The following is a 144,179-nucleotide window of genomic DNA, read 5'->3' as shown; positions in this document are numbered from 1 at the left end:
TGCTGCAGATCCATTTCAGCCGCGGCAGTGAGTGTAGTGCCGCCGCTGATGCCGGGCCGCTTGCGACAACAGCTGCAGCAGTGCTGCAGCAGAGTACTGGTTGACTGGCAGGCAAGCTTTGCTGCAGTGTGAACCATGAAGTCATCCCAGTGGTTCTGTTTTGCAGTCATGGAATGGATATTCTCCTGACCAGTTAATGCTACCACAAAGAAAATCAGCGGTAACACCGGTAAGTTTTATTTTGTTTTTGTCAGGTCTAAGTTTGATCCGGCCCGACCAGACGCCGTACGGCGATTGGGCTGTACAGAGTGGACGACAGTACGCTATGCTAGTAGGGTCCAGTACTTTCAATTATAGTTTTCACCAAGATTTAAGAAAACGATGAGTAAAAAAAAAAAAATAAACAAAAAAATAAACGAAAAACACAGCAAGCTACGAAAATAAAGAGCAAACATAGATCTGTGAGTATGACAGCCTTTCCTGTCGGTGGGCTTGGCAAAACGTGGCTCATTGGTGTGGTTGTGGTTCTACTATTAAAGGACTATGTAAATGTAGGATACTTGTACTACTACTAGTGGTCTACTAGATCAAGTAGTGACTCTCAAAAGAAATTTACCTATGCACAAAGGAAGTGGACCCCAATATACTGTTATGATCATCGACATCATTCGACTTGAGGTCTTCTACCTCTAATTCAGTTTTCGTCTAAAAGTCTAAAAAAGTAACAGCTTTATAGTAAACAGTAGACTTGACTTCAAGCAAATGACAATAAAGCTTGATACTGATGAATTCCATTTAGTCTTTAGTGGCTACATGAACTGATGGCAGACGATATGTTCTAATAATGACATTAACATTATTTTGGCAAGAAAAGTAGGGATAAAATATAATGTTTGGTCTACATCTTTGGTTAAACATAAGTGGTCTTAGATCTTGTTTGTTATTTCTTGAAAGGATGAAGAATGTGATTGTGGTGTTTTCATACATACAGGAATTTACTCACTTAAAATTAGCCTAAAAAAATGAGGTAATATTTAATGGTACTCTTTACCTGCTAACTATGGAGACCTGATTTATTTTCTTTTTAATTCTTTGTGCAATTTTAGTCAGCTGTACATATTCTTTAAAACATTATTTTTTTTTTTCATTTCGATACGATATAATGCATTGTTGCCATGGTAGATCCTATACATGCTAATACGTTCCATCCCTCCTCCATAAAAATGTTGAGGGCAAAAGCTCATGGAATTCAAATATTTATTCTTAAGTTAGGTGGTTTTAAATACTATGTAAAGTTCAAATATTCAGACTCAATCGTCTACTTAAGGTGATATTAACATTCGTGTTGATACATATTTGCTTGTCTCTCTTTTCAGTGTCCACACCAACCGCCAGCCTAGACCAGCACAGAAAAGGAATGCAGTGTATCAAGTACAATGAAAGGTACACGTTGAATAATCACCTATTAATTCATTAAAAAAGTATTAGGAGAAGGGGGCAGAAATGAATCCCACCTTTGTCATTATCACTAGCGACACAAGCCGGCATTTGGAAAAATAAAGAAATAAAAATAAAAGAAGGCAGAATCCATGATGATGACTCTCTGATAATTTGAGAATACAACATTTCACAGTTCATTCCTTAGCGATAACAAATAATAATGTTAAATGAAAACTGATGAAAAAGTAACCATATTCTCTCTCTCAAAACAAACACACAGCCTTGTGCATCCTCAAGGGGTATTTGTATGATGTTGAATAATAGATATTGTGAGTGTATTTCATTATTTGAAGAGTTTGTTTGCAAAATACGATAAGTCCATATTTGCCAAATGGAGATATTTGCGATTAAGGGTCAAGAAAAATAAAGAGTATAATAAGAAATTGTTTGCTTCTTTTGACCATAACTTCAAAAATGTTCCATCTTATGGACTGACCAGTATATAATTTAAAAGATATTATTTTGTACTTTATGAGAGAGACTGTACTTCAAAATCTTCAAAAACGGACTTAACGGTTTTGCGAACAAACTCTTCAAAAATACTCATTCTCATATTCTTTGCTTTTTTTAGGAGGGGGGGGGGGCCTGTGAGAGAGGATTTGTTACAAACAACCATGTCTAATGAAGAATATTTAATCACATAAGTAAAGCAGAATTGAAATTCACTAGCTTTCTTTTATGGAAAATACAGAGTGCCTCATTTTATTTTGTGTTAATTCTCTTGCGTTTCTTTTTCATTTTCCTGCAGTTGTCTACCGAGCAGTTCGAAAGCAGAGAAAAGAGCAACTATACAAATTTCAGAACAGCTCTGCACGCCCGTCAGAATCTCATGAAAGATGGAGTGGATTGTGCACTAGATCAGTCAACTCTAAAAGAAAGATAATAACACTCGGATTGTTTATATAGGATCAAGTAAATCTTTCACAGTTAAATTAAGAACTCGCAAAACTCAACTGTGAAATGTTCATGACTATTCTTACGTTATTAAGGCACAAGAAAGATTTCATTTTTTTATATTGATATGAAACTAAAGATTCTATTCAAAAAAAAAATATGAGGGATTATTGCCCTTTGAAATGATGATTATCAACTTTAGGTAAAACTATCACTTGTTCATATCAAATATTGTTGTAAATGCTTGCCCTCAAAATCAATATCATGTCGATTGAAACATGTCAACATATTTTCAGAAAAGCAGGGAAATAGGCAGCTTATTTCCTGCATAATTTTGATTTAATCTCTCCGGGAGCTCTCAGACAACGCAGATGTATTGCAGCACAGCAAATCGCTGTTGTGATAAGACGTTTATTGAAATGTGTTTAAAGTGAATACTGTTGCAAATTCTCCCTTCGTTTCAGCTGCCTGATAATTGTTCTTTACCCAAGTATTTACTTCTTACTCAACAACAGTAAGGATTAAAAATACATTGTGTGCTATTTATAATTTGTAATTTGTAGATGTTCTGATCTTCCAAGGTAAAAATTGATGCGAAGGTCTGATATGGTAATAGTATAACTAAGTATAACTAATCTCCAGAAATTGAAATTGAAAATGTTGTTCCCATGGTTCTGTTCAACTGTGGTACGTAATAATAAAGGCTATTTACTCGGGAAGTAAATTACATTTTTTTTTCTATTTCTTTTACCATCATGATAATGTTTACAGTTACTGCTGATTTGCTTTCAATGTGATAAAAGCATAATGGCATATCAAACTCTATCTTAGATTGTAAGAAGAAAGCGTAGATACCTATTTAATATTTTTAACACTTGCAAATTATCGAATGATTTCTGTAATGCTGTTGTCTTTGAGAAACAGATGTACACACATTTTTTCCCTATAAACCTTTAAGAAGATGTAAATCAGTCTCTGCATCTACGTTTCTGTCATGTCTATCTCAAAGTTATTCAACTGAGAGAATGTTTGCACCTCTGACAAGTCTGAGGTGTGTGTGTGTGTATGTGTGTGTGTTTTGTACTTGCTTGGTTGTGTGTGTGCGTGTGTTTTCTTTTTGTGTGTGTGGTCAAGTTACACCTAAAAACATTAAAACCTGGATTCATACTTACCTGATAAATCATTGTTATTATTGTTGTTGTTCAAAGAATTGAGGCATTTTAACCTTACGGATACAATTCATGCAATCAACCAAACATCAACAACTTGTGACGATAAACAAAGTACTTAATATTATTCTGTCTGTTCAAATCCTTTCATCTCAATGGAAATCGTTAAATAAATCAAAGAAAAGATAGAAATTAAAACAGGAGTCTCAATATTAACACATGCGTGTATGTGTCTTTGAAACGAAGTGTATGTACAGATGTCTATACAATTCTTTTTTATACCCATTTTATTTTAGTTTTTTTTTTTGCCAGTTCCCATACAGTCATAATAGTTGCCACTCATGCATTTTCATACTAAAAATTATACATATTTCAAGTTCATCTTAATTGTAGCACATGGCATAAGAAGTGTAATGAAATCCATTTTCAGACTTTACCCAAACTCGTACTTTAGTTGTCAATATTAATCCAAATCCATGCTTTTGTTAAAACAACATGAATGATAAACCACATATAATTATGCTCCCAATGAAAAAAATCTTACATCAAGAGATAAAAAACATACACTTAAAGATAATAAAAAAGAATGGACATCTCAATAAACTATAGACTGTGTATGCAAATGAAGTAAAACAAAAATATACGGTAATTGGTAGATAACAACTAATTACATTTTAGTACATACTCGGTAACTTTTCAGGAAAAAAAAATGAAAATGTTCAATTGCATCGATAATTTTGCAAGCTAACGTGTTTTACTATTCCTTATGTATATTTAAAAACACATAACGGGACTTTTATCATCCAGGTAACAAAATTGTCACAGTAAATACATCATAGAGATTGTTGCCATAGAGTTGGGATACGTCATTCTGCCTAATTACATTGATGAAAGGGTTGAGGCGCAGATATTTGTAAGTCAAGATACGTTCTTTTGGCATACTGAAGTGGCTTCGCGGGAGAATGCTTACGCACCGTAAGTCAGGATACGTTCTTTTGCCAAATTGATATGTTGCCGCGTGAGGATTCTCGCACAACGTAAGTAAGGATACGCTCTTTTGGCAAACTAGAATTACTCATCAGCACAGTGCTGTGATTCTGTAAAATGCTGTATCTATTCTGAACATGGCAATTACTCTAAAATGGGAAGTCCTATTTTACTGAAATTTTCCCGAGATATTCTTTATTAATGCCCAAGAAACTTCGCTGCTTCAAAAGTGTTTTGCTCCTATGACGGAAAAATGGGAACCAATTGAATTTTCAAAGTCGTTTTTCTCAGAACATGATATTCTGAGTTACGTTGTTTTGCCTTATTACGGCCGTAAGTGAGATATGCCAAAGTAAACTTGAAAATTGATGACGTCATTTTGAAAATTTGCTTTTTTTACTTTATTAAGAAATTTGATATCTTTTAATCACTTTTTCAGTATCGCCAACCCATAAACTGACATGTACAACTCATCAGCTTTCAGAATATGTAAAGAAAATTGGGGGTCACCGTCCATCCTGACGAGTAAAATCGGATTTAAAATTGGCGGTTTTGGGGCATTGTTGTACTGTATATCGCCATTGACGCGCGCGCGGAATTTCAACTTTGACGGGCCCGTATGACGTCATTTTGAGTCGGATTGACTTGAAACTTGGTAGAAATATTCCTTGACATTTCAGACATCCGATCAAAGTGAAAAAACGGGAAATTGTTATTGCATATGAGCTGTGCGTGCGTATATGCGCGCGCGCGTACGCGTCCGTCCGATTTTTTAAATTTTTCGAAAAATACTCCAAATGGTCTGAAACGTGTGCAAAAAAAATTTTGAGCTCGATTTGAGCATACAAATATTTCAACGCGCGCGTACGCGCCCGTTTTAAGGATATAGATAAATTTTGAGAACATGAGTAGAATCAAGTTGACTTGAACTATATCAGACGTAAATTTCATTGAAAAATTCCATTCCATTAATGAGATATTATTGAGAATGTGTTTTCATATAATGACGTCATAGTGACGTCACGGTCGACTGATCACTTTGATTTTATTAGATTCGTCGTCTTTGGGACACGATACATATATGGTATAATTTTGAAGTTGATAGGAGGAGCACTTTCTGAGCTAATCTCTACACAACTTTTGCGGAGAAATAAAGAAGAAGAAAAAGAAGAAGAACTAGACCCGGAATTTGTCAAGACTGACAAATTAGGTGATCCGATTTTTTTTTTTTTAACCCGTTTAGGACGGTTTGCTTTGGCGAGCGAACACCCCCACAGACGGACAGGTTTTCCAAAATCGAGCCCGAACCGAGGGTTACTAAGGGGGTGTGACTTACGGTCCCGCTTTACCCAATCATCAAATTGCCGTGTATGCGGTGTAGGAATCCGCTTTCTGATTGGATGAATAACGACCGCTCATGAATAATAATGTCGCTTCCCTTCGCTATCTGGGTTCGCGCGCCCGGTTTGAACTTCACGTACTGTACGATCGTCAATTTACGTTCCCTCGTCAACTCAAATGAATAGCGTCTTTTATTATTGGGCACCAGGCTATGTCGAGGGTGTCGCAAATTTCTACTACATAATTGTCTTGAATTTACTGATTCATGGAGGCAATCTTTTATGGAAACTGTAATCCGTTGATCACAAGCCTTCAAAGTCTTTCAATGAAAAGCGATCGATCGGAGGATTGTGTACAGGCTTGCGTATTTCCATTTACACGACTGTAAGACACGCCAAGTAAATCTCGTATTGTGGCGATACCAAAGGCACACGAACCCACTCTTGACTTCCCGTTGTTCACAAAATTCCTTACCATAGCTAGTCAATTAATTTTGGAAACAGAAGGAAGTTTATTCATTGTATACAACATTTGAAAATTTGTTACACCTTGTTTGTCCCCGCTACTTGTATCCAAATACAAAGCTCGCGTGTCTGTAACAGAAGCACGTGGCTTTATTTCAACACTAGGCAAACCATCAACGATGTAATATTACAAGTAGAATTGGTGATACTGATTTATCAAAGTCGAATTTCGTAATAGAATAACGTCCACTTGAGTTTATTTCTTGGTTCTGTTTCAGTAATTCCCATAAGATTGACAAGAGCCTGGAATATGTTCAATATTCAAATAAATCTTTGCATCTTTCTAACTTTCTTTGAGACGAATAAAAATGCATAATCCACGCTTGCGCGATACCTGCCATCCCCTGAAGAAGTCTGTATAAAGAAGTTTGCTTCCTGAAATTATCAATCGTGACTACCTACAAATTTCGATCATGCGACTTATAATAGGTTTTCATTGGATGCATACAAGATATCACCGAGTGGATTTGTGAGTTTATTATCGGGGTTTGATGCTGCTATTTTTCTGTGCGATCTTACAATTCCTTTACAACTTCGACGTAATGTCGGGAAGATAATGATTATTCACTATGTATCAAGTGAAATGAGATTTCACACAGTGATACAAGACATATATTTGATTATTATAAAAAGTAATCACCAACCTAAATGAGTATCGTTATTTCTGACATAGAAAAAAAAAACTAAGAATAAAACACCGGTCTTGTTTAAGCCAGTTGACAGAACATGTATGAGCTCTTCAGATGAAACAGGGGAGTCTATACGATGAGAAGAAAAAAAGGAAGAAATATAGGCTGGTTATCTAAATTTTGTTTGATTCACGGTAGATAATCTGAAAAGATTTTTCAAACGTAATGTAAAATTATACAAGATGAGGTTTGCCTACAACCTGTGTTTTGGTAATATCTTTCTACGTTTTATATAATACATATGTATATATATATATATATATATATATATACATATATAAATTTTATGGGCAGAGTATCTTGGAGAAGAGATCATCACCATCAATGATAATATTCAGTCTACACGTTTGTATATGGGAATGAAGAAGGGGATAGCTGGAAAGGAAAGTGATGAGATGTAATGAGATAAAATGAAGAAGCACTAATTGAGACGACAAAGGAAGAGCAAAACGGCAAAAAAGGGCAAAAGGGTACAACATTATGCAAAGATTTTGCAGTCATTTTTTGTGTACGTTTGCCTTCCAATTTCGTAGTTACGTAATTCAAAATAGCCAACAAAAAAAGAAAAAAAAGATAGCGCCATGAAGATGTTCATTCAACCTCGTTTGCCTTTCACTATGTCCTATCACTTCAAAAAATGTAGCATTAGCACAATTCAAATTAGAATTCCCATCGAGAATTCAGATTCGCATCAATGTGAGAGAGTGTCTTTTCAGACAGGGTCGCAGGTGAGCATTTCCGAGTTCGTCGGAGAAGTTCATTCATATTAGAAACAAAAAGGTTGACCACCCGGCAGCTGATAGAAGAAGACGACATGACCATGGGAGAACGGCGAGCACATGTCACACAAGCTTGAAGGTCTAAAATCATTACATCACTTCAAAAAATAACGAAAAGATGATATGTTTGTTGAAATAAACGACATTTCTCCCGACATTCTCCGATCTCTCATAACAGACGGTTAATTTTGCTGAAATGATCTTCTCTTATGTCATGAGTGTAAATCAGTATTATTTTGTTTTATTGTGTATACCAGTCATCGCCCGATAAAAGACAGAAAATGAAGTACTATTCTCATTCAATAAGCATAATGTATAAAGGAAACGAGCATTTGCTGCAATCGTTTATGAATATGAAAATGCTTCAATGCGATTTCACGAAGTCTAAAGGAATGAATGCAAGTAGGTCTACCTAAATACAGAGATGTATAATGCAATTATTATAAAAAATACGCAGCCACGATAAGTGCATAAACCACTTCAATAGCAGCATGAAAACATTTGATCACATCAATATATGAGATGGACAAGAACATTTCATGCTTTTATTGCTCGAAATTCCTTGCTCCTAAACAAAGTAGAGTGTTCAATTGAAGCGACGGGTTATCACATCTCCGTCTCTCGCAAAACTGAATCATCACTTCGCAAATTTGGAGTGCTTTCTACAAATTTACATAAAAAAGTTTATTTTTTTTTTGGGGGGGGCATGAGTTACCATATTCTACTGATTATAAATCGATTGAGCTACAAAACGGTAGTGTGTTGCTAAAACCATTATAACTCAATGATCGCGATATCATTTGACTTGTGAACTTCCGAAAGAGATGGACTGAAAAACCCAGACTTCTAAACGGATTGACAGAGCGACTATAGCCGATAATTAGCATATTATGAAGAATTCATACAAAACTAGAACCAAAAAAGACTAAACAGTCGACATCACCATTGTCGGTATCGTCGTAATATGGGATGTAATTTTATTTTGACTACCTCTTTGAAATGCTGCAAACATCAAATGCTGAACATCATGATTTTTATTTGTGAATTCTAAGGGTATGAGAGAGAGAGAGAGAGAGAGAGAAAAAAGACAACTTCTGCCGTATGTCTTGTTTCTCGCTTCATTGCAGCGTATGTCATTGTCGAAGTTTAAATTCTGTAATACATGTTCGTAACAAGTACATGAGAACTTGCGCACTGGATTCCCAACAACCATAAAATCATTGGGGTCCGTAAAAGCTGTTACGTAATACATACGAAGCACATCATTATAATGCATTCTATGGACCGGTGCAGAATAAAGAGACTGTCTGTAATCGGTCTTTGAACTTCTCTATTATGCTCATAATCCCCGACTTTTCAGATGGCGTCTACGAGTGCGTCTTAGGAATGTTTTTGCATCAACATCCTGTCTATTCAAGGAGGTACAATGTAACCTGATACTCTGGCCACCTGGTCTATTCAAAGTGTTCTTGCCTATAACACGCGCACATGTTACGCTGTGTTTCACCATGATGAATATAATTGTAAGACCCCATAGTGGCAATATCGGCTCTTGCATTGTATGAAAATGATTGACTATTATACAGTATCCTCTATTTGGTTCGTTGGCCGAGTAGATTTTTTGAACGATCTTATAACATAATCACGCTGTCATTCATACGTATGAGAGAGAGAGAGAAAAAAAAAAGCTTCAAGCAACATCGAAGTTGAGTTTCTCAAACCAATCTTCCATTTGAGTTTGTTTCTTGGTTTTGTTTCAACAATTTTCATAATGTTGACAAGAGCCTGATGGGATGTTCAAAATTCAGATAAATCGTTGCATCTTTCTTGCAACCTTTGACAGCTAATGGTGACTAAACCTGCGAACTCCATGCATTTTTGTATAAAGACGTTTGCTTTGTGAAATTATCCATCATGACTGCCTCCAGATTTCGACCATATGACTTAGGTTTCCATGAGATGAATAAATGAGATCAACGATCGCATTTATAAGGTTACTGTCGGGTTTTATGTTGCAAATTTTATGTGCAATCATGATTCCCTTACAACTCTACCGTAATGGCGGGAAGGTATTGTTCACTGCACATCACTTGAAATTAAATGTCACACAGTGATATGATAATCATCAGCAAACGGGATAGATTATTGTTATATATATGTATATATATAACACCTATTCAAGTCAGTTGATGGAGCATTTATGAGCTCTTCCGGTCTGCAAACGAAACATCGGAGTCTATGCGATAAGAAGAAAGATTGAGAGATAAAGAGATAAAAAATAGGCTGGTCTTCTAAATTTAGTTCCATGGACGGTAATCTGAACACACTTTTGCAAACGAAATGAAATATTACACACGGCTAGGTTTGCCTATAATCTGTGTTATGGTGATATCTTATGAGATTATATATAATAATACGGGCAAAGTATCTTGGAAAGGTGATCGCCACCATCAATGGGGATATTCAATCTAAACGATTAATTGTAGATGATGGGAATGAAGAAGTGGATAGCTGGAAAGGAAAGTAATGAGATGCAATAAGATAAATCGAAGCAGCACTAATCGAGGCAAATGTATTACAAAGGAAGAGCAAAACGGCATATTCGAGTGTTCAAAATGGTTCAACATTATGCAAGGATTTTGCAGCCATTTGTGTGTGTGTGTGTGTGTGTGTGTACGTTTGTCTTCTAATTTCACAGTTAGGTAATTCAAAATCGCCTAAAAAAAAGATCGCGCAATGAAGATGTTCATTCAATCTCAGTTTCCTTTCACTATATCCTATCACTTCAAATTACGTAGCCTTAACACAATTCAAATTAGAATGTCCATTGAGAATTCAAATTCGTCTCAATATGAGAGAGCGTCTTCTAAAACAGGGTCGCAGGTGAGCATTCCCGAGTTCGACGGAGAAATTCATTCAATTTAGCAACAAAAAAGGTTGGCCATCCGGCAGCTGTAGAAGAAGCCGACATGATCATGGAAGTATGGCAAGCACAAGCCACACAGGCTTGAAGGCCTAAAATTATTACATCACTTCAGAAAATAAGGAAAAGACGATATTTTTGTTGAAATAAACGACATTTCTCCCGGCATTCTTTGATATCTCATAACAGACGGCTAATTTTGCTGAAATGATCTTCTCTTATGTCATGAGTGTAAATCAATATTTTTTTTATTGTGTATACCAGTCATCCCCCGATAAAAGACAAAAACAAAAATGAAGTACTAACAATCTCATTCAATAAGCATAATGTATAAAGGAAACGAGCATTTGCTGCAATCGTTTATGAATATGAAAATGCTTCAATGCGATTTCACGAAGTCTAATGGAATGAATGAATGTAGGCATACCTAAATGCAGAGATATACGTAGACATAAAAAAATACACAGGCACGATAAGTGCATAAATTACTTCAATAGCAACATGGAAAAAATTTGATTACATCGATAAACATGAGATAAGACAAGAACATTAATTTCATGTTTTTATTGCCCGAAATATCTTGCTCCTAAACAAAGTGTTCAATTGAAGCGATGTGGTTATCACATCTCCGTCTCTCGCAAAATTGAATCACCACTTCGCAAATTTGGAGCGCTTTCTACAAAGAAAAAAAAAGAAAAATCGTGTTTTTTCGGTATAAGTTGTCATATTTGATTGACTATAAATGGATTGAACTCAATGATAGAAAAAAAAATTGACTCGTGAACTTACGAAAGAAGTGGACTGAAAACACCTCAGACTTCTAAATGTATAAGTAATTGACAGCGACTATAGCCGAATATTAGCATATTATGAGGAATTCATACAGAAGTAGAACAAAAAAGACTAAACAGTCGACATCACCATCGTCGGTATCATCGAAATATGGGATATTATTTTATTTTGACTGCTTCTTTGAAATGCTGCAAACATCAAATACCGAACATCATAATTATATCTACAATTTCTTTGGCGAATGCTAAGCGTATGAGAGAAAAAAAATGCCATATGTCTTGTTTACTCGCTTTATTGCAGCGTATTTCGTTGTCGAAGTTTAAATTCTATACATATATGTTGCTTCCCAACAACCACAGAATCATTGGGGTCCGTAAAAGTGGTTACGTAATACATACGAAGCACGTCACTATAATGCATTCTATGGACCGGTGCAGAAAAAAGAGACTGTCTGTAATCGGCCTTTGAACTTCTCTATTATGCTCATAATCCCCGACTTTTCAGATGGCGTCTACGAGTGCGTCTTAGGAATGTTTTTGTATCAACATCCTGTCTATTCAAGGAGGTACAATGTAACCTGATACTCTGGCCACCTGGTCTATTCAAAGTATTCTTGCCTAAAACACGCACATATTATATTAGGCTGTGTTTTACCATGATGAATATATAGGACCCCATATAGTGACAATATCGGCTCTTGCGTTGTATGAATATTATACAGTAAATCCTCTATTTGGTTCGTTGGCCAAGTAGATTTTTTGAACGATCTTATAGCATAATCAGGCTGTCATTCATAAGTATGACAGAAAAAAAAAAATTCAAGCATCATCAAAGTTGAGTTTTGCAGACCAATTTATCATTTGAGTTTGTTTCTTGGTTTTGTTTCAGCAATTATTTTTTTTTTCATAATATTGACAAGAGCCTGATGGGATCTTCAATATTCAAATAAATCACTGCATATTTCTGGCTGTTTTTGACAACTAATGATGACTAAATCTGAAAAATCCATGCTCTTGCGGTACCTGCCATCCACACTGAAGTTTGTGTGTATAAAGAAGTTTGCTTTCTGAAATTATCCATCATGACTGCCTACAGATATAACTTAGGTTTATCTGGGATAAATAAAAGATATCAACGAGCGCATTTGTGATTTTACTGTTGGGGTTTAAATGCTGCCAATTTCACTGGTGCAATCTTACGATTGACTTATAACTCTATCGTACTGCGGGGAAGATATTGCTCATTACGAATCACATGAAATAAGATTTCACAAAGTGATAAGACATAAGTTATTCATCATATGATAAAAAGTAATCACTAACAGGAAAGCTGATTGTTTTGATGAATATGTATATTTGATATAACATTTATGAGGTCTTCCGGTCTTCAGGCGAAACATTGGAGTCTATGCGTTAGAAAGATTGAGAGATAGAGAGAAAAAAAAATAGGCTGGTCTTCTAATCCGAACACTCTTTTGCAAACGAAATGTAATATTATACACAGCTTGGTTTGCCTATAAAATATGTGTTATGGTAATATCTTATTAGTGGAAAAGTGAGCAAAGAAAATGGGATTCCATCCCGATGGAATCCCATTTTCTTTGCTCACTTTTCCACTAATAATTTATATTCTTTCTGGTCAGTTTATTCTGTCTTTATTTATGGTAATATCTTGTTAGATTGTATATATATATATATATTCACAATACAGGCAGAATATCTTCGAGAAGTGATCGTCACCATCAATGATAATATTCAATCCACATATTTGTAGATGATAATGAAGAATTGGATTACGGGAAAGAGAGGGAGAGAGATGGAAAGGGGGGGGGGGAGAAGTATGGTGGTCTTCTAAATTTTGCTTGGTGGATAACGGGCAAAATATATTGGAGAAGTGACCGCCACCATCAATGATATAATACCCAATCTATATGTTTGTAAACGGGAATGTAGTGGATAGCTGGAAAGGAAAGTGATGAAATGTAATGAGATAGAATGAAGGATCACTAATCGAAGCAAATAATGTATCATAAAGGAAAAGCAAAATGGCAAACTTGAGTTTACAAAATGGTGCATTATGCGAAGATTTCGCAGTCGTTTTTTTGCGTATGTTTGTCTTTCAATTCATAGTTAGGTAATTCATAATCGGTAAGAAAAAATATAGTTCCATGAAGATGATCATTCAGCTTTGTTTTCCTTTCGCTATATCCTATCACTTCAAAAATGTAGCATGAACACACTTCAATTTAGAATGCCAATCGAGAACTCACATTCGTCTCTATGTGAGAGAGTTTTTTTTTTTTTTTTTTTTTTTTTTTTCAAACAGAGCCGCAGGTAGCATTTCCGAGTTCGTCGGAAAAGTTCATTCAATTTAGCAACCAAAGTTTGGCCACCTGGAAGCTGAAGAAGTCGTCATGACCATGGAAGAATGGCGAGCACATGCCACGCAGGCTTGAAGGCCTAACATCGTTACATCACTTCAAAAAATAAGGAAAAGACAACATGTTTGTTGAAATTACACCATTTCTCCCGACATTCTTCGATCTCTCAGAGCAGAGGGCTAATTCCCCTGAAATGATCTTCTCTTCTGTCAAGAGTGTAAATTAATATTTATTTCATTGTGTATACCAATCATCCCCCGATAAAAGACGGAAAATAAAGTACTTTTCTCATTCAATATGCATAATGCATAAAGCAAACGAGCATTTGCTGCAATCGTTTATGAATATGAAAATGCTGCAACGCAATCTCATAAAGTCTTTAATTCGATTGAAAGTATGTACCTAAATACAGAGGTAGATAGAGAGAAGACACATGCACAATAAGAGCTTAAACCACTTTGGTGATAGCATTAAAACATTAATTACATCAAATAAAGAGAAGAGCATTTCGTACTTTTATTGCTCGAAATACCTTACTCCCAAAAAGTCGAGTGCTACAATTGAAGCGCTCCATAATCACATCTCCGTCTTTCGCAGAATTGAATGACCGCTTCGCAAATTTGTAGCGTTTTCTACTACAGTGTAATTTGAATGAAAAAAAAAATATATATTTTTTTCGGCATGAGTTGTCATATCCGAATGACTGAAAATGGATTGTACAACCAGTGGCGTTTGGCTGAAATCCTTGCAACTCAATGATAGCAAAATCATTTTGACTTATGAACTTACGAAAGAAATGGAGTAAAACCCCAGATTTCTAAACGTTTAAATAAGTTATATAGCGACTGCATCCGAAAATAAGCATATTATAAAGAATTCATACAAAAAATAGAAATATAGACTAAACAGTCGAAATCACCATTGTCACTATGAACGTAATATGGTATATAATTTTATCTAATATACTTTTTGAACTGTTTCAAATTCCAAATACCGATCGGTTTTTTTTTCATAGACAATTTCTCGCAAATGCTATAAACGTATGAGAGAAAACTTTTGCCATGTGTCTTCTTTATTCGCTTTATTGCAGCGCATTTCGTTGTTGCACTTTAATTTCTATAATAAATTAATGTTTGGAACATGCACATGACAACTTGCACATTCAATTCCCAACAACCATAAAGTTATGGTTACATATACATACGAAGCACATCGCTAACATCCATTTTATATGGACCGGTACAGAAACGAAAAGACTATCAGTAATCGACCTTTGACCTTCTCTATTATGCTCATAATCCCCTGCCCTTTTAGGTTGCGTCTACGAGAGGGTCTATCTAGGAGTGTTTTTGTATCTGCATCCTGTCTATTCATAGATATACAATGTAACCTGATACTCTTGCCAGCTGGTTTATTTAAAATATTCTCGCCCATAACACGTGCACATGTGACGCTGTGTTACGCCATGATGTATTTACGACTTCGATGAAGTAGCACAATCGACTGCGTTGTTTGTATGCAGTACATCCCCTACTCGGTTTGTTCTTGGCCAAGTGGTTTCTTTTTTTTAAACGATTTTATAACATAATAAGAATATTATTCATGACGGTAAAACTCTTCAAACAACTACAAGTAACATCGCTGTCATGATAACAAACAGACACAAAAACATTCACACACATCACATGCATGCAGGGACACGCAAAAGATTTACTTTTGAATTTATTCAATTCGCCGAGTTTTGGTAAATCCCAGGACTCGGCAGCGGACGAAGAAGGCCAACATTCTCATGCCAATAATGGTAAGCAGGTTGCCATGCCGAGATGGCTTTCATAGAAAATCCATAAGTACGATATTGCATTACTGATATAACACGAAGTAGTATGCTACAATACTTTATCATGTAAATGTGTGCTAATAAGGTAGGCAGCGTTGCCAGGTCCCAACAAAGCAAAATCACCAAAAGGCATGTGAAAAATCACCAAAAGCCATAAAAAATCACCAAATTCAGAAACGCTGGGTCAGGCTTCAATTTAAAAGACAAAATGATGTCAATAAACCTTCATCAAACACTCTGCTCTACACAGCTCTGCGCTAGTCTCGGTGCAATTTACGGCGCGCGCGCCGTAGTCAAACACTAAATGCAAAATGTGCACGATGTGCATGGATGAATATCTGTGTGTGGTCAGTGGTGCTGAGTGACAAAAAAGGGGCACATGTTCTGTTTCTACGGGAAATAAGGGGAAAACTTTGGGCAAAATGCATTTTCGTTTTCTTTGGTGTGATTATTTTCCATTGGTCTAAAAAATCACCAAAAAATTACCAAAAATCACCAAATTTTGATTTGGTTACCAGGCTAAAAATTTGTCACCAAACAACTTCAGAAATCACCAAATTTTACCCTTTTTGGTTACCGAAATCACCATCTGGCAACACTGAAGGTAGGTGCGTGCACGCAACGGTCTTGACCGCCGCACGCACGCTTTGCACTTGATTGTGACAATTTGCATACCGATGCAAATGAGATCGCCAGAGCGTGCGGCTGGTCGCTCGTCATTGGCCAGTTTCCCGACCGTTGCGAAGGTCTGAATGTCGTGAAAATTGCACTCATGTTTGTCAATATTTTGCTTGTTTATAGACCTAAGATATGACCAATCATCACAAAATGTTCACAGATGGCAACTTTGATGTATGTAGTCCCACAAAATATAAATCATTTTCAACATACTCATCGTATTGTTGGTGAAATTCTAAGTTTAAAAATGCGTGTTCATTTCACTCTCTCAGCCCGAGTATACTCGGGACCAGTCCACAGCCTGGAAAACGTCAGCCCGAGTATACTCGGGACACGTCCTAAACGGGTTAATCAATGATTCGAGTCCTGATCGCAATAGGCATGACCATATAGGTTTCATCCGTGTTTAGAGACATTGGCCGTGTGATGTTTGGATTCTCATTTAGAAAAGAGAGTCAGGTCTGCCATCTTTGGTACCAAATTCGGTATACACTATAACGAAGATACAAAATGAAGTATATTTGACCATTGACCCAACTTTGCACAGCCAAGATGGCATCTGAGCAAAAAGTGGTTATTTTATGAAATGATTCTTGTAACATGGTCTTTGCGTGTGCAAAATATGGAAAAGATAGGACATGTATTCACCAAAATAAAGGTTGAAACATTTATGACCTTTGACCCTAATTTATATACCCAAGATGGTGTCTGATCACGTAGTTTTTATTTTATGAAATAATGTACGTGATATGAACTAAACATGTGCAAAATATGGGGATGATAGGAGCTGTTTTTCTTGAGTTATTGCAAAGAAAGTTGCAGAAAGAAAGAAATATCTCAATACACCGAAGATAAGTTTGATTTCAACCAAGTTTTTTGACGTGATCTCGGCGTCGTATGAAAAAATGGAGAAAAACACTGACGATAGCCCAAAGTCTCAGCTACAACATATTAAAATCTGGGAGAAATTCACCGAAGAGTAAGTGAGCTAGTCGTCGATAAAGACCGTCATGTCAATTTTCATTTCCAGAAAAATTCCCTCCCATAGAGATAACACGTCATAACGAAGATACAGGAAGAAGTACATATGAACTTTGACCCCAATTTGCACAGACAAGATGGCCTCTAAGCCAAAAATGGTTATTTTGAGAAATGATCCTTGTAACATGGTCATTACGTGTGCAAAATATGGGAAAGATAGGACATGTATTCACCAAGATACAGGATAAAATATTTATGACCTTTGACCCTAATTTATATACCCAAGATGCTGTCTGATCAAGTAGTTGTTATTTTGTGAAATAATGTACGTGACATGAACTAAACATGTGCGAAATATGGTGGTGATAGGATATGTTTTTCTTGAGTTATTGCAAAGAAAGTTGCAGAAAGGAAGACATATTTCAATACATCGAAGATAAGCTTTAATTTCAACCAAGTTTTTGGACGTGATGCCGACTCCGTATGAAAAAACGAAGGGCACACTTACGATAGCCCAAAGTCTCAGCTACAACATACTAAAATATGGGAGAAATTCACCGAAGCATAAGTGAGCTATTGCTCGATAAAGATAGTCATGTCAGTTTTCATTTCCAGAAAAACTGCACTCCCATAGAGATAACACGTAAACTGGTCAAATTTGACAATGTTACTTTTAATCCATTTTCACGAGGTGATGCCGTCATCCAATCAAAATGTTGTTATTATATGACTGAAAGACCATTCAATAAGCTACAACATATTGAAATTTGGACGAAAATCAACAACAGAATAAGTGAGATACGCTTGAGGAAACTTAAAATTCGATGACGTCATTTTGAAAATTTACTTTTTTTTATTTTATTAAGACATTTGATATCTTTTCATCATTTTTCCAGTACGCCAACCCATGAAATGACATGTAATACTCATCAGCTTTCAGAATATGTAAAGAAAATGGGGGGTCATCGTCCATCCTGACGAGTAAAATCGGATTTAAAATTGGCGGTTTTTTTGCAATGTTGCACTGTATATCGCCATTGACGCGCGCGCGGAATTTCAACTTTGACGGGCCCGTGTGACGTCATATTGAATCGGATTGACTTGAAACTTGGTAGAAATATTCCTTGACATTTCAGGCATCCGATAAGTGTGAAAAAACGGGAAATTTCTATTGCGTATGAGCTGTGCGTGCGTATATGTGCGCGCGCGTACGCGCCCGTCCAATTTTTTGAAATTTTCAAAAAATGTCCCAATTGGTCTGAAACGTGTCCAAACAAATTTGAGCTCGATTTGAGCATACAAATATTTCAACGCGCGCGTACGCGCACGTTTGAAGAGAAAATATGAATTTTTATTATATGAGTAGCATGCGCTTGACTTGAAATATATGTGACGTAAATTTCATTGAAAATTTTCATTCCATTAAAGAGATATGATTGAGAATGTGTTTTCATATAATGACGTCATAGTGACGCGACGGTCGACTAATCACTATGATTTTATTAGAAGGATCGTCTTTGGGACATGATACATGTATGGTATAATTTTGGCATTGATAGGAAGAGGACTTTCCGAGATTACCTCTACACAACTTTTGCGGAGAAAGAAGAAGAAAAAGAAGAACAAAGAACTAGAGATTGTAATTTGTCATCACTGACAAATTAAGGTGATCGATTTTTTTTTTTATCAATGATTCGAGTCCTGATCGCAATAGGCATGACCATACAAGTTTCATCTGTGTTTAGAGACATTGGCCGTGTGATGTTTGGATTCTCATTTAGAAAAGTGAGTCATGTCTGCCATCTTTGGCACTAATTCTGTATACACTAGATAACGATGATACAGCAACAAGTACATATGACCTTTGACCCACCTTTACACTCCCAAAATGGCATCTGAGGAAAAAGTGGTTATTTTGTGAAATGATTCTCGCGACATCGTCTATACGTGTGCAAAATATGGGAAAGATAGGACAGGTATTCACCAAGATACAAGATGAAACATTTATGACCTTTGACCCTAAATTACATAACCAAGATGGTGTCCGATCAAGTAGTTGTTATTTTATGAAATAATGTACGTGACATGAACTTAACATATGCAAAATATGGGGGTGATAGGGGCTGTTGTTCTTAAGTTATTGCAAAGAAAGTTGCAGAATGAAAGAAATATCTAAATACATAGAAGATAAGCTTTAATTTCAACCAAGTTTTTTAACGTGATCCCGACATCGTATGAAAAAAAAAACAAAGGCACACTGGCGATAGCGCAAAGTCTTAGCTACAACATATTACAATATGGGAGAAATTCACCGAAGGGTAAGTGAGCTAGTGCTCGATAAAAACGACCATGTCAATTTTCACATTAAAAAAAAATCCCTCCCATAGAGATAACACGTCATAACGAAGATACAGAAAGAAGTACATATGACCTTTGACCCCAATTTGCACAGACAAGATGACATCTGAGCAAAAAGTAGTTATTTTGTGAAATGGTCCTTGTAACTTGGTCTTTGCGTGTGCAAAATATGGGAAAGATGGGACATGTATTCACCAAGATACAGGATGAAACATTTATGACCTTTGACCCTAATTTACACACCCAAGATGGTGTCCGATCAAGTAGTTGTTATTTCATGAAATAATGAACGTTACATGAACTAAAAATATGCAAAATATGGGGGTGATAGAGGCTGTTTTTCTTGAGTTATTGCAAAGAAAGTTGCAGAAAGAAAGAAATATCTCAGTACATCGAAGATAAGCTTTAATTTCAACCAAAATTTTTGACGTGATCCTGACATCGTATGAAAAAACCAAGGGCACATTAACGGTAGCGTAAAGTCTAAGCTACAACATATTAAAATCTGGAAGAAATTTACCGAAGGGTAAGGGAGCTAGTGCTCGATAAAGATAGTCATGTCAATTTTCATTTCCAGAAAAACTGCATTCCTATAGAGATAACACGTAAACTGGTCAAATTTGACAAGATTACTTTCAATCCATTTTTACGAGGTGATGCCGTCATCCAATCAAAATTTTGTAATATTTTTGAAAGAACATTAAATAAGCTACAACATACTGAAATCTGGGTGAAAATTGGCAAAGGATTAGTGAGATACGCTCGAATGAACTTGAAATTTGATGACGTTATTTTGAAAATTTGCTTTTTTTACTTTATTAAGAAATTTGATATCTTTTAATCATTTTGCCAGCATTGCCACCGCATGAAATGACATGTACAACTCATCAGCTTTCAGAATAAGTAAAGAAAATGGGAAGTCACCGTCCATCCTGACGAGTAAAATCGGATTTAAAATTGGCGGTTTTTTGGCATAGTTGCACTGTATATCGCCATTGACGCGCGCGCGGAATTTCAACTTTGACGGGCCCGTATGACGTCATATTGAGTCGGATTGACTTGAAACTTGGTATAATTATTCCTTGACATTTCAAACATCCGATCCGTGTGAAAAACCGGGAAATTTATATTGCGTATGAGCTGATCGTGCTTATATGCGCGCGCGCGTACGCGTCCGTCCAATTTTTTCAATTTTTCAAAAACTGTTGCAAATGGTCTGAAACGGATGCAAAAAAAATTGAGCGCGATTGGAGCATACAAATATTTCAACGCGCGCGTACGCGCACGTCTTAAGATATATATGATTTTTGAGAATATGGATAGAATTCGCTTGACTTGAAATATATGTCACGTAAATTTCATTGAAAAATTCTATTCCATTAATGAGATATGAATGAGAATGTGTTTTCATATAATGACGTCATAGTGACGTCACGGTCGACTGATCACTATGGTTTTATTAGATCTGTCGTCTTTGTGACATGATACATATATGGTATAATTTTGAAATTGATAGGAGCAGCACTTTCTGAGCTAATCGCTGCACAACTTCTGTCCAGAAATAAATAAAGAATCCGTACAGATACAATAGGTGATCCGAAGGATACTCGGATCACCTAATCAGTACAGATACAGAAGGTGATCCGAAGGATACTCGGATCACCTAATTACAGATACAGAAGGTGATCCGAAGGATACTCGGATCACCTAACAAAGAATCCGTACAGATACAGAAGGTGATCCGAGAGGATACTCGGATCACCTAATGAAGCTAAGCTTGATTATTTTAGCCGAGTTTTTCGACGTGCTTTTGACGTCGTATGAAAAAACGGAGGACTTATTACGATAGCGCAAAGTCTCAGCTACAACATATTAAAATCTGGGAGAAATTCACCGAAGCATAAGTGAGCTAGTGCTCGATAGAAATAGTCATGTCAATTTTCATTTCCACAAAAACTGCACTCCCATAGAGATAACACGTAAACTGGTCAAATTCGACAAGGTTACTTTCAATCCATTTTTACGAGGTCATGCTGGCATTTAATCAAAATGTGTTAGTTATATAACTGATAGAGTATTAAATTAGCTACAACATACTGAAATCTGGGTGAAAATTGGCCAAGGATAAGTGAGATACGCTCGAGTAAACTTGAAATTTGATGACGCCATTTTGAAAATGTACTTTTTTTATTTTATTAAGAAATTTGATATCTTTTCATCATTTTTCCAGCATCGCCAACCCATGAAATGACATGTACACCTCATCAGCTTTGAAAATATGTAAAGAAAATGGGGGGTCATCGTCCATCCTGGCGAGTAAATTCGGATTTAAAATTAGCGGTTTTTTGGCATTGTTGCACTGTATATCGCCATTGACGCGCGCGCGGAATTTCAACTTTGACGGGCCCGTATGACGCCATTTAGAGTCGGATTGACTTGAAACTTGGTAGAAATATTCCTTGACATTTCAGGCATCCGATAAGTGTGAAAAAACGGGAAATTTCTATTGCATAAGAGCTGTGCGTGGGTATATGTGCGCGCGCGTACGCGTCCGTCCAATTTTTTCAATTTTTCAAAAAATGCTCCAAATGGTCTAAAACGTGTGCAAAAAAAATTTGAGCTCAATTGGAGCATACAAATATTTCAACGCTCGCGTACGCGCACGTTTTAAGGGTATACATAGATTTTGAGAACATGAGTAGAACCAGCTTGACTTGAAATATATGTGACGTAAATTTCATTGAAAAATTCCATTCCATTAATGAGATATAAATGAGAATGTGTTTTCATATAATGACGTCATAGTGACGTCACGGTCGACTAATCACTATGATTTTATTTCGATTGTCGTCTTTGAGACACGATACATATATGGTATAATTTTGAAATTGATAGGAGGAGCACTTTCTGAGCTAATCGATACACAACTTTTGAGGAGAAATAAAGAAGAAGAAAAACAAAGAATCCGTACAGATACAGAAGGTGATCCGAGAGGATACTCGGATCACCTAACTAGACTTGGAATTTGTCAACACTGACAAATTAGGTGATCCGATCTATTTGGAAATCAACGATTCAAATCCTGATCCCAATAGGCATGGCTATATTAATGTTTCATCTGCGTTTAGGGGATATTTGCCGTGTGATGTTTGGATTCTCATTTAGAAAAGGGAGTCAGACCTGCCATCTTTGGTACCGAATTCCGTATACACTAACGAAGATACAGAATGAAGTATATTTGACCTTTGACCCCACTTTCCACAGCCAAGATGGTATCTGAGCAAAAAGTGGTGATTTTGTGAAATGATCCTTGTAACATGGTCTTTGCGTGTGCAAAATGTGGGAAAGATAGGACATGTATTCACCAAGATACAGGATGAAACATTTATGACTTTTGACCCTAATTTACATACCCAAGATGGTGTCCTATCAAGTAGTTGTTATTTTATGAAATAATGTACGTGACATGAACTAAACATGTGCAAAATATGGGGGTGATAGGGGCTGTTTTTCTTGAGTTATTGCAAATAAAGTTGCAGAAAGAAAGAAAATCTCAATACATCGAAGATAAGCTTTAATTTCAACCAAGTTTTTTAACGTGATCCCGACATAGTATGAAAAAACAGTGTGTAAGTAATGATAGTGCAAAGTCTCAGCTACAACATATTAAAATCAGGGAGAAATTCAGTGAGCTAGTGCTCGAAAACGATAGTCATGTCAATTTTCATTTGCAGAAAAAACTGCACTCCCATAGAGATAACACGTCATAACAAAGATAGAGAAAGAAGTACATATGACATTTGACCCCACTTTGCACAGACAAGATGGCATCTGAGCACAAAGTAGTTATTTTGTGAAATGATTCTTGTAACATGGTCTTTACGTGTGCAAAATATGGGAGAGATAGAACATGTATTCACCAAGATACAGGATGAAACATTTATGACCTTTGACCCTAATTTACATACCGAAGATGGTGTCTGATCAAGAAGTTGTTATTTTATGAAATAATGTACATGACATGAACTAAACATGTGCAAAATTTGGGGGTGATAGGGGCTGTTTTTCTTGACTTATTGGAAAGAAAGTTGCAGAAAGAAAGAAACATCTCAATACATCGAAGATAAGCTTTAATTTCAACCAAGTTTTTAATGTGATCACGACATCGTATGAAAAAATGGAGGACACATTGGCGATAGCCCAAAGTCTCAGCTACAACATATTAAAATCTGGGAGAAATTCACCGTAGTGTAAGTGAGCTAGTGCTCGATAAAGGTAGTCATGTCAATTTTCATTCCAAGAAAAACTGCACTCCCATAGAGATAACACGTAAACTGGTGAAATTTGACAACATTACTTTCAATCCGTTTTTACGAGGTGATAACGTCATCCAGTCAAAATTTTGTAATGACACTTTTAAAAGAACATTAAATAAGCTACAACATACTGAAATCTGGGAGAAAATTAACAAAGGATAAGTGAGATACGCTCGAGTGAACTTGAAATTTGGTGACGTCATTTTGAAAATTTACTTTTTTTTATTTTATTAAGAAATCTGATATCTTTTAGTCATTTTTTCAGCATCGCCAACCCATGAATTGACATGTACAGTTCATCAGCTTTCAGAATATGTAAAGAAAATGGGGGGTCACCGTCCATCCTGACGAGTAAAATCGGATTTAAAATTGGCGGTTTTTTTTTTGCATAGTTGCACTGTATATCGCCATTGACGCGCACGCGGAATTTCAACTTTGACGGGCCTGTATGACGTCATATTGAGTCGGATCGACTTGAAACTTAGTAGAAATATTCCTTGACATTTGAGACATCCGATCAAAGTGAAAAAACGGGAAATTTCTATTGTATATGAGCTGTGCATGCGTATATGTGCGCGCGCGTACGCGTCCGTCCGATTTTTTCAATTTTTCAAAAAATGCTCCAAATGGTCTGAAACGTATGCAAAAAAAATTTGAGCGCGATTGGAGCATACAAATATTTCAACGCCCGCGTACGCGCACGTTTTAACGATGCTATGAATTTTGAAAACATGAGTAGAATTCCCTTGAATTGAAATTTACGTGACGTAAATTTCATTGAAAAATTCCATTCCATTAATGAGATATGATTGAAAATGTGTTTTCATATAATGACGTCATAGTGACGTCATGGTCGACTGATCACTACGATTTTACTTGACCCGTCGTCTTTGGGACATGATACATATATGGTTTAATTTTGACATTGATAGGAAGAGGACTTTTTGAGCTAATCTCTACACAAATTTTGTCCAGAAATAAAGAAGGAAAAAGAATCCGTACAGATACAGAAGGTGATCCGAAGGATACTCGGATCACCTAATCAGTACAGATACAGAAGGTGATCCGAGAGGATACTCGGATCACCTAACTAGACTCGGAATTTGTCAAGACTGACAAATTAGGTGATCCGATTTTTTTTTAATCAATGATTCGAGTTTTCACCTGAGATTAGCGACATTGGTCGTTTGATGTTTGGATTCTCATTTTGAAAAGGGAGTCAGACCTGCCATCTTGGGTACCGAATTCCGTATACACTATCAAAGATGCAGAATGAAGTATATTTGACCTTTGACCCCACTTTGCACCCCCAAGATGGCATCTGAGCAAAAAGTGGTTATTTTGTGAAATGATTCTTGTAACATGGTCTTTGCGTGTGCAAAATATGGCAAAGATAAGACATGTAGTCACCAAGATACAGGATGAAACATTTATGACCTTTGACCCTAATTTACATACCCAAGATGGTGTCTGATCAAGTAGTTGTTATTTCATGAAATAATGTACGTAACATTAACTAAACATGTGCATAATATGGTGGTGATAGAGTATGTTTTTCTTGAGTTATTGCAAAGAAAGTTGGAAAAAGAAAGATGAAAATACATCGAAGATAACCTTTAATTTCAACCACATTTTTGGACGTGATCCCGACACCATGTGAAAAACAAAGGGGACACGTACGATAGCGCAAAGTCTCAGCTACAACATATTGAAATCTGGGAGAAATTCACGTAAGGGTAAGTGAGCTAGTGCTCGATAAAGACAATCATGTCAATTTTCACATCTAGAAAAATTCCCTCCCATAGAGATAACACGTCATAACGAAGATAAAGAAAGAAGTACATATGACCTTTGACCCCGATCTGCACAGACAAGATGGCATCTGAGCAAAAAGTGGTTATTTTGTGAAATGATCCTTGTAATACTGTCTCTACTTGTGCAAAATATGGGGAAGATAGAACATGTATTCACCAAGATACAGGATGAAACATTTATGACCTTTGACCCTAATTTACATACCCAAGATGGCGTCTAATAAAGTAGTTGTTATTTTATGAAATAATGTACGTGACATGAACTAAACATGTGCATAATATGGTGGTGATAGAGTATGTTTTTCTTGAGTTATTGCAAAGAAAGTTGGAAAAAGAAAGAAATATGAAAATACATCGAAGATAGGCTTTGATTTCAACCAAGTTTTTGGACGTGATCCCGGTACCGTACGAAAAAATAAAGGGCACAATTACGATAACCCAAAGTCTCAGCTACAACATATTAAAATCTTAGAGGAATTCACCGAAGCATAGGTGAGCTAGTGCTCGAAAAAGATAGTCATGTCAATTTTCATTTCCAGAAAAACTGCACTCCCATTAATATAACACGTAAACTTGTCAAATTTGACAAGATTACTTTCAATCCAATATTTCGAGGTGATGCCGTCATCTAATCAAAATGTTGTTATTATATTAATGAAAGAGCATTTAGTAAGCTACAACATACTGAAATCTGGGTGAAAATGAGAAAGGGATAAGTGAGATACGCTCGAGTGAACTTGTAATTTGATGACGTCATTTTGAAAATTTACTCTTTTTATTTTATTAAGAAATTTGATATCTTTTAATCATTTTTCCAGCATCACCAACCCATGAAATGACATGTACAACTCATCAGCTTTCAGAATATGTAAAGAAAATTGGGGGTCACCGTCCATCCTGAGGAGTAAAATCGGATTTAAAATTGGCAGTTTTTTGGCATTGTTGCACTGTATATCGCCATTGACGCGCGCGCGGAATTTCAACTTTGACGGGCCCGTATGACGTCATATTGAGTCGGATTGACTTGAAACTTGGTAGAAATATTCCCTGACATTTCAGGCAGGCGATAAGTGTGAAAACACGGGAAATTTCCATTGCATATGAGCTGTGCGTGCGTATATGTGCGCGCGCGTACGCGTCCGTCCGATTTTTTCAATTTTTCAAAAAATGCTCTAAATGGTCTGAAATGTGTGCAAATAAAAAATGAGCTCGATTTGAACATACAAATATTTCAATGCGCGCGTACGCGCACGTTTTAAGGTATAGATGAATTTTGAGAATTTGAGTAGAATGCGCTTGACTTGAAATATATGTGACGTAAATTTCATTACAAAATTCTATTCCATGAATGAGATATGATTGAGAATGTGTTTTCATTTAATGACGTCATAGTGACGTCACGGTCGACTGATCACTTTCATTTTAGTTCGATTGCTGTCTTTGGGAGACGATACATATATGGTATAAGTTTGAAATTGATAGGAACAGGACTTTCTGAGCTAATTGATGCACAACTTTTGGGGAGAAATAAGAAGGAAAAGAAGAAAGAATCCGTACAGAAACAAGGTGATCCGAGAGGATACTCGGATCACCTAACTAGACTTGGAATTTGTCAACACTGACAAATTAGGTGATCCGATCTATTGGGAAATCAATGATTTGAGTCCTGATCCCAATAGGCATGACCATACAGGTTTCATCTGTGTTGAGGGGACATTGGCCATGTGATGTTTGGCGTCTCATTTAGAAAAGGGAGTCAGACCTGCCGTCTTTGGTACCGAATTCCGTATGCACTAACGAAGATAAAGAATGACGTATATTTGACCTTTGACCCCATTTTGCACACCAAAGATGGCATCTGAACAAAAAGTAGTTATTTTGTGAAATGATTCTTGTAACATGGTCTTTACGTGTGCAAAATATGGGAGAGATAGAACATGTATTCACCAAGATACAGGATGAAACATTTATGACCTTTGACCCTAATTTACATACCCAAGATGGCGTCTAATAAAGTAGTTGTTATATTATGAAATAATGTACGTGACATGAACTAAACATATGCAAAATATGGTGGTGATAGAGTATGTTTTTCTTGAGTTATTGCAAAGAAAGTTGGAAAAAGAAAGAAATATGAAAATACATCGAAGATAGGCTTTGATTTCAACCAAGTTTTTGGACGTGATCCCGGTACCGTACGAAAAAATAAAGGGCACAATGACGATAGCCCAAAGTCTCAGCTACAACGTATTAAAATCTTAGAGGAATTCACCGAAGCATAGGTGAGCTAGTGCTCGAAAAAGATAGTCATGTCAATTTTCATTTCCAGAAAAACTGCACTCCCATTAATATAACACGTAAACTTGTCAAATTTGACAAGATTACTTTCAATCCAATATTTCGAGGTGATGCCGTCATCTAATCAAAATGTTGTTATTATATTAATGAAAGAGCATTTAGTAAGCTACAACATACTGAAATCTGGGTGAAAATGAGGAAGGGATAAGTGAGATACGCTCGAGTGAACTTGTAATTTGATGACGTCATTTTGAAAATTTACTCTTTTTATTTTATTAAGAAATTTGATATCTTTTAATCATTTTTCCAGCATCACCAACCCATGAAATGACATGTACAACTCATCAGCTTTCAGAATATGTAAAGAAAATTGGGGGTCACCGTCCATCCTGAGGAGTAAAATCGGATTTAAAATTGGCAGTTTTTTGGTATTGTTGCACTGTATATCGCCATTGACGCGCGCGCGGAATTTCAACTTTGACGGGCCCGTATGACGTCATATTGAGTCGGATTGACTTGAAACTTGGTAGAAATATTCCCTGACATTTCAGGCAGGCGATAAGTGTGAAAACACGGGAAATTTCCATTGCATATGAGCTGTGCGTGCGTATATGCACGTGTATGCTCTAAATGGTCTGAAACGTGTGCAAAAAAAAAAAATGAGCTCGATTTGAACATACATATATTTCAATGCGCGCGTACGCGCACGTTTTAAAGTATAGATGAATTTTGAGAATTTGAGTAGAATGCGCTTGACTTGAAATATATGTGACGTAAATTTCATTACAAAATTCTATTCCATGAATGAGATATGATTGAGAATGTGTTTTCATATAATGACGTCATAGTGACGTCACGGTCGACTGATCACTTTCATTTTAGTTCGATTGCCGTCTTTGGGAGACGATACATATATGGTATAAGTTTGAAATTGATAGGAACAGGACTTTCTGAGCTAATTGATGCACAACTTTTGGGGAGAAATAAGAATGAAAAGAAGAAAGAATCCGTACAGAAACAAGGTGATCCGAGAGGATACTCGGATCACCTAACTAGACTTGGAATTTGTCAACACTGACAAATTAGGTGATCCGATCTATTGGGAAATCAATGATTTGAGTCCTGATCCCAATAGGCATGACCATACAGGTTTCATCTGTGTTGAGGGGACAATGGCCATGTGATGTTTGGCGTCTCATTTAGAAAAGGGAGTCAGACCTGCCGTCTTTGGTACCGAATTCCGTATGCACTAACGAAGATAAAGAATGACGTATATTTGACCTTTGACCCCATTTTGCACACCAAAGATGGCATCTGAACAAAAAGTAGTTATTTTGTGAAATGATTCTTGTAACATGGTCTTTACGTGTGCAAAATATGGGAGAGATAGAACATGTATTCACCAAGATACAGGATGAAACATTTATGACCTTTGACCCTAATTTACATACCGAAGATGGTGTCTGATCAAGAAGTTGTTATTTTATGAAATAATGTACATGACATGAACTAAACATGTGCAAAATTTGGGGGTGATAGGGGCTGTTTTTCTTGACTTATTGGAAAGAAAGTTGCAGAAAGAAAGAAACATCTCAATACATCGAAGATAAGCTTTAATTTCAACCAAGTTTTTTAATGTGATCACGACATCGTATGAAAAAATGGAGGGCACATTGGCGATAGCCCAAAGTCTCAGCTACAACATATTAAAATCTGGGAGAAATTCATCGTAGTGTAAGTGAGCTAGTGCTCGATAAAGGTAGTCATGTCAATTTTCATTCCAAGAAAAACTGCACTCCCATAGAGATAACACGTAAACTGGTGAAATTTGACAACATTACTTTCAATCCGTTTTTACGAGGTGATAACGTCATCCAGTCAAAATTTTGTAATGACACTTTTAAAAGAACATTAAATAAGCTACAACATACTGAAATCTGGGAGAAAATTAACAAAGGATAAGTGAGATACGCTCGAGTGAACTTGAAATTTGGTGACGTCATTTTGAAAATTTACTTTTTTTTTATTTTATTAAGAAATCTGATATCTTTTAGTCATTTTTTCAGCATCGCCAACCCATGAATTGACATGTACAGTTCATCAGCTTTCAGAATATGTAAAGAAAATGGGGGGTCACCGTCCATCCTGACGAGTAAAATCGGATTTAAAATTGGCGGTTTTTTTTTTTTTTTCATAGTTGCACTGTATATCGCCATTGACGCGCGCGCAGAATTTCAAATTTGACGGGCCTGTATGACGTCATATTGAGTCGGATCGACTTGAAACTTAGTAGAAATATTCCTTGACATTTGAGACATCCGATCAAAGTGAAAAAACGGGAAATTTCTATTGTATATGAGCTGTGCATGCGTATATGTGCGCGCGCGTACGCGTCCGTCCGATTTTTTCAATTTTTCAAAAAATGCTCCAAATGGTCTGAAACGTATGCAAAAAAAATTTGAGCGCGATTGGAGCATACAAATATTTCAACGCCCGCGTACGCGCACGTTTTAACGATGCTATGAATTTTGAAAACATGAGTAGAATTCCCTTGAATTGAAATTTACGTGACGTAAATCTCATTGAAAAATTCCATTCCATTAATGAGATATGATTGAAAATGTGTTTTCATATAATGACGTCATAGTGACGTCACGGTCGACTGATCACTACGATTTTACTTGACCCGTCGTCTTTGGGACATGATACATATATGGTTTAATTTTGACATTGATAGGAAGAGGACTTTTTGAGCTAATCTCTACACAAATTTTGTCCAGAAATAAAGAAGGAAAAAGAATCCGTACAGATACAGAAGGTGATCCGAGAGGATACTCGGATCACCTAACTAGACTCGGAATTTGTCAAGACTGACAAATTAGGTGATCCGATTTTTTTTAAATCAATGATTCGAGTTTTCACCTGAGATTAGCGACATTGGTCGTGTGATGTTTGGATTCTCATTTTGAAAAGGGAGTCAGACCTGCCATCTTGGGTACCGAATTCCGTATACACTATCAAAGATGCAGAATGAAGTATATTTGACCTTTGACCCCACTTTGCACCCCCAAGATGGCATCTGAGCAAAAAGTGGTTATTTTGTGAAATGATTCTTGTAACATGGTCTTTGCGTGTGCAAAATATGGCAAAGATAAGACATGTAGTCACCAAGATACAGGATGAAACATTTATGACCTTTGACCCTAATTTACATACCCAAGATGGTGTCTGATCAAGTAGTTGTTATTTCATGAAATAATGTACGTAACATTAACTAAACATGTGCAAAATATGGGGTTGATAGGGGCTATTTTTCTTGCGTTATTGCAAAGAAAATTGGAAAAAGAAAGATGAAAATACATCGAAGATAACCTTTAATTTCAACCACATTTTTGGACGTTATCCCGACACCATATGAAAAACAAAGGGGACACGTACAATAGCGCAAAGTCTCAGCTACAACATATTAAAATCTGGGAGAAATTCACGTAAGGGTAAGTGAGCTAGTGCTCGATAAAGACAATCATGTCAATTTTCACATCTAGAAAAATTCCCTCCCATAGAGATAACACGTCATAACGAAGATAAAGAAAGAAGTACATATGACCTTTGACCCCGATCTGCACAGACAAGATGGCATCTGAGCAAAAAGTGGTTATTTTGTGAAATGATCCTTGTAATACTGTCTCTACGTGTGCAAAATATGGGGAAGATAGAACATGTATTCACCAAGATACAGGATGAAACATTTATAACCTTTGACCCTAATTTACATACCCAAGATTGCGTCTAATAAAGTAGTTGTTATTTTATGAAATAATGTACGTGACATGAACTAAACATGTGCAAAATATGGTGGTGATAGAGTATGTTTTTCTTGAGTTATTGCAAAGAAAGTTGGAAAAAGAAAGAAATATGAAAATACATCGGAGATAGGCTTTGATTTCAACCAAGTTTTTGGACGTGATCCCGGTACCGTACGAAAAAATAAAGGGCACTATCACGATAGCCCAAAGTCTCAGCTACAACATATTAAAATCTTAGAGGAATTCACCGAAGCATAGGTGAGCTAGTGCTCGAAAAAGATAGTCATGTCAATTTTCATTTCCAGAAAAACTGCACTCCCATTAATATAACACGTAAACTTGTCAAATTTGACAAGATTACTTTCAATCCAATATTTCGAGGTGATGCCGTCATCTAATCAAAATGTTGTTATTACATTAATGAAAGAGCATTTAGTAAGCTACAACATACTGAAATCTGGGTGAAAATGAGAAAGGGATAAGTGAGATACGCTCGAGTGAACTTGTAATTTGATGACGTCATTTTGAAAATTTACTCTTTTTATTTTATTAAGAAATTTGATATCTTTTAATCATTTTTCCAGCATCACCAACCCATGAAATGACATGTACAACTCATCAGCTTTCAGAATATGTAAAGAAAATTTGGGGTCACCGTCCATCCTGAGGAGTAAAATCGGATTTAAAGGGAAGGTAAACCCAAAGAGCAATGTGGATTGAGTGAAAGCAGCAACATTAGTAGAACACATCAGTGAAAGTTTGAGAAAAATCGGACAATCGATGCAAAAGTTATGAAGTTTTAAAGTTTTGGTGTTGGAACCGCTGGATGAGGAGACTACTAGAGGATATGACGTATGAGTGGACAACAATACAAAGAAAATATAAAGGATATTCAACAAAAATTCACTTTTCTGGAATTATGAAAGAGCAGTGGACCAACCGCTTTCAGAAAGCAGGGGGAATAATTGCTACCCTTAACATATGTCAATATCAAGTTGATGGAATTTGTAATTTTCATGAAAAATGGATTTTTGTAGTATTTTCTTTATATTTTCTTGATATTGTAGTCCACTCATACGTCATAACCTCTAGTAGTCTCCTCATCCAGCGGTTCCAACACCAAAACTTTAAAAATTCATAACTTTTGCATCGATTGTCCGATATTCTTCAAACTTTCACTGATGTGTTCTACTAATGTTGCTGCTTTCACTCAATCCACATTGTTCTTGGGGTTTATCTTCCCTTTAAAATTGGCAGTTTTTTGGCATTGTTGCACTGTATATCGCCATTGACGCGCGCGCGGAATTTCAACTTTGACGGGCCCGTATGACGTCATATTGAGTCGGATTGACTTGAAACTTGGTAGAAATATTCCCTGACATTTCAGGCAGGCGATAAGTGTGAAAACACGGGAAATTTCCATTGCATATGAGCTGTGCGTGCGTATATGTGCGCGCGCGTACGCGTCCGTCCGATTTTTTTCAATTTTTCAAAAAATGCTCTAAATGGTCTGAAACGTGTGCAAAAAAAAAAATGAGCTCGATTTGAACATACAAATATTTCAATGCGCGCGTACGCGCACGTTTTAAGGTATAGATGAATTTTGAGAATTTGAGTAGAATGCGCTTGACTTGAAATACATGTGACGTAAATTTCATTACAAAATTCTATTCCATGAATGAGATATGATTGAGAATGTGTTTTCATATAATGACGTCATAGTGACGTCACGGTCGACTGATCACTTTCATTTTAGTTCGATTGCCGTCTTTGGGAGACGATACATATATGGTATAAGTTTGAAATTGATAGGAACAGGACTTTCTGAGCTAATTGATGCACAACTTTTGGGGAGAAATAAGAAGGAAAAGAAGAAAGAATCCGTACAGAAACAAGGTGATCCGAGAGGATACTCGGATCACCTAACTAGACTTGGAATTTGTCAACACTGACAAATTAGGTGATCCGATCTATTGGGAAATCAATGATTTGAGTCCTGATCCCAATAGGCATGACCATACAGGTTTCATCTGTGTTGAGGGGACATTGGCCATGTGATGTTTGGCGTCTCATTTAGAAAATGGAGTCAGACCTGCCGTCTTTGGTACCGAATTCCGTATGCACTAACGAAGATAAAGAATGACGTATATTTGACCTTTGACCCCATTTTGCACACCAAAGATGGCATCTGAACAAAAAGTAGTTATTTTGTGAAATGATTCTTGTAAAATGGTCTTTGCGTGTGCAAAATATGGGAAAGATAGGACAAGACTCCAATTCACCAAGATACACGATAAAACATTTATGACCTTTGACCGTAATTTACATACCCAAGATGGTGTCCGATCAAGTAGTTGTTATTTTATGAAATAATGTACGTGACATGAACTAAACATGTGCAAAATATGGGGGTGATAGAGGCTGTTTTTCTTGAGTTATTGCAAAGAAAGTCGCAGAAAGAAAGAAATATCTCAATACATCGAAGATAAGCTTTAATTTCAACCAAGTTTTCAGCATGATCCAGGCATCGTATGAAAAAACAAAAGGCACATTTCTGATAGCGCAAAGTCTCAGCTACAACAAATTAAAATCTGGGAGAAATTTACCGAAGGGTAAGTGAGCTAGTGCTCGATAAAGACAATCATGTCAACTTTCACATGTAGAAAAATTCCCTCCCATAGAGGTAACACGTCATAACGAAGATACAGAAAGAAGTACATATGACCTTTTACCCCACTTTGCCCAGACAAGATGGCATCTGAGCAAAAAGTGGTTATTTTGTGAAATGATTCTTGTAACATGGTCTTTACGTGTGCAAAATATGGGAAAGATATGACATGTATTTACTAAGATACAGGATGAAATATTTATGACCTTTGACTCTAATTTACATACCCAAGATGGTGTCTAATAAAGTAGTTGTTATTTTATGAAATAATGTACGTGACATGAACTAAACATGTGCAAAATATGGTGGTGATAGAGTATGTTTTTCTTGAGTTATTGCAAAGAAAGTTGGAAAAAAAAAGAAATATGAAAATACATCGAAGATAGGCTTTGATTTCAACCAAGTTTTTGGACGTGATCCCGATACCGTACGAAAAAATAAAGGGCACAATTACGATAGCCCAAAGTCTCAGCTACAACATATTAAAATCTTAGAGGAATTCACCGAAGCATAAGTGAGATAGTGCTCGAGAAAGATAGTCATGTCAATTTTCATTTCCAGAAAAACTGCACTCCCATAGAGATAACACGTAAACTGGTCAAATTTGATAAGATTACTTTGAATCCATTTTTACGAGGTGATGCCGTCATCCAATCAAAATGCCATTATTATATTAATGAAAGAGCATTTAATAAGCTACAACATACTGAAATGTGTGTGAAAATTGGCAAAGGATAAGTGAGATACGCTCGAGTGAACTTGAAATTTGATGACGTCATTTTGAAAATTTACTTTTTTCACTTTATTAATAAATTTTATATCTTTTAATCATTTTGCCAGCATTGCCAACCCATGAAATGACATGTACAACTCATCAGCTTTTAGAATATGTAAAGAAAATGGGGGATCACCGTCCATCCTGACGAGTAAAATCGGATTTAAAATTGGCGGTTTTTTGGCATAGTTCCACTGTATATCGCCATTGACGCGCGCGCGGAATTTCAACTTTGACGGGCTCGTATGACGTCATATTGAGTCGGATTGACTTGAAACTTGGTAGAAATATTCCTTGACATTTCAGGTATCCGATCCGTGTGAAAAAACGGGAAATTTCTATTGCATATGAGCTATGCGTGCGTATATGCGCGCGCGCGTACGCGTCCGTCCGATTTTTTCAATTTTTCAAAAAATGCTCCAAATAGTCTGAAACGTGTGCAACAAAAATTTCAGCTCGATTTGAGCATAAAAATATTTCAACGCGCGCGTACGCGCGCGTTTTAAGGATATAGATGAATTTTGAGAATATGAATAGAATCAGCTTAATTTGAACTATATGTGACGTAAATTTCATTGAAAAATTCCGTTCCATTAATGAGATACGAATGAGAATGTGTTTTTATATAATGACGTCATAGTGACGTCACGGCCGACTGATCACTTTGATTTTAGTTCGATTGTCGTCTTTCGGACACGATACATATATGGTATAAGTTTGAGATTCATAGGCAATGCACTTTCTGAGCTAACCTCTGCACAACTTTTGAGGAGAAATAAAGAAAGAATCAGTACAGATACAGAAGGTGATCCGAAGGATACTCGGATCACCTAACAAAGAATTCGTACAGATACAGAAGGTGATCCGAGAGGATACTCGGATCACCTAATGAAGCTAAGCTTTGATTACTTAGCCGGGTTTTTCGACGTGCTTTTGACGTCGTATGAAAAAAACGGAGGACATATTACGATAGCGCAAAGTCTCAGCTACAACATATTAAAATCTGGGAGAAATTCATCGAAGGGTGAGTGAGCTAGTGCTCGATAAAGACAATCATGTCAATTTTCACATCTAGAAAAATTCCCTCCCATAGAGATAACACGTCATAATGACGATAAAGAAAGAGGTACATATGACCTTTGACCCCACTTTGCACAGACAAGATGTCAACTGAGCAAAAAGTGGTTATTTTGTGATATGATCCTTGTCACATGGTCTTTACGTGTGCAAAATATGGGAAAGATAGGACATGTATTCACCAAGATACAGGATGAAACATTTATGACCTTTGACCCTAATTTACATAACCAAGATGGCATCTGATCAAGTAGTTGTTATTTTATGAAATAATGAACGTGACATGAACTAAGCATGTACAAAATATGTTGTTGATAGGGTATGTTTTTCTTGAGTTATTGCAAAGAAAGTTGCAGAAAGAAAGAAATATTTCAATACAACGAATATAAGCTTTAATTTTAACCAAGTTTATTGACGTGATCTTATGAAAATTTAAAGGCATGCATATGATAGAGCAAAGTCTCAGCTACAACATATTAAAATCTGGGAGAAATTCACCGAAGCATAAGAGAGCTACTGCTCGAAAAAGACAGTCGTGTCAATTTTCATTTCCAGAAAAACTGCACTCCCTTAGAGATAACACGTAAACTGGTCAAATTCGACAAGGTTACTTTCAATTCATTTTTATGAGGTCATGCTGCAATTCAATCAAAATTGTGTTATTACATAACTGATAGAGTATTAAATAAGCTACAGCATACTGAAATCTGGGTGAAAATTGACTAAGGATAAGTGAGATACGCTCGAGTAAACTTGAAATTTGATGACGTCATTTTGAAAATTTACTTTTTTTGATTTATTAAGAAATTTGATATCTTTTCATCATTTTTTCAGCATTGCCAACCCATGAAATGACATGTTCAACTCATCAGTTTTCAAAATATGTCAAGAAAATGGGGGGTCACCGTCCATCCTGGCGAGTAAACTCAGATTTAAAATTGGCGGTTTTTTGGCATTGTTGCACTGTATATCGCCATTGACGCGCGCGCGGAATTTCAACTTTGACGGGCCCGTATGATGTCATTTAGAGTCGGATTGACTTGAAACTTGGTAGAAATATTCCTTGACATTTCAGGCATCCGATCTGTGTAAAAAAAGTGGAAATTTCTATTGCATATGAGCTGTACGTGCGTATATGCGCGCGCGCTTACGCGTCCGTCCATTTTTTTTCAATTTTTCAAAAATTGCTCTAAATGGTCTGAAACGTGTGCAAAAAAAAAAATTGAACTCGATTTGAGCATACAAATATTTCAACGCGCGCGTACGCGCACGTTTCAAGAGAAAATATGCATTTCGAGAATATGAGTAAAATGCCCATAACTTGAAATTTATGTGACGTAAATTTCATTGAAAAACTCTATTCCATTAATGAGATATGATTGAGAATGTGTTTTCATATAATGACGTCGTAGTGACGTCACGATTGACCAATCACAATGATATTTTAGATTTGTCGTCTTTGGGACATGATACATATATGGTATGAGTTTGAAATTGATACTCTGAGAACTTTCTGAGTAAGTAGATGCACAAATTTTGTCCAGAAAGAAAGAAGAAGAAGAACAAAGAATCCGTACAGATACAGAAGGTGATCCGAGAGGATACTCGGATCACCTAAAAACAAAGAATCAGTACAGATACAGAAGGTGATCCGAGAGGATATTCGGATCACCTAATTAAATATATCAAAAAGAAGTTTAAAGTTTGAATCATTAAATTCAACCGTTTGTTGGTACTGCTCTGATATCATTAGCGTTTATGTGAGTGCAATGTGTAGGTGTACATAGAAAAATTGTTTTAAAAAAATAAATGTAGTCCAGAAAGCAATGTGATAGGGATTGAAATCAATAGAAATTGATATTGAGACATGCAACAGATTCAGTTTTCAAATAAAAATGTACGCACTATTTTGAACTATTGTCTAACTTCTGGAAATAATGTTTCCATATGGCCTTTTTTACGATCAGTGGTGTAACTTTCGTACTCAGAGGGTCAAAATTTCAAACAAAATATTTTCTCATTATTCTGTTTGATTCCTGTTGGAAAGTATTCACATTTTTGAAAAAATAACATTTCAGACCTTAAAGCCGAAGAGTTATTCGTGTAATTTAAGGAAAACCCTGATACCTGAAGTAAATTTAAGCAAAATTTTGTTTTCATGAATTGCACCATAATGACAAAACTCTGTAGTCAAACTTCTCCATGCAAAGTTTATATGGTTAACAACAATATATAATTTGTGAATCAAAACTATTTAGGGGTTGAATATAAAGTGAATTAAAAAAAATACATGAGATATATAAATTGTTGGTAAAAATACCAATTGACATGCAATTTTTAAGATTTTAACTATTTATTGGAGGGCAGGCCACGTCAAACACGACCCTTACTCTATACTATAACAAGGGTTACCTTCCTATGTAGGTTAAATGAAATTCCAATCATTTCTTTAAATCTTGGATTTTTCACACATGGATGTTTCGGAGGAGACAGTTAACATAATAGAATGTTTCGGAGGTGACATTAATATTAACACTGATTTTTTTTTTTTTTTTGGAGAATAAGTGACAATAACACAAAACTTCTTCATTTTATCAATGTTTTTAATAATTATAACTCGAGAACAAGAAATTAACTCCTGTTTCAAGCAGATAAACCACACAGAACAAGTGTTTTTTTTTTACACTTCATTAATTAGCATGGGCACCGGTAGTTTGCCTTCCATTTGGACGAAGGTTGTAAGCTAAATATTGTAATCTGAAGAAACATGGCATTCCATTTTCTACTTTAAACTGAGATGAGGGTGTGAGATCATTTTAGTAATGTTTCTTTGCTCTCAGAACATTTTATTCCACAACACCAGGGAAGAATCACTTCGTTTCGGAGGTGACATTCAATGTTAACATTGTGTTGAAATATTCATTTACAGTAAGAATATGACGGACATAAGCTAGATATTGTAACCTGAAGAAACATGGCATTCCATTTTCTACCTTAAATTGAAATGAGGGTGTAAGATCATTTTAGTAATGTTTCTTTGCTCTCAGAACATTTTATTCCACAACACTAGGGAAGAATAACTTTGTTTCGAAGGTGACATTCAATGTTAACATTGTGCTCAAGTATTCATATAGTATGTCCCCCCCCCCAAAAAAAAAAAAAAAATACAATTATACTTTTGCATTGATAGCACCCAATATGATTAAATCAGCTAAAATCTACTTTGGGGTCTTAAATTATAACATCTCAGCTCTATCTTGCAGAAAGCCCCAGTCAATTTGGTTAAGTGGTCTCAAAGAAATGTGGATTGTTATAAAGGATGTCATGAGTCTGATTCTTCCAAGTTTAGCACTTGGATGCTCTTGGAACTGCATATTAATGTGTAAACACATACAGAACTTGTAGGGAAGGGATTCCTGACATGCTCTACAAAAATCCTCATTTCTCTTTGACCTCTGAAGCAAATTGAATAGGGTTTTCTGTAAGGTGTGGGCAATGAGTTATAGGGGCAGTCTTTTAACTTTATAATGCATGATCATGTGAAAATACTGTGTCAATACTATTAGAAATCGCGTATGCTTTTCTTCAACGAGATCTGTGAACTTCAAAAAACTCAGTTGAAATCGCCTAAATCGCTCATTTTTCGGGTAGTCGGGAACGCCCCCAGAAAAAGCAAGGACCGGTCACGTGCCTTGTCATGTGACACTTTGACGTACGAGGGGGTATTCATAGTGCCGACTGTCTCGCCGTATACCGTACTTCACAGTGCAGTGAGTCTTGTGTATTTGTAGGAAAGTTAGAGAAAATATTTCAAGAAAATGCCGTGGAGGTGTGTCGTCACCGCAGCAAAGACACAAAAGATGGGTGTAAGTCTGCACAACTTCCCTAGGCTAAAGATGACGCCATTCGAAAGAATTGGGTTTTGAGACTCATTTCATTTGCTGAAGCGAGCCCAGCAGTGCAGTGCAGTGCAGTGGGATGCATGCAATGAATGGTTCTTCTATTCAACGTGTTTTAGTCGTCAGGTTGTACAGCCTCGTATGCAGTGATCGCTTGGAGGAGTGGAGCCAAGTACATGTAAACTAGTAGAGGAGGGGCTGTATACTCGGCTAGGATTTGTGCCCAAAAAGAGGATCCTGCAGCCCATAGCTATCCCTGTCATCAAGCTGGGAACTGGAAGCCAATCCCATCGTCAAAGAGCTGAAAAACAAAGCGGATCAGCAGTTCTGAAGCTGGAGAGAAAGCGGGTATGTTCTGTATAGCGTCTAGACGACTCTATAGAGTCGAGATAGAAACACGAGACCAATGTATACAGAGACTCTAAATCTCTAGATCTATAGAGTCGGGTATGTTCTGTATAGACGACTCTCTAGCTATCGTATGAGCATCGTAACTAGATCTATACACAGCCCAGTTGCTGTATAAATCGGGACGGGGTTCGCACGGCGTCTGGTTATGGCCTCGGCCTATTGCTAATCTAGAGTAATATTCTACTAGTATCATATTATTTACTAACAGTTTCACGGTTTAGATAGGTTGATAAGCTCTGTCTGGCGTTTCGAGTGGGACTGCCTTGCTTCCCCATTAAAGCTCTAAAGAGTTGTACGTAGTAACCGAATGGTTGGATGGTATGTTCCAAAACAAATTATTCGATTGAATTGATCTAGGACTGGGCATTATTGTTTGTCTTCACTTACCCATTTGTCATTAGGCAAGTGAAATCTTCAATATCCTTTTTTTTTTTCTTTCCCCAAAATGTTTCCCATATATTAGTTGACTAATGTAATGTGATTTCATAGTTTACATGTACAAAAAAAAAGTCACTTTCCAATCAGACATGGAACTTTCTGCAGTCGTTTATTTTCAGTTGTCGTCATTACAATTTCACTTGCCCTGGTTACAATGTTGAATGTAGGGAAGTACTAATGACAGTTATTACTTGTGATTAACAGTATTTGTTTCTCCCAGGAGTTCCTACATGCATCTAGTTAACCATGTTCTTACAGGCCTACATAGACATTTTTTTTTTATTCAATCCTCTCTATGCTATTACTAATTACAGGGTTCAGCTGGCAGCATTGCATTACAGTGTACAACACAAATCGAGACTGGAGGCAAGCTCGAGGTGCAACAGGTGATCTGCTCTACCAGATTGTGAAGCCGAAATACAAGGCTGGGTCGTCTAGTGCGAAGGTTCGTAAAGAATGGCGTAGATATTTTATGCAATATTGGAAGAAAATGAATTCACGTTACAAGACCAATTACAATGAAGAGAAAAATATTAGAATGGCACAATTTGTCAACTACACATTTTATTATTTGTTTGTCTTTGTAGAGGCATGGCTTTCTTGACCACTGAGTACACATAAAATGATCAATTTTAAAAGGTCCCAAAATGTTTCCCATATTAGTTGACTAATGTAATGTGATTTCATAGTTTACATGTACAAACAAAAGTCACTTTCCAATCAGACAAGGAACTTTCTGCAGTCGTTTATTTTCAGTTGTCGTCATTACAATTTCACTTGCCCTGGTTACAATGTTGAATGTAGGGAAGTACTAATGACAGTTATTACTTGTGATTAACAGTATTTGTTTCTCCCAGGAGTTCCTACATGCATCTAGTTAACCATGTTCTTACAGGCCTACATAGACATTTTTTTTTTTTTATTCAATCCTCTCTATGCTATTACTAATTACAGGGTTCAGCTGGCAGCATTGCATTACAGTGTACAACACAAATTGAGACCGGAGGCAAGCTCGAGGTGCAACAGGTGATCTGCTCTACCAGATTGTGAAGCCGAAATACAAGGCTGGGTCTTCTAGTGTGAAGGTTCGTAAAGAATGGTGTAGATATTTTATGCAATATTGGAAGAAAATGAATTCACGTTACAAGACCAATTACAATGAAGTGAAAAATATTAGAATGGCACAATTTGTCAACTACACATTTTATTATTTGTTTGTCTTTGTAGAAGCATGGCTTTCTTGACCACTGAGTACACATAAAATGATCAATTTTAAAAGGTCAAGATATACATTTTCTCTTTTTTTTTTTGGGGGGGGGGGGGGGGTGGAGGGGCAGGTCTTATGCCTGTTCCACTAATCAGAAGTCATAGAAGGGAGGCAGTCAGTTTTCCATTCCCGAAGACAACACTCCACATTCCATGACCAATGGCTACTTTGGCATTCTCAAATCAAGTCTTTGCAATGAGGAGGACAAACCCCAATTTTGATATGAATTTGCAAAGATTTTTTTTTTTTTATGTCATTATCAAAATGGTGGTTTCTGTTCATGACACCTCAAGGACTTTGTGCTAATAACCAATGCAAACATCTTAATTCCATCTATTTTGTGTGTCCCTTTGTTTCTTTCTGTTGAATTTTCTACAGCACATGTTGATGATGTCCTTTCTGCTGTTGTGGAGTACGATGACAAAACTCCTGCATCCTGCCAGCCTTCAACGCCTCCCCTTGTGAGTGCCATCGTGTGTCATCCAAGGGAGGAAGTTATTGAATATCACAGGAGACAATTTGCACCTGACAAATGATGTGATGGTTTCAGGAATCCTTGCAATTGAGATTGAAGTTCATATTATGTACAATATGATACAAATTTTTTGTGGAATGATTTTTTCATCTGTTCTTCTGTCAGATGTTGGATACAAACACTCAAAATGTTGTTATGCATACCCAGCATTCGTATGCGCTCTATTCATGAGTGATCATCTAAAGACAAGATAAGATCACCTTGGTTACTGTTGTGTCCCGTCTGTATAACATGTATGTAGCATTTCATCACAAACAATATGATGCCAACTTGAATAGTGTTTCAAAGACCATTTCTTTGCCAATTGAATATTGTCCTTTTAATAGCAAAATCATAATTCATTTGCAATACAGGAGTCATGTGGATACACAAGGAAAACTGTGTATTATTTTGTTGATGTTGAAAGCATAAATGACCATATTTATGGACAGATGAGCTTGCATTCTTAACACTATTCTGTAGAGATATTTAGTGTTGTATTAAAATGGTAAGTTTAGAAGATTTCTACATGAATGCTGTCCCTTACTATGGTTTTATCATAACATGTTTGCTGTTATAGATTAGAGCTCATCACTCTTATGATCAAATATTGATATTTTTGACAAGATAATTTAGAATCAGATGTGCATGCATTATAGAACACAACACACTCAAAAGGGATTGAAAAAAAAAATTGTATATACATGTAGTTTTGAGAAGAAATGCAATAATTTACTCTTGGTATATGATTCACAGATTTATGAAAAAGGAGAACAAGATGTGTTCTAAGCATTAGCATTTTACATAATCTGCATCTGTGTTTAAGCAGACTTGGGCCCAGTTACTCAAGTTCGGAGACCTGGAATGCATCCACAGGGAGAATCCGAATTCATAATGCGATGCTAAGTCTAGTTGGGGAATTATTCTGTTGATATCTATTATACATGTAGTTCTCCATACATAATCATTGAAGTCAAGCATTAAAAGTTAAGCATTGTTTTTTCTTATGAATATGGTGTCAGGGGTCTTATGAAAGAACAATTGCTAGGTCACTCAGACTCAGACATTCATAATTATTCATGCAGATAGGTACTTCTGAAAATGTGCACACAAGCAAACACCCACATGCACATATGCTCACATACATTCACACATTTGTACACATTTTTAAATGTGTGAAAGATTGAATAACATCACTCACCTGTATTGTTTTGTATATGTACACTTGCAATACATATATTATTTCTATCCTAAATTTGAGTTCTGTAGAGATTTCTGTATAGTAAAGAAGAAATCACAAAGCTTTTGATTCAATGTTACATGAGAATGTCTCATAATATTGATATGAAACATACAGTATGTATGTGGAAAAGATAACTCTTCCGGACTGATTTGATGTCAAATGTGGATGTCACTCATGCGTGCTTGACTGACCAGCTGCCATTGATCCAGTGGAATAAATCCCATTTTGTTCCAACATTAGGATATGGAGATAACACACTGGTAGGGTTTTACAATCTCACTCCTGTAAGTACAATACCCCTCCCCTACTTTTCCTCACTCCCTTTTACTAATTTTCTTTGGTCTCCTATCTATACACACATCAACACACACACACACACACACACACACACACACCCTTTGCCATACTACACACATACCCACAAACACCTTCAAACAGGCATCACTTGAACACTCCCACCAACATGCAAATCGCATACATACAGTATGTACAATACCAAACAAACCTTACCTGCACATATATCTACGAGGGGAATAATTCTATCCATTCCATGAGAGGGACCATCAGACAAACATAGGGCAAATATATCAATGATATATTCATCCTATGTGTGTCTAATGTTGGTGTGTGTTTGTGCGTGTTTGTATCTGATATGCATGAGTGTACTGAGGGTGTGTGTGTATATGTGTATGTTTGTGCATTTTCATGTGTCTGTATGAAGCTAATCTTTTTTTGTTAATAAGGATGAATTTATACTGCATGTACTGTATTACTACAACTGCTACAACTACATATAGAAAACACAACACACTTTTTTTTCCATTTGCTTACAAAATATAATTGGTGTAATCAGCTGGAAGGAATGTTTGACAAATGAATACTGGTTCATGACAGAATACTACTATATGAGCCAGCTACATTCCAGTTCAATGAGTTCGTAACTAGACTTGGTCCTGTTCTCTAAATAGAGGCTGTGAAGCTATTGCCGGAAAGGCTACAGCATCTTAATTGTAATAGATCGTTATTTGTTTTTTGTGACCATGATTGACAACATAGCTGTTCAACATGTCAATTCTACACAATCAAAATTACCTTCAGTTGTATGGTTGTGAAAGTGTCATTTTCCAATCGCTAAAACATGCAGTAGATCTACATTACAAAAGAGAGAGGGGGAGCATAGTAAGAGTAAAAATTGAGACAAGAGTGCATTTGACATACAGTCGAATCTTGTTATAATGAGGTACATTATGGGACCAGAGATATCACTCCTGTATATCAAGATCTTGTTATAACTACAGTTTGTCATATCACTGCTTATAATATTGAGGTTCCACTGAACATGCATCAATAAATTACAATAAAATACAATGTACTGTAGATAATTTGTACAGAGAGGCTGAAGTCCAACAGCATGTTTCTCAGCTGTGTGCCTTGATGAGTTGGTGTTGGACGCTGCATATCATCAGTATACCCAACATACCGGTAATGGACAAGGTGTCTGACAAAGTATACATGTGACATTTCGCAATGTACAAACTTATCTGATGCATTTCTACACTGTGACCACATTCCCGTTAAGCAGATCGCAATGTGACAAGTTGTCACATTCTCCACTCAATATCAGTGCTGCATATACAGTCTTATTACAACCTATGCAAAATGAAAGCCTGTCACTATTTCTGATGGATGAGTTTATCAGATTTTTCTAACAGCAGAAGATGGCAGTAGGACTCTCACATTTTGGCCCAGAAATGTCCAGCATCATCTCACCAGTTACCGGTATGCAACATGTCTTGATCGCCTGATATAGAAACAAAAGTGAGACAAAATGGAATGCAAAAGGAGTAAAATTTGATTATTCTATTATATGACATCATGTGTTCATCTAGGAATTTATCTTGAGAATAGGATTTAAATTAGACAATGTAAATGGGACCCATGGGGTATGGTAGTCATTATTTTGGGGACGACTGTATAATGGCAGGATAAAATGCATGTATAAAAACATGTATTGACTGCCTGAAATTGAAACAAAAATGAAATGAAATGGAATGCAATGGAATGCAAAGGGACTAAAATTTGATAATATATTACATAAGTGTTACTCTAGAAATCGTGAGAACAGGAATAAAATTACACAATGTGAATGGATCTTTCATATGTAGAATCGTATAATGACACCATAAAATTCATTAGGAAATTATCAGGGATATGAAAAAAGCCTAATCTTTATTGCAACATTTGGAAAATAAAATAGGGAATTAAATGTACCTAACAAACTCACTTGTTATCTGCAGCATTTGTTCAAGCACCTTCTCCATAGGCCTACTGTTGGGTGTCCTGGTAGCTTCCAGTTTCTTTCACCCATTCATCGAGGCCCACAGTTGAGAAACCTGGATGTGCTATAATACAGCGCATTGGACCATCGAAATGTCTTTCGTTGTACCGTAATTCTCAATCTTGTCCATTATGTGCTCAGTCTCTTTGCAGCAAACGGATTCCCTGGCAGTGGTCATGTGGGAACACGGCTGCGACAGAGGCACCTGAAAACAAAGAAAAAATGAAAGAAAAAAGAAGAAACATAACGAACAACACATTCCTATTTCCTTCTTTGTGTTTATTAGTTGGTGTTTTGAAGTAGTACTGCACTGTCACACAATGAGATTTAGACTATAGGCCTATTAGTCATTAGTGAAATCATTGTTTGAGTTCTAGGCAAGTGTGAACAAAATATCGTTCATGACTAGGCCTGTAGGAACCCCTACTGCCAGAGAGGCTACCACTGATACCAGACTCTTCAAACCACTGCTTAGCCCAGTCACATACGGTAATTGAAATTGCAGTTATGGTATGGCCGGCAAACACTTACAAGTACCTTATTGCAAACAGCAGTTTTTCACTAAATCCTTTCATAACTTGTCTCGTGCTCGGCAATTTACATGTGAAACTGTAGTAGGAGGGCCTAGTGGAAACAAACTTGGTTGGAATTTACCAGTCGATTACCTCATGATAGGAAGGTCCTTGGGGCCAGAGAAATGACCTCCTTATATACCGGGTACATGCGTATACAGGTACAGTACTATGAATTACATCAAATTTTATACCAGGACTCAAGTAAAATACTGTTAAATGCGGAAAAAAAATCGGGATATGAAAAATCAGTTTGTCCTTGTGACATTATGAATGAGATCGAGAGATATGAGAGCTTAAGTATGACATCTGCCTCGCCAGCTCAGTGCATAGCCTTTCAATTCATACCGTCGTTACCGATGTCCCTCTTCCACTCCAGTTTCACGTTCATGTTGTATTGTAAACAAAATTCTGTTTTGATTTTTCCGACCCCAATCGACCTGCATTCTGTAAAAATTAACGTTAGGCCTAACGTTAGAGTGAACTATCTAGACTCTCAGCGTACTTGATACTAATGATAGTTACCGGTACCAATTATTATCTTCCAAGTCCCAACCTCGTCGCGGGCTCGTTGCCATCACCCTGTTCCTCGAGCAGCATCCTCACGGGCCACTGCCCCGGGGGCGGGAGGTGAAGAGTCGGGTTCATAATACTCCAGAACGGTACGGCTACGGGCGGGATGAACTCAATACAGATAGGGCAATTAGATTTAGGGTTGCGTGGGGCTGGAGCTGGAGCTGACGAGGGGCTGCTTTACCTTCGCCTTCATTATCTCGGTGGGGGTAGCAGCCAGAAAGGCGAATCCAGGTCTGAATCCATATTGAGAACACTGTCTTGTTGACCACGTACTGCTACCAGCTTGTTTACCGTGTATAAAGCTAATGCAACGCGATCTCCGCGGAGCTAGCAAGGTATGCTGTTATCGTAAAAATTAGAGTGCCATCCAGTCTCCAACAGTTGAAATTTGTTGTTATCATCCATGCACACACACAGAGTCACAATGTACGGTCAGCAGTAAAGCGGCTGTCTGTACGTCTACTTGTCTTTTTCTCTCGCAGAAAATATCTAGTTTTTTCCAAACGTAAACCGGATCCAAAAAGGCAATTATCATGGGTAAAGTGTTAAAAAAAAAGTCAGTGGCGTCACTGGGCCTCTACTAAAATGTCTAAACAACATATTCAATTCACTTTTGGGACGCAAAGATTGTCAGAACTGGTTAAATCTTGATTTAAAAATAGATAAAGTTTCACTCATTTTACATTGCCAACGCATTAGACGAACTCGGTGGCTTCGCGGGGTCTACCCCCTCATACGTCAAATCGCATAAGCCAATCAGCTGCCAATTTTGTGGGGCGTTCCCAAATCAGTGAACATTTTTGAGCGATTTCTTGTTACTGAGCAATTTTTGGTGGATAAAAACGCCAGAATCGTGTTAGTGAGCTCAAATACCTTCTATATAGCCCCAATGTCCGAGTTAAAAGACTCCCCCTTTATAGTTTCAATCCCTCAAATTGTATTTTAGATTGATTCATTATCTTTAAAGTTACCATGTTACCATTTAAAGTTACCAGAGGGTACCATTGTAATTTTTTGGTGGGGACATAGGTTATGAATGCCAAAAGCAAAAATTCTTATTTGACTTGTATTATGTTTTTGTTTGCACATATTATTACAAATAGATTAATTCAAGGATGTTCATGAATTCTTCATCATTCTTGATAGCCACCATACAAATGTTATAATACTGGTGAAGGGTGTTTGGTTCATCTGGGATAAATTTTCTATATACCAGATTCATTTAAACTGTTGACATTACTAAGATATATTTTATGTATCTTTCTGAATTGCTTGAAAATTACCAGCAAATCATATATATTAGTCACTTTTGAGAGTAAAAATTATAAGATAAGAAAAAATCATTGCATTGTTTTGGAGGTGACACAACACAGAGACAACCCAACTTCTCAGGTGTTAACTAATATATTGTGAACATTCATGTCTTTCCTCATGGCTTTAATTTTTAAATAATAAGCTCTTTCTTTCAGTTCTTACTTGCTATTTTGTTTTGTTATTCTCTTTCATGATAGTGGATATCAGCTCATATTTTGTTTTAGATTGTAATTCGTACTAATCTTCAGCAAGTTTTTACAGTTTGGTTAAGACAACAGTTTGTGTTTCCCAGCTGAAGAGAGCAGCATAATGCTTTTGTGTGAACTTATGGGGATTTTTTTTTTTTTTTGTTCGATAATTTTACCCATCAACTTCACAGAAGGTCCCGGACACAAACTGGTCTCAAATTACCCTATAAGCAGGGCTCGACACTAACGGTGGCCCGGTGGCCCGGGGCCACCAAATTTCAAAAAAAGGGCAAGTTTGGTGGCCCGTCTCGGGCCACCAAAATTTTTTGAAAAGTATGTCAATAAATTCGTAACTTTTTGCGCCGGAAATTAGCAGTTAAATTTGTTAAAAGGATGGATGAAAAGGACTGAATGAATGCCTGAGAGTGAGTGTTGCAAGTTTGTTGAAGTTTATTTATGAGTAGATATGTCCAACTTCTAATTCTTACTATCATAAATCTTAAATATTTGACTCATTAAAAAAAATAACTTTTAATGTTTTTTATTGGGTTTTTTTTTTCGGGACACCAAATTTTTCTCTTGGGCCACCAAAAATTTGAAATTTAGGATTTTGGTGGCCCCATCGGGCCACCAGACAAAAAAGTTAGTGTCGAGCCATGCTCGGCCGTAATCTGGCAGAACTGCGTATCTCCTTTAACACATTTCGCCAGAAATCGGGTTTAAAGATTCAATGTTACACCTTTCTAAACTGAGATACGATGAGTTGCATTTTTCCTCTTTTCTCGGTCATAATTGGTCTAAAGAATTTATTTCCAGCAAAAAAATGACAATTTGACCTTTTTAAGTAGTAAAAATTACCAATTTAAAAAACTTACGCAGTTCTGCCAGATTAATCGTCGCCAAATTTTTGCGATCGTAATCTGGCAGAACTGCGTATCTCTGGTCACGTGCCCGGGTTGATCAGCCAGAACTGCGTAAGTTTTCGGCCATGCGGGGGGTTTTTCAGGCAGAACTGCGTATCTCTAGGAGTTACGCAGTTCTGCCTGATAAGCACGTGTTTCATCAGGCAGAACTACGTATCTCTTTTCGTGGTCAACCACGTGCTTATCAGCCAGAACTGCGTATCTCCTACAGATACGCAGTTCTGGCTGATAAACACGTGGTTTATCAGCCAGAACTACGTATCTCGGTCTATTTTCTGCGGGTTGTCTATCGTATTTTACCATCCATCCTCTCACTATTCAGCGGATGCAGTGTCAAAACAATGAATATTTTAGATCGAGTACAATTTTGTTGAAATATTTGTATTGTATAAAGTCATCATTATTGATTCACATTTAATTTCATTTTATCCATTCATTTGTATGTGGAAAATAACTTGCTTTCCCTAAATGTTGTCAGTCTGCGTTCATGTTTCAGTATTATTTAGCGGCACAAGAAGTACTGGTACATCAAAAGCCTGGCTGCTGCTTGGGTTATTGTCGATCTCATGAAGCATTGCATTTGGATTAAGAATAATATTAGACTAGGTTCTAGATGTTAAGCTATATTGTTCATCAAGACTACAGGTACTACACTGTAGACCGTCTAGACCGTAGTCTATTCAGGCCTAACGATACACTAGACATCTAGAGACTAGTAGAGCGGTACGTAGGAATCTGCATACGATAGGCCTACTGATCTCATTATCCTAGTATTCCTACTCTATGCCCAAAGTAAGAGTAAGCCTAGACCCTTTTGGCTGAAGGCCTAAACTCTATTTAAACTAAAGAATACTAGGAGCTAGGCCTGACTAAAAGTTTATTTACAGCTTTATTAGAAAATAAAAAAATAGACCCTAGTTCTCGTTTGTGTCGACTCCTACTGTAGGCCTTATTGTCACTACAGTACTAACGTTAGGGTAGTAGTGTTCTAACCGCTACTATCTACGCAGGCCTATTAAAAACGTAGGAGAACTCTCGAACTCTGTCTACTCGATTGTCTAGGTCTATGTAACATCCAGACGTCTATTTTGGGGCGTCATTATAACAGACTAGTAGATCAATAAAAATGAGTTTCAAGGTTTTCTAGTCTAGACTCTAGATCTAGACTCTATATCCAGGTAGGGGCTAAATCTACAGCTAGACTGTTTATTGGGGATCTAGGTCTAGAAGGTACTAATGTTATAGTAGATCTAAGAACAACGTAAAGCCTAACCTGCCTATCTATAATGACTAACGGTAAGACTATAAAGTCTATAGCCTATAATGTCTAGTAGTGCTAGTAGTAATGTATAGAACAAGGATCTAAATCTAAGTTTCAGATCTATTTCTAGGGCTAAATGTTTATAATTTAGCGTTTAACCTGTAGATTCTAGATTCTTCATATTACAGATTTCAAGAATGTCTGGCCGAATCAAATCTAGAAAAATAGAAAACTGAGTAAAGACAGAATAACCGGCGAGTCAGCCTAAGTTAAGTAACGGTAGGCCCCAGTAGTCTAGTAGGCCCCTACTGCACAACTCTACTGAGAGTACCGGTACGGTACCCGTATTAAAAAGTAAACTGTAAAAGTGTTAGTATTGGTCAATTTCTGACGTCTGTAGGATTGGATCGAAAATGCCATCGGTATGGACGGTATCCCAGATATTCATTAAACTTCTCGAGATCAATCCCATAGATCCAAGCCCACTAACCGCTTATTACAATGAAAAACAAACTAAGAAGCTATGGTCAATGGATTACAGATATTGTTGTTCGCGTGACCTACGCTACCGCACAGTACATTGATTTCACGTACACTAACAATGGACAAGTGCTGCAGCAGTACTAAGTAGGCCTAAAGTTGACTGGAGCGTGATGTCAGACAAGATGCAAACTATAACGTTTGTTAGATCTAGAAATGCTCTAGGCTTAAAAAGCATTAGATTGTAGCAAAACTTAATAGTTAGGCATACCGCATATTGACCTGTTTTGAAGCCTGCCAGTCTATGAAGGGAAAGAAAGTGGCAATTTCCCCCAAGAGTAACGAGGGTTATTGCTTTAGCGCGACTGTCGTCGTGTACAATACACGTAGCCGTACGACGTGTCTAGCTAGCTAGCTAAATATAGGCACTGCTAGCCGGGGGGGTGTTTCATAAAGCTGCTCGTAAGTGACCAACTTGATCGTAAATGCACCCAGTTGTTCGTAAGTGCACCCAGTTGCTCGTAAAGTTCTTCGTAGAGTTGTTCGTAAAGTTACGATCAACTAGGTCCGTTTCATAAAGATCCGAGTTGTTCGTAAGTCCCACAAGTTGCTCGTATCTTTACGACAGGTTTGGGCTGCTCTTAAAAATCAAAGGTTGTTCACAAGTCATTCGTAAGTGCTTCATAGCAACAAAATGGCGGCTAGGGGTAGGAGGGTCTTCCTCCCCAGAGAAGATCCTTTCCTGGGAATGGATGACACCAAGATCAAGAAAGCCTACAGATTTACACGACGGGGAATTAACTTTCTTGTGAACTTACTGAGAGGCGATATTCAACCAAGAACGAACAGAAACAGATCATTGCCAGTTCTTGTGCAAGTGTGCATAGCATTGATGTATTATGCTGGAGGCACTCTGCTCAGTCAAATAGCTAGATCACACAGAGTGAGCATTGCGACCGTGTCGCGATGCATCCGTAAAGTGACACTGGCCCTGGTTCGACGGAGAAGTCAGGTAGGCGGTGTCTCTTGCATCTTCTTTAATTCTAATACACGTAATGTTCTGTATAGAACTGTATCTCTCTCTAATATAATATAGATATATGTATGAAATTGTAGTTAACCTTTATGGGATACAGTAATTCACTGAATTTGACAAAATGCAGTAACGGTTACACACTAGTAGAACTACAATATCATTCAGTCTTTACTGAGTCACCGACTCTTTCTCTGAGTCTATTCTAACCACAGATGTGTATAATATTAGTAATAACCTACTAGATTTTCTAGTCTGTTGGCGTCCAAGGCAATAGGAGCAGACATTTGTGACTCTGCTGTGCCTATATTAGTAAAAATTTTTTTTTTTTTTTTTTGGGGGGGGGGGGGGGCTAGCAAATGTGGGCAGCCAATAAGAAAAAGGCAAATTTTGTACAACAAAAATCGATGCCAAGTGCAGGAGCTGTCATTGGTTTAACACGCAGATGCCTCATTTGCTTGCGATTTACACCTTTTTTCCCCCATCGCCTACAACGCAACGGTCACCAGCCGCCATCCCCCCCCCCCAGCCCCATGCAAGCACACATCAAGTGAAGCTCAAAAACCTTCTACTACTGTAGTACTATTTAGTATTTGTACTAGAGTAGTAAGACAATATAGTAATAATAGTATCATCATTACTAGACACTCTGTAACATTACCGGTAGGCGGTATTTAGTCTATTATTGCATAATGCTAAGCTGAGTAGTTCTAGTAGTACGGTAGAACCATGATGACTACGCTACGGTCTATTTGAATTTCTGTTCTTTGATTATTAAAAGCATAACAACAGTTCGATCTAGAGACTCTGAAGATCATAGAGTCTGTCTGTGATCTTTTTTGGTTTAATACTCTTTTTCAGTTTTTGCAAACTTATAGACGTTAGACATCTAACAACGTTAGAAATACTAGATAGCCCCACCCTGCTATGCCAGGCCATGTGTAAACTTCAGAGTCTATCTAATTTCAGTTAGGGTCCTACCGGTACTAAATTACAGAATTATTCTAGACTATATTACTAATATTTCAATGCCTTGTAGTTGCACACTGTTAAAATTATACAGCCGAATAAATGTGAACAAATGCAGCTATTTCCAATTCGATCGCGATCGCTCAGGGCTATCTTCCTCACCATGCTCACACAGATCATACTCGTCCCGCATCCCGGCTACCTACCCCTACCCTACGCCGCCGGCTATCACCGGCGCGCCGCTAGGCCTTGGGGGTTCTAGCTACAGTAGACCGGTACTACACTGTCCCACTCGTAAGAATTTAAGTTAGCAGTATGGCACATTGAGTTGAATGAAGATTGAAAAAGCCCAAACTTAAGATAAACTTAACTTCAAATTCTATTTCCAATGCAGTTCATCAAATTCCCAACTGGAGCTGAGGCAGACCGTGTGAAGAACGAGTTCTTCGCCATAGCAGGTTTCCCGAGTGTCTTGGGGGCTGTGGATTGTACACATGTGGGTTTGAACTCTGCTGTCCTCGGTGTGAATGAACACGTTTACGTCAACAGGAAGTTCCGTCATACCATAAACGTCCAAATGGTGTGTGACGCAAAATACGTCATCACCAACGTCGTGGCCAGGTACAACTCGTAGAACACGTACAAAACTTGTAGGCTCTTTTCCCCCTTCTTATTAATATTATTGTCTCCACAGAGGGGGGCATGGGGTGTAATTTGCGAGAGGGAGCACTGGCATGCTCATTTGGAGGGGCCGGGTGGTGAATGGACCAACAATTCCTCCCCCCCCCCCCAAAAAAAAAAGTATTATACATGTATATAATACAAGCATATATAATGACACAACCAACTAAATGAAAGAAATAAAGTAATAAAAATGTAATAAGAAATCAAATTAAAATAATTTTGGGGGAGGGACGGTGGAGGGGGTACATATCAAATAATGACATAATGAGGAATTGTGAAATTTCAATTAGAATTATTCTGATTCCTTATTTTTTTTTTAAAGAATTGTTTGAGTTGGGATGGTATGCCAATGCAGCCGGCCTGTAAACCCCTATAATTTCCAAAATTTTCCAACCTTATCTGTGCCTCTGTTGAGATCCTTCATATGCACACATTTTCATTTTTTTTTTTCCTGCCTGCCTTTTCATCATTTAATCATTCTCAACGAGAAGGGGTGTGATGCCGTGGGCCGATTTGGAATTTCACATTTCTATATAATAATGAAGTTGATTTGAATACTGACTTTAAAATGAATCTTTGTGTATTTGGAATTTTTGTTTTATAATTTAGATGTAATTATCTAACAAAGGCCAACTTATGCTTCAATTTTGTGGTTTAATTTGTTATGAAGCAATGTAATTATTCCCTCTCTTGAAACACACCATTCATTTGGAATAAATAGTTATATTGAATACAAAGACAGAAAGATACAGGAAAGAAAATGCATGTGAAAGTCTGACTGTCTGAAATTAACTAGGGCTTATCAAATGATTTAATTTTCAATGAAATACAGCATCTTTAAGTTACATCAAAACAATTTGGATATTTCCAGAAAAATAATTGTTTGAAGTGTACCATTTTTCTCTTCAAAAGAATGCATATTTTGAAGAGGTCCCATAAATGTAGAAGCAAAAAGGGAGTGGGGGAATAATTGAGAAAGAGATATTACAAAGAGAATGTGTAGGTAATCAAATGCAAGAATGCCTTTAGATTATCCTGAAATCCAAATTTCCTTTCTAATTCCTACACACTTTTGATTAGGTTTACCAAAATATTTATAACTTTAACATCATTAACTATTTTTGACAATGCTATGTTTAAGTATTTACATCTCAGTGAGAATATATAGATATATCCCACATAAAAAATATTATTCTATCACATTACAATTCTCAACAAAGCTGATATTTTGAAATCTAACCATCAAACCTTGTTTTCCTGAAACTTTGTACATTTCTGTATTTCTATTTTGAAACTTTTTAAAAACTGCATACTGTCAGAGTGACATTAAACAGACAATACAAGGTTAATATCACTGGTACATGTACAATGACCTTGCAGATGGCCCGGCTCTGTGCATGATGCACGAATCCTGCAAATGAGTCATCTGGGAAGATTCCTGCGAAACAGAGGGGATAGTGGTTTCCTGTTAGGAGACAGTGGCTATCCCCTCAGACGATGGGTCCAAACTCCCTTTGGTGAAAACAAAGACGACACACCACCGAAGAGAGCATACAACAGGTATGTGCAATGTATCAAAAACGCCAAGATATCCGCTACCCCTTATATACATAATCGAACAAATTTTTAAAGTCCTAAAAATGCATGAGCTGGAACAAAGAAAGGCATCTCCCTCCTTTCTTTTGTATTGGTAAATAATTGGCATCTCACTATTTCATTAAAAGTGTAAAATTATAAAATTGTCTCCCATCCAATTGACATTTAATCAGTGGCATTTCTGGGCATATCGCTTTCTGTGCTCTATTTCAACAATAGACACATTAAACTCCCCAATGAGTAACTACCTCATGGACACTTCCCATCTGACAACTACACTAGGATGTTCCCTTCCAAGACAGCTCCCTTGATGCCCCAGATAACTCCATTAGGGTCATTGACCATTTTCTTCCATGGTAGATTAAAATTATCCTCAGCGATGGAGGAGCTGTCCTGTATGAGAGAAGAAATATACAGTGTATTTAGCAATTTACATTTGAATTTCTTGTTTTCTAAGTTTTGGTGATTTTTCATTTACAGTGGTCTACATGTCTGATGAAAATGTGGAAGGGCAGTCAACGTCTTCTTTCCCTAAAAGCTTTACCTAAATCCACCATTAACATGCATTTCGTGACATCATTTTAAATTTTTTCCAACTTATTTTAAATTCCTTTAAATGCAGAGCCCATGCACGAACCCGGTGTTTGATCGAAATGACCTTCGGACAGCTGAAGAACAAATTTCGTTGCTTGAAGGGCCAAGGCATGCAGATGGCTCCAAGAAGGGTCTGCGATGTTGTTGTCGCATGTGCTGTGCTGCACAACATCTCCAAATTCCTCAACGAACCAGATGACGAAGTAGACGAGGAGGAGGTAGTTCCCGAAGATGATGAACACGAAGGGGGCAATGTCGATGAGGACGACGATGACCATGAGTACCAAGTTGGACAGATGGTGCAAATGGACATTGTCCATGACTTCTTTTCTTAATCACACCTTCTTTGTCAAGAATGTTGTGAGATCTATGTGCTATTGTAATCAACAGAAATCTATGTTGCATTCAGGGGAGAAGGGGGGGGGGGGTAGTGGGAAAGTACACGTCTTCCAAACACATGTAGAAATAAACAATTTCATTATGCTCTCTCTTATCTTTTAGCAATACTGTACGGATTTGATTGCCAACATCACTAATTTGTTTGATTTTTCTGATTTACAAACATGTGTGATATCTCAAATGATTGCTGAAGTACTTTCAAGAGTCGTATATGGTTAATGACACTAGAACCGCCACATTAAATATTCACATTTAAGGGAGAATTTACAAAGACATCGTAATGGAGATTTTTCTCCAGCTTTCACAATCCAATTTAGGAAATCAATGTACGAATCAGGCATACAGTATGTTGAAAATCTGTAATTTTTTCCTAGCAAAATGTCTATTTTTAGGGATTCTCCCCAAGAAGCTAGGAGACTTGGCAGTTATTTCTTAACCAATATGACATGCATATAACAATGTGAACAACTTTATATAATTACAAACTGATTTGATTCTAAATGAGAATCATCAAAACTGTATATTTAAGATAATGATTTCCCAAACAAATGTATTGAATATATTGGAAACAATGCCAGTTAAATGTATTGTTTCTCTATCATAATGAAAAGTCATTTAGCTGCAATTTAGGAAGAAATTTATGAGCAACATATTTTCAAATTTCTTTGTGAGCTTATCTTGTTGATAATTCCAATGTGGAAATCTTTAAATAAGATAGAATATACATTCTACCATTCTAGAGGTACAAAAGTGATATTCATGGAAGAAGTACGCCTACCTATTCATGCATAGTAAAAGTAAATGGCAACTCTTATGTTCTTGCTTCTCTTCAGAAACCTTGACTGGTTATTTAAGTTCACCTGCCAGAAATGAAATAGAACAGAATGTGTTAACGTTTCTGTTGAAGTGTCAAAGTTTTATTGCAATACTCCATAAAATATTATGATTATATAAAATATAATAACATTCTGTCAAGTAATTACATACAAGAATAAATATTTGCAATTCCAAAGATGATTATATAAAATATAATAACCTTCTGCCAAATAATTACATACAGGAATCAATATTTGCAATTCCAAAGTTAGTCCATGGATTAATGGCAATAAACATCAAATAAATGTAATTACTATTTACAAATAATGATACGAATTATTAATACTAAGAATAACTTACACATATTGCATATTGGAATAGGACTTTTTAAGCAGCATTTTATCTGGAAGATAGAAGTATCTTATATTGTCAAAATGGTAATCATATGTACATTTTGAAGAAATAGTTTGTATATATAAATACCATTAAATTAAATAAATATACAATGTATTTATGACACTACATTCAAAGGATTCCATTAGTTTCATTACAGATGTACTTAAGCAAGTAATATTTATGAAATTTACCTCTAGGGAAATGGTAAGGTATGATAGAGATTCTATTTCTACCAAATTTCAATGCAGGTGTTTGTTTCACAAAACTATATGAAAGAAAATAATATAATACAGTGGACTCACATTAAAACAAAGTCCTGGGGACCGGCAGTTTTCTATCATTGTATAGAAATTTCGTTATAACTGAACAAATAAAGAATGAAAGTATATTGAGCCGATAATGTTGTGGCCTGAAATTTTCATTCGTTTGAACAAGTATTTTGTAATAACTGTGTTCGTTATAAAGAGAGTGCACTGTACATACAATGTACTTCTCATTCTTTCATAAAGTACACTCTACATGACCCGGCATCTCGATGTCACCAAAAGTTCACACACATCAGAACTTATAAAACTAACATTAGAAGTTAATTTGCTTTTTTCCTTCACTATTTCTTTTCTAAAGAAATTGGTAGTTTTAAGATCATTAAATTATGTATGAAACTTTGGGATAAAATTTAGGCATATAATTATGATTTACACGAGGTCTAACCTTCTTTGCTCTAAAGTCAGAGATAACTCAGTGTAGGGTTTCAGACATGTATATATGACATTGAAAAGTCTGAATTTTCCCAGTCATTCAGGTAAAGTAGATCATAAACTATATCATTTAATGTAATGAACTGGACTTACTTGCATTTTTTTGTAATAGTGACTCTCATGTCCTCTCTGAGACGTTTCATCAGCCCGACTGATTTTTGGCGTTAACACGTTGAAGAAGGACTGATTTTGCCAAAACACGCATTTCCCACAGACACCCGCTCGTGTATACTCGGGACTCGTCCTCAACGAGTTAATTTGTTGTTGACCCGTAACAGGGTCATGGTGTTTCAGATGATGAAACATCACAGAGAGTGTGTGAAATGTCACTACTCCAAAAGAAAAAATTATACAAGTATTAAAGTCAAGTAGACTAGGTTTAATGATATTGTTCATGTTTATACGAAAATAAAAATATGTTCAAGGAGTTAAAATGAATCCTCAGTTTCTCTTCATACAACCTAAAAACCTTGAGAAATATCAAATTGCTTCTATTATGCCCTCTAATATTAAAACAAAAAATTCACGATGAGAATAAGCACTTTTTTTTTAAAAGAAAATGAAAAGTAGGTCTTAATCCAAATATCCGTCTAATTTCAGACACTGATAATCCCTTCATAGCACTTTGCCAAGAACTATTGGATACTCTCCTTCACTTCCTAACAAACAGAGCACAGTGCTCCTGCACACTATTTGCTGCTCAGAACTGCTAGAGAACATGCAGAAAATGTGACATGATATCCAAGTTAAAACACTGAAGGGGCTGTCATCATAAATTGCTGTGTGCTTCATGAAGAATGACCACCCATACACTTTGTACAGCTCCTTAGCAAGTTAGAAAAAGATATGTTTAGTAAATATGAAGTTTGATTAAAGAGATAGGTCAAGCATTTTTGCAAACTTTAACCTGAGAACAATTTTGACCCTATGAAAGGTGGAATAGTGGTTGCTACATTACCAGTATATATAGGTATCTAAATTTGTCCAAGATACGTTTACATACCAAATTTGAAAAAGAAAAATTTAGAAAGAAACATGGCAAGTTTAGCATACACAAGAAGACCCTGACAAATTATTATTATTTTTTTTTGTCACTATGTCTGTGAAAAGACAGAAGCAAGGGGGCCATCACCAAAATCTGAAGGTTTCTTTGTTTTTCCATCATACACCTTCATCAATAATTTAAAGATGATTCAAAAAGAACTGAAGCCTGTATAGAGTTCACAAGAAAATATCTGTGACGGACGCAGGGGTGTTTGCAGCTGCATTATGAGACCAAATCCATATTATCCGCCAACTCTTTTTGAGGGATGCAATGAGTTGTAAAAAACAAGAAAAAAGAAAAGGATGTTGGCGACTTATTGGTTGTTAATTGTTAGGAATGCACATATTAATTTCATGGATATGAAGTTTTATCAATATGAAATATTGTAAAGCCCAGCTATCTTATTTGTTTGAAAAGCTTCAGTCTTTCTTTGTAACACTAGTAAATATATAATTCAATTGATGACAACATCTGACTGAATGTCTTTGGATTTTCAACTATAATAAATGTGAACACGAAGAAAATTAACTCCTCAAATGCAAACATATATGGGTCAAACAATGTCAAATCATCAAATGCTTGTCACACCACTCCCTCTGATTTTCTTTGAAATTGCATCAAATGTTCCCCAAAGTGTTTGACGGAAATTCAAAAAATATTTTACCCCAAGGTCAATTGGTTGCTAAGATACAGCCTCATATAGCAACCGACGCGCGTTCCAAAATATTAGTTAAAAGAAAATTAGGCATGTTTGATTGAATGTTGTTACATGGATTCTTATGTACAAGTGTTCATTATCTAGAAACTGAGAGAACTTTATAATCTTTGCAAGAAAAATTGACTGTGACGCAAAACTGACTTTTCGGTAACGTCCACGATGTCACCGAAAATGGTTTGAAATGTCAATTTTCAAAAATTTTCATGCATATTTAGAGACTGACATCTTCCACATTTCATCACCTTAGGTTCTAAAATATTATGCCATTGAAGGATTTTACTTGCTCAGTAATTTTGAATGAAATCAGCGCATTCGTGCCAGCCATTTTTATGGAGAGCGCCTCAAACTTGACAGAAATAAACAAGATACCCAGGGGTCAAGCGCTCACCTGACTATCGCAATTTCACCTTCCATGTATTCTTGTTGCACACTCTTACCCCCCCCTCCCCCCCTCCCCCCCCCCTCCCCCCCCCCCCCCCCCTTTGGAACTGAAGTCATCAATGTCCAATTTCCAGATAATGAGCACTGTGGCATAAAAATCCATGCTACAACAGTCAATCAAAAATATTTTGTAATGCGCATTGGTTGCTATGTGAGGCTGTATCTTAGCAACAAATTGACTTTGGGGTGAAATATTTTGGGATTTTCCGGAAGACACTCTAGGGAACATTTCTTGTGATTTCAAAGAAAATCTGAGGGGGTCGGGTGACAACTTCTCTGAAAATTGGATGATTTGACGTGGATTTACCCATATTAAGAATTCAGACAAGGTGAAAACAGCTATTCTTATTGCTCCTTGTGTCCTTTCAGACTCATTTTCAGGAGCTCAATTATGGTGCTGAGCTGGCCACTAATTTGGATCAGGTCATTGTGGATTAGGTTTGGTGAGTAGGAGACAATCTCTGTAATTGCATTTAGATTCTCAACAGCCACTTCGTCTGGATTACCGGTATTCAAATCCATTTCTTCATCGTCAAGGTCCATCATCCCCGGAGCATCCTCCGAATTCTGGGAATTAGTGCACTCCTGATGAGATAAAAAATATTTGGAAAAAGAAATGAAAGACCATTTAGCCAACATAAGAAAGTAATTCATCTTGAGAAATGTGACATTATTTCTATACCAAGTCGATGAAACCTACACCACATGTGGTCAAAATTTATGCCTCTGCCAACAACCAATCGGTAACATTTACCATATTCATGCTCATTTATATTCTATGCCCTTTTATCAAAATACAGTCATTTTTTTTTTTTTTTTTTTTGGGGGGGGGGGGGGGCAACTGATAAGAAAAGCTTTACATAAGGATGACCTTTCATAATACAATGATTGTGGGATGCCCTTTCATGCAGGTCAGCAACAAAACATTCTACAAATGAGATAAGAAAGGCCATTCATGAAACAGTTCTGATCTTCACTTTTGGTAAAAACAAGATAAATGAAAAAAAAAGAACAGTGTATTTACAGAAAGAGGCATGGAATCGAAATTACTTCAACAAATTTAATGATATGGGTATCCTTTTCTTTTTTGGAAGATATAATTTACCTATTTAAGCATTCTGAGTTTGATCAAAATTTCAACATAATAAGAACCTGATATGTTGATGTCTCCAACATAACACCAAATATTCTTTTAATGTTGGATAAGGTTATTCATTGAAAATGCCAAGAAAAAAAAAAAACACAAAAAAAACTAATAACTAAGAACAGAATTTATGTAAGCATAACCAACCCCTAGTCCAGCTTCATTTTGTGAGCTGGAAAGCCCCTCCGTGACCTCTGGGGGCAACGTCTCGAGGATTTTCTCGCTAACAAAGTCGATGGGCGTGGGCGGTCCTCCTCCTAAATTTTGGAAGTAAGAAAACAGAATTAATACACATGGTTGTCAATACTGAAAGAAAGAAAAATAAATGTGAAGTAATACAGGCAATAGCACTGCAATTGATAGTATTACATGTTCTTATCAAAGTGCACTTGCAAACATGACTACCCAGTAATGTAAAACATGATGTTTTAGCTGCATGAAATTTTTGCGAATTGCCACTGGCATTGAATGCATTCAGTGTAGACAAGAACTTTCACATGCATTTTAATTCCGCGAATCTTGGCTTTCGCGAAATTTGTGCAATTATAATGAACACGAACATTCCTTGTTTTACAGTATTTGAATGAAGCAGGACAGTACTGTAATCAACATGTATGGCAACATCATTGTGCTTCATATAAAAAGCTAATACAGGCAAGCACATGCCATGTTTGAAGTTCACATCATCAAAAAAGTTGAAGACATGTTGATAATCACAGCATATTACATCACTGACATTTGACCCTACACCTATTATCTGAGAACACTGCAAACTTAGAGGAGGGGAGGGTGGGTGGACAGCTTTGAGGGCTTCAATGTGGACATGGTGTCCATATATGCATATTCCATCACACTGGGTGAAATTCCTGGAAAGTACACTGTAGTTGAAATTTAAAAAGCAACAACTTACATGTAAATGTAATACAGTACTCTCCACATAATCGGGTAGGCTCGAGCAGAGCGTTTCTTACCCCATTAAGCGGAGTACCCGATTAACAGAAGAACACGTCTCATTCACAATTGAAACACATAATGTGAATGTACATGCATTGTACACTGCACCAAACACCTACACTGTATGCTTAACACGCGTGCTTGCACGGCACATTATACATACCTTACACTTGTTCAGTCACGAGCACACTCTCTTTATGGACAAATATGTCTTCAAAAAACTTTGTCCTTTAACTATAGATTCCTCGCTAACACACAGGCGTTTTCCAAAATGAACATGTCTCTTTGCGTGCACTCGTCACGTAGAACGTCGGGTTACTTTTCGAGAAGTGACTAGGGAAAGGCAAATTTATGGAGCTGGTGAATAGCCTGATTTTTGGTGCAAACTTCTCGTATTGTGAATGTCGTTGCAGAGCAAGGGAGAAGCGTAAGTGTGTTCAACTCCTGTCTGTCTATGCAGTTGTGAGTGCCAGGGACATGTGTAATGTTCGTTAATGTGTGGCAAGTACTGGTGATGTGTTTTCATGTTTAATCACTCCCCAAATGATCGGTCTTCTTTGAAAATTAAACAGATAATGCGATTAGTCGTGGAAAATTTGTCAGTCATGATTTCTTAAAGTGTTATATCTGCGATAAAATGTGGGTAGAAATTGGATAAGAAGAAACTTATTTACCCATTTATGCGGAGAGGCAAACCGATTATCAGGTAATTCTAATGTGCATTGGAACTGATTTTGAAATTACTACCCAATTAAACGGAGTACCCGTTTATGCGATACCCGATTACGCAGAGAGTACTGTACTGGCTCCTTTCCCATTCCATCCCTGTCCAACCCCTGAATGTACTGTAAAGAACTTGAAAGTGCGCTCAATAGCTTATTTACGAGAGTACTGATTTCAACTTTTAAACAAACTTTTCTCTGTTGTGTATTTTTTGACATAGGGAGTTCTGTGGTTCTTGTATATATATATAAAAAAATTAAAAAAAAATTGCCATCCTTGTGATAATACATGCATAATATGCATTAATAACACAAGATTATGGAAGCATGCCCACCTGTAAGATGTGCTTTCGCTTGCAGTTTGATGGCTCTGCTCTTCATGTCTTGCCACTTCTTCTTAAGATCACGCCATTCCCTCACTTCTTTACCTCCACTGCTCCTCAGTTTCATGGACAACTCCTCCCACGCCTTCCTTTTTCTGTCCTCAACCTGTCAATAGAATTTTGGTTTAGAATTACTTTAATATCATTTCATGGAATCTAGGACAACTATGAATCCAACTGTCCGTCCTGAGAACTCCACCTAGGGCACAATTTCTCTTGAGGACTACTATCCATAGGACAAATCTGAATGGAGGACAGTTTCCCCACAGCTCCAAAGACTTCCCGAGGGCAGTTCTCCTGATATGCATTTTAGGACTTGACCTGCTGACAACTTCTCTAATGAGAAATTTTCATATTAAGCATAGCACAAATCATACTCAGAATGTAATCATTATTTTGAGCTATAAACCATATCACATTCAGAACCATAATTCTCAACAACAACTCATCAACAACAAAAATAAGAGTATGACAGATGCAACTATTATAGGAGTGAATGTCACTTTACCTAGAGAAATCAATGTAGGAATTCATTTTTCATAATAGAGTAAGTTCACAGATGCAATTGCGATACGTCTTTGTTTATTTGCATTAAAACTACAGTGTATTCAAATATCATACTTTTTTTATTGGATAATCAATATTTTTAGTTAAAATTCACAACCTGAGGCTTTCACCAATATATCTTTTCATGTGCTTTTTTTTCTTTCTGGGATAAAGATAAGAACTCATTTGCAAATGAATATTTCTTCTAATGCCAGAAGTGCTTTGAACAACCTCCAAAAATTTCTGATACAAATACTCATTTGCAGTAACAGAAGAAGTACAGAAAAACAATTTACTGCACCTTCACACCGCAGTACCCTGCTTTTCCGAATAAATCCTCGCGTCGTCTTTTCACAAAGTCTACTATTTGCAGCTTCTCCTCCCGACTGTAATTTTGTTGTCGTTTTCTTGATTCTTTCTGTTGATTAAAAATGAAAGGGAGACTGTGTTCACTGCTTAAAAATTATGCATGCACATTATCTGTATGCAATCTAGTCTATTTTTCACTACTTACCCCAAGGATTTGCATTCATGGAAGCCACCTTTAGACCATGAATCCCAATGAATCAAGTGAGCTTAATCCAGTTAGGTACACACTAGTAACAACCGTAATCTTGCATCAAGATTTCTAATGGACTAAAATTGCATGATACGTCTGTGATATTGCTCTTATTAAATTTGTTTTACCTCATTCAGACTTCATTTAATTGACTATATATTTGGGAAAATATCTTTCATAGATATGTTAACAGCCGCGAATCCAGTTAGGGTGCACCGAACATGTGCCACCTTAGATTTTGGTTAAAACGAAAGAAATAAAAACATTTGGGGCGCATGCACCCCCCCCCCCCCCTTAAGAAATTTCTGAATCCCCCCTTCTATTACGTGAAGTGTTCACAACAATGCAATTTGTCAGTCAATGCAAGCCCTGAAAATAATATGGCACTTTGTAATTATAACATCAGTCATGATGGCTTTTTCAAAATTGATGCCAACTGGCAAACCCAGCAATGCCCAGAGATTAGGTCAAAGTGACTGAAAAATTACCTGAGGGATGGATCAAGGATTCCATGCTGGGATGGATATCTAGGCCATTGATTTTTTGTTTTTCATCTCGACTTAAAAACAAAGAAAGTAACATTTCGGTAACCTTAATCTTCAATCACCCAAATTCATGGCATGATGGTATTTCTGGATACCTAAGTAACTTACCTTGTGAGCATGATGCTGTCCGATTCCGGACATAGTCAGGATAATGATTGATGTCAGCTGACATGGAATGACAAAATAACAAAGAAAATGTCAGCATACTAATATTAGTGAGCCAATTGAAAGAAGCTTGTCTCTATACACAGACGCATGCTTTCCCTAAAGTTATTTGATACGCACCACAAGTTAAATGTCAGAAGCTATTTATATTTTCCGTTTTTTCCCCAAGCAAACATGTTATTGAGTCTTGGAACAATTTACCAGCATCTCTTGTCAAAGTTTTTGAAGAGTAGAGTAAATAAAGTTCGACACAACAGACATTTTTATGTATCGTGACATCCATGTACAATGCAAACCACTACATTTTTAAAAAGCAGTCAAAAAATTATTGAACAATTTGTTTTTCTGAAAAGACAGGGAACTACAGCAGTGCAGGACTACCACACTCCCATATACAAGATGGTAATGATAATGATGTTGTTGACAATAAAAGTTATAAATATAATTTCCAATTTCCACCATATGAAAGACTGAGCGATAACAAAAAACATTGATTTCAAGCTTCTTCATGAAGCAAAGGACAAGTTCCTTGTGCTACACAAATAATTATGATACATGATGTAAACAAAAAACGCAGCTCAAAAAAACAGAGCAAAACAGAGGGGTATTTCAGCCTCACTAAATCAACACTTGTGGAATATGTAATGTTAGACCTGCACTGTACATATGGCTGGTTTTCCCATTTTATTAATTAATCCAAAAAATTCTTGTTTTTTATGCAAAAGGTAGACCTCTAGACACTAGATCTCGCAGCATCATTCCAAAATACAGTGTCGCAGCAACGTATTTTCAAAACAAGTACAAGTGCGCGTGAAAATGGCGCACCGCACACTCGGTCATGCTCACTCGCTGATCAGAACAGCTCTGTGTTTCGAACGAGAAAAAACAGTTATCGTCGGTCGGGTGACTCGGTACTCAGTAGAAACACTTAGTGACAGTAGGCCTAACACGTTACCTTTTCCATTTACCAGTACAACAACTCTAGCTCTATCTAGAAACAACTCATGATATCTAGACTCGGTCTTGCATGGGCGGGCCATGGGACTCCCTTAACCCTGGCCCTGCCACACCACACTATCTACACTACGGTAAGTGATGACTAATAGTAATGTACTATTATGACCGACCATAGTAGCGAGGTGTGGCCTTCAAGGTAAATTCAAGGTAAATTAGTTAACCCCCCCCCCCCCCCCCCCCCCCCGGCCCGGGGCCTGGCGTTGGGCATGCTGGGTGGCGAGGTTACTGATGTTTACAAACAGTAAACACGGTTAGGTACTAAGGACGTAAGGTAGGGCAGAAGCGAAGCTATCCCCCAGATCTTACTCCAGTACAGTAGTCAGGGACGTGACAGCGTTGCGGGGCTATATCTTCTATATATTTCTCTTTCTTTGCATCCCATTGCAGAGTAAGATCTGCACATGCAAAGCGACCGCGATGAACACAGCACGATAAGTTCATCTTTACAGAAAAACGCAGCAAGAATTTGGGCATGTGGGACTAACATGATCGGCTGCCAAAGCAAACGCTGCGCATACACAGCTCACATCACACGCACAGTAAGTCAGTCAATCGCCCAAACTCATACAAAGCTTCAGATTTCAGGGATAACTTATCTCACTACGCAACAAAATTTCATAATTCACACAAGGAAATGAAAATAAAGCTACCTTACCTTCGAAGGAGACGATAAATAACAAAGTATCTCAGCGAGTCGGCTAGAAGCAGCCAGGCAGCCAGCAGACGTATCGACAGCGAAAAATCAAGCTCGCCGCGTTAACCGTACCAAGAAAAAAAAAAAATTGATTGATTATCTGATTTACATATAATTTGCATATAATTTGCTTAAGAGCAGGCTCGTTCATGAACATTGAATACTTCTTTGTTAAATCAAGTCCGCACTTAGCTTACGAGCAGCTTCATGAAACACATTTGCAAGTCGCACGTAGCTTAACAGCGACTACACCAACTTAAGAGCGACTGCATGAACTTACGAGCAACTCTTTATGAAACACCCCCCGGGGGTCCGTTTCATGAAGCTATCACATAAAAGCTATCACATAAAAGCTATCACATAAATCTTAAAATGGCCAAGCCGCTCCTAAGCTAGGAGAGACTTTCACAGAGAAGTAAAAACCATTTCACGAAGTCTCTCCTAAGCTATGAGAGACTTTAATTTTTTCAATCGTCATGTTCGAGGGTAATACTAATTAACATATCATTAGCATATCATTAACGTATTCTCCCTATTTGTGTTACATGCGTTGAGCACTCGCTACATAGACATAGCACGTATACACACAGTGTATACAGCGCAGAGGCAACAGATCTACGACGGAGGCAGGATCCTAGAGGCTAAGTTGCATTCTACACCGTACCAGTACATATTTCTATTAGTGAGTATATTTAAAGCTGTCTACAATTGAAAAGTAATGCATGTGGATTCATAATGTTATATTATTTGGATATATTTTTGTTCGAATCTTCTACAATTCTCCAAGGGCTAGCTACATGTAGATCTAATCTTACCGGTAGTAGCGTTATCACAATAGTCCCACGTAGGCACATCGCCGTTTGTTTGAATGACCAAATGGCCAGCTGAGTTAGGTAGTTTGTTACTTAGCATGGTAGGGTCTACTCATAGAGCTGTATTTACATAACTTCTACAAGTAATAGTGAAATGTTTGTGGGTTGATTTTTATGATATATTTAGCTTGCAGATATTTCATGAGAGCAATTGCCCGATTTGTTCATGTATGGGTGAATTGCAGGTAACTTAAGGCCTGAATAGTGAAGGGATCGAAGAAGAAACCAGAAATTTCATAAGAATTGGTCTGCATTTTATTATTAATATTATTAGGCCTATATTTTTGGAGACGTGTCTAACATTGAATAATTACACTGTCACTAGCTGTGTGGATAGTATTCAGAAGTGATACAAATTTTCCGTTTTGTGTCAAATCGACAGGAAAAATCTGTAGTGTTTTTTTTTTTTTCAGTCTAGAAAATCTAGGTTATTTTGTTCAACAGAATTATGGGCCTAACCTAAGCCTAATTTTTTTTAGGCCCTAACGTGAACTTATAGCATTAGCATTTACACTACAGAGAACCAGCTGTACGTTACCTGTGTCATTGTTACGTTTACAAGTCCTAATGTTACTATCTAACGTTACTATAGGTCTACAACAAAAACTTGTAAAATACTAGGGGTTAGGGGTTATAATAACAGCGACCAGCCCGAACGCAAAGCACTTTGTACAACTAACAGGGAGTGCCCTGGGGTTAGGGCATGTAGTACTATCTGGAGAGTCCGACAGTGGTTAGACCAACTAGATCTAGTAGTAGTAGTAGGGCCTAGTAGTAGTACGTAGATCCAGGTCTACACAGAATATGAATTGGAAACCATGGTTCAGATCTTGGTTCAGAATTGAAAGCTATCTTCCACAATTCTAAGTGCATACAGCACTGTAATCGCAATGCATGTGTCACAATAAGATGGAGAATGATGTTTACCTAAATTCATTGGCATGGAACCTCTAGAATTTTACTGCTATACTACCAGGTGTTTATAGATCTAGAATCCAGTGGTATAGTGATCCTGAGTAGCACCTACTGACCTAGATACTACTTAACCAGTGTATACCAAAAGTATAACCAGACTAGACCCTTAGCCTTGGTATTCTTAAACATATTATCATTAACATAAGTAGGCCTATCACTCGTCAGTAAGGAAGTTAATAGGTCTTCTAAATAGTGCTATCTATCTAGGCAGTTAGTAGATTCTATAGGTCCATACTCCGATGCTAGTACCGCTTACACAACTTCTTTTAGCAATTTAATTGATGATGATGACATGACAACAGTTGATGATCAGAGTCAGACTGTGGCTGCATCTCAGGCTGTAACTGTGATCAACCGAAATGTGAAGCCACAGTACAGCTGGTCCTACCAGATCTTAGGTAGATGTAGACCTTGCAACGTAGATGCCTATCGACAAGATCTATAATACCCCAAACTATAGGCTTACACATGTTGAATTGAGACAACTCAAATACTAGTAGTATGTCTTTTAATCATACCCCAAAAAATAATAATATAAGGTCCTTTATATATTTAAACTGCAAAAACATGTGAACGGATTTCAAATTTCATACAGATTCTAGATATTGTGTGTAAAATCTTGTATAATCAAACAACAGTTTGAAAACACACTTTCTATTTTGTATTCACATTTTTAATTATAATGTTAGATATGGAACATCAGTCACACTGCTACAATCAGACTTCTGCATCTCATAAAGCCCAGAGTCAGTTGCTGAACTTCACTGAACACAGAACCAAACTGCTGAACTTCCATCTTCTCCACAGCTAGACTGTTACTGAACTTCGTCGAGACTTATCTACCAGCATGGTCACCTTCAACAGAATGCAAGTATTTTAGCTTATAATACTATTTTAGCAGACAACATATCTGTATATTTTCAAATACTACAATTGCAACATTATTTACATTTGGACATCAAATTGTCTCTGGATTTTTAGTTGAATAGTGTTAGACAGGAAATATTGAAAACAATGTTTGCTGTAATGTCCATCTTGGTAATTGAAAACAAACATTCTTATCCAGTGAATAGTGACCCTTCTAGAAACAACTGTTTTTTTTGCATATTTTTCTTTATTTCACTATCTGTAGAATATTACATACTGATCCAATTGAAAAGAGATAATTCATGGAAGGGGGGGGGGGGGGGTACCTGCATGTCTACATGTATCAAGCTCCTGAAACAAACTTTAGCAGTCACGTTATCTTAATATTGTAGGCCCTACTATGATTGTTTATTTACCCTCTCCCTTTTCTAGTATCAAAACAACCTCATGCTCTTACAATGTTTGAAACAAGAATATTCGACATAGCTAATCATTTTAAACTGTGAAAAGTCCTATTTACAGCTTATGGATCAGTAGATACTAGTGAATTCAGTCTTTCAAAATCAATGGTAGGGCTTTTCAATTTGATTGCTATAGCTTGTTATAGCAAAGGCAAAGCACCCATCTCTAACATACTTTCTAATGTACCATGTCCTGCACTATTGTTTTGTTTGTAAGATGTTAACTGTTCTTGTATATTGAATAAACTCCAAACAGCCAAGGACCAGACAACATGATTGTGAACTTCATCCACTTCAGGGTTAAGGACTGGGGGCAAGATGCAAATGGAAAAGTCAAGTGACAGTGTCATGGATATTCCACCGTCTTCATTTGGTGTGTTAAATGATTATTTTTAGCTATTGAAGCAAGTTGAGAAATCATGTTATCTTGATCATCTACAGTTGGCAGCAAAATTAGTCAACCCCTCTCTTGCATGTTGGACACTCTGGCATAATGAATTACATTATAACTGAGATTATTTCTAAATCATACAAGTGGTGATCAGATAGTTTGCTACGAGTAAAAAACAGATCAGTAGCCTTTGATTTGCATATAGTTACAAACTTTGATCTTTCATGTATAAAGAGATATGGTCCAGTGGGCACATTTATGGTCATTTTCAGTCCTTTCAGTGATCACTGAAATGCTTCATTGAATATGATTTCACTCAATGTTTTGATAGGTGACACAATATGATGGAATTTGATGTAGGATTCTTAATATTTCAATTGGCATTTTTCATTGTACAAAAATATTTAAATGAACTAATTTCTAGTGAAGGTTGCCACCATAGAGTTCGTACAGAGGTTTAGCCATGATATTATAATTCAAAGTTTAAGTCATGTCAAAATGAACATAACCCAATGAAATGCTAAGAGTTATGTATAGAATGGCAAGATACTATTTAAAATTCCATAAAAACAAAAGAAATTAATCGTTATCATCAGACCATAACACGTCATGCTTCAGTGATCACAGAAAGGTCTGAAATGACCATAATGTACTCATTTGACCTTATCTCTTCATGCATGAATGATCAAAGTTTCTAACTATATGCAAATCAAAGATTATTGGTCAGGTAGGCATTTGTCATAAACTATCTGTTCACCATTTGTATATGATTTAGTAATTGTAATCTTATTTATTTTGCCATAGTGTCCATAATGCAAGGGGGTTTAATAATTCTGCTGCCAACTGAATAAATTGAACGCTTGTTTTTAATTTCCCCTCTCATTCATTACTGAAATTACCTCATACTCTTACAATTTGCTAACAGGGGCTCATTACATAGTGATTCAAAGTTTGAAAACTGGCAATTACAACTTGTCGTTCACATAATATATCTTACAAAATTGATATTCATTAATGAACATTTCGTTGTTATTGCTTGTTTTAATAAAGATGTACACTCATCTCAAATATTTTCCAACTATCCCATTTGTGCATTCGATGTTTCTGTTTGTATGGTATTTAACTGTTCTTATATTTGCACACCCAAAGGCCTGAAGAGAACTGAACCTCACCATGGGACTGACAACTGCAGCTGAAATTCACCCAGGTCAGAGTCAGACTGCAATTGGACTACGAACTGTATAGCAGCATCTTATCTACGACAGAACATAGGTATGCATTTCTCAAATTAAACTTGAAAGTATAAAGATTTTACAAATTAAACAACTTGAATAATAGTTGAAAAAAGGCAACCTCTGTTGATGACATATCAGTTACAGGTAATTCGGTCTTTCTTATTTAGGAATTATTGTAGACTTGGTGGACAAACAATGTCACCTCTATATGTGAACTGTTCCACACGAGAAATGAAGAAATTAGTGCATTCATACACCCCAGTTGGGAGTTGATTTAATGTTTATGTCTATATCAGCCACAATTGGGAATTCAGTACGGCTCACAAGAGTTGATTAATGCACTGACATAGCAATGCAGCTGACTTGTTGCATAACCCATTGAATCATCTTTCTGTTTATTTTGAAACTCCCAGCTTGCCTGACATAAGTTACAATCCTTTCTAAAAAAAAAGTCAAATAAGTCTCTACTGACATGAATGAATAACATTATGTCAGATGAGTGTTTTAAGTCACAATCACATTTTCATTTTGAGTCTGTGTCACACCTTTTTTGTTCGTCAGGAAGAATCCGATACACTAATTCTTGTGTATGACAACCCAGACGATTTTCTTTGTTTTTGTTTTTTCTTGATGCTGTTAAACTGTTGCTAGTATACTGTATGTGAAATTGCTGACAAGCAGCTCTGTGTAATGATATGTGTGGTAGTCGTGTGTGTAATCATTCAACTGTACACCCACATGTTACCACTCTGTATAATGTCAGGGAGAGGGGATGTGATTTGCATGTCACAAAATTTCAGTATGTAACCAGTATTGTTTATTTTTCCATATTCTATTTCTTTTGTCCTTTCTTTCTTTTTTCTTTCATATAGATTCTCAAGGCATGGAGCTTGCCAAAGGTGATGCAGACAGGTTGAATATAACATATGTTGGTTTTGACCGCTGTGGATTCAATCCTTCAAAAATTAATGGTATACAATGTATACATTTTTTTTTGGGGGGGGGGGGGGTGGCTGCATTAGATGTGAGGATCTGACATGTACCTGCAGCACTGTAATGAAAGTCATGAATGCAAATGTCATGGTGATTTTGTAATAGATCCTTATGACAAAAGCTTCTTGCACAACAAAAATTCCTAAAATGGAGTGTGAATATTATGTCTTTCAGGACATCATTTGGAAAATAAGAATAGGTCTATTGTCGCTAGACCTACACACATGATAGATTTTCAAATTTTATGCACTTGCTGCAAATGACATGAGTAATGTTACAGAACCTAACAACATCTTGATTGTTTTCTGTCTGCTTTTCTATTTTGTGTTCACATAATTGGCATGTTCAATTTCAACTTTACCTGATAATCGCTTCATTATTGTTGCTGTAGAGTTTTATATCCTGGTTTTTGTCCCATTTATTGCACAGAACATAGCTAGGTAAGATAGACCGCATACTTCAGAACCTATTTGCTAGCTATGCTTTTGCAGAGTGTGTGCTTTCTTTCTAATATTCAAATACATAGGAGAGTCCATCTGAATTCAGTTGTACATCATATTAAAACTGAGAGTGTGCTCTTTCAGAAACAGGATTGGCCCCCTTTTTTTTTTTGCAAGATACTAAGAAACCACTATTGAAATGCTACAGAGCATTAATTCAAAGAAGAATTCAATGTTTATTTGACGAAAATTAGTTTTCGAAATGGTTGAGATATCCAAAAGCAGAGTAAAACAAAGCGATTCTAGTAAAAGGTTGGTTCCACCTTTTATTAGGATTCCTTTATTGTCCCCGCCGAACGAGTTCGAGCAGGGGACTATGAAACGGGCTCCGTACGTGTGTGTGTCTGTCCGTGCGTCCGTCCGTGCGTCCGTCCGTGCGTCCGTCCGTGCGTCCGTCCGTGTGTGCGTCCGTGTGTGATCAAAATGTTCAAAATGCTACTCCTTCGCCATTTCTAACCCGATTTTGATTCTGTTTGCTTTATATGATAGCACTACATGGGAGCTTTGAAACTTCTACACAGAATTTCAATTGTGACCTTTGACCTTGACCTTTGACCTATATTGTACATTTTGCTTCAAAATGCTACTCCTTCGCCATTTCTTACCCGATTTTGATTCCGTTTGCTTTATATGATGGCACTAGGTGAGGGCTTCAAAATTTCTACACAGAATTTCGACCTGTGACTTCTTTGACCTTTGACCTTGATTTTTGACCTATATTGTACATTTTGCTTCAAAATGCTACTCCTTCGCCATTTGTAACCCGATTTCAATTCCGTTTGCTTTAAGTGATGGCACTAGGTGAGGGCTTCAAAACTTCTACACAGAATTTTGACCTTTGACTTCTTTGACCTTTGACCTTGATTTTTTTTACCTATATTGTACATTGGCTACAAAATGCTACTCCTTCGCCATTTCTAACCCAATTTCGATTCCGTTTGCTTTATGTGATGGCACTAGGTGAGGGCTTCAAAACTTCTACATAGAATTTTGACCTTTGACTTCTTTGACCTTTGACCTTCATCTTTTTACCTATATTGTACATTTTGCTACTAAATGCTACTTCCGGCGGGGACATATATTACGCACCGCGTAATTTCTACTTTTCCTTGTTTTGGATATCTCAAACATTTCAAAACCAATTTTCATCAAATAAACATTGAATTCTTCTTTGAATTAATGGTCTTTCATATTTCATAAGAGGTTTCTTATTATATCACCCCTCCTCCCCCCCCCCCAAAAAAAAGAGAAGAAATGTTAACAATCTGAAACCAGGTCTCAACCAAAACTTTACCAGCCCTTTAACCAGAAATCCATGTTTGGTGACTTTCTGTTGATATTGTGATACAGAGTCACAATTGCAGTGTTAGATATGAAGCTGCAATCAGACTATTGCAGTCTGACTGCTGAACTTCACTGAGTTTTGTCATAGACGAGTCCATAGGTGATGGCATAAGTGCTTTGCCAGGTACATGTGTTAACCAAGCCAGAAATGAGAAAAATCCCCCTTCAAAAGAAAAAGCAAAAACATTACAATACAAAACAGAACAGAACAATTAAGCGTGCAAACGATTCAGTGAAAAGCAAAAGGGTGAATTGAAGCACTCTGAAAAAAAAAGAAAGATTTATGGGCCTTGTAAAGTGTAAGAAAGCATTTTAAAATGGATAAATGCAAATTCTGTATCAGTCAGCACATAAGAGTCTGATTTCTGATCTTTGATGATTAAAAGCTATTGTGTAGTAGACAAGGTCATTATTATTAGTACAACTGTATTAATATCATAATTAATATTCTGATATAGGGAACCTTAGAGTGCAAAGAAGGTGGATTGCAACACATATTATTTTATGTTTACAAAATATTTGCAATGATAGCATTGTGTGAAGTTTAGCTGCTTTCATAATTTGATTAATAAATCATGAAAACAATACAAATGATTATGAAAGATCTGTCGATGTATAAGTGATCCAAACATAAATACATCAGTGAACATTGCAGTGCATTGTTTTTATGCCTCCGCCACGAAGTGGTGTCGAAGGCATTTTGTTTTCGGGTTGTCCGTCCGTCTGTCCTTCTGTCCGTCCGTCCGTTCTTCCGTCCGTCCGTCCGTCCTTCTGTCCGTCCGTAATGAATTTTGTGGCAAGCGTAACTAAAAAACATTTTGAGGTATCCTAATGAAACTTGGCATGTATGTGTATTAGGGGGTGAAGTTGTGCCTATCAACTTTTGGGTGCACATGCTCAAGGTCAAAGTTCAAAAGGTCAAGGTCAAATACATAAAATTTAATTATTTCCACCATATCTCTGCAATGCCTGAAAATATTTTCTTGAAACTTAGTGTATTCATGTATTACCCAATTGAGATTCTCTGGTGAAAGTCTGTGGTCATGAGGTCAAAGGTCAAAGGTCAAAAGGTCAATTAACAATATTAAAACTTCACTTTTTTCTCCGTACCTTGGAAATTGTTCGAGGTATCTTCATGGAACATACATGTACTGAATGGCAGTGATTATCTAGACAATTTTGGGTTCATTTGGTCAAAGGTCAGGAGTCAAAAGGTCAAGGGCAACACTTCAAAATTTTACTATTTCCCTCATGTTTATGCAATGCCAGCAGGATTATTGTTTTTACACTTGGTGTATGCATGTATAACCTAATAGAGATTCTCTGGAAAGATCTTTTCTTTTTTTTTCTTGCCTCAAAGGTCAAAAGGTCAAAGATCAAGTGAAAGTGCTGAACTAAGTTTTTCCTCCATGTCTCGGAAGTGGCTCAAGTTATTTTTAAACTTTCTACATATTTATGCACGTTCTGCGTGACAGGGATTATCTTATGAATTTCAGGGTCAAAGGCCAGATGAAAATGGTAACAATTTACTATTCAATACAGAAATTGAACTTTTTCTCCATACCTTGGAAATTACTCAATGCATAAACGTATGAATTGGTCAAAGTCAAGTTAAAGTCCTTAAATCCCAAATACATGCTCTCCTATTCATCCAATTAAACCTAGGTCAAGGAAGGTGAACATTCAACACATTTGTGACAAACTTGTCATTTTAATATTTAGCCATTTTTGTGAAAATGTAATCACACATTGTCCACATGCACTATCTAGACCTATTAGGAGAATCATGCATCATGTCAGAGGCATACCAGTCGCCATAGCGACATTTCTAGTTGTTATCATTTCCAGGCATGTGACGGCAATATTTATGTAACCCAGTTAGAAATTATGTCTATGCGGGCAATTATTATTTGATTAGAAAGATAAAACCAAGCATAGCTTATAATGTAGAAATCAAGTAGAATGTAATACCAGAAAATACTGTGAGTGATAATAATTTCACAAGGACTCTTACCAGTATCACCAATGTGGTTGTGATAATTGTGCTGTGATTATGATGACATTGAATAATGAAATAATGTTTTCAAGATCAGATTTTCTAATGAATCACGCAACTAGAATGAAATATATGAAATAGTTTGTGCAGTTACATAATCTGTCACATGACATGTAGTTAAATTGTGAGGAATTGATATTAATGAGTATGAAATTGATAGCAGTGAATGAATTGAATACAGTGTAATTGAATCATTGTCGGCCTACACTGCCTCTTTCAATGAAATGTTTTCCCTTTGTGGCAATTGATGAGTGAAATCAGGGAGGTGAGAGGAATCAAATCCAAGTACGAAACAAAGAATACCTGCTGAAATTAGAAGTATCATTGTGATTTTTACTCCCACCTCCAACTGAGGGAGTTCGTTCAACCAGCGCTAATTTTATATGGTTTTATTAAAAAAAGAAAAAAGCTGTACCATGGCAATGCATTGTTCAACATTGAATAAAGTGTTCTGTTAATTAAAAAAATCTGTTTGTCACATGTGTCATATATGTATTGCAAGTCAAGTGCTCAAAAACTGAGTAAATTAAATGAATAAACTGGAAAGTCCTATGATTTTCACAAATGATGTTACCATGGCAACACGCTGTTTAGTATTAACGAAAGATGAATATACACAAGTACATAGTATAACTTTCACATGTTTCAAATTTCAAGTCAAATGCTCAAAAGCTTAGGAAGTTAGCTGAATCCACAATATTTTTGAATGATTTTCATTCAAAATAATCTGTTACCATGGCAACACATTGTAAGAAAAAGAACAAAGAAATTTTTGCACATCAGTCTATGTACTTTAGCAGTCTCATGTGCCAGATTTCAAGTAAAATGCTTAAATATTGAAGGAGTAAACTGAATCTACACCTTTTTTTTATTATATTCATTGAAAATGCTGTTACCATAGCAACACAATCTGTGAAAGATGAAGTTTGCACAACTATACATATCATGGTGGTCACATGTACCAAATTTCAAGCAAAATGCTCAAAAGCTGAGAGATAGCAGAATCCACAATATTTTTGTATGATTTTCATTCAAAGTCTGCTGTTACCATGGCAACGCATTGTTCAACAATGGCGAAAGATGAAGTGTGCACATCTACGCACTATGCCGGTCACATGTGTGCCAAATTTCATGTCATATGCACAAAAATTGACAAATTTAGCGAATTCACAATTTTTGTATGCTTTTAAGTGAAAAAAAATGTTACCATGGCAACAGATTGTTCAACAGCAACCAAAGATTAGTTTTGCACATCTACATACTGTAATGGTCATGTGCCAAATTTTTGGTCAAATGTTAAGAGAATTTTAAGGAAGTTAGGTCAATTCACATATTTCTTTGTGTGATTGGTATAGAAAAACTCGTTGCCATGGCAACAGATTTTTTCACACCACACATGAAAAAAGTGTTTTGCACAACTACATATTACATTTATCTGATTCTATGCAGAATTTCAACTGCATTGCTTTAAAAATGAGGGCAGTAGTTCAATCCACAACAATTTGTATGTTTTTGTGAAAATTTGCCATTGCCATTCATGACAATGTATTATGCGATATCAGCGAAAAAGATATCTTGCATATCTACCTTTGACAGTGGTCACACATGCCAAATTTAGGGTCAATTACTCCAAAATGAGAAAAAAGTTTGATACAATGGCTCTCTCAAAAAGCTATCACATAAACTTAGGAGTGCTCCTGACCACTCCTAGATTTATGTGATAGCTTTGCCAAGTTAGGAGAGACTTTATGTGCTAGCTTTGTTCATGAAATGGTTTCTAGAAAAAGTCTCTCCTAAGTCTGAGTTTATGTGGTAGCTTTATGCGATAGCTTTTTCATGAAACGGTTTTTAGCAAAGTCTCTTCTAAGTATGACTTAGGAGAGAGAAAGTCTCTCCTAAGACTTTCATGAAACGGACCCCTGAAAGCACAGCACGTTCGTCACTACCAAGGTCGCGCACGCGCGTGTTAAGATATACCATGTCCGTGCGGGATGCAGGAACACCTTGGTCCAAGCGTTGTCGTAAGTCGACTTACGCAGTTCTGCCTGATTAACATCGGAAAATTCATTTCGAATCTCGACTTACGCAGTTCTGCCAGATTAATCGCCCTCTCTCCTCAGGAATTTTGCCAAATTACTTTCTAAAAATAACTTTCTGTACCGATTCACAACTTATTTTTTGGCCCACTTGAAAGAGCATGAGAAAAAACACACAAAACACTCAAAACCTGAAAATCGACCAAAATCGACTTAGGGAGTTCTGCCAGATTACGGCCGTGCTATAAGGGACCGAAAAAGGACAAGTTAACCTCAATAGACACGAGGGTTGAGTAAATGTGACCCGCTACAACAAAATGATCCTAAAGTCGGGCGAGGTCGATTATTTGAAAATTGCACGATATAATCCCCTAATCTTTCTGCTTTAGATTGATATATAACACATTTTATAAAAATAATCGGCTGCGGAGATATCAATGTTTAAAAGAGGGCATGTCGAGACGTCTGGAAAATCACTGTTTCGAGAAACGCGCCCTAAAAGTCTTCCTTTCAACGCAATCGCGATCAACGGACAACGGTCAGTTTTCACCTCTGAACAAAAGAAGGTAAGCCCTAGCAACCCCCGAAGAGTTCATTCAAGCACATCAGCGTCGGCGGTCTCCTCACCAACCAATCAGTGACCAGGATGTGAGAAGCGGCTGAGCATAGCGCACCCCGCCCGCACGCACCAGTCGACTGGGCAGTGTGCGAGCTACACGCTTCGGTTAGCAGCAAGCAGCAAACTGACCAATGAGATCACTCAGGTCGTTGTTAGGGGCGGAACCTATCTGTGGCGCTCAATCCAAATTTTCGAACCAGTTTCTGCTTCGTTGAAACGCCAAAAAAAAAACATGGCTCAGAAAAACGCTATTTTTTGGTCTTTCCTTTGATCATTTTGCTTCAAAATTTCGACAGATGATAGAAGACATGTTAGACTCCAATAATATATCAAAATCAGAAAATCGTAAGTTTTGACCAATTTTAATGCTCTGACTTCAAACTCGATTTTCACGGCTTCGACTGTGCGCGACTTTAGGACCTTTTTGTTGTAGCGGGTCACAAATACAGCAATATTAGTAAAACACATCAGCGAGAGTTTGAGGAAAATAAGGCAATCCATTCCAGAGTTACGACTTTTTGAAGTTTCTGCTCAGTCAAAGCTGAATGAGAAGACTTCTATAGCTTGTGATGTCACACGTGTACAAGGATATAGAGAAAGTATCAAGAAAATTCAACATATTTTCACTTTTCTTGCATAACAAAAGAACACTTGACTTTTCTCTTTTGGAAGGCAGGGTGAATAATATTGCCCTAACATACATCAGTAGCAAGTTGAAGAAATGTGCACTTTTTTTTTTCAAAAAGTAAAGTTTTGTGAAATTCACTTATATTTTCTTTATATCGTTGTATGCATGTGACATCATACACTGCCATAGTCGTCTCATCCAGCAGTAAGTGCATAGATACTTAAAAAAACCTTAACTTTTGAATGGATTGTCCAATTTTCCAAACTTTCAATGATGTGTTCTGCTAATGTTGTTGCATTCACTCAATCCACATGTATATGAAGGTAGACTTGTCCTTTAAGAAACAATTTTCTTTTCCTTGAAATTCCAGTACTTAAAGCCAAATTCTAAGATAAAACATAATAACAAAACAAGGTAAACACGTCATCAAAATTATATTGCGATAGAACTACCATTCTTGTTTTTGGATCTTTCCCTTTCCAGTCCTGGGGACTTGTTCCTCTGTTCACTTTAGTTGTCAGATAACTTAAATACAATGTCATAAACAGTTGGTTCAACTTGGAAAATGTAATGATTATTGTCATATTCTAAAAAAAAAAAAAAAATCACATAATTTTGTTTATGATTACCACGTTGTACATAGAAAAACAACAACTAAGAATTCAAGAACAAGTTGTGCACCAGCTATAGGCATGTGGCCTTTTTGTGGAGTTTGATTATTTTATGATTTTTGTTTAATATTGTGGACTAGGGCATGCATGAACTGCCACATGTATCACTTTGGTATCAAGGGAATTCTGGTGAGCTAGGTATACAAAAGTCACTTCTATTGTGATGATTTTGTAGATATTAAATGTATTCGAAAATGTTAATAGATAGTGAAAAGGAACTGAAGTCTTGCCTTTCACTATCACATAACAATATGATGTTAACAAACAATGTCACCTCCGAAACACAAGAAAAAGCAACCTACATGGAAAGCTTTGATTGGTAAATCTTCACAACTAAATTGCTTAAATTGGAAATCAAGCTTCTAAGATGAAAGCATCTATATGTTTACTTAACTAAAGCAGGAGAATTGATCTTGATTACAAATTATATACAACAGATGGGTGTATTTTGTGCATTCTCTTTGTTAAAAAAGTGAAAAAATGTAAATTTGCCCTAAAACGTACAGTATAGTAATAAAGATAAGAGTGAGAGTGTGTTAGTTGATTTCTCCACTTTGAGACTTATGTTACTAAAATAAATGAAACCACTGGTGGACATGATATGGTTTCTCTTCAATAGAAATGAGCAAAAACTCTTGTTAACAGTGTTTTGTCACCTCCGAAACAGTAATTCGTAGTTTTTATTAGATCTTTTTTTAATCTCTAGAAAATTCTCACTTCCTGTTGCCATATTACTATTTTCATCCAAAAGAGATTCCTGTCAATTGGACAGAATCAAACAAAATTGCTTTGTCTTCGAGAAATTATCAAATATAATACGCTTGTTGTTTCGGAGGTGACGATTGTTTCGGAGGTGACAAGTGTTACGGAAAATTGTAAATTGCTCCGAAATGAAAACAACAGGCTATATTTCTACACCTTCCTTCAGAGATAATGTGAGGGGATATGTTACATTTTTGTAAATGTAATGTATAACTGATGTCAAGAATAAAAAAATCAAATACATAAATCTGTTGTCTCGGAGGTGACAGAAAAGTTAACGGAAAAGTTGCATAAATTTATAAACACTCACCAAAAAATGATAAGCTATTTGAATCAAATAATCTTTGGATCGAAGTTAAGTCAGATTGATTACTATTCTGTTTTGATGGAAATTAGCAAAGTTGAATTTTATAATTGTGAGCAAGAGCTAACTCAAAAGAGGGGTTAATTGTTAACGGAAAATGTCACCTCCGAAACATAAAGTTCGGACAATTTCAGTCTTTAAAGAAGACAAAGCAGAACCAGGTAAACATAATAGTTCTTAATGTTGGATACCTGTCTATCACCACAACAACACAAATGATGAAAAGGAATAAACAATTTAATATGCTAGGTCTGACAAAAAAAAAAAAAACATGTCAGAGTGCATACACCAAAAGTGTTGGATTTCAAGCATGTAAGTGCATGCCACATTTGAAAGAAAAAGAGAGGAAAGTTCATTAAGGTACCCAAGGTAGACACTGTGGGTGGTAAGTTTATGAGAAAAAATAATGCATATCTGTCAGTGTATAAGAAAGTTATACATCAATTAGTGCCAAAACCGTGTTTTACACCACTGATTGTAAAAATGGCCATCTCTCTCTCTCTCTCTCTCTCGTCTCTGTCTCCCTCATGTGATACAGGCAAAATGCAGCACTACAGGCAGGTGCAGAGGAACAGAGAGCTGCTTGGCAGACCACAGAGGGGCCTTGTGGATCGCAAGAATCCACTTGAGCTGTATGATGATGAGGCATTCAGAGTTCGGTACAGCTTCTCCAAAAAGAGTACCATGTACCTCATCGACATGTTGGGTGAAGATCTGGCGAGGAATACGGGGAGAAGCAATCCACTCCCTGTATTCCTCCAGGTGACAACAGCCCTACGGTTTTATGCTGTTGGTGAGTGTAATAGTGTCTTTTATTCTCAGAACCAAAATAGCATGCATGGATATGTAATATGAATTGATTTCATTTCAGATAAAGCTGATAACACTTTCTTTCTTGCTCCAAGCTATGTATGTTTGTTTGGTTTGAATATTGGTTTTATTTCTGCATTTTTCACCACTTCGATTCAAAGTTACATCATGAATTTTTTTTTTTTTACATTTTCAATACAAAATTACATCAATTTTTCTTTTCAACATTGCGAATGAAGGAGAATACATTGTAAACCTAACATACAGGTCAACTATCAGCGATGATGATAAACGACGCCATATGATAAGGAATGTTTATAAGGTGAAAATGCATCAGACCACATATCGTAAGCGTGTGCTTGAAATGATAGTGGCCTGAGGAACTGGTATTAGAAAGAAGAAATGAAAAAGAGTGGGAGTGTTAAGTATGATATTGTGCAAGGTGCATCATGCTAAGTGTGGAAGTACATGGACCTCAATATAATGGACAGCTGAGAATAAAAAGGATACAGAAATAGGTGCATTAAAAGCCATAATGCAAATGAGATACTTGGAACAAGTTCCGATGTCAGAGACAGTATTAATTCGTTTGTTATATCTAGACAATAAATATTTTTGGATGGTTGCTTTGAAGGAATAAAGTGCTGTTTGAGATTTAAGTGTGACAGGTAATTAGTTCAATACGTAAGGACAATGATGTTTGATTGATTTATGCGCAAACAGAGATCTAGGATTATTGAGAAGAAAGTAAGACAAGTGGCGTGTGAGGTAAGAATGGATATCAGTATTGTAGGCACAGAATGATTCAAATGAAGATGGAAGTAGGTGTGTGACATACTTTAAAAACATAAAAATGGCTGTTTGGAAGATATGGATATTCTCAACTTTTAGTGCTTTCTTGTCTTTGAAGATGGGAGTAGTATGATCAAAATAGTTTGATTGGGAGCATATCATAATTACCGGTACTTTCTTTTGTTAAAAAAATACCTTTTGTAAAAAAAAGGGAGAATGTTTTGATTTGGTTTCACAGTAGTTCCCCCAAACAGTAATGCAATAATTCATATGCGGAAAAATAAAATCATTATATAACACAAAAAGAGACTTTACAGATAACATTTCTTTTAATCTACAGTATGCCTCGAAGGCATTTTGATTATTATGCTCAGCAGAGTAAATAGAAAAAGGTAACACAACCAGCTACTGCTAAAAAGAAAACTACATGTAACAAAGTAGATATCATCGATCCCGTTGATGTCTGTGAGCCGAGACGTCAGTACCTGCCTTATGATATGCTAATGAACTTGTTCTTTTCGTTCCCCATAGGATCTTTTCAGCGAATGCATGGTGATGAGGCACACATCTCGCAGTCGTCTGTATGCAGAGTCGTGAAGGATGTGTCAGAAGCCGTGGCAAGAAGGAAGGAACAATTCATGAAATTTCCTACAACCAGAGAAGAGGTGGCATCAACTCAGCAGGAGTTCTACCAGTACTGCAGGTTTCCTGGAGTCGTGGGTGGATTAGATGGGACTCATGTCTACATCAGGAGCCCGGATGGGGATCAAGCACTCTACTTCGTCAACAGGAAAAACCGGTATTCTGTGAATGTCCAGGTGAGATACCAGCTTCCACATTCTAGTCTGCTTTTTTGATTCCTCCGTTCGAGGGTGCTGGAAGCTTTATCATTGTATAAAATTAATGATGTACCCTTGAATTTAAGTAAATTGTTGTCCATTTTAGGCCTTAACCTTGCGTTTAATGCTGCCAGCTTGGGAATTTCTCTTTGTATTTCCTTTTTTTAAATTGATTTCAGGAGTGAGTAGAAATTACAAAAGTCATAAAATTAAAGGGGAATGCATGCTGCACCATCCATTCGTAGGTTATGCTCTAGCGGCGTATCACCTATTGTATTTGCTCTAAATAACAATTCCTTTCTGATTTTGTGAACAAAATATCTCAAGAATGACTGGACCAATTCACGTGAAATTTCCAGACATCATGTCTCAGACAATATCTCAGTACCGTAACATTTTCACAATAATAACTTATCTCTGATGTCATCTAGGCGCCATTTATTTTGTGATTTTCAATGATCGAACATACCCCTAACTTCATAACTAAATGTCATTTCCTTACCATTACTGGTAGACATAAGGTTCAAGTCAGGTCTGATCCTCCTGTACTATGCTAATTACCCAGGTCACCATGACGTCGGCTACGTGCACGGCAAAATTTAAAAATGCTCGAATCGACATCCAAACTGGTTTTCTTGAAGTTTCAGACAGCGTTTCAAAAGAATTGGCCCATAAGCAACATGAAAATACACTTTTTTTTTTGACTGATTTGGATTCCTGATACATCCAGTTACATTATCCATTGATTTCATATTAATTTTTACCAAATAATACAAAGACCCAATGCACTTGGGTCATAGTTAAAATTCTTCGTGCCCGTCCATGTGCAAATATATTGAAAAAATATGTCTTTTTTTTGCCATAGCTCTTGAAAATATCCAGAAACCCTATTTTTTATGATATATTACAAAAGCATATAATTGTAAAACATTTCAAGTATCAATATTTCGAGAAAAAAAAAAGAAACTCTGTGCCATCATCATACTGTCAAATAAAAATAGTGGAATTAAGTTTTTTGAGATACTGTTTCTGAAATTTATTTGCTGGTATCTCGGTAGCTTTAGCTCAATATCATCTCAAATTTGGATTTGTTTTACTTTGAATGTTTGTCTTCGAAGTCCATGTCATTGTTTTTCAATTTGATAACGTCATTTTACTGGAAAGTGTGATTAAAGGCAAAGACTCAAAATAAGCCAAGGTTTCGTGTTATGTCTGTGGGAGGTGATTTTTTTATTTAACAACCATGCATCGACTTGACAACGTTCTAGCACCTTTACCTCGACTGATTTTGCTCAATTTTCTCCGAAACTTACAAGTGTAAGTATGTTTTAGCTTAGATAATAAGCTGTAGGAATCATGCATTTTGTCTTTTCAAATCTCCTCATCAGAATGACAATTTTTCAGCTTAAAACTGAAAATGAGAATAGAATGTGGATGAAATGATTCCAGATTTATCTTTCACATACTTGTATAAGCTTACATTCAACATATTTTTCTCGTCTCTTTTGTGATTTCCAGTGATCAATCATAACTTCATAACTGAATACCATTTCTTTACCATTACTGGTAGACATAAACTTCAAGTCACGTCTGATCGTCCTGTACTATGCCAATTACCCAGGTCACCATTTGACACACGCTTGAAATTTCCTCTTGGTTGCATAACAGAAATAATGTGAATTACAGTGTATGTAGGACTGTAAAGAACTGGACTTCAAGTCGCTATTTTACATATCATTTTAAAGGGACTGTACAGTACTGGTTGAGGTAGGGATTCATGTTTTGAACATTCCTAAGTTAGATAATGAAAAGCCTCTCATGAAATATGAAAGAGCATGTAATTTTAAGAAGGATTCAACGTTTATTTGATGAAAAGTGGTTTTCAAATGGCTGAGATATCCCAAAAAGTGCTAATAATAAAAGGCGACATGCCACAACTTAATTAGGATCTCTTTGTTTCACGTTGTTTTTGGATATCTCAGCCATTTCAAAACCGATTTTCATCTAATAAACTTTTGATACCCATTAGAACTGCATGCTCTTTGACATTTCATAGAGTGGTTTCTGAATATCTCGCAAAACGTTAAAAGCTAAATCTTCACCTCGACCAGAACTGTACACACCCTTTAACACGTGACCAATATCTGACGATCCCTTGTGTATCACCAACTTGTCTTCACTGAAGAGTTTCATATCTCGTCCACTTATTCCTTCTTTTGTTTTAACTAAAAAAGGAGTACGTGTTTGGTGTGCCACTGCTTCACCCCCCCCCCCAAAAAAAAAGAGAAAAGCTTAAACCGTTCTTTCAACTTTCATTCACAGGTTGTCTGCAACTGTGCTGGAAAAATTACAAGTATCGTCGCAAGGTGGCCTGGCAGTACACACGATTCTAGGATTTTCTCTGAAAGTATGTTGAAGCAACAGCTCGAGGCCAGGGCAGATGGATCGCACTGGCTGCTTTGAGATAGTGGGTATGTCTTTAATATAAATAGCCATGTATTGGCTGAAATATTATTCATCTTAGTCAAAACACATTTATTTTGATTGAAATGATATATACACGCACATATATGCATTTGATTGACATGATATATGTTTACGATATATAGCTTGTGATGTCACATGAGTACAATAGTTTAAAGAAAGTATAAAGAAAATTCACCTTATTTTCACTTTTCTTGCATAACAAAGGCACACTCGACTTCTCTTTTTCAGAAGGCAAGAGGAATAGTATTATCCTTAACATACATCGGTAACCAGTTCAAGAAATCTGCACTTTATTCAAAAAGTAATATTTTGTGAAATTCTCTTTTTATTTTCATTATATCGTTGCACGCATGTGACATCACACACTATAGTAGTCTTCTCATTTAGCAGCAATTGTGCAGATACTTAAAAAATTCATAACTTTTGAATGTATTGTCGGATTTTCCTCAAACTTTCACTGATGTGTTCTACTACTATTGTTGCATTCACTCAATCAGCATGTACATGAAGGTGAACTTGACCGTTAAGTAAAACTTCATAGTTTTTCAGCTTTATCATGTTCATTGAAAACAGAGCAAATCATTGTTGTAGCCTGTTGCCTCTATTTTTTTTTTTTTTTTAGGTGGGGGGGGGGGAATTAAAGATTTGTAGAAGAAGATGCAGTATGAAACTGCATTTAATTAGTTTCATTGTTGACATGCTAGTGAAGGATGAGAGGATTAAAGCCATTAAAGAAAAATATGAAAGGGATATGAATATATTTACGTGAATGAACTTATTTTTTTCTTTTCATTTTCTTTTATTCTTTTACACAGGTATCCGTGCCTTCCCTTCCTCATGACCCCATTTCAACATCCCAATGGGCGACCACAGGTGCGCTTCAATGCTTGTCACAAGAGGGGAAGGTGTGTGATTGAGCGCACCTTTGGCCGTTGGAAGAGGAGGTTTTCATGCCTCAACGATCTGAGAGTGAAGGTGGACACTGCATTCACAATCATTGTGGCCTGCTCAGTGCTGTGGAATATCTCCCTTGACCGGAGGGAACCAGATATTCCCAGTCCTGAGCCAGTCGAAGAACTGCCACATGTCCGCCTTCCTCCGGGCCTCCACGATGCTGTCGCTGGTAGGCTCCGGAGAGATCAGATCGTTGATGAGCATTTTGCCCATTAACTCCAGCAGCCACTACAATCTGTCTGTTCCTGCCTTTGCTGTTGCTGTAGCATCTTCAGAGGATACCCTGGAGTTGTGACTTGCTTGACGACACTTGTGATTTTTTTCTAATGCAACCTGTTCATCATTTCATCCTGCTTGTCCCTGTTGAGAAGTTTTGGACTGTCTGCATCTACCAGCTCCTGATGTAGACGATTTCCTGTCAAATGCATCCAAGACTCCATGTCACTTGCTTATAGGTATCACTTCTGCTGATTTGGAATCATTTCTTTTCTTCCTGATGTAAATTTCACCAATTATTTCATCCTTCTTGCTGTGCTTTTGGCATGTCGCAAATGTCTCAAGCATCAGAGGACTGTGAAATTTGTGCCTCGTCACCGTGCGTTTGTCAACCGCTCTTCACCCAACATGTTGAAGCAACGAACTCTGAATGTGTCATCATCATACAGTACTCTTTGGTTATCGGTCCCTCGTCTGCTTAGCAACTCTCTGTTTCTGTAATCCTTTTGTTCACAAAAGGATGTTATAACAGGTTCAGCTGACCTATTGATATAATTTTTCATGTATATCTTGCACATTGACTTGCTGAAAGCAAATACAAACAAAATGTGATTTATACTGCAACGAATGATTATCAGACATGCATGTGTAAGTACTTGATATTGAACTTTCGTTTTTCTGTGAAAACATTTATTTTCTTTCTTCGATATGGCAAGAATTACTGCTCCTGCAACGTATAACATGTGAAACACTAACAAAGAAATAATGTTATAGGAGGTACATGTGTCAGTGGAATATTCAAAAACTTAAAGATGACAGTCTTCTGTCTGAGATAAGTTGTGCAATATTCTTCCAATGAGGAATTTCAATGAAAATGCCCATGCATTTGATAGTCACATAAGTGAACAATACATTCAACAATAATGTTGAAAGTAAGCAACAGATCATCACCTTTCCTTTTAGGGTTCATATCATTAGTAGCATACTATTTTTGATTTCCATCTCGTCAGTATTTTCACATGAATGAGTGCAAATACCCTACAGTGTTTCTGCTCTTAGATTGTGGCAAACAAAATTATTATATCTCTGGTAATTTACATTGCTTTATGTGACTTTATAAAACTGCATAATTTACTTATGTCATGTCAAAAACATTCTGCACTAATTTCAGGAATGGATTGGTGTACTGTGTTACACTCTTACTATGAAGTATTCTCCAATGAACTCAATTCCATATCATACATGCTAGTAAGCAGACCAACAATGCAGAAATACTGAGGATTAAAAAAAAAAAATTCCATGTGGGGAAAAAGAAATCCCCCCACCCAAAAAAAAAAAAGTGATTGCTTTATGTGCATTTAGAACACAGCATGATTTACTTATCTCATGCCAAAAAATTCTGCACTAAATGCAGGAACGGATTGGTGTACTGTCTTACACTTTCACTATAAAGTATTCTCCAAACAACTCAATATATCATGCAGAGAATTTTTTTTTCTCCAATTTCCATCCTGGAACCCCACCACCCATCCCAAATTTGAATTGAAAAAAAAAAGAATGTTTGCTCTATGTGCATTTAGAAAACCTCATGTTCTACTTATCTCATGCCAAAAACATTCTGCAATAATTGCAGGAATAGATTTGTGTAATGTACAATGTATTACACTTTCAGTGTAAAGTGCAGTCAAACCTGTCTATAGCGGCCACCCAAGGGAAACGACAAAAGTGACCTCTATAGACAGGTGGTCACTACAGACAGGTTGGCGGCCATTTTGAATTTCAATAATTTGCATTTATTAATAGCAGAAGTACCACATGTTATTCTTATAAAATAACAAGAACAACCACCACCACATAAGTTTGCATGTGCTACAGTGCTATTACGAGGATTTTCGTTGTACAATTCACTTCATAATCTTTATTGTTCTTTGCCTGCTTCTGTTGTTTTGATGTTAAGAATAATATTTCAGGCCTGAGTAAGTTTTTTGGTTCATATTGGTTTGCATGAATGGGGTTCACGAGTGCCGAGTTTGATGGAGATTGATCCCAATGTATGAAGCTTACGTAAACAACAAACAATATCCAGACAAGTACCATATTGTCCTTATTCAAAGGGACGTCAACACTAATTAGTCGGCATTTTGGTGAAATTCTAAGATGTTATTAAGAGTTGCCTTTGCCTTTGTAGCATCTATTCAGGGTGGCATTACTGAAGCCTAGATCTAATCTAGTCAAGTTAATGGTAAGACGGGTTTTTGTGGCAAAGAGCTGCATCAGTTTGTCTGTGTGATTATGACTGAGGTAGGACTCAGTAGAAATCACGCAATGGACGTAGAAGACATCGGTACTCATGGCTGATTTAACGGTTCAGCTAAATATTTGTGGCCGCTACATGCAGGAAGATATTCACCACGGGATACAAAATGAGTGGCCGCTGGCGGCGTTAGGCAGGTTGCCGTTCTATATAAAGGGTCCACAATACAGCAATTTCGTTTTGGGGATTCCAGTGGCCGCTATAAACAGGTGGCCGCTATAGAGAGGTGGCTGGTAAGACAGGTTTGACTGTACAATGTATTTTCAAATAACTCAATTTCCATGTCATACATATGCTAGTAAGTACAGCATTAATGCAGAATTCAAAGAGTTCTTTTTTTATTCCCTTTAAACGAAGAAAAAAACAAACAAACAAACGAAATGAACCAATACTGGCCTTGCAGTATTTTTATGAATTTCTAGTCATTTTGACATTATTTTACAACTGCGATACTACAAATGCAGCCCTACCGTTCTATTGTCACGGTATATCGGACCCAATTACTCCAGCAAAACTTAAGTACTTATGCAACCGAATAAATGCAGAGATGTTTTATTACAATGTTCTCTGGAATTGAGCTGTTGCCTGTGCACTGCAGCATTACTTCATGTACTTCACAGTGGGATGGGAATGTATTGTTATTATGGACAACAGGAAGAACATCCGTTTAATCTTTGGACAAAGAAGCGGTAGCAGCATCAAGCTTCTTCGGTTGCGTAAGTTTCTCTAAAGCAATAACCTCCATTCTTAATTCATGTTCACGCTGCATGTGCTGGAGTGTGACCGTATGCTGCTCCATGGCCAGATCCACCATTAACTCTTCATACGATTGTTTCTTTCTTGGTGAAGCCTGTGCAGATCCAGACGATGCGGTTCGTTTTGGGCCTCTAAGACGAGAGACACATGTATTACAATAAATGTTTTACTTTAAAAGTGCATGTGTGCACATTCAAGAGAGATGCATTAGGTTACCTTGGTACGTCTTTTTTTATTTCAAGGAAGCTCATCTTATGGGCTTTTTTGTGGATTGATATCGCATTGATGCAACATTTATTCCTTTCCCTTCAATGCAATCACTTTCATTAACAATAACTAAAGATCTGATTTATGACGAAAGATATTTGCATGTATTGATTCGGGTAAACAATTTTAGGTAAACAAGTTCAGGTATTTCATGCATTTGTAATGTACTACTGTATCGTAACACTACATAACATACTCATCTGAGATTGAGTATGCAATGCCTTATCTGATATCTTTGTTCTATTATCTGTGTTTACATGTCAGCTAATTCATGCCAAAACAATACTGTTCAAGGATGCATAGTAGGTGCAGGATGGTCTCAAGGAAATTATATCACTATAAATGATTTGTCCTTTGGCGTAATAACCGTTCACTGCAATTCTTCGTGTATATAAGAAGATACACTGTACGGTATAACGTGAGAAACAAGTAGAGTTCCTCTACAGAATCCATTATTTTATACTCTCTTCAACTGATATTCTGTACTTCTATGAGGAGCTGGTTGAGTATGCCACAAAGCTGGTCCTGTAAAGTTACTCTCATTGTAATATCCTGGATCCATATGTCAAGGCAGTATGCTTTCAACAAAAGTTCTAAACAGGAATGTTTTGTGATTATCTACTTGGGATGCTTTGCTGGATTTGTGCATTATGGATTCTTTCATGGTGGTAACAACCTACAAATGTACCAGTGGAAGCCAAAATGTAAGATTTAATTGACCTGTTTATAGCTGTTTTTCCCTTTGCAAGTACTTGGTGTTTGATTCTGTACATGAAAATGCATTTCTTATTCTATGCAATAAGTTACTTAGTTTGATTATTTTGTTGATTGATGTGACCTCTAATTAAAGGGTAGATAAACTTTGCTTAGAAACATTGTATTTAGTGCATTACAATAATGCATTATTCATTTTTATCATTTTTATCATTGATATTACTTCTACTACTATGGTGTACTGTACTTTTAATATATGAATACCATTCAGTAAGAATGAAAGGGTCACATCTTTGTTTTTTCTTTTTGCAAAAGGTTTGCGTCTAGTTATTTGTAGCAATTAAGGGGTTCAGTTCTTGAATGGAACAAGTAATAAAACTTGAAGCTCAATCACAGAGCTTGAAGGGTAAAAGAAAATAGAAAGACTATTTGAGATTTTCTTATTCACCTTGTGAGCACTGGTGTGTGGATGGATGGGACAGGTGTTCTGCTCTCGGGGTTTTCAGTTTGATGTGCAAGCAGAGATGTAGTTGCAGATGTGGATGATTGGCTAATGCAGTAATAAGATTTCAATTAATAATGATATAGTAATATGCCGACAAAAAAAGAAGAAAAACAGCACCTGACAAAATAAAGTTAAAAAAGGTAATTCAACCATTCAAACGCAGATATCAATTGCATCACTGAAATCATATTTTCTACCAGTGATATCTTCATTTACATGCTTACATGAGATGGTTAAGTGTTTCTTATTTCTCATGTACAAATACAGGTTTGCTTTGACATTCACCTTGTGAGCACTGATGTATGGGTTGATGGGAGAGACTGGGTTCTGCATTCTGCACTGTGACTTGCAGGCATACGCATTGTAGATGTTGCAGATGTTGATGGTTGGCTGTAATGCAGAAATGAAACTTAAATTGATGATGGTGTATGTAAAAAAAAAAAAAAAAAAAAACAACAGACAAAATCAAATTAGATAGGTGTAGTATGCTTTAACCATTTCAGCTCAGGACTTTATTGTGTTACTGTAGTCATGCAGTATTCTGTACCCACATGCATTCATGAGATATGGTAGTTTGTTTAGTACTTCTCTTTCTTGAAAACTACTACTATTTTTTTTCCTATTGCAACCATGCACATTCAATGTTCCTAGAATTGGACTACGCAAACCAATGTGTGGCATTTATTTTTATCTCTTTAATGTCATCAGGAAATATTAGTAGAGGAAAAAGATTAGTCCTATTTGCTATGATACTACACTGGCTACATAATAACTCTTGCCTACCATGGAAAATAACTGTAGGCCTGTCTGTAATGCTTTACATACTACGGTATATGGCATGCTTTTTTCCCTTGGAGGAGGAACTGTCCCTGAACCTGAATATATCAAAGTAATGGAAAGCATGAGAACATTGCCCCCCCCCCCCACACACACACTTTTCAGCAACTTCCATCTTGGACATCTAAGATTGTGTCAATATATGTAAATACATGTACATGTACATTTATACATTGATAAGTATTATATTCTTGATTTATAGTCTTCATTTGAACCTGAATTTTCTGCGTCAGTATGTAGGCCCTATGTTGCAGTGAGGTTGATTTGGAGATTTTTATTTTTCTTCTTCAATTTTTACCTTCCTTCAATGTCAGAAGACAATTCCTCAAAAAAAAAAGGGTCATCTTCGATTTCGTCGGGAGCAACAAACACAGTTCCTGGAGGCCTGCCATTTGAGAACAAATAAAGTTATGATGAAAACAATGTCTTATAAATATTGATACTTAAAAGTAAAATAAGTTTGTTTCAGTTGAACAAAAAAAAAATGTGAAAAAACGGACGAAGGCAGAACAAAAAGCCAGTCTAATCAGAGATTAAACTATAAAGTTTTATGTTGGGTTTGCTTATTTTTTTTTTATTTATTAATTTTTTATTTACATGTATTTATTTATTTATTTATTTTTTTTGCTTCAAAGATATCAGATTTTATCCTTGAGCCGACACAAATTCATGACTGAAAATTTGCTTTGTTTTATTCAAGTGCACCTTCAAACTGCAGTATACTTAGAACATTTGAGAAAAGGCTACGATGAGATCCTAGGGAATGGGGGGGGGGGGGGGGGAGGAGAAACAATTGACCAACCCCTCCCCTCCCCGCCTCCTACTAGTATCACTTTAAGCTAAGGCAAGTTCGCCACCTAGACGTACTTGAGCTTGTGAGACTTACAAAGAATGTTAATGAAGTTCACATCTACTCTAGACTTCACATTAGTTATGCCAAAAATTTTGTTCGCGTTTTTGTCCTTGTGATCGTATGTGAACACGTTTGAATTAAAAGCTAAACATCAAATTTCCTAGGTACAAGTCTAGACTGCATAATGTAATCACATGACTGTGAAGCGTACGTTCGTGCGTAAGTCAGTGATCGTAAGTCCACCCAATCGATGCGATCCAAAATTTCAAAGAGTTTATTACATAGGTATCGCTACATGCTAAACGTAACAAGCTGACCGACCTTGTACTCCGACTACTGGGTGTTTGTAGACATAAGTATCGATTAAGTTGTAAGTTTTGTTACGTAAAATCTGCTTGAATATTTCCGTAAGTGCATTGAGATGACCCTTCTTGCGAAAGGACAATTTTATAAAGACTGCTAACTTTCTTCGATTGCAAATTGGACGCATTCTTCAATGTCAAGTCTATAGGCAGCAGCTCTCGGTTGAGGTACGTGCTGTGTCATTTCTACACTCCATGATTTTGTATGCATGGGATCACACTGCTGTGATGGAGCTGTGCAGACGATAACCTAACGTTTGGTACCCGGTATCATTTTGTTTGATATCTATAATGCTATTGCTAGATTCTGTGGATTTATTAACACCATCTGTAATGTACGTGCTGTTTTCTGAATTACTTCTTATCATGGGCAGAGTGTAAAGACCTAGCTAGAAGAATACAATATGATTATAGTATAAAAAATTAATCTTATAATCGACCTTTTGTTGCATTCCGTTGGCGTTGCTCCGCCGCCGGTACCGCCCGACAGAAACTCTAATACCGTAACCGCTTCATTTTTGACCGATGCGTCATCATCGAAAGGGTTTCGCATCTGCAAAAAATCTTGTGGACACATGTCCTTGATCATTGTGCTGATGGAACTGGGAGGAACTGGAGGTGCCCCCCCTCCAGTTTTTTGACATTTTTTTCTGGTACGAGGACATTTCCTTCTTGGCATTTATCCTAAGTCTTTTCCATTGATCTTTTATTTGTGCCGTGCTCCATTTCTGTCCGAACTTTGCTTGTAGCAACCCTGTTATTTCCTCCCATGCTTTCTTCTTTTCTTCGTTCGTTTTGATGTCAGTTTTTTTGTTTTGTTTTGCAGAATGTTGATTCTTTCTGCAATTACTTCCAGCAGGTGATTTCTCTCTGCTATCTGCCAATTCTGCCCTCTGTTTTTAACTCCAGCCATTTTCACAAGTTTCCCTGTTATGTAATCTGAGGAGTGCGGTTTGTTTATGTGTGTTTTTGTATCATGTATGTTGGCTATGTAAAAGTGTACTGAGCATGCTCAGTACACTTTTAAGAGTTTGAAGAATTGTACTGAGCATGCTCAGTTCAGTGTTTTCTCCTTGGTACAATTTTAGACCATGGTTTAAACCATGGTCTAAAACTGTACTATGGATTGTCCATGGTTTAAACCATGGTCTAATCTTGTACCATGGATTGTACAAGATTACGTACAAGATTAGACCATGGTTTTTCTAAACCTTGCTTCGTGAATTGTACCATGGTTTAAACCGAGGTCTAATTTTGTACCAGGTTTACTTAGACCACGGTTTGAAATGTCCATGGTTTAATTTTGTACCACCTTCGTGAATTCGGGCCCTTGTGTTTAACCAAAGATGTAGACCAAACATTATTTGTTCTCCTTACTTTTCTTGCCAAAGTAATAATGTTAATGTCATTATTAGAACACAATTATATTGTTGTCATTAGCTTGAAGTCGAGTCTACTGTTTACTATAAAGCCGTTACCTTTTTAGACTTTAAAGGGGAAGGCTAGTAACTGATCAGTGGGAATCAGTGGAAATGCTGGGAGATGATTGTGGCAATCCTTATGGGATTCATTAAAGAGTTCATTGTATATCTATTGTTGTGTGAAAATGATTTGCTTCAGAACGGTCTCATATTCAAGTAATGTGCAGATTAATGCTCCGTCACTGACCAGGGACGCTAACCTGGAAGCATTAAACTGCACATTACTTGAATATGAGACCATTCTGAAGCAAATCATTTTCACACAACAATAGATATACAATGAACTCTTAAATGAATCCCATAAGGATTGCCACAATCATCTCCCAGCATTTCCACTGATTCCCACTGATCAGTTACTAGCCTTCCCCTTTAAGACGAAAACTGAATTTGAGGTAGAAGACGTCAAGTCGATGATCATAACAGTAAATTGGGGTCCACTTAATTCATTTGCGCATAGGTAAATTTCTTTTGAGAGTCACTACTTGATCTACTAGACCACTAGTAGTAGTACAAGTATCCTACATTTACATAGTCCTTAATAGTAGAACTACAACCACAACCACAACCACACCAATGAGCCACGTTTTGCCAAGCCCAACGAAAGGAAAGGCTGTCATACTCATAGCTCTAAGTTTACTCTTTATTTTCATAGCTGGATTTTTTTTTATATTTTTTAGTCATCGTTCTCTTAAATCTTAGTGAAAACTACTATCGAAAGTACTGGACCCTACTAGCAAAGCGTACTGTCGTCCAGTCTGTACAGCCCAATCGCCGTACTTCGCACGGCGTCTGGTCGGGCTAGATCGAACTTAGACGTGACAAAAAATAACATAAAACTTACCGGCGGGTGTTACCGCTGATTTTCTTCGTGGTAGCATTAACTGGTCAGGAGAATATCCCTTCCATGACTGCAAAACAGAACAATGGGCATGACTTCATGGTTCACACTGCAGCAAAGCTTGCCTGCCAGTCAACCAGTGCAACTCTGCTTTAGCAGCGGCACCAGTGAACGCATAGAAGACTGGCCCTATGGCTCTCTATAATATACGTTCTATATTCATAACCCAGAGGTCATGAAAATGGACATATTCTTCAGCATGAGCTCGAAGTTTGCTATAACTAACACTAGTGACTATATTTGCTATGACTATTAGAACACTAACCGTCTGCCAGAATCTTCAGCTAAATGATTGAGGCACACTCAAATCAGAAGAAGAAGGGAAAAAGAAGAAGAAGAAGAAGAAGGACATCTGTGTCTGTAGAGAAGAAAACCTCTGCATTTGATGTGTTTCACTGTGATGCTAGGACAGCATGGAAAATCAACATTGTGTCTACCTCTTCACGATTCTTATCCTAGAAAATAAGTCATTTTTGTTGCTCCTAGTATGCCCTGAAGAAGAGATGATGACATGTTTATGTGTTGTACTGTAGTACTCTAGAGTCTTTGAAGCAAGATAGCCGGTAAGGTCTGCCTTTGACTTGCTTTGTAAAAGGAATCTGCTGGTTGGACTATTTTGTGTCATCTCTGACCTGGTACTGGATTGATCTGCATTTCTGGTTGCAGAGACAAAACATAGGATTGCTTCGACTTTATGTAGGTAATTCATCATTGCCTTGAACATTGCATTCTTCTAATTGTTTTTGTTCCTCACATTCTTCGCAAGTCGTGATAATATCAGTAGTTGTCAAAGCCTCAAGTATAAAGTGGTGTTTGCTTGTTTTGCTTCGTTTCAGGTTCAACTTGGTCTGTTTCCTTCAGACAGACCTCTTTCAGTCATAGGATTTCCTTGAAGAACTTTTCCAGCGCCATAGTATAGAGAGCTACACAATTATATGAATACAGTTATAGGTATGGGCATGACGAGCAACGTATAATGTGTACATTTCAGGATTTGGCTTATTGTTGCAGACCTAGAAATATCAGCTTCTATAATAAAAAAGCTGATGCTGAGATATATCATAACCCAGCATCATCAATGCCAGGAGGCACCAAGAGCGCATAGTAGCCAAGACAACATGAAGTTCTCCCAGTCATGGGACAACTGGGCATTTCAAGTTAGGTCTGCCATCCAGCATTTGAACCACGTTCTCATAAAGAGCAATGTCAAAATAATGAAATGACTGCAGGGTGCTCTTCAAAAGTCAGGTTTCTCAGTTGACTTGCTTGAATGATCACAGTCAGCAGGGTTGACCACTCATGTGCCATCACCTCTAGGAGTATTGGTATGGCTCCTGCCCGGGTCAGTGGCTTGCTTTCAGACATATTGGAATCGTTCAGCCTGAAATATTGCTTGAGGTTTCCCCTACTTCCATTCTAAATAAAGAAGTTGCAACAATCCATCTGTAGTTGTTACAATTGGAAGCATTCTGAGATTTCTTTACTGGTGACAATGTGGTCTCTTCTCTTTGCAAGGTGTGGTCTTGACTTGACAAAGTGCAGCATATCTATATGGTGTGGAGTGGTACATAGACTCTAGGCTTTGCCTATCGGTAAGGATGGTGCAACTGGTTCTCCAGGAAACTCTGCCTTCTGGCCGTTATACCATTAATCGTGCCATGGGTGGTTCCTTTCTCATCAGCAGTGTCCTCTGACAAGTCTGTGCTACCTATGTGGCGAAGAACGCAAAGGCACCCTTCTTCAAGAATGGTGGTACATATACAGACCATGAAACATTCCGGTGATTTGTACAACACCATTGGCCAGAGCTGTTTTGAATTAAGAGAATACGGGGATAAGACACACAGTCTAAAACTATTAAAAGCTGGTGTATGTAGGCCCTATTTTCTGAGAATATCCATCAGCATTGATCTTATTATCACTCTTGTCACGCCACATCCCCTTGGTCTGTCACATACACGGAAGAAAAACTTTATGCAGTGATTCCTATCACACATAACACTTACATCACCATAGATGCAGCTCAGTGCTGCCTGCTTACATCACCTTATGGCATTCACATCAAAGACGAACTTTTAAGGAACTTCCTTAATGTGAAATCCTGGTATTATCAGAGAAGAAAACAACATGAACGACCTCACGTATTGTTCAGGGACCACAGAACAGGGTAAAGCCTATACCCCCCCCCCCCACACACACACACACTTTCCCCTCCCCTCCCTCCCCCCAAAAGTAACAAAATCAGAAAAAAAGAATCAGGGGGAAATAATCACAACACCTATAAATTTCAAATGTTCATTCTTTAGATTCATCCATCTAAGCAAATGGACGGGGGGGGGGGGGGTTGGGGGGCTTGACCTTGATTTCCCCACACCCCGGTCCTGCATCCCCACCTACACACACACACACACACACACACACTCACAAAATCCCCTGTGGTTGAGGCATGACGACCTAGGTAGGCACTTCATTAGTCTTAAATAAAATCTTTGTAAATTGATATTACGTAATCTGTCACAAAATTAGTAAGTATTTGCAAGAAATGCTATAGGAAATGTCTCAACACACATGAAACTAGGAACATTGGATTTTTTGACCCTGAAAATGGTAGTTTAGCTGTCAAAATAAAAGCTCTGTGTCACTTATAAGTTGAGATATATTAACAAAAACATTGTTTATGGCGGCCATTTTGTAAAATCCAAGATGGCGGCCGTAAATGATTCGGTGCAAATGGAAACATTGTTTTTCTGATTGCTTATACTGTAATGTTTCCAAAAATGTATAGTTTTCACACTCTCCACAAAAATCCGACGAAAGTTCAACTTCTAACATAAGGAACCCGACTAAATATACTAGCCTCATTTCTCGTCGGATTTTATTGTATCCTGCGACAGTTGCCATATTATACAACATTCTGGCCTGAAAAGCAATCCAGATGGGGTATGGGACGGGTTCGGGGGATACATGTGTTCGATTACGAGTGCTCTAGTTTATATTTACATTTATAGTTAAAGATACTCTGCCATCGTGTGCGCTTAGTTAGACCAGGAAACGATTCAATCATATTGGAGAGGTAAATTGTTCATGAACTGACATTGCAGAGTATTTCTAAGATTGGTTGTAGAGAATGGTTACTGCCAGATCAACAGAACGAATGGTGTGATTAAGACATGCATGTAAATTTTGGTCAAAGCGGCCAACATGTCATTGCCGAGTAGGATTTGCAGGTATATACTGAGGAAATTATTGAAATTTAATCGATGCAAGATTCATTTCATATTGGGATGGTTTTATTTCTTTAAAGGAGAGAAAACAAAAACACTGTTGCCATAGCAAATAGAATTATCGATTCCATTAAATTTGACATTAGATGATTTACTGTATTTAGATAATTATATTTTGTTACTGTATTGTTCAATCAACGATTTTGTTTCTTTTTCTTTTTTGTGGAGGGAAATAAAATCATGAGGCACTATGCGATAATTCTGTTACTTGTAAACGTTGCCATTGTCCTGGAAGAAACTGCAAATACTTTTGTGGTAGGGCATGCCTGCAAAGCTCCTTCGTCTGAGAGGCGACATTAATTTTGCAGCTCCTAGTTTTACTAGACTGGAGTGAGGACCAAAATGATAAGAATCAACAGTTTGCCTCACAGTCTTTTGAAACTTGATTGTTATCTGTATAGAGATAGAGGAAATAAATCACTCCAGAAAATATATCATTTAAAAGATTTGTTATTGAATGTGACATTGTCTATCATATGGTTTATTGCCATGCAAGCGGGTTATACCCACATTCTACAAGCTCTCGTTTTAGCGGATCCCTCTATTTTTCGACCGTTAAGCGACGGTATACATGTACTTCACTTCGATCACGTGACTTCTGTTTCTTTTTTACTACACAATGAATAATTACTATAGATCCTCAATTGTACAGTCTTTTCATTTCACAGTGTTCTGTTTACCTTATTCTCCGTTATAAAAGGAAGTGAAACATATATGTTTTGTCGAAAAAAAAAGAAATAAACTTTGAAAAAAAAAAGAAATACCTTGATATGGAAAACTACCGAAGTCTGTGTACCCATTCTTGCATAGAAGATAGAAATGACCTTTCTAAATAAAGTGTCTTGCTCTGCGATCTACAGTGAGTAATTCATTGGATTATTGTCTTTATATATTTACTAAGCAATCCCACACATTATGTAATATTTTAGCAGCACCTATGGGAAAATATAAGTAACGCTTGACGGCATTGTTGATCAAATTCCGATTGAGAAATACGTTAAGTTTTCCCACTTGCATTACCATAGACCCCTATTGTATATCGGTTGAATGTTGACGAAGTACACTGAGATTGCAATTGTAATGATACTTGTGGAAGCTTTCAAAGAAAGAATTCATGTTATGTCATGACAATATCATGTGAATAGGCTTTGCATGTCACAACGATAAAATCATTAGTAATCCCGAGGCCCTGTTTTATGAAGAGTTATAATCAAACAGGAACATTGAAACAGATGTGTGCTTACAACATAATTATTCATCATTTTCCAATATCAAAATGTAAAGTATTGTGATAGTGCATGCTAAAAAAGACCTTATTTTCCAGACATTGACCTTTACAATAAAAAAAAATTTAAAAAGTATAAACAAATATAAGTGGCAAGAGTTGAAACAAAATCAAGGTAAAAACTATACTTTTATACAGTGCATGAAAGGGAAGTGTTAAATTAGTGGAGGCTTTACAAAATCTGAGCTGACTGAAATGAAGCTAAACAGAGCAGGAAATGTACATTTAATGCTTCACAGTTACTACTAAACACCTAAAATGTCATGTCCTTTGCACTCACAGGCTGTGAGTAAAGTGCACAGCTCTTATGGAATACACGGGTGAAAGACCCTCGTATAACTCAGAAAGGCAAGAAGTAATAAATACCCAACTGACGGCCCAAAGCTGTCCTAACAGATATTGGAAGGAAATCTGTATTTTGGATAGTTTAGAGGGCATGGAGGGAAGGAAACGTGGAAATATACAAGTTACACTTTAGGTGAAATATGAAAATCGGCCAGTAATTATTATTATTATTTTTTTTTTTTTTTTACTGGAGATGGAGGTTCAAAAAGCTGATGTTTGAAGGTAGGGATTTTGATGGATTTACTGCGACTCAGCATGTAGTGTAATGACGTCGTGTAAACCGAATGTACTGCACAGTTCCCTGCATTGACGTCATCGAAAAATCTACCGAACTGTTCCGAAACCGATACAACCGTACAATGCAGAAACGAGTCCTAAGATTACGTTTCTGTTTTACGTGATTATATTTGATGTAAAAGCGTTATTTAAACACAATATTCATTACATTACCTTTCCATAGAGGTAAAATATGTTGGGCAGTGGCGTATCTAGGGAAAACGGCGCCCGGGGCAAGCGCGAAAATTGCGCCCCTAATTTCTGAAAAAGTGTAAAACCCCAAGCCCATCCCGGAAGGACCTTTAAAAAAAATCCACATGATATGCTTCTTCAAGCAATTAAAAAGGGGTCTTTTGAGGGCGATTTGAATGTAATTATTTTTGACAAATTATAGCGAGAGAGCGCAGCGAGCGAGCCGAAAATTTTTGTACTTCAGCTTACAAAACATGGATTTCTTGTCATATTTTGCTTTTTAAATCGTATAATTCTAATCAAGATATAGTGACGGCCTTAACTCTTTATGTGCCACGTTCGCACGTCCGACACAGTCGACGGCGTGCCAACTTCGCATACTCTGCTCAAACGCACCAATCCGCCCAATCCGATCGATAAGTCGCCAATTGCCTCGAAACAATGAAAGCGTTTCTCGCGCTTCCGTTCCTGTCACATATAGTTTGAATGTAATATAGTGATTGATTATCAAGAGGTGTACTCGACTGGATTTGAGAGTAATTTCTTAGTTTCTGTCACTGTTTTGTGCACAGAAGTCATGCCTTTGCTGTAATGAAGCTACTGGTCTTGTGAAAGAAAAACAATCGTAGATTTGCCATGCAATAATACATCAAAGTAAAGCTTGGCATTTTCCTAACAACTTCACTCATTATTTGTCCAGACCAACAGAAGTCTATAGAAGTTACCTAGACTTAAAAAACGGCATGTTTTCTCAAAGCATGAAACCGTTAGTGTCTCAGAATAATGTGGCACAAAGAGGCTTTCCACCATGGCACACGAAGAGTTAAATAGAACGATTTATCCTAACAAACTGAGGACTTGAAAAAATACTCTAAATTAGTACGAGCGAGTGAGCCGAAATTGGAATATTCCAGAGTCATCATAACGTTTTGTTCTTATCATTGCCATGCAATTATACATCAAAGTAAAGCTTGGCATTTTCCTAACAACTTCACTCATTATTTGTCCAGACCAACAGAAGTCTAAAGAAGTTACCTAGACTTGAAAAATGGCATGTTTTCTCAAAGCATGAAACCGTTAGTGTCTCAGAATAATATGGCACAAAGAGGCTTTCCACCATGGCACATGAAGAGTTAAATAGAACGATTTATCCTAACAAACTGACAATGTTTTCTCAAAGCATGAAACCGTTAGTGTCTCAGAATATTGTGGCACAAAGAGGCTTTCCACCATGGCACATGAAGAGTTAAATAGAACGATTTATCCTAACAAACTGAGGACTTGAAAAAATACTCTAAATTAGTACGAGCGAGTGAGCCGAAATTGGAATATTCCCGAGTCATCATAACGTTTTGTTCTTATCATTTTTTTTAATATTTTGACGAGTGATGGCAGAGAGCGAGCCTGTAAATTTTTGTATTTCAGCTTATAAAACATGGAATTCTTGTCATTTTTTGGTTATCTTATTTTCTTTTCTTCATACACATTTTGGCGAGCGAGCGCAGAGAGCAAGCCGAATTTGTTTCATTCCAGATTACAAAACATGGAATTCTTGTCATATTTTGCTTATTAAATCTTACAATTCTAATCAAGATATAATGACGGCCTTATAGATAACGATTTATCCAAACAAACTGAAGACTTGAAGAAATGCTGTTAATTAGTACGAGCGAGTGAGCCGAAATTTGAATATATCTGCGTCATCATCACGTTTTGCTCTTTTCTTTTTTAAATAAATTTTGGCGAGCGGGCGCAGCGAGCGAGCCGAAAATTTTTGTATTTCAGCTAACAAAACATGGAATTCTTGTCATATTTTGGTTATCTTACAATTCTAATCAAGATATATTGACGGCCTTTCCGATAACAATTTATACCAACAAACCGAGGACTTGAATAAATAACCTATATTGGTGCGGGCGAGTGAGCCGAAATTTCTATATTTCCCCGTTATCATTACGTTTTGTTCTTATCTTGTTTTATTTGGTCTTTTTTGCGCCCTCCACCCCCCCCCCCCCACGTATGTTCGAAACCGTTGGCACCCTCTTTTGATCCAATCGGCTATCGCTTCAGAACGAAAGAAATTGCAGCCGCTGCTCCATGTAACATTTTGCCTGCTAAATATAAAATGAAATATGTGAACACAATAGACATTATAATTTTGCCCGCGCCATCAACACGTTTTGTTCTTATCTTCTTTTTTTTATATAAATGTTGGCAAGCGAACGCAGAGAGCGAGCCGAATTTTTTTTTTTTTTGTATTTCAGCTTACAAAACATGAAATTCTTGTAAGAAGACAATTGACTTGGTGTTCTGCCCCCGCCCCCCCCCCCCCTGCTCCCTCCCCCCCCCCTTCCGGGCGAGATTTTTTTTTTTTTTCTTCGTTTTTGTTTTCTTTTTTCTTTCCTTTTTTGTTCGTTTTTGGCGCCCCCCCCCCAGATACGCCACTGATGTTGGGATTCGTGTTTTTTTTTTTTTCAAGAATTGCTCTAAAAGCTAAAAAAGTATAACCAAAGACCAAACCCTGGTCAGCTATTCGTAAACCACAGAACATAGCTTCAAATAATATATATATATATATATATATAAAGATTATTATCACAACATTGAAAACAAAATCATTCCATGTTTGATTTGTTGCTTGGAAAGGGGGAATATCAAAATATTTAATTGTCCTTAAGGTAAGAGTTCTTTTTTTTGTGATAGAGTGTAATTGCTTGTTTTCTTCCCTCTCTTTCTTTCTCTGCCCCCCCCCCCCCCTCCGTCCCCCGCATCTTCTGCTAGTCTTTGTGAACGGATTTGAATATTCGTACTTGTAAAGTCGCAGTTTGGGTAAAAGTAACTGCTTTGTGCAGCCTTACTTTGCATTGCCGCTAGGTGGCGCTATTTCATTATGGAGCTTTCGTCACCTGTCTAAAACACGCCGCACACGGCAAGTCAAGCGACCTGAGGTCGTACGACTACCAATTTGACGTCATTAAACATCCAAGCCGAACGAATGCAAAGGCCCCGATTTTAATAAGGAAATGTTAAAAAAAAAAAAAAAAAAAATCCCTGGTACAAGAAGTAATAAAGTTAATACGTTACTCTATTAGTAAGTACATTTATAAATGTGGTTTCAAGTTTGCTATGGTGGATGAGGGAATGTCCAAGGGGGAGGGGGAGGGGGATGTGGGAGGGGAGGAGGCGGAATTTTGTCACATTTTCAACTTCCTCTTGCAAACACTATGTCCAATTTTCACCAAACATGGCAGGTAGCATCACTGTATGGTAAGAAAATTAAATTTTGTTCGATCTATTAAATTCGGTTGTTTGCCCCACCCGCATGGTTCTATGTTATGCTAGTAAGTTTATTAGTTCAATCTTGCTGTGGCGGATGAAGGGTGCCTATTAAGGGGGAGGCCTGGGTATGCTGGGTGGCGGCGGAATTTTCACATTTTCAGTTTCTTCTTCAAAGCTCTACAACAGATTTTCACCAAACGTGGCAAGAAGCATCCCTATAGGGTAACAGAATCTTAGTTTGTTCGATTGGTTACCATGTCCACGGGATGGGGAGGGAGGTGGAGGTTTTGCAAAGACCCCAATTTAAGGGATTGTAAATAAAATAAATGGGGGTAACAGCCCTATATTAGTAGGAACATTTATGAATGAAGTTTGCGATGGCGATGAGGGGATGCCAACATGGGGAGGGGGGGGGGGAGATTTTTTATTATATATCTTTTTATTATTTAACTGCATTCTTACATTAAGGACCTGTTCAACAGAAGAACGCCTTTTCAAATTAGACGAGATCTACATGTCCAAATCCCTGAAATTAAGCCGTGTGACATATTGAATCAATCTTGTGAGCGGTTGATTTCATCTCATTTTTCACGGTTTGCTGTAGATACGTCAGTGTCATCAACTTGGTACAGCCAATCCGACACGATTTTCTAGCAACGTACCAATTGTCTGTTAGCCAATCACCTTTCGTCTATACGACCTGAACGATCTCGTGTGTTAGGGCAGCAAGGAAATTATCAGTTCACTTCTTGCGATTCCGTCGAGATAGGTCGCACGCATTTAGTAGTCCGTCTTCTTTCGTTATGCAAGTGCTGCCCACCGCTGCAGTCGCGGATTTGTGATTAATTCACTGTAAGAAACGCCACATGCTTTCATCACTGATCAACTGGACTATGGAATAGCCTCGTATTTTACTTTTGTGGTGATTCTCTCACTGATGTACACTATATTGAAGTAGACACTTAGGGATCCGTTTCTAGAAAATTTGAACTCCATTCGCCACAACATAACTACGTTTTAAGGTGAGTTTGAAGTCACTACTTCTGAGTCAGCGCTAAGCCACAACAGTTTTTGTTTTTTTAGATGACGAAGAAGAAAAAGTGAGATATATTCTACTGAGCGGCTTGTTCTTGGCATAGGTCATAAAACTGTCATTATCAAGGGAACAGGTGGTCCTCAGGAGAGACGGAGTCAAAGAGTGAAAGCTAAGGCCAAGCCGCACACTACGTGTTTGTCTGAATAAAAACAAAACAAAAACACCAACAACACGACAAAAACTCTGGTCCACAATATATTGCAATACCTGGAAAAGCGATGCAACATTCTCCTGCTGGAGGCTCTTGGTAGCACAATTCCGAATTCCGAACTGAATTTGGGTCCAGTCTCGAGGCAGAATCATTGGTGACATTTCAGATTCCTCAACTTAACTCCACGAACATCGAGAGCAGAAACCATGGAAACAGGAGTGAAAAATGCACAACTGGTTAGAAATACACACCAATTAAAGACAAACATTCCAGACGAATCTGTGGATTGTTTTTTTTCTTTTGGATATATCGAGGTGATGCCCCAAACACCCGGTTTTCCTGAAGAACCAACCGTCAAGAGTTACAAAGACTTTTACAAAAAATATGAATATTATGTGAAGCTTGCGGACAGTCGAGGGAATGAAAGCCTGAAGGATTTGACCGGCACCTACACTGAGTATAGCCATTGTCTAAACACAGAGATGAGTGATATTACTGAAAGAAATGTGGGAATCGTTTACCTCATTGTTTATAGGGGTCTCTCGCAGAATGTAGCCGTCAGTGTGGAGGAATTAATGGAAAATGTCGGGGAGAATTATTTCTTCTTGAAACACACAATCTTCAAAGGTCTCGATGTAAAAAGTATGAAGCAACAAGTCTACGCAAACGAAAAGATCACTGCGTTTAAAGAAAAAAATATAGTCAAGGGTACACTCACATATCTTTTATGGAATCAAAAGGCTGAAGACTTTGATGCCTTAGTGGATAAAGAAATGCAGAGGGAAACCTGTCTGAATATGAAAAAATGCGGTAAGACGAAGAATGTAAATATCTGGCTCATCGTCTATGAGACTCTCAGGCCGGAACACGACGAGCTAGACGGCGTAGAAGAAGTCGTTGGTGGTGTCAAAGAAATGACAGTTCAAGATGAAAGTGATGAGGATGATCAATAAATGGTAAGGGGGCCCTCATGCTCGTATGGGATGCATTTATACAAATCATTACATTACTTTTTTTTTCCATGAGATATTATCATAAGTTTCTCGACACTATATCCATTGAATATTGTATACGTGACATATATATAAATTATATATATATATAATTATATGTATATATATATATATATATAATTATATATATGTATATGTATATATATATATTAATTATATATATATATATTATATTATATATATATATATATACAGGGTGGCCCAGAAAGAACGGAACACCTAAGATATTTAATTTCAGCAATATTGTTGAAAATATGTCATCATTTTGCGCAATGTTAGGAAGGCCATTCCTTTTTCTAATAGAATGACTCCAAGTTCTTTTATTTTGGTTAATGTGTTATGATGTTAGGACCATTTATGTCAACCCTTTGCAATTTTGAAAATGTGATCATTTTGCAATCTCAGAAATACCGAAACCAGCGAGAATTCGGCTTGCCATAGAACGAGTAGCATTCACAATGACATTCGCAATGACATTCACACTATTCACAATGATAACGAACAACAGCAATCACCTTCCACCCAACATTCCACAAATTCTGAACGCAAATGATTCTTTGGGAAGCCGAATTCTCGCTGGTAATCTACCTCAAAATTATAAGAACTCTATGAGCACGTATAAAATTACAGAGAACAATTGGAATATCAAAGTCCTAAACATTGCTATCTATTGCTGCTGCAAATTCTACTTTGTTGTCTGACTGTAATGTATACTAAAATTCGGTGTTCCACGTAATGTACTTATCCCGAAAAAAAAAAATCGTACGCCTGCTGGCTGTACATTGGATGTAACATTCTTTTATGTAAGATTATACTTAATATAGTCATGGCCGTGCGTACCCGATTTACTAATAAATATCGTAGCACATTAAACGTCATTGGCGATATTCTTCTGAGTCGTAAGCAACCGATATTTAGCCTCATGGTAATATGTATGTTTTGAGTTTCTGTCTATCCCTCTAAGTGTCCTTTATTCTTTAAAACTTTCAGCTCAAATAAGGAAAAGAACACTTTTACAAAGTAAACAATGAGCCTAGAACAGTAGTTTCAGAATATTGAAGGCGGTATGCGATCGTAATGAGCAAACAGCTCAAAATTTACTTGCAATTTTACGCTTATGTTCCACTAATTATATAAATACAGCTAAACACTGAAAACCAAGTTATAGGAAATAGGAATTTTGCGTAATGTGTAATTTCTGTGCATTTAAAATATTTCTTTCTGATGAGATTTTGCAGACAATTTGCACTGTTACAGGTTCTGAAACTTTCGCTCACGGACGTTTGGTCCGAGCAAGAAAATTTCTGATAATTACAAATATATCACAGTACGATAGGTTAATATTACTTGAAAATATTACTAAATCACTGGGTCTCTCATAAACGAAAGTGAACAACGTTCAACATTCAATTTACCTGTAATAACAAAAGGAAAACGTTTTGCTCACGTATGTTCGAAATACATAGTATGAGATAGAGGAACAGTGCCACTTTTTAGTGACAGATGCTCCCCTCGTATGTCTTTTGAGTAGGGTAGCTGCCATAACAAATAGAACGCATCCATTTGGTCTCCATTCGGCCGTGATTTGGCAAAACAACGTATCTGCGTTTTGGTACTTCCGAGATACTCGCGATTTTAGATTTTGAAGCTACAAAGTACTAGAATTGTTCAAATTTCTATCCAGTCGAATTATTTACCAAGATACTTTTTTAAAAAATATGCCTTATATCATTCTTCTAGTATCTAGATAAAATTTAAGTCAAAAAGAGATTTTTTGTTCAAAATATCAAAGAATTTTTGTAGATACGGTGTTTTGCCAAAACACCCAAACTTCGGATCACGTGCGTGATTCGGCAAAACAACGCAAGTTGTTGTGCGCACCACGGCAGTAACATGGCAGAACAACGTATCTGCAGCGTGCAGCGTAGATACGTTGTTTTGCCAAAACACCCAAACTTCGGATCACGTGCGTGATTAGGCAAAACAACGCAAGTTGTTCTACGTACCACAGCAGTAGCAAGGCAGAACAACGTATCTGCAGCATGCAGCGTGAAAAATAAGCCTTACCTTATGATCGACAGTGCGACAACATGTCAATCTACAGCCAGGTTTGAGAGTCTAGATAGATCGAACACATTTTGAGATAAATTTCAGATAAAAATACTTCCACTATTAGGAGGCTGACAATCACTATTTTCCCGAAACTATATATAGGACTCAACCATACAGACTAACACTCTCTAGATGATAGATCTAAAGTTAGGCCTTGTCTAACTTTGTAGAATTAAGATACCTACAGTCTATTATTTATACATGTAATGTTACGGCGATCAGCCCGCTCACGAAGTGAGCAGGAGGGTCCCGGGGCTATGTAATGTTACTTAGGTAATCAAAATTACCAGTACTAGTAATTAGAATACAGTCGCTTGCAAAACTATTGATGTCCTTGAACATTTTCAAATATTTTTCTTTTATCGAGTACGTATTGAATGTACTTATGTGTTATCTGCCAATTACAGTAAATTTGGGTTTAACTTCATTTGCATATACAATAAATATAGTTATTGAGATGTCTTTTTATCATTAATTGTTTGATTTTTTCTTTATCCCTTGATGTAAGAGTTTTCATTCGTTGTTACAAATACATAGATTTGGATTAACATTGAAGACTAAAATGCCAGTTTGGGTAAAGTATATGTGAAATGGATTTCATTACCTTTTTTTTTTTTCTGGCATGCAAATGAGATGAACTTGAAATATAATAACTTTTAGTATGACAATGCATGAGTGGCAACAAAAGTATACGACTGTATGGGAATTGGCATGATATATAAAGAAAATAATAAAATGGGTAATAAAAATTGTCTGGACATCAATAATACACCTCGTTTCACAGACACAAACACGCATTTAAAATTATAAGTGTTGTAATATTGGGACCCCTATTTCAATTTGTATTTTTCATTTGGCTTATTTCAAGGATTTTCATTGAGTTGAAAGAAGTCTAAGAGAAAGAATAATATTGCATACTTTGTTATTTTGTTAAAGTTCTTAATATTTGGTTGATTGCATGAATTGTATACGTAAGGCCAACACCTGTAACAATAATAATAATAATAATAATAATAATAAAGTCTTTGAACAACAACAATAATAAAAATGATATATCAGGTGATTATGGATCCAGGTTGTAATGTTCTTAAGGTGTACCTTGACCACACACACACACACACAAACAAACAAACAAAAAGTACAAAAAACATAAAACACACACAAAAAACACAGACTTGTCAGAGGTGCAAACATTCTCTCAGTAGAATAACTTTGAGAAAGACATGACAGAAATGTAGACGCAGACACTGATTTACATCTGCTGAATATTTATAAGGAAAAAAAATGTGTACATCTGTTTCTCAAGACAACAGCATTTACAGAAATCATTCGCTTATTTTCAAGTCTTAAGAATATGAAATAGATATCTTCGATTTGTTCTTACAATTTAGGACAGAGTTTTATATGTCATTATGCTTTAATCACAATGAAAGCAAATCAACGGTAGCTAAACATTATCATGATGGTAAATAATCATAAGAAAAATGTCATTTGATTCCTTAGTAAAGGGGCTTAATCTAACATGAGTATCACAGTTGAACAAAACACTGGGAACAACATTTTCAATTTCAATAGAACAGAACATGATTGTTGTTGTTGTTGTTTTTTTTTTTCTAGAGATTATTTATATTATTACCATATCATACCTTTGCACCCAGTCTTACCTTGGAAGATAAGAACATAGATCTACAAATTACAAATTATAAATTGCGCACATAACATTGTTAATCCTTACTGTTGTTGAAGTTCTGTGTAGTAAGAATTAAATACTTGGGTAAAGAACAATTATTAGGCAGGTGAAAAGAAGAGAAAAATTGCAACAGAATTCATCTTAAAACACACTTGCGTAAATGTCCCATCATACAAGCGATTTGCTGTGCTGCAATACATCTGCATTGTCTGAGAGCTCCCGGACGGATTAGGCGCAAAATATATCAAAATTATGCCCGAAATAATGTTACTGTTTCCCTGACTTCTGTAATATGTTGACATGATCCAATCGACATGATATTGATTTTGAGGGCAAGCATTTACAACAATATTTCATATGAACAAGTGATAGTTTTACCTTAAGTTGATAGTCATCATTTCAAAGGGCAATAAACCCTCATCATATTTTTTTAATCGAAACAGAGATCTTTAGTTTCATATCAATACCTTAAAACAATATTTCTTGTGCCTTCATAACGTGAGAATAGACTTTAACACTTCACAGTTGAGTTTTGCGAGTTCTTACTTTAACTGTGAAAGATTTACCTGATCCTATACAGGCTGTATAAACAATCCGAGTGTTATTATTCTTTCTTCTAGAGTTGACTGATCTATTGTACAATCCACTCCATCTTTCATGACATTCTGGCTGGCGTGCACAGCTTGTACCTTGTACCTTTTACCTTGTAGAAATAGATCTCCGGAACACTAAGGTCTTCCTCTACGGAATATAACTGGAGGTTGACAAGAGCTGGACGGTAGTTATTGGTTTGGTCTATTTATTGAGTTAGGGCAGTCGGCGGTTCTAATGGGATTTTTGAAGTTTTGGTTTGATGTGGAATCAACGGCAGTCTGGGATAGCCTGTTCCAGGCGGAGATTACTTCCGGGAAGAACGACTGTTGGCGTGGCTTGGATGTGTAATGGTTTATCTGGAACTGCTTTGTATGCGAGCGTCTTGATCTGCTAACTTTAGGTCTAATGTAGTTTTCCGGATTGATGTCTATTTCCCCCGTGAACAGCTCGTCAAATGTGATGAGTCGTTGGTCCTGGCGACTTTGTTCCAAAGTTTCCCACTTAAGATCTTTTAACATGTCGCTGACACTAGCATGCTGTTCTGAAATTTGTAGTTGCTCTTTCCTCTGCTTTCAAAGTGCTCGGCAGACCACTGCAGGAAAATGTAAAAGAAAGAAGAGAGAATAATTAACACAAAATAAGACACTATGTTACTTCCATACAGAACAGCTAGTAAATCAACTCTGCTTTAGTTATATTAAATTTTTCATTACACATGGTTATGTGTAACAAATCCTCTCTCAGAGAAACCCCCCCCCCCAAAAAAAAAAAAAAAATCAAGGAAAATGAGAATGAACAAATATTCAAATACATTCAGAACATTTATTATTAGACATCATACAATACCCCTTGAGGATGTTAAAGGCTGTGTGTTTGTTTTTGGGAGAGAATGGTGACTATTTCACCAGTTTTTATTATTTTTTTCTTTTCTTTTTTTGATTGTTAAGGAATAAACTGTGAAATATGGTACTCTCTAATTATCATAGAGTCATCATCATGGATTCTGTGTTTTTTTTTTAAGTTTTACAAATGCCGGCTTGTGTGGCCAGTGATGGTAACAAAGGTGAGATTCATTTCTTCTCCTTCTTTGTCTTCCTTCTTTTTTTTTTGGTATGAATTAATAAGTGATTATTTAGCTTGTACCTTTTATTGTACTTGATACACTGCATTCTTTTCTGTGCTGGTCCAGGCTGGCGGTTGTTGTGGACACTGAAAAGAGAGACAAGCAAATATGTACTTCAACACGAATGTTAACATTATCAAAAGCAGACGCCTGGGTCTGAATATTTGAATTGCCCATATTATTTAAAACCACCTTACCTGGGAATAAATATCTGAATTCCATGGGCTTTTGCCCTCAACATTTTTATGAGGGGGGGGGGGGGGGTTGGAACGTAGAGCATCTATAGGATCTACCATGTCTACAATGCATTATATTGTATCACATGAAAAATTAAATCAACCAAAACTTGAAATTATGGTTTTAAAGAATATCTACTGCTAACTAAAATTGCACAAAAAGGACAAAAAAAAAAAAAAAAGAACTCAGGCCTCCACAGTTAGCACGTACACAGTACCATTAAATTTGACTTTGACTATGAGACTAATTTTAAATGGGTAAAATTCCTGTATGTTTGAAACACCACAATCCCATTCTAAATCCTTTCAAGAAATAACAAACAAGATCTAAGAGACAAAAATACCTTTGTTGAACCAAAGTTGACGACTAAACATTTTTTCTTGTCCTTACTTTTCTGCCAAACTAATGTAATGATGTGAACGTCATTATTGCAACATATCGTCTGCCATCAGTTTACCTTGCCAATGAAGGCTAAATGGAATTCATCATTATCAAGCTTTACTGTCATTTGTTTGTAGTCGAGTCTACTGTCTACTACAGTGTATAAAGCTGTTACCTATCTTTTAGACATTTAGACAAAAACTGAATTTTTAGGTAGAAGACATCAAGTCCAATGATGTCAATGATCATAACAGTATACATGTATTCGGGTACACTTACATTATTTGCCCAACTTTAGATATTAAAATCTCTTATAACAGTCAGTGTTGATCTACTAGACCACAAGTAGTAGTAGAAGTTTGATTAGTAGAACCACAATCACAACCACACAATCGTATACCACGCCAATCCACCACTACTGCACTAGCCAACTTACTGTAGTAGGCCTACACTATAGGTCTACTAACGTTATGGACTACGTTTTGCCAAGCCCATCCAAAGGCAAGGCTGTCATACTTATATCTCTTTAAGTAGCTTGCTCTTTATTTTCTTAGCTTGCTGAGTTTCTGATTCTTTTTTTTTTTAATCATCGTTTTCTTGAATCTTTCTGAAATATGACATACTGAAAGTACTACTGGCGAAGCGCACTGAAGTTATGTCAATTGCCAAGGTACCTCGATGAAACTTGACTGCGTATAAATAGGTCCTAGTTCTAGTTGTTACAGCCCAATCAACGTACTTCGCACGGCGTCTGGTGGGACTAGATCTAGCCCGACCACACGCTGTTAGTGCGCTGTGCGAATTACCTTCGGCTACATTACAGCGACTCGGCTGTGTATAGTTTAATACTAATAGACTACATCAAACTTAGACCTGACACAAAATAAAACTTACCGGCGATACCGCGCTGATTTTCTTTGTAGTACACTGGTCGGGAGGATATCCATTCCACTGCAAAACAGAACGGTGGGCATGACTTCATGGTTCACACTACTGCAGCAAAGCGTTGTGTTGCCTGCCAGTACAGTACCACCAGTCGAGTCCTTGCTTGCACTACTAACATGCAGTTAGCTAGCTAGCTAGCTAGCCGCCCGTCCTGAAATGGATCGCGCGCAGAGCCTAGCAGCTAGCTAGCCACGTAGACCGTGCGTCTCACACAGAGTCGTGCAGTGCAGCAGACACGCAGCTGCATGCACGGCTGCAGTTACGTTGTTTTGCCATGTCACACAACGAAGATGCGTTATTCTGCCAGAACAATACCGGGAAGCTCAAATGAGATCTGGGACAGAAACTGTTTTGGCAGAACAACGTAAGTAACTTACGCTGTTCTGCCAAATTATTTGGACTTATTTTGAAAAATCGCTGAAATTTAAATGCATTTTTCTAAAAATTAATATCACTTTGAGAGCTGAAATTTTGACAGATGTTAGAAAATGGCTTAAAGACACCCAGTCGCGAGGATACATGGACATATTTCAGCCGCGGGCGGCAGCACGTAAACTCGCTTCCGAAGTTGCTACGAAGCGAAATGTGTGTGTGCGCAAGACATCCCTAAAGCAATGTATCGCGCTATAGTATCTCGTTTGCTCGCTTGATTGATCTGAGCGCGGGGAGTACGTTTTGTGTAATGTGAATTGAATGTATGGTATACTGTATGTACTGTGTGATGCAATGTTCGCATGAGCTATAGTACCGTTAGTGCACCAGTTTTCAACAGGACCCAGATTTCGACACCCAGCAGATAATTCTTATAAAATTTTATACTCAATACAAACGTCTGACTTCAGCAATCAACCAAATTATCAATCACATTTCTAGTCTTATATAAACACCGTTTGTCACTTGTCATCATAATCCGACGGTAGAATATTTAGGAGAAAAGCAACACAGTGTCAGCAGAAATGTTAATGTCAGCCATTTTTAGGGGTTCAAAACAATATGACGCATTTTGTATACATCGCCGTAAAATTAAATTCATCCGTGCCGGTTATCTTGCTTTAGTATCAGTTTGTTTGCCAAATCTTGATGTTTGATTTCATAATCGTCTTTAGTAATTTAATAGCTGAATTCGTGATAAATGGGCAAACTTGTAGAAAGAGTTGGCTTTGAGAATGTGGCACCAGATTTCGACATTCCCATATCAAGACACGTTATAGAGGAAACAACAAGTTCTTGCGCCGATATAATTGCTAGTTTGCGTCCACAATGCAGTGTACGCGTACTGTACGCGCCATGTGATTTCTGTGTGATGCGCGCTGTGATTGTGTCGAAAAATGATGCTGGGTGTCGAAATCTGATGCCAGCGACGGCATGACGGAAATCGCTTAAAAATTGAACGCGAGTGCATTCAAATGGGAATTCGTTTAAGGCATATTATTATTGGCCTTTGTAGCTCAACTTCATATCGAAATTCCGAGGAAAAACGGTGCAGTATTGATGGTAAACAAGGAAATGTGCTAAAGTGTCGAAAACCGGTACCCTTACTGTAGCTAGCTGCCTATACTTGTACGACTACAGTGTAGGCCTACGCCTTCTCTTCATCGCACCGTCGATCGTCGTCAGTCGTTAACTACACTGTAATCGTCAGATCAGATTATATATAGGTAGGGTGGCCATCATGGACGATGACACATCGTCATGGGTAGCGGATATTACCGCCGAGTTGTCCATTCTGAACGCGGACGATTGGGTCGGAGACCCTGTGTCTTGTGTAGCCCTACTACATATCGACCATACCACCCTTATTGAAACCGACCGCGTATAATTCGCGCACTGAACACTTAGTACGCACTTCTCTGCGCGCAAAGCACATAAAAATGGATTGGCTTTGAATGTAGATGAGGATGGTGTGGGAAAACGCGATTTATTCATTGTTCATTAATGGTTTTAATCAAGGACAAAATTTCGAATGAATATTTTCACCGAATCGTAATGACAGCACAATGTAATGTCTATGGAAGTTTCTAAAAGGCTTCTAAAAAGCTTCGTACAAACGGTGTTCAGTACAACTCGGTTTGCGTGCATTGTCAATGCAAAAACAGCGGTCGATCCTATTAACGCGATTTACCGCGGAGAGCTGAAACGAGGCCACGCAAGTTCGTCGGCGATATTTTTGCACTGAAACTTCGAATCGAAAACGGAACAACGGCATTTGATAGAGCTGGATTTTCTCAATCACGTAGGTCAAGTTTTTTTTACGTGAATTTCAGTGTTAAATATTCTTATCAAGCAGATAAACATTAGGCGGTCGATTAGTAGTAGGTCCAACCATACTTGCCCTGGCGTGTGTAAATTCAGGACGGGGACCGGAAGCGACTGTGCCCGTGCAGGGCCAACGGCCACAGTTGCACTGCACAGTGTAACTGTGGCCGTGATAGAAGGGGGCCGTGCACCAACCGACATACCTTCAAGTCGAAGTAGGGCCTAAACTAGAATCTATTATTGTTAGATCTATCATCTTTGAACCTTTAGTTCCCCTGTTTAAACGTTAGAGTTCTACCAGATCTATTGGGTTAGACTACATGTATGATGGAGCTTGCGATAGATCTATTCATTTTTTTTTTTGATTTATTTGCAAATCCTAAATCATATTCTTGGGGAATTTGCATAACATGATTGATATGAAAAACTTCTCATTTAATGGGACTAATGACATTAAACTGACCCAGCAAATGTCATTTCAATTACGGCATTATCATAATTTGACATAAATGAGAACGCGGAATTATACATAGAAAAATAGGCCTACTTGTCGATCAAACGCAAATGCCCTAAAGTTACTGATACTAGATTAGAAAAAGTCATTCCACTTCAATTACTGATTCATGTGTAGACTTCTACTTACACATCATCTGGATCTGGATTCCTTGAAGTTGTTGACTTGGCCAGCTGGGGTTGCTTGATTGGCGTAAGCCGTGGCAACACAATTCCACCGTGCACGTCGTAACACGAATTTGCACATTCTAAATAAAAATTCCTGCAAAACTGTTCATGCAACTCCAGCAAGTGGAAAGCAAAATTTTCATCGGCACGCTGACGCTGCGAGCCTCCCCCTCTGGTCTCTTACTTGTCCTCCAGCTAAGAACACGTCTCTCTGCGTTCTCCACTCGTCGATAGCGTCAAACAAGTAGATACGTTGCCTCGAGTTGGACGGCTGTTTGATCTCCATTGTGAGGTTTCATTACTAAACCAAAGCCAAGGCTAAGCCGAAACAGTACAGCACTTTTTATTGCAAACAGTACTCGCATACCACACACAATATTGATACTGACATACCGGTACCGACGACTTTCTATCAACTTTGTTATGTTACGATCCGGCCCAACGTACTGTAAGCTGTACGTATAACACATGCAGCTGACGCAGCAGACAACATTGCACGATGAGATCATAACAACCTGCCATATGGCCATATGCATTGCAACTTGCTATACATGAAGCTTAGAGTTTTAATATTTCTTCATCAAAGCATATTTATAAATACCAAATATTAAACAACGTAATATATGAATAATTTATGATATTGTTATATAATATTTTCAGACATTTTTAAATATTATTGCCTAGATTGCTGAAATTGGCACCATAGTGTATATAAACAGAGACTGGAGCCAGATACGTACGTACGTACACCCTACACAGCTCTCACTACTTGTTGTGTCGCGGACCGGGAGAGATTTTCATGCGCATGGCTGTTGTGCGGTTTTGTGCATGCACCCATTCGGCCCCATTCGGTAGGTATTCGGGCGTCCATGTTGAAATTACAGTGGACAGCTCACACGGCGCTCGTGCCCCATCAGGTTTTCGCTGGTGCGCTGCGTAGCGTCGTGTTCGGCATTCGGTACGTACGGGGGTACAATAACGGGAGGAGCAGCTTGTCGTGCTTTTCTACTGAGCTGCGAATCGCCTGCGACGACCGGCTGCCTTTAATGTATCTAATAAGCCAAAAACCTGAAAAACCACAAAATTTCAGATACGTTGTTTTGCCAAATCACGGCCGCATTACGGAGGTTCGCTGTAATTGTTTTATATTCTATGCCTTTATACATCATCATTTTTCTTTTCAAAACGTTTTTTCTCTCATTCCCTAAGTAGCCTGAACATGCTGCGACCAAAAAGAAAAACAAGCAAACAAACAAAATCCGTGCAACGCAGTCACATTCGGAACACATTGAAACGAAAAGTATGAAATGACTGAAGAAGTCTGTAATTTGCATGTGGCATGAAGAAACGTAAAAGTTTCAAAAGAACGTGGAAGCAGTTGAATAAAATTGAGAAGAAACAGGAAAAGGATTGAGCTCCAACATATAGAGGAAAGAATTGCCAGCGCACTCCCGTTATAGCGAATTCCTCTGGAGGGGCTGTTGTTGTTTATTTTTTTATTCATCGAAATTTCGTTATAAGCGAACAAAAATAAAGCAGTATACACTTTGACTGATGAAAACACGCAAATCCTTTGTTCATCGTGCCATGGTGTTTTTTTTTTTTTTTTTTTTTTTTATAGTCGGGTTCCTTATGTAATTTCGCCGGAATTTTTTGGAGAGTATCAAAATTATACATTTTTGGAAAGGTTATTGTATAAACAATCAGGAAAAGAATGTTTCCATTTGCGCCGATATACCTGCATGGCCGCCATCTTGGATTTTTCCAAAATGGCCGCCGTAAAACATGTTTTCTTCAATACATCGGCTTCTAAATGACCCCAACATTTGATTTTGACAGCAAAACCACCATTTTCGGGGCAAACAAATCCAATGGTAGCAAAATGGACAAGCTAAAATCAACAATAACCTCACATGACTGACATTTTGAATTTTATTAATTGTTTTACAAGTGACCAGACATGAACATTGCAATAAGTTAGTTTCTTTGGCTGTGGGACCAATATACTCACCATAAGAGAAATGGATTTAACCTCTTAGGCATCTAAGAAGAATTCCAATGGCAGAGGAAACCACATCAAAAAAGAGTCAGATTCAACTGTGAACTTGCCTGACTGACATTTCCTATTTCATTGTCTGTGTTAAGTAATCAGATATAAATGTTCTATTACCCCCAATCGGTCCAGGCGTTTTTGGCTGTGCTAAAACTGCCCCCTCCCCCCCCCCCCCCAATCTTGGCCATCAGTGGTACGATCGCGACGAAATTTGGAGTGCATGACACCCGTAATCTGCACGATTGTGTCATAAGATTTTTTGAAATAATACATTTCTAATCTTAGATTATCAATTAGTTATGCAAATTAAGCCCAAGGTCACATTTTAGTATAATTAGATAATTGAGAGTCTACTTTTTGGTTTGTATATCTGTTATAGCATATTCAGCAATTGTTCATCACAAAAGTCATTTCAATTCTGATGTATTTTGTTATTTTTGGATTTTCTTTTGTACTCTATATTTGTTATTGACTTTTGTTTTGTCTTTCTTTATTGTAAATTGACACTGACCACTTTTCTAAAGTAATCAGCATAAAATTGATAATCAAAGTGATTAATTGTATCGGGTTTTATGAGTTGTGTCTAACCAAAGAACCAGCATGATCCTCCTGACAGAAATTGGTTTAATCTCTGAGGCAGCCAACTTTCTTTTCATCTCATCTCAATCATTTTTGGTCTTAATACCCTCCTCATTTTGACACTCGCTGCTGCCTCGGCACTGAAATAGAATGGTTTAAAAATCTTTGCAGTAGATACAACCACAAACTGACATGTTCTGTTTCATTGACTGTTCTACAAGTAATCAGACTTAAATGTCCACTTTGGTAGTTAGTGTCCATTATACGAACCAATATACCCCTAATGACATATATGGGTTAATTCTTTGAAGCAACAACTTTCTCTACATTATTATAATCTCCATTCTCGCCATCCTTCAGTCCATACATTAATTGCACTTGTTTTGAGTGTCCTTATCATTGTGACACTCAATACCGCATCAGCAAAGAAATTCAGGGGTAACAAAAAATAAGCTAGTTTCAACCATAAACTCACCCGAATTACATTTTCTGATTCATTGATTATTGCACAAATTAATGATCATACTTAAATGTTCCACCGAGGAGAAAACATGCTCCTCATGATAGAAATGGGTAAAATCTTAGAGGAAACCATTTTTTTATATAAAAAAAGAAATCCAATGGTAAAAACTGATAGCCATATATACTGCACAGGATCAAACTGAGGATCCTGCAGAGCAATGCTGGTGGGTCCTCTCACTCTGCCTTGGGTATGGACTCTTGGGATATGTCTCACAGCTCCATGGGTGGGAGTTAGCTTGTCAATTTCTCCTCTATGCTTGCAGAAGAGATGCCATCGCAGTTCGGAGATAGTCCTGATGTGGATGTATTTGAGTTAGTAGGCTGCACAGACAAAGCTTGCCAGAGTAACCAGAAACCAAATTCAGTCCCTTCCTCCCCTGTGGAAAGCATCTACAGAGAACTGATTACATCTCTTCTGCCTTCATATAAACTTGCATCCAGGTTGCTATGCGTACAGAATTCCAGTGTTGTCAGCACCAGTGAACGCATAGAAGACTGCCCCTATATGGCTCTTTATAATATAGGTTCTATATCCATAACCCAGAGGTCATGAATATGGATATGTTCTTTAGCATGAGCTCGAAGTTTGCTATAACTAACATTATTGACTATATTTGCTATGACTATTAGAACACTAACCGTCTGCAATAATCTTCAGCTAATTGATTGAGGTACACTTAATCAGAAGAAGAAGGAAGAAGAAGAAGAAGAAGAAGAAGAAGAAGAAGGACATCTGTGTCTGTGGAGAAGAAAACCTCTGCATTTGATGAGTTTCGCTGTGATACTAGGACGGCATGGGAGATCAATACAGTGTCTCTACCTCTTCATGATTCTTATCCTAGAAAATAAGTCATTTTTGTTTCTCCTGGTATGCCCTGAAGAAGAGATGATGACATGTTTATGTGTTGTACTGTAGTACTCTAGAGTCTTTGAAGCAAGATAGCTGTTAAGGTCTGTCTTTGACTTGCTTTGTAAAAGGAATCTGCTAGTTGGAATATTTTGTGTCATTTCTGACATGGTACTGGATTGATCTGCATTTCTGGTTGCAGAGACAAGACATAGGATTGCTTCGACTTTATGTGGGTAATTCATCATTGCCTTGAACATTGCATTCTTCTATTTGTTTTTGTTCCTTACATTCTTCGAAAGCTGTGATAACATCAGCAGTGGTCAAAGCCATAAGTATAAAGTGGTGTTTGCTTGTTTTGCTTCGTTTAAGCTTCAGCTTGCTCTGTTTCCTTCAGACAGACCTCTTTCAGTTATAGGATTTCCTTGAAGAACTTTTCCAGCGCCATTGTATAGAGAGCTACATAATTATATGAATACAGTTGTAGGTATGGGCATGACGAGCAACGTATAATGTGTACATTTCAGGATTTGGCTTATTGTTGCAGACCTAGAAATATCAGCTTCTATAATATAAAAGCTGATGCTGAGATATATCATAACCCAGCATCATCAATACCAGGATGCACCAAGAGCGCATACAGTAGCCAAGACAACGTGAAGTTCTCCCAGTCATGGGACAACTGGGCATTTCAAGTTAGGTCTGGCATCCAGCATTTGAATCACGTTCTCATAAAGAGCAATGTCAAAATAATGAAATGACTGTAGGGTGCTCTTCAAAAGTCAGGTTTCTCAATTGACTTGCTTGAATGATCACAGTCAGCAGGGTTGACCACTCATGTGCCACCTCTAGGAGTATTGGTATGGCTCCTGCCTGGGGCAGTGGCTTGCTTTCAGACATGTTGGAATCGCTCAGCCTGGAATGTTGCTTGATGTTTCCCCTACTTCCATTCTAAATAAAGAAGTTGCAACAACCCATCTGTAGTTGTTACAAATTGGAAGCATTTTGAGATTTCTTTACTGGTGACAATGTGGTGACAATGTGACAAGTGCAGCATATCTACCTGGTGTAGAGTGGTAGATAGGCTCTAGGCTTTGCCTATCGGTAAGGATGGTGCAACCGGTTCTCCAGGAAACTCTGCCTTCTGGCCGTTATACCATTAATCGTGCCATGGGTGGTTCCTTTCTCACCAGCAGTGTCCTCTAACAAGTCTGTGTTATCTATGTGGCGAAGAACGCAAAGGCACCAGTTCTTCAAGAATAGTGGTACATTACAGACCATGAAACATTCTGGTGATTTGTTCAACACCATTGGCCAGAGCTGTTTCTAATTAACAGAATACGGGGATAAGACACACAGCCTAAGCAGGTGTATGTATTCCCTATTTTCTGAGAATGTCCATCAGCATTGATCTTATTATCACTCTTGTCACACCACACCCCTTTGGTCTGTCACATACACGGAAGAAAAACTTTACGCAGTGATTCCTACATAACACTTACATCACAAGTTGTCCTTACATCACCATAAATGCAGCTCAGTGCTGCCTGCCTACATCACCTTATGGCATTCACATCAAAGACGAAACTTAAGGAACTTCCTTAATGTGAAGTCCTGGTATTATCAGAGAAGAAAACAACATGAACGACCTCACGTATTGTTCAGGGACCACAGAACAGGGTAAAGCCTATACCCCCCCCCCCCCCACACACACACACTTTCCCCTCCCCTCCCTCCCCCCAAAAAGTAAAAAAAAAAAATCAAAAAAAAGAATCAGGGGAAATAACCAAACCACCTATAAATTTCCAAATGTTCCTTTAGATTCTTCCATCTAAGCAGATGGATAGGGGATTCTTTGAACTGATATTGGTAGTTTAGCTGCCAAAATAAAAGCTCTGTGTCACTTAGAAGTTGAGATATATTAACAAAAACATTGTTTATGGCGGCCATTTTGTAAAATCCAAGATGGCGGCCATAAATGATTCGGTGCAAATGGAAACATTGTTTTTTCTGATTGCTTATTCTGTAACGTTTCCAAAAATGTATAGTTTTCATACTCTCCACAAAAATCCGACGAAAGTTAAAATTCAAACATACGGAACCCGACTATTATACTCATCAATGAAAAGCAATGTTAATTTGCTATTATGTCTCTTATGTATATGATTTTTAGATTTTACACTTAAGAGGCAGATCGTCAAGTTGTTTGTGCTTTTGTGCTTATAATACTTTGAAAACGCATGTTAAAAAGATGATGATATAGTAATAGGTATGAGGTCACACTTTGATACGTTTGCTCTTCCAAAGATTCGTTACTCCGAATGTCCGTTATTCCCTGAATTCATTATTCCCCAGGTTTGTTATTCCGAAAATTTAAAAAAAAAGTTCGTAATTATTTCAGGAGGTTCCGTATTAAACATGTTCTTATTCCGAAAGTCGGTTTATCCGGAAAATCAATATTAAGATTCACTATTCTTAAGGTCCGTCATTCATTCAAGAGGAATTGGCCTGATATTTGTTGAGGTGAAAACGATATTATGAGATTTATACATCTAGAGGCTTTGGTTGTAAATTTCTTCCTCCACATTTGGATTAAGAAACCTTGTTTCATGTACCGATTTACACACAAACCTTTCGGTTAGCCTTCGGATATTCCCATCATTTACCGACAGACCGAATAAAAAAGCTTCATGATTATACAAACCATAATCAAATACCGGATTGACAAACCGTATGAATAACAAGCCTCCGAAATAACGCGATACAAAATGTTGTCACAACAAACCATATTGTATACTATCAAAGTCACAAACATCCATCTAATCTATATGGACCTAGTGTGTTTTGTTATGACAAAACTTCGGATTAACAAACCTTGTATGGAATGGTTTATTGATCATCAAACTTCGCAGCCGAATGGCTGAATTGCGTCTGATTTACATTGATAAAAATACAGTGAGACAAAATAACTTAAATATACAAAACACGAACAAAATACAATCATTACGACAACAAGAAAACAAATCATCTGTACATCAGTAGTGGAAATACATTTAGTATATAAATTGAATTGCAACAAAAACGGAGTTGAGTTAAAAATATCAAACCCGATTTACATAGTATCTTATATCCTCCATAAGTGACGTATCACAACCCATTAAGCTAATAAAAAGGGTATAGAAGAATAAGAGCGGAGGCGTGGAATGAGGAATGTTGAGAGATAGAAAATGCTATACAAATGAGAAGAAGAAAACGAGTGAATAGAGGGGAAAAGGAAGGAAAGAAAGGGAAAGAAGCTGTATGCGTCTGGATGAATATAAAAACAGACAATTCAAACATAATGAACATACAGATGTAAACACATTATTGCACTTCAGTTGAAGGACAAGTACTAACATATAGACACATTTTTATATAAACTTCTGCATATCAATACTTCAATTTATTCAATCTTCGTACCAGTTCTTTGATTGTCAAAATATATACCAAAATAAAAACTCTAAGCAAGTCTGAACATTATTATGCAGCAACAGTAATGATAATATGATTCCAACATTAAATAGTTGAGTCTTGAACTTTCACCAAATCATTACACCATACATGCATGTATTGAAATTTCATAAACATAACTTGCTCCCTTTCTATTCTCTTAACCATTAACCTTTAGACTCTGACCCACTGACACAAGCCCCCCCCCCTCCAATAAATATAAAAATCTGATATTTAATACATGTGTGTAAACGCACTGTGTTTCATAAAACCATACGCTCTACCTTCGGACGGGAGTAAACATGGGTTGTGTAGTAAAATCACAAAACGTTACTAATTTCAAATATACAAAACAAAATGTACTTAATAATATCTACGCAAAAAGCTGCGAATTTAAAATTCGGCATACAATGTGCATTAATGCGCTTGCCTGTACATTACAATTTGTTCTTTAGGTCCACTAGAATCGGTATGGGGCTTTTCTTGTACCTATTTGTTCTGCATCTGACACCAGTGAATGGGACGACTCTCCTCAGGGAACCAGTGTATGGGTTTTGTCTCGGAGCGGGCAGCCATTCTTAAAAATGGGGTGATTTTAACAATGATTTTGCGAACTGACTGCATAATGCCGTTCTTTTGTCATAGAGGGATTGGAGATTGGTTATTTGCAGGGCATTATCATATGTCTCATACAAATGTCCAAGAACAACTCTGAGGGCTCTTTTTTGAATAATTTCTAGCTGGTTTCGTTGTTTGCTAGTGAGACCGGGGTGCCAAACTGAACAGGCGTACTCAACCACTGGTCTAACATACCCCTTGTAAACTGTGAGGATCTAAGTTTGAATTGTTTGAATCACCTGAGCATGTACAACCTTCTGTTGGCTTGGGCGACCATATTATTCACCTGGTCATCCCACTTTAGATCTGACCGCAATAATACCTTCACTGAACCTTCACTGCTTGAACCTCAAGAAGAGTTTCTACGCCTACTTGTATCGTACATAAAGGCAGCTGAGTTCAATCATCATCACATCGCATTTACTTACATTTAACTTCATATTGTTAGCCATACACCATATGTGGAGATCGTCTAGTAAACCTTGGATTGTGCACTGTACACCTCTTAAAGTTGTTTCTGCTTTACTCATATCATGTACATACTTCCAGTGTTGTAGATTGATCTGTCGTCTTTGGGACATGATACATACATAGTATAAGTTTGAAATTGATTGGCAGAGGACTTTTTGAGCTAACGTCTGCACAACTTTTGAGGAGAAAGAAATAAAGAAGACTAAAGAAAGAATCCGTACAGGTATAATAGTTGATCCGAGAGGATACTCGGATCCATGGGCGTAAATCCCGGGGGCGGGGGGGGGGGGGATGGGGGATGGCCTGTACAATCACCCCCCCCCCCCCACCCCTGAAATTTGAGGGGGAAAATGGAGGAAGCAGAAATGTGATTGTATCAATTTTGGCATATTGCATGACGTTAGTACGCCTGCCTCCAGACAAGTAACAGAGCTGAACAGTCTTGTAGGATAATGTATACATCGTTTTCTGCTCGCTCGCTTCGCTCGCTCGCAAAGACACTAATATCGACATAAGGTATGGCCCAGACGTTGACATCGTCAAATAGTATAAGCCTACATGTAAACATGTAAATCCAAAATGTCACCAAAAGGTGAACTAGATCGCTTAATTTCAGGTCTGAAAATGTAAAATCTTCCTCGTCTTAGAGGGGGGTATCCCCCACACCCTCCCCCCACTCGGTCGCTCCGCTCCCTCGCACAGATATTCTAACTCCAAGTCCCTTCCCCACCCACCATCATTAAAACAGAACGATGCCCCTGTGATGATTGCTTTATTGACTTAAATCAAGAAAACAGAAAAATACAATACCTACAGGAAGATAATACCGGTACGTTATTACATACAAAGAAATGGAGATCCATATCACCATTTTATTGAATATATTTGGGCATTATTCAGGGCTACGCTAAGTTTTTAAAGAAGGGGGGGGGGGAGATATGAGAAACAACAACAAAAATTCTTCGTTCTTTCAAGGTCTGATTTTCCGCCAAAAGTCGGCCTGACAAGCAAAAGAAAAAACAAACAAACAAACAAAAACAAAAACAAAAAGTCTTCGTATTTTTGCTGCCACTTCCCTCATACTTTATATTTCTTGCAAAAGAGTGGGACATTCGATCCCTTGTAAGTGTGTGTGTGTGGGGGGGGGGGGGAGGCGCCAAGCTTCTCCCCCCCCCCCCCATCCGCTGGTAAAAAAAGAGGATAAAAAACTTACCAAAATAGTAATTCAAGGGTTAGTAAACTGCCTTTGAAATCGACATGAAAGGGAGATTAGGAAATAACATATTTTTTTAACATTTCTTTTAACCGTAATCAAAGAGGTGTACAGCGTGAAACATTGTTCAAAAAGTCCGGAGTCGACAAAATATTGCGATTCAGCGTGATTCCTGGTCGGCATAGGATGTGCGCAGTGTACTCAGAACATCCGAACAGCAAAAACAGTCGTTGCAATGTTGCGCAATATGATGTAGAATGTACACCTTTGTACCTTACGCTTCGTTATATCAAAGCTAGATCATTAATGATTTTGCAGTGGGTTGCTTTACATAATAGTCCATATCAAAATGCCTTGCATTGCCAATAATAAGACTTGACCTGGGCTATTTCCTAACTTTTTCATGTATATAAAACACACACACACAAACACAAACAACAATATTAGAGAATGTTCTAAAGTGCAGATTTTGGATATCCTTCCCCCGTTTGGTCACTTTGACGCCCCCTCGCTGGTCATACCCATGGGCGTAAATCCCGGGGGGGGGGGGGATGGGGGAGGGGGATATATCCCCCCCTGAAATGGAGGAGGGGGGGGGGGATGGCCTGTACAATCATCCCCCCCCCCCTGAATTTTGAAGAAAAAAAATGGAGGAGGCAGAAATGTGATTGTATCAATTTTGGCATATTGCATGACGTTTGTACGCCGGCCTTCAAACAGGTAACAGAGCTGAACAGTATTCTAGCTTGTAGGAAATCGAATGCGTAATTTTCTCAAGCGCTCGCTCGCTTCGCTCGCTCGCGGACATGGACATACACTGTAAGGTATGGCTCAGACGTTGACAACGTCAAATAGTGTAGGCCTACATGTAAACATGCTAAGACGAGAGTAACTTGGGACCATCTGCAAAATATGTACGAAAACAAACAAACAAACAATAACAAAACTATATTGCCATATTTGAACCCCCTCCATTTCCTGAATCATTCATGAGGAACGACAGTGACTGATAATTCAGTCAAGATACATCTATGGGTATACCCAAGGAAGATCAGGGGCGTCGAAAACATCTCGGGGGGGGGGGGGGCAAAGGGCATTTGCCCCGCCCCTACGAAAGTGTTTAGGCAGGGAAATCATTTATCCCCCAAGCAATTTCCGAGATGAGGACAAATTTCGAACTTTCTTAATGGAATTATTGTCCAAATACCGCCAGAACTATGCACCAAATCGTTGAATTGCAATCATAGACATGCAAAAGCTCCGCTATACTGGATCCCTTTCGATAAGTACACTGTTGAGATTGACGTATATTTCCCTAATTTGTCAAAGAGTGTGCAGCATATCTTTCACTTAACAAAACCTCCCTCATATGCAGAGGCGTCGATGGGGGGGGGATGGTTCCCCCATAAAAGTGGGACATACCAAATCGCAAAAATATAGCTAAAAACGGCAGTTTTTGGGATGTAAAATGTCAAAATTTTAAAGCTCGCTCGCTCCGCTCGCTCGCATTTAAGCGCTAAGCCAGTCCCCTGATGTTGCTACCAGTGATTGACAGCAGTTGCGCCCGGTGCGCCCCAGCCCCCCTAATCTCCAAAGCAAAAAATATAGCTACAAATGGCAGTTTGGGGGACTGTAAGATGTCAAAATTTTTCAAGCTCGCTCGCTTCGCACACTCGCATTTAATCATTATGCCATTCTCATAATGTTGCTGCCATAAATTGCCAGCAGTTTTCGCCCGGTGCTCCCCCTTAATTTCCAAAGCTAAAAATAAAGCTACAAACGGCAGTTTTGGGACTGTAATAAGTCGAAATTTTGAAGCTCGCTAGCTCCGCTCGCTCGGATTTAATCATTATGCCATTCTCCTGATGTTGCTGCCAGTAATTGCCAGCAGTTTTCGCCCGGTGTGCCTCCCCTTACATTTCCAAAGCGAAAAAATACAGCTATATACAAACGACATTTTCTGGGATTGCAAAATGTCAAAATTTTAAGGCTCGCTTGCTCCGCTCGCTCGCATTTAATCGCTATGGCATTCTCCTGATGTTGCTGCCAGTGATTGACAGCAGTTGTGCCCGGTGCGTCCCCTTTAATTTCCAAAGCGAAAAATATAGCTACAAATGGCAGTTTTGGGGACTGTAAGATGTCAATATTTTCAAGCTCGCTCGCTTCGCACACCAGCATTTAATCATTATGTCATTCTCATGATGTTGCTGAGAGTAAATTGCCAGCAGTTTTCGCCCGGTGCTCCCCCCTTAATCTCCACAGCGAAAAACATAGCTACAAACGGCAGTTTTGGGACTGTACGTCAAAATTTTGAAGCTCGCTTCACTCACTCGCATTTAATCATTATGCCATTCTCCTAATGTTGCTGCCAGTTATTGCCAGCAGTTTTCGCCTGGTGCTCCCCCCCCCCCCATAATTTCCAAAGCGAAAAATATAGCTACAAACGGCAGTTTTTTGGACTGTAATAAGTCAAAATTTTGAAGCTCGCTCGCTTCGCTCGCTCGCATTTAATCATTATGCCATTCTCCTGATGTTGCTGCCAGTTATTGCCAGCAGTTTTCGCCCGGTGCTCCCCCTTAATTTCCAAAGCGAAAAATATAACTACAAACGGCAGTTTTGGGACTGTAATAAGTCAAAATTTTGAAGCTCGCTCGCTTCGCTCGCTCGCATTTAATCATTATGCCAATCTTCTGATGTTGCTGCCAGTAATTGCCAGCAGTTTTCGCCCGGTGCTCCCCCTTGATTTCCAAAGCGAAAAAATACATCCACAAACGACAGTTTGGGGGACTGTAAAATGTCAAAATTTTCAAGCTCACTCGCTTCGTTCGCTCGCATTTAATCGTTATGCCATTCTCCTGATGTTGCTGCCAGTACGAACTGCCAGCAGTTGCGCCCTGTGCGCCCCCTTAATTTCCAAAGCGAAAAAATACAGCCCAAAACGGCAGTTTTTTTACTGTAAAATGCCAAATTTTCAAGCTCGCTCGCTTCGCTCGCTCGCATTTTATTGTTATGCCATTCTCTTGATGTTGCTGTCAGTAATTGCCAGCAGTTTCACCCGGTGCCCCCCCTTAATTTCCAAAGCTAAAAATAAAGATGCAAACGGCAGTTTTGTGACTGTAATAAGTCGAAATTTTGAAGCTCGCTCGCTCCGCTCACTCGCTCAATCATTATGCCATTCTCCTGAAGTTGCTGCCAGTACGAACTGCCAGCAGTTGCGCCCTGTGGGCCTCCTTTAATTTCCAAAGCGAAAAATACAGCCCAAAACGGGAGTTTTTTTTTACTGTAAAATGTCAAAATTTTGAAGCTCGCTCGCTTCGCTCGCTCGCATTTAATTTGTTATGCCATTCTCTTGATGTTGCTGTCAGTAATTGCCGGCAGTTTCACCCGGTGCCCCCCCCCCCTTAATTTCCAAAGCGGACAAAATACAGTCACAAACTGCAGTTTTGGGACTGTAAAATGTCAAAATTTTCAAGCTCGCTTGTAACATTTTGTCAGAAATATGTCACTCTCCTCCCACTTTATATTTCATGCAAAAGAGTGAGACATCCGATCCCTGTAAAGTATGTGTGTGTGTGTGTGTGGGGGGGGGGGGGGTTACCAAGCTTCTCTCAAGGCTGCGCCGGTTCGGTTATGGGCTTGTAATCGTGGTGATGGTGACTATCGCCGATCATCCGCCCCCCCCCCCCACTCCTCAGTATGGATTTACGCCGTTGGTCATACCTCCCCAAATCATGAACATAAACCGACACCCTTGACTACCAGTGGCGGATCCGCCCCCCCACCCCTCTTAATTTCCTAAGCGAAAAAAATATAGCTACAAAAGGCAGTTTTTTGACTGCAAAATGTCAACATTTTCAAGCTCGCTCGCTCCGCTCGATCGCATTTAATCGCTATGCCATTCTCCTGATGTTGCTGCCAGTAATTGCCAACAGTTGCGCCCGGTGCGCCCCCTTCTTCCAAAGTAACGGATATAGCTGTATACTAACGGCAGTTTTGAGACTGAAAATGTCGAAATTTTCAAGCTCGCTCGCTCCGCCCGCTCGTTATGCTAATATCCTGATGTCACTGCCAGTAATTGACAGCAGTTGCGCCCGTTGCACCCCCCTTAATTTCCAAAGCCAAAAAAGTATAGCTACAAACGGCAGTTTTGGGACTGTTAAATGTCAAAATTTTCAAGCTCACTCGCATTTAATGGCTATGTAATTCTCCTGATGTTGGTACCAGTAAGTGCCAGCAGTTGCGCCCGGTGCGCCTCCCCCCCCCCCCTTAATTTCCAAAGTGAAAAAAATACAGCTACACAAACGGCAGTTTTTGGACTGTAAAATGTCAAAATTTTCAAGCTCACTCGCTGCGCTTGCTCGCATATCGTTATGTCATTCTTCTAATGTTGCTGCCAGTAATTGCCAGCAGTTGCACCCGGTGCGCCCCCCTTAATTTTCAAAGCGAAAAAATTTAGCTACAACCGGCAGTTTGGGACTGTAAAATGTCAAAATTTTCAAGCTCGCTCGCTTCGCTCGCTCGCATATAATCGTTACTAGTATGTCATTTTCCTGATGTCGCTGCCAGTAATTGCCAGCAGTTGCGTCCGGTGCGCCCCCCCCCCCTAATTTCTAATTTCCAAAGCGAAAAAATATAGCTACACAAACGGCTGTTTTAGGACAGTAAAATGTCAAAATTTTGAAGCTCGCTCGCATTTAATCATGATGCCATTCTCCTGATGTTGCTGCCAGTAATTGTCAACAGTTGCGCCCGGTGCGCCTCCCTTAATGTCCAAAGCGAAAAAATATATCTACAAAAGGCAGTTTTTGGACTGTAAAATGTCAAAATTTTGAAGCTCGCTCGCATTTAATCGTTATGCCATTCTCCTGATGTTGCTGCCAGTAATTGTCAGCAGCAGTTGCGCCCGGTGCGTCCCGCCCCCCCCCCCTTTATTTCCAAAGCGAGAAAATAATATAGCTACAACCGGCAGTTTTGGGACTGTAAAATGTCAAAATTTCAAGCTCGCTCGCTTCGCTCGCTCGCATATAATCGTTGTGTCATTCTCCTGACGTCGCTGCCAGTAATTGTCAGCAGTTGCGTCCGGTGTGCAACCTTTATTTCCAAAGCGAAAAATATAGCTACAAACGGCGTTTGGGGACTGTAAAATGTCAAAATTTTGAAGCTCGCTCGCATTTAATCGTTATGCCATTCTTCTGATGTTGCTGCCAGTAATTGCCAGCAGCAGTTGCGCCCGGTGCGTCCCCCCCCCCTTCATTTCCAAAGCGAAAAAATATAGCTACAAACGGCAGTTTGGGAATTGTAAGATGTCAAAATTTGAAGCTCGCTCGCTTCGCTCGCTCGCACTTAATCGTTATGCCATTCTAGTAGGATGTTGCTGCCAGTAATTGCCAGCAGTTGCGCCCGGTGCGCCCCTTAATTTCCGAAGCGAAAAAATATAGCTACAACCGGCAGTTCGGGGACTGTACTCTCTAAAAAAAAAATCGAGTGAAACAATTCACTCTTAAAGGTACTAGCCCACATTTGCAAACCCACGAAAATCAAAACTGCATAAAACAGGTCCAATATGACTCCAAGTACAAGTTATAACAGTAACATACCTCACCTGTTGCTCTTGTCTATACCATTCGATAAAAGAGAGAAAATAATCGTTTTAAAATCAATTTTCAAACCGGGTCAACCCGACCCAAAATCAAATTACGAGCGCGGGCTAGCTACGTACATGTAACTTACACATGTATCGCATGCATGTAGTACGTACGTGGACCGGAGCTAGCGAGCGTTATACGCATGCATACGGTGCATTTTCATTTATTTTTATGAAAGTAATGGACTAATTGGAACGGAATTTTGCATAGGTGTTACTGCAATCAAACCCAAACTCCATGCTAACTATGAGACCAATTGCTGCAGGTTTAAAATATGTGGGTTAATACCTTTAAAAGAGTGAATACAAAAAAGAGTGAATTTAGAATGAAATTGGAGTGAATTTTGAGTGAAAATGTTCATTTTCACTCATTTTGGAGTGACCTCAGGGATCACTCGAAGATTTTGGAGTGATCCCTGAGGTCACTAAAAAACGAGTGAAAATGAACATTTTCACTCAAAATTCACTCCAATTTCATTCTAAATTCACTCATTTTTGTATTCACTTTTTTAAAGGCAGCCGATCGCCATCCCTTATGGTACGTAAACTCCGAACGACCGAAGTTTGTGCATGCAATTGCGCAATGCCAGACTCGGTGCTATATCCATAAACGTGTGGGACAATGTTGCCACTGAGACACGTTTGTGTGTGTGCGTGTGTGTACGCATCATACACAAACATTGTCACGGCGAGGTGCGGTGATTGGAGTAGAGAGGCCAGAAGACGCGCGCGTGTGTGTGTGTGTGTGTGTGTGTACGCATCATACACAATACTGTGACCGTGAGCTGCGGTGATTGGATGAGAGAGGCCAGAAGACGTGGGGCTCTTTTGGCCTCTCTTCATGCGCATGCGCACTGAGAGTGTCCGTCTATTCGGAAGCTCTCGTGGCTCGCTCGGACAGCCATTTTGGGTTAGGAGATTAGCACAGGGAGCTCTCTTGTATCCTAGCGTTTTGCTCGCTGACCCATTGAGCCAGCGCTATTGTCATTCGGGGTCACCACATTTGACACAGAATGGGGGAGGCAGCGTGTTGCGTTCGTCTCCGTGCCGCACAAACCACTCGCCACGATTGAGTGCCTTTAAGAGTGAATATTTTCACTCGATTTTTTTTTTTGGAGAGTAAAATGTCAAAATTTTCAATCTCGCTAGCATATAATCGTTATGTCATTCTCCTGGGCCCTGTTGCATAGAACCCTTACCGCTGGACTTACCGCTCCTTTCTAGCGATAAATCTTCAAATTAGCAGTACGTTTTATAATCCTTGATGCTGATTGGCTGTGACGCCTTATTTTGACGGTAGTTACCATTGAAATTCAATGGTAAGTTTTGCCAGTAATTGCCAGCAGTTGCGCCCGGTGCGCCCCCTTAATTTCCAAAACGAAAAAATATAGCTACAAACGGCAGTTTTGGGACTGTAAAATGTCAAAATTTTCAAGCTCGCTCGCTCGCATTTAACAACTGTTTAATTGTTATGCAATTCTCCTGATGTTGCTGTCAGTAACTTGTCGTTTCACACCGTCATTCCATAAGCAATAAGGAAAAAATGACTGCGCAGTGGAATGTATCACATTCCGTTATGTATTGCAGTCCCCATTACAGTTTCCAGACTGACAGCACACGCACAAGCATGCATACACACCCTCAAAATTAGTTTTCCACGAGGTGCCCCCCCCCCCCCCTCCCCCCTGTCTTGATCAACCCGCCACGGTACGCCACTGGCTGCACCTGTCCGGTTATGGGTTTGTAATCGTGGTGATGGTGACTATCGCTGATCATCCCCCCCCCCCCCCCCACTCCTCAGCACGGATTTACGCCGTTGCTCGGATCACATAATAAAGAATCAGTTCAGATACAGAAGGTGATCCGAGAGGATACTCGGATCACCTAATAAACAGCAATATTACATCCACTCCAACGGAAAGGCAGTATTATCACACACACTTGCAGTGAAATTAAAGAACAGTAGTAGCAGTTTAGTATAAGCAATAATAGCGGTAATGATTGCAATGAAATCATTGGGAATACATAAACCAACATAGGTTAAAACACACTGGTTACCTTTTAACTCTTTATGTGCGATGGTGGAAACCCCCTGTATGCCACGTTATTCTGAGACACGAAGGTAGTCATGCTTTGGGAAAGAATTCTGTTTTCCAATTTGTATAACTTCTACACATTTCTGTTAAGATGGGCATAATAGTAGGCAAAGTTTAAGAGGAGTGCCAAGCTTTATTTCGAATTAAATTGTATGAAGAATCTATTTTCAATTTTTCTTTTGAATGACCAGTTGCTACATTACTGTAAAGGCATGGGTTTTGCATATAAAACCGTGACAGAAACTTAGAATGTACGAGAAAATCTAGTTGGGAACACCACTTGCTAGTCAATTACCGCACAGAATGCAAGCCGTATATAAGAGGAACAAAAGCACGAGAAACGCTTTCATTGTGCCGCGGGATTAGCAGTGATTAGCGATTTATCGATCGGTTTTGGCGGCTTTGTTTGTTGAGCAGAATATGCTATAGAATATATGAAGTTGGCACGCCGTCGACTGACTCGGACGTGCGAACTTGGCACATTTAAGGGCTCACACGGGTAAATAATTCCCCATAGAGACGTGTGTTAAAATTCAAATTTCAAAAAAAATTCTGTAAAATAGCTGGGAAAATGAGGTGTTTCATCTTCACTAACCTGAATAAGTGAGATATTACCTTTCATCCATCAGATTGCCAGGGTGGGTTGTTCAGCTCTAATTCTGTCCAGGGGTCCGCAAAGCCAGACTACGAGTTCTTGTCACTCAATAAATCACCTATTTTCCGTACACGTACCCAATGAAATATAGTCCCCTCAAATTCCATCAGAAAAGCTTTCATCTTCCAACCAAAATGCAGTATGTAGAGGAATTCATACTCAATATCTACAGCTATTCAGTTTTTTGCCAAACTACATCATTGATTTTTAATTATTTTTTTCTTCATTTATTTTTGTATCTTTGGTACGAATTTGTGAAGGGGTCTGGGACAGTCCATTTTATTTACAGGTGTAAGCCCTATAGTGGAGGTCATATTTCTTATTTGACTTTTAAACATCATAAATGTGTTTTTTTCTGATATTTGCCCCTACATCATGAGAAATTGCACTTTCAAGGATTATAAAGCTTCTCAAAGGGACACTTTTAGAAAATCATGCCCTTTAGGGTTTTTTTTTTGTTTTAATAAATCTTGCAGTTTTGATCAGTTCTTCATAAGATGAATACATAGATCCAGGCAGTTATCCTTGACTGTGGGTTTGTCATCATCACCTTATAGCCTACAAAGTACTTGATAAGACTTTGTTTTGTCAAACAGACTAACTTTATGTATTTTGAGCTGTTTCAGTGGTAGCCAAAACAAAGAAATACATTAAAATAACACAGTCATTCAAAGTTGTGTGATACTGATGACTGACTGCTATGTACTAAGATCTAGTGACAAGAACATAATATTAGGAAAAGAAATAGTAGCAAGGCAGAGTTGAGGAGGGGGGAGTAGAGGAGAGAGGTAGAGAGGGGGCAGGGAGGGGAAGGGGAAGGAGGAAGAGATCTGACACAATATAAGATACACAATACAAGATTAACACAGTCATTCAAAGTTGTGTGATACTGTTGCGACACGGATTGTCGCCCCTACACGGATTGTCGCCTCCTGCTCAGGGCGACAATCCGTGACGGGCGCTGGCGGCACGGATTGTCGCCCCCTACATGGATTGTCGCCTGGCGACAATCCGTGACGCTTGTGCAGTTCCCAGTTTTTGACCTCGAAGGCGACAATCCGTGTTGGCAAAAAATTTGTTGCGACACGGATTGTCGCCCCGTCACGGATTGTCGCCCCGGGCTCGGGGTGGTTCCTCCGTTGTTAAGCTTTGGTGGGATGGGTATGACTGGTAAGTTATGCGTGTGTGTGTGTGTGTGTGTGTGTGTGTGTGTGTGTGTGTATTGTGAGCTGCATGATATGTGATGTGTATGATTTGTTGTGTATGTGTGTGTTTGTGTGTGTGTGTTTGGAGTATAATAATACAATATGTAAAAACTGTGCATGTGTGGTGGTTGCATAGTGGTAGTGGTTTGTTTGTCTGTGTGTATACGTGTGCCTGTATGTTTACGTGTGTATGTGGAATATGTGACAGTGCACCTCAAAACAAACAAAAAGTCGCCAGGCATGAATTTTTAGTTTAGACCATTTTCTGAAAGAGCAGACTTTAAGCTTTAAAATGATATATAACTCAAATCAAATGGACTCTCCTAACCTATCTAAATATTGGAAAGAAAGCACAAGCTCAGGATAAGTGTGAACTGAGAAAAGAGGCTCTGAAGTACAGTGTCTATTCAAGCGCTTAATCTTTACCAAACCGTGCTGGCTGTGCGATGAATGGGACAAAAAACAGGAAGTAAACTACCAGAGTAACGACAATGAAGGGATTATCAGATTACATTGAAATTAAGCGTGCCTCATTAACACATTCTGTCCATAATAAATGCCAACTTTCAAAGCAGTAGCGCTATCCTTTCAAAAGTTATTAGAGTTGAAAGTGAAGAGTGTGGACAAGGTTTTTCAGAAATGAAAAAGGGATTCTAAAGACACACCTAATCACACTATTCTATCCAATATGTTCAAGATAAACTGCTTAAAAAACACACTTTCCTCCCCGTTTTATGATACCAAATTTTAGCATAATGTAAAAGAAGACCCGTTCTTTCAGAAAATATGAAAAAGTCAAGTTCGGCTAGGTTGACCCGTTTCACTTATTTTCAGTCCTCACGCAAAATCAGTGTGTGCGACTTTATGTTCGTTTTGAGGTGCACGGTCACATATAATGGCGCTACTGTGGCAATACAAACGCCTTCAGAGTGTATGAGCACGTGTTTAAAGAATTCACACCAGCGTTGATCTAAAAATAGTATTGGTGTGTCAACCAAATATCAGCGGTGAGGCAGGCTAGGCGAGAGAGAGACCGAGAGAAAATACATACGAGGGAGGTACTCTCCCCAAATGTTATTTGTCTTTGTTCATTTTTCCCTGCAGTCATTTTCTTCCATCAGTCTTATAAACTAGAACGTCCATACCACTATTCTTTGTCCCAGAATAGGTTTGGCATGCTTTATGCATGAGCGAATAATTTCCACACGCCGTAAAAAATTTGTCAATCGTTACTTGATTTTAGCACAAACGAACTGCACACCGCTAATACATAGGTAATACAAACAAACACCAACAAACACTCAAAAAATTTATACCACAAATCTCACTTCAACATAGATAACTCGATTATAGACCAACCCTACTAATAATTTCTTCACGAGAAAGTTTTGACATGTATAGGGCCCTACCAAACCTATATTCCTTGAATATATTGGTTTGGATCATGTAACACCTTCTTACTTACAAGGGCATATACATAAAAAAAAAAAAAAACCACACAAATATATTACACAAATCTAGAATGAAATCAGTCATAAAAAACCCGACCACCCCCTCCCCTCCCAAACCGAAACAAATCTAGGGCCTACATCTATCCTAAATATTAAATCCTACCAACATCCGTCATAAGATTTATAACTATCCTTCTTCAAATCCAATCCCCAACCCACCAACCCCTGATTAAACAAAACCTAAATCATCCCACACCCACATTCAGCGACCCAAATACATACATACATACACACACACACACACACACACACACATACACACACGAAGGTTCGTTATTCCGAAGTTTTGTTTTTTCCGAGGCTTCATTTATCAGAAACACACAATTCCCTATACCTAGTGGTTCATTGATCCAAAAATGAAATTTGGAATAACGAACCTTCGGAATAATGACCCTTCGGACGAATGAGCCTTCAGAATAACAAACTTTTGCAATAACGAAATGTAACCCCCTTCCCACATACCGACGCACACCCGAACCGATACCACATCCTTCCTAATGAAACGATTTCCCAATGTTGATAAATAAGACATAATGGACCGTATGCAGAAAAGCAGCATCCGCCCGACCGCAAGCTCCACTCCGAATTCATATACAAATCTGCCAAACAAACTCATCAAATTCAAAGCTGCTGATAAAATCAATATCAATGTTTATGCCAGCAACAGCTTACTAGGTATCCCTCACCACACGCAGCTAAAAAAAACACATACGCAAAAAACTGACATAATAAACACATTCTTCCATCACACACACACACACACACACACACACATACACACACACGCACGCACAAACGGACACTAAATTATCATGTGCACGCGCACATACACACTTCCTTGAAACCTCACCATGACTTTTTACATGGCATGTTTGCATGGATATAGCCATGTAAGTTATGTGTTAGTATTTCAATGATTATGTCCAGAACGATATTACCCAGCAAAATGTGCTTCGGGGGCGGGCGACAATCCGTGCCGCGAGCCCCCTACACGGATTGTCGCCAGGCGACAATCCGCGTAGGGGGCGACAATCCGTGCCGCCAACGCCCGTCACGGATTGTCGCCCCGAGCAAGAGGCGACAATCCGTGTAGGGGCGACAATCCGTGTCGCAACATGATACTGATGACTGCTATTTACTAAGATCTAGTACCACAAGAACATAATATTAAGAAAAGAAATTGTAGCAAGGAAGAGTGGGGGGGGGGAGTAGAGGAGAGAGGTAGAGGGAGGGGGGAGGGAGGAAGAGATCTGACACAATACAAGATACACAACACAAGAAGTCATTCAAAGTTGTGTGATACTGATGACTGCTATTTACTAAGATCTAGTACCATAAGAACATAATATTAAGAAAAGAAATTGTAGCAAGATAGAGTTGGGGGGGGGGGGGGGAGTAGAGGAGAGAGGTAGAGGGAGGGGGGGGGGGAGTAGGGAGGAGAAGGGGGAGGGAGGAAGAGAGATCTGTCCCAATACAAGATCAACATAAACCAGCAGAGCTTGTATGGGGTGAATACTTCCCATAGACTTGCATGTATTGCGTGCATTCTCTATAGTGGAGGTCATATTTCTTATTTGACTTTTAAACATCATAAATGTGTTTTTTTAATGATATTTGCCCATGAGAAATTACACTCTCAAGAATTATAAAGCTTCTCAAAGGGACACTTTTAGAAAACCATGCCCTTTAAGTTTTTTTTTTTTTTTTTTTATAAATTTTGCAGTTTTGATCAGTTCTTCATAAGATGAATACACAGATCCAGGCAGTTATCCTTGATTGTGGGTGTGTCATCATCACCTTATAGCCTACAAAGTACTTGATAAGACTATGTTTTGTCAAACAGACTAACTTTATGTATTTTGAGCTGTTTCAGTGGTAGCCAAAACAAAGAAATAAGTAGTATGATCATGTACCGGTAGACACCTTAAATCCTGCCGTTAACACGGGAGTCTATGGCAGGATTCAGGATCGTGACGTCATCAGTCCTGTAGTTAACACGCGAGTCTATGGCAGGATCCATGACGTCATCAAGATGGCGATTGCGCAATACCATCATCGATGGTGCAATAATCGATTGTTTTGTTCGATATTGTTTATAGAGGTTCGGATCGCGGAGCATGACGGATAAGCCTCATAGACAACAATAGGAGGAGGAAATGTTGAGGATCAGTCGTGGAAATTAATCAATACAAGATTCCATACAGAACAATATAAAGAGAAAAAGCAAAAATATGTAGCAGACTCATAGAACTCTACATAATCAGTAAGCCCCCTTCTGAATTGTCTTATGCAGTGGATGGTTGCCATCGACAAGAGCAGTGTGATTAGGTGCATTGTTGCCATTTTGTGCTACCTTCGTGTTAGTTGGTTGCAGATATATGTCTATAATATTGCCCGTGTTAGGTTCGCAAACTGAATGAGTTAAAAGGGGAATATCTCTCTTTTCCAATATAAACATGTGGGTGGTTTTAGTCTTGGAAATATGGGTTATGAATTGCTTTATCTTAGGGCTCTTCATAGAATTACATGTTGCTTCTTGGGAGTCTTGGTCGGTAATGTGATCTCTGTTACTTCGCTGTTATTATGACGTTATATCGTTTTAGTTTTTGTCAAATACATGAATGAGGGAATTATTCTGCTTTCTTCCGGTTATTGCACGTTATTTTGTTGTTGTTGTTGTTGTCTATTGGCCGTATGGTAATTTGACGCGATAGTAAAAACCACTTCCATATCGACAGCAAAACTCCCACAGGTACCAAACGATGCGTCATTCAACGAAAATATTGGTCCTAGTGTGGGCTCTTTATTCCTCTCATAAGATTCCTATTGTCGCTTGATGCGTTTGCTTAAAGCAATTATACGCTCTTAATTTGAAAATAGTAAAATGCGCTAGTTAATCCCCATCCCCATTGTTGTTTTTTCACGTGCTAAGATTTAGCTCTCATCAGTTACATGCTCTTTCTCATTTTATGAGAGGTTTCTCACTTAGGAATGTTACAAACCTGAACCCCCACCTCGACCAGTACTGTACAGTCTCTTTAAACTTTGTTGAGGCACGTAGGTCTACACAAGCAACCACCGATTCTCTGTGATTGTCTACAACTTGAGCGTTACGTACGACTGTACTCTGTTGGTATTATATCTCGCATATTATAGTTACCTAAATCAAACAGTAACCGCTATACACTCATATTCCCAGTTGTACCTGCTGTTGCGTCTTTAGATTGATCTGATTACACAGTTTGAATTCATGTTCAAGTGCACAGGTCGTGCTGCGTCTGATGTCCATGGTTTTTAGAGTAAAAAGTGAGGAACCTACGATCTGTGTTTGCATGGACAGTTACGTGACACGCTTAAGTTTGTGACTATACGAGTGAAGTGAACTCTGTTGACAGACTGTGCCACTCGATTATACTTCATATTATAGCGTTGATTTATGTTTTATCTGCAATAATCAATGTTTCGTGCACATTTTGAAAGAAGTTATCGTGTATATATTACAGGAATATTTGGTTTAAGCAGTGATTGACAGCTGTGAGGCTACATTAACAAAATAGAACTCATAATTGTCGATGATTGTAACGCAAATGATGATATTTATAATGAATCTGCTGATAATGCCGGATACGGAGACTGTGCGCCGTTCATTTTTGCAGAACTATACACTGTGTTGTTAAATTGTCAATGGCATTATACAGCGATAAACGAGTTATTTTACCCGTGATACAAAATTAAATGTCGGGAAAGAGGGAGCATGTTAGTTACTCTGCATATGCATGGCTGGGCAATGATTACGTACATCACACGCAGACAACAATGTCAATGGTCTATACCGACGAGTAAAAGGTAATTATAGCCTTGCCACGGAAGAGAGCTAAAGAAATATACTCATTATAATCATTTATTAATTGATATATTAGGATAAGACAACCAATAGTGAAATGAAAACGTGAAGTATCGTACATTGTGTGAAATAGTGTTGCAGTTGTAGATAAACCGTGTTCATACAACTTGTATACAGGACGGTGAGGTGTAAAACAACACAACATTCGCGCGTTCGTTTCTGTTTTTTTTTTTTGTTTTTGTTTTTTGTTTTTGTTTTCAAATATAGACCGCATCGTCCATGAAACATCTAAAGTTCAATCAGTCTGTTTCATCTGCGTGCATTCAAACACGGATCTCTATCCCTCTGAGTCAGGATTAAGTTGTAAGTTGAAAACTTTGACTCGTTAAAGTCCCTACAACTTCGTACAACTTTTGAAGATTGTGTCAAAAGGAGGCCTCGCACT

At 37.7% G+C, this 144,179-nt stretch overlaps 2 protein-coding genes, 1 long non-coding RNA gene and 1 pseudogene across 4 annotated transcripts; 2 read left to right on the top strand and 2 right to left on the bottom strand.

The window, feature by feature from the left end:
• Positions 1–45,190: 45,190 nt before the first annotated feature.
• On the bottom strand, positions 45,191–48,327 carry LOC140226430 (uncharacterized). 2 transcript variants are annotated; one of them, XR_011900957.1, is made up of 3 exons: positions 47,794–48,327; positions 46,643–46,901; positions 45,191–46,159 (listed from the first exon to the last, which is right to left on the bottom strand). It is a non-coding gene; the product is annotated as an uncharacterized lncRNA (long non-coding RNA). The 2 variants fall into 2 exon arrangements; XR_011900958.1 differs by having other exon boundaries at positions 47,800–48,327.
• A 4,377-nt stretch (positions 48,328–52,704) lies between these two features.
• On the top strand, positions 52,705–57,221 carry LOC140226429 (putative nuclease HARBI1). The gene is made up of 4 exons (XM_072306901.1): positions 52,705–53,022; positions 54,407–54,633; positions 56,077–56,256; positions 56,915–57,221. The coding sequence occupies exons 1-4, from the start codon at positions 52,705–52,707 to the stop codon at positions 57,219–57,221; spliced, it is 1,032 nt and encodes a 343-aa protein (XP_072163002.1).
• A 4,481-nt stretch (positions 57,222–61,702) lies between these two features.
• Positions 61,703–66,453, bottom strand: LOC140246934 (uncharacterized). The gene is made up of 5 exons (XM_072326252.1): positions 66,421–66,453; positions 65,510–65,626; positions 64,615–64,768; positions 62,751–62,860; positions 61,703–62,044 (listed from the first exon to the last, which is right to left on the bottom strand). Exons 1-5 carry the CDS (start codon positions 66,451–66,453, stop codon positions 61,805–61,807), a joined length of 654 nt encoding a protein of 217 aa, XP_072182353.1. The 3' UTR covers positions 61,703–61,804.
• A 17,070-nt stretch (positions 66,454–83,523) lies between these two features.
• On the top strand, positions 83,524–89,060 carry LOC140226428 (putative nuclease HARBI1; annotated as a pseudogene).
• The last annotated feature ends 55,119 nt before the right edge of the window (positions 89,061–144,179 follow it).

The sequence above is a fragment of the Diadema setosum genome, chromosome 3 (assembly GCF_964275005.1).
Source record: "Diadema setosum chromosome 3, eeDiaSeto1, whole genome shotgun sequence".
NCBI classification, from domain to species: Eukaryota; Metazoa; Echinodermata; class Echinoidea; order Diadematoida; family Diadematidae; genus Diadema; species Diadema setosum.
Note: the sequence above shows the minus strand (reverse complement) of the source record. Positions and strands in the feature narration are given on the sequence as shown.

What these genes read in the sequence shown, in the direction of transcription:
- LOC140226429 (XM_072306901.1), top strand. Translation starts at nt 52,705, where the DNA reads ATGGCGGCTAGGGGTAGGAGGGTCTTCCTCCCCAGAGAAGATCCTTTC. An exon ending in ATCACCAACGTCGTGGCCAG is followed by an intron (nt 54,634 to 56,076) that starts GTACAACTCGTA and finishes ATGACCTTGCAG; the next exon opens with ATGGCCCGGCTCTGTGCATG. An exon ending in CCGAAGAGAGCATACAACAG is followed by an intron (nt 56,257 to 56,914) that starts GTATGTGCAATG and finishes CTTTAAATGCAG; the next exon opens with AGCCCATGCACGAACCCGGT.
- LOC140246934 (XM_072326252.1), bottom strand. Translation starts at nt 66,453, where the DNA reads ATGTCCGGAATCGGACAGCATCATGCTCACAAG. An exon ending in GACAGCATCATGCTCACAAG is followed by an intron (nt 65,627 to 66,420) that starts GTAAGTTACTTA and finishes TTTAATCAACAG; the next exon opens with AAAGAATCAAGAAAACGACA. An exon ending in CAGGGTACTGCGGTGTGAAG is followed by an intron (nt 64,769 to 65,509) that starts GTGCAGTAAATT and finishes TTCTATTGACAG; the next exon opens with GTTGAGGACAGAAAAAGGAA.